Below are 144,179 nucleotides of genomic sequence, written 5' to 3' on the forward strand. Positions count from 1 at the left end.
TTTTGTCACACATAAATTCAGGCTGCATGATACTTCGTGCAAGAAACTTCCAAACATCTAACTTGCTACCACACCATTAATAAAAGTAGAAACTGCTTCCAAAGAATAGCAATTAGCTACAATGATTAGACAAAACACAGTTTCACATTAAATTAAATTGATATTTAAATGTAATTGTTTTTAGCTATCTGGTGTCAAGGTACTACAGAAATCCATTATCACTACTATTTAACAGCAATAGTAACAACACAATAACTCAAACCAATTTTCCAAGATTGTAATTTGTAGTGTCTCAAAGAAGTAAATTGCATGCTTGGGAAGTGCATTAACGCTTTCAAGCCACCTGGGATCGTTTAATGGCAGTCCTTGAAAGAGTTAATTGCCTTCCAAAATGGCTCCCAATAGAGAGTTCATATATGTGTGTGTGCATGCATGTGCATGTGTTCATTCATACATACACTTAGATTAATTCTGCCCAGACAGTTTTACTCCACTGAAAACATGGATGGACCTAGTGGTTATTAAGTTCAGTAAAATAAGTCAGTCAGAGAAAGATATACACCATATGGTTTCTCTTATACATGGAATCTAAGGAACAAAATAAATGAACAAAATTTAAACAGACTCATAGACAGAGAACAGACTGGTGGTTGCCAGAGTGGGAGGGTGTTTGGGGCACTGGGTGAAAAAGTAAAGGGATTAAGATGTACAGATTAGTAGTTACAGAATAGTCATGGGGAAGGAAAGTCCAGCGCAGGGAATATAGTCAGTAATATTGTAATCGCTATGTGTGGTGCCAGGCGGGTACTGAATTCATCAGGGGGAACACTTTGTAAAATATATGATTGTTTAACCACTATGCTGTAAACCTAAAACCAAAACAAAATAATATTTAAACTGTAACTGAAAAGTAAAAAAGAAAAAAAAAACCCTAACTAAAATGGCAACACATTATAAACATGGTTATTAGCAATTCAAATATGAAGTTAATCATGACTTTAGACAAAAAATAAAATAAAATAAAACCTTTAGAAGGCAGTGGTAAGCTTTGTGAATTGTGAAAAATAAGAAGAGTAGAATAATTTTTAAATGGATAGAGTGTATCTGTTCTGTGTTGCCTAAATCTGAACTAAAACCAGTAAGGCGGAGATGCCAAACCCCAGAGTCTCCATCATCCCCCGGGGAATACAAGAGAATCAAGCAGAGCCAGTGAAAGGCAACAGAGAATAGCAGATACTATGGCCAACTCTAGAGGACATGCCTTGTTCAAAGCAGATGGAGCTTCTTAGTTCCATGAAAATGTGGTCGTGTGGGGATGTGGACCCAGAATTTCTATGTCTTTCCATTTTTTTAAAAAGCAGCTCAAAATCTGAACTTCTATTTTTTGAAATTTCACTTTTTAAAATACTATGTACCCAACAAAATATGACTGAAGGCTGGATTTGACCCACAAGCTTCAAATTTGCCCCTCTGCCCTAAATGGCTTCTGACTTCAAATCTAAGCTGGCAGGTAGGCCCCTTGTAGATGTACACCTAGGAGCTATTTATGCCATTATGTCTTGGAAATGCAGCTAGGTACAGGGCTGTTTGCTTCCAAGAGGACAAAAAAAAAAAAAAAAAAAAAGACCACATCAATGCCATGATCATTCATCACCACTAATGTGGCTGATGATTTCTATTTTTCTCTTGGTTTTTGCTGTAGTGAGCTTGCTCCGGATGCATCACTTGGAGTCATCGGTGACATAATTCCAATAGCAATCTCATCAAAACCAGCCACCCAATCAGTCCACAAATTCAAATGTACTCATTATCAAGTGAAGCAAAATAGCAAGACCCACCTCTTGCCCTATCACCACTCCTTTCTTAACCAGAGACCACATCATGCCTAGATGTGTCTCTGGGGGACACAAGAAGCCAGGGGAAGGAAAAAAAAAGAAAGAAAGAAAGAAAAGCTGTCAAAAATAACTCATGAGAGAAACAAGGACATTTTTTCCAATGAGAAGCTTGCAAAAAGGACCATTGGATTTAATACAGGTATGGGGTATAAAATGCCAGCATCCCTCTTATTCCCAAAAGCTTCCCTAATTCTCCTACCTCTGCACTCCCAGGTCAATTCATACTTTCTATCCGGAATTACAATCACTTGGGCATAAGTCTGATCTCTAAAATATATGTGTTCCTCTGAGAGAAGAAATTATGTCTGGTTTATCTCTCTAGTCCACAAGCCATTAATATGTACCTGTTAAGTGGTAGCTATTCTTCATATGTTCAGTGGATAGGGAGGTGGGGTAGGTAGGTCGATGGGTGGATGGATGAATGGAAGGAAGGAAAGAGGAAGGGTAGATGAGAAAATCTTCTCAATGTTGGCCCAAAGAGTATGCTTACAAATGTGACTCGTGAAAATATTTGCTGTTCAAAAATCGTCTTATAAATTTCTCCGTGGCCCATCAAGGCAGACAACAAAATTGGATAATGAACATCCAAAATTGGACAGCCTATTTTCTCCATGTAAAGAGGACCCTTGATCTTAGGAATCATGGATCCCTCTCCACACCCTGGTCTAAAGCTAGTAGTTTTATTGCTAATTAGTAATTTGTTTGGGGGAGGAGAGGGTCAAGTGAACCAGTTCTGATCAATGATATGTAAGGAGAAGCCTGAAGAGTTTGAGAGAAGAGCTTCCTTTCTATGGGAAAAACACATATATTCAAAATTATAAAACTTTTGCCCCCTGCCCTTCCGTTTCTGCTTGTCACACTTAGTGTGAGGATGTGATACTCAGAGCTGTGGCAGCTACCTTGAGACTATGTGGCAACAGCATAAAGGAGAAAAACACTGAGAACAATAAGGAAGGATGGAAAAAACCTGAATTCTTAATGGCATGGCTGAGCTAATGAACAAAACGCTAACACCACCTACACCACCTATTAAGTATATAATAAATGTACTTATATCATATTAGTTGAGTTTTCTGAATCTTGCAGTGGAAATGATTCCTTATTGATATAGCCTTTCACCCAAAGACAGATGACGATAAACAACCACAGTCAGGATGAAAATGGAGCGGAAAAATCAGTGCCTGGGTCTGAATTACTTCCACTATCCCACCCTGCAGCAAGGCAAAGTCTTGGAAAAAAAGCAAAATTTTAACTGCAATAGTCCAACATTTCCGTGCTCCATCTCATCAGGCAACCACACACTCCAAATGAGTTTCATTTGAACAACTCAAGGACTCATTCTTTTGTTCCCATTTGCCTCAAATCACAGAACTCCGGCATACCTCCTGGACAACATTTACGCAGGACTGAATATGTGGCTCACATTAGAACAAATAGAACTTCCTAAATTGGGAAATTTGTGACTTTGCACCTCAGGTTTCACTCATCCCTGATTTGAAATGCACTAAAAGCACATTATTACTGTTTAAGATGCAAACTACTGCCCTGAAAAATATTGCTTTTTACCTGAGGTGAAACAAGTTATAAATTCATGGTTGGTCGAGGATAAGGTGCATGGGTAAATAGAAATTCCTTAGAACCATGTGTAGGCCATTCTGCTAATATGATGAGACTATACTTGCTACTGGATTAATTGCTCTTTTATTCCAACTTAATTTATTTTATACTTTAAGAAACCAAAAAATCCAGTAGCCACCATGCTTGTGACAAAGAAACACAATAAAAGCAATTTCTCCAGTACAAAAAAATAAAGCATCCCCGGTAATGCCTTTTTGAATCCAGCATACCTTCCCCTAATGAGGTTTCAGCATGCTATAAATAACACTAATGAGACTTTGTCTTGCCCATGTAATATATTTCCTTGATATAGCCTTAGATTCTCCGTGTTGCGTGGAAAACTAACAGCCTCAGAAAGAAATGCCGTCCAATAGCACATTAAAACCAAAAGCACAATTAAATATAAATGAATTCAGTAATTTAATTGCACAATTGTCGCTTTAAAAAATTCAGAAGAAAAGTAATGATGTCATTTTTTTAAATCGGTAAATAATAAAAGTGCTTGTGGGGATGGAGCAATATTTAAATAAACATTTTTTTTGGTAAAGGGGAAGTAACAAACAGAGTCATTCACACTCAGGAAAACCCCGTGGCTTGCAAAAAACTGAGTATCTTGATGTCCATCACTCTGCCCATGGGATATGTGGAGAAGAACATCTCCATTCCAGTCTTTTTTGAAAGCATGTCCCATATTTGGGGGGTTCTCTGAGTCTGAACATTATCAACCAGGGTTCAAATTATTCCAAATGAAATAGAATGCAAAGTGAGAATGTACCTAAAAGGCTCTCAAAAAGCTCCCAGTAAAATGTGGTCTCTGTATGGCTACCAGAAATGCAATCGTTTTCATATAGCAATGATGTAGTACTTTCATGCTGACCAAGTATCAGAAAATCATTAATGGCTATTCTTGAGTTCCCTTTGATCCAAAGACTGACCCAACACATCTTCCCTTTGACTGTCCTCCCTGATAAGATCAGAGACATGAAACTTTGTCTAAAGGAAGATCTAAAGGAAGGCTTGGGGTTTCACTTTACATTGATTTTTATTCAATTCCAATCAAGAACATAAATTTACTTACTTGATTCCAGCATTATGATGAGGACAGTGGGGGGAAGACCTTTTAATTTTAAGTTAGCTGTTATCTTCTGGTTATTGGAAAAGACACAAGCAGATGAAAGAAAAGTCCATATGCGGCCACCAAAGCAAGTTTCCTGGTAAAACACACAGCTGCATCCCAGTATCCTAAGCAGATCTGCCCCTTCTTTGCACTGTATTTGTGCTTGATACTTACAGTAGTTTGTATATAGGATTTTCATTTACTTTATCACGAATAACCCTCTGATGAGGTAACTTATTTAATCACTTGCTCATGCATTCCCTCAGCAGATATTTATTGAGTGTCTTCTCTACTCCAGGTGCAGGTCTAGGCCATGGGATTACATCGGGAACAAGATGGTCATAGTCCCTGCTTTCAGGGGCTGACATTCTAGTGCATTTGGGCTCATGGATCACCAACAAGTAGGCAAATAAAAAGACGGTTTCTAAAAGCAACAAGTACCCTAAGAATATAATAAACAAAACAAAGTGTGAAAGAAAATAATGCAGTAGAAGCTCAAGAGTAGAGGGCTGCTATTTCAGCAATGTGGTTAAGAAAGACTTCTCCGTCAACAGACTTACGAGTGTGTGGAGGGACGTTGCAAAGATCTGGGAAGAGTACTCCTGATAGAAGGAACAGCATATGCAAAGGCTTAGAGGAGAGGACAACCCAGGCAAGTCCAAGGAACATGCAGAAACAGGTTAAAAACAAAGGCTATGATGGTCCTTATCTTACAAAGGATGAAACCAAAGCCCAGAGAGGATTCTGTGAAAACTCCCTAATTTCAAATTCAGCTCTTCAGACCCCTCCTCCTCCTCCCCCCACTGCAGCCTTGCTCTTCTAAGGTTACAAGGCTCCGTCACATCCTTTGGCACAGCCCCCCGTGGCCTTCAGCGGGCCCCCTCGGAACTGTGCTGCACTCCCACTGAGCTCTCTTCTGGCCTTCACAAACTTCAAAAAAAAAAAAAAAGAAGATGATGATGATGACAGACATCCTGCCCAGTGAAGGTGGTAACTAATCATGACAAAGAAATTGCTTTAGATTCCTCTCTAAGGATCACATCTTTACCAAGCAGGGGGATTCCAAGAAGACACTTTGGAACCATAAAATAATATCCCCATAAATGGAGAGATTCGTGCTTTTCTAAGAAGACCCAATGGCTTGAATTCAAGTCCTGCCCATGCCTTTCCCAGCGGCTCCTCCTGTGCGCAGTTTCCTCTCCGGTAAAGCAGAGCTCACAGGAAGACCGGCGAGTCGGCTGCTGTGAGCATTGAATGAGGGAACTCATGAGAGGTGCCAGTGAGCACAGGGTCAAGTGCATACTAATGTCGTTGGATGTGTTGTTGTTTATCAACATTACTTCTCTAGCAGCAAGTCCACAAAGATGAGAAACAGACCCCCCCCCAAAAAATTACTTCATCCCTTTTTTTCTTTCTTTGTAAAGGGCCTTTTGGAGGAGAACTATTACAGGTTTAGCATTTGCAGTTTTCCTGTCTTTCTTGCCTCTAAGTGCCTAGTGAGCAGGGAATGTGTCTTTTTAATTAACTTTCAACTGTGCCTGTCACACAATGCACTTCAAAAGTTGCCCAGTGGCTCCCCCAAAAAGCCCACAGCCCCCGCTATAAATATCTGCCATTTGGTATGAGGATAAAATGAGATGATAGATATGAGGACACTGTGGAACTAAAGTCCCTTGCTGGAACAAGACATAATTGCTGTTAATGACAAACAGGAATAATAAAGATCAGCGTGTGCTGGATGAATTAACCTCATGTCCACTGCAGCTCTGGAACAATAACCTATAGGTTTGCAGCATTTCCTACAGTATCATCACAAAGAGTCCCCTCTTGCTGCACAAGCTGGGCCTCATTTCTAACTCCAACATCTCCGCAGCGCAATCTCTTTGAAGGCATCTTCTGGAATTCCACACTCCCCTGCCCCCGGGAGCAACAGCTGTGTTAGGCCGAGCCATCATTCACCTTGGCGCCCCTGACTGTAACTCAAAAAGCTCACGATCACTTGGAAACCACCTCTGATGGTATGAGGCAGCGCGGCAGACTGGATTTACAACAAAACCCTGCCTGCAGAAATCTTCCTGTCACCTGCAGGCCACATAAACCATTAGCATCCCAGCCATGGCGCACGGTCAATGAGCTACATGGGCATTTCAAAACCCAGTGCTTTGTCGCTATTTATGGGCCAAGTCAGGGACTCCAGCAGCCTTCCGATTTTCCTGGCAGCCTGCCAGAGGAGAAGCTGCAAAGAACAGCTGCGCGACCCACCCTCCTACATATTTTGAACGTTTGAAGAAAATTAAAAGAAAAATCCCCCAACGTTAAAAGGTGCTTCTCCCCAATGGGTGCTTCTCCTTGTGGTATTTCTCTGGCCCTGCAAACACAGTTCAGCTATCAGCTGCCGCCTTCTCCTAAAGAGGAAATCGGCAACAGAATATCATTTTTGTCTAATTGCCCTATGCAGAGCTCTCACCAAAGGCAAGCCACAGTGGAATATTATTATTTTTAGAACAGTACCCAGTTTTAACATTTTAGCAGCCACATGATCTCTAGAACCACAATGGTCCTAAATGAACCATTTTGCCCCATTCTCAGAAACAGATAAATATAGAGACATATATATATATTTTTTTTAAATAAGCCCTTTACCCTTACACAGGCTGATAAAAATACACTCAAAAGCTGCGCCCACATCTATTTATAAGCATAACATATACTCATGGGATATTTAAAGTGTTGATTGGTCCTCCCTGATAGTTTTTTTTTTTCACTTGCATAGAAAATTAAGTAAAGGTCAACACAATGAAATGCTTTCTAAGTCACTCCTGTTTATTAGGAAGTTCAGGATAATAGGCTCCAACCTGAAGAGAAGAAAAAAAAAAGTCGATGCAATCTAAAAATAACAAAAGGTGCATAACAAATTTGTCCTCATTTTGTTCTTAATAGAAGGTGTTTCTAGTGCATCGGCGAGAATGACCTATCAAACACATCACCTTGTACAGTCAATTTATTCCTTTATCAGGCAGTCACTGGGGAGGGATTTTGTTTTGCTTTGTCTCAACAGAAAATGCAATGCCAAGCCTGCTTTCCCTGATGGCCTGCTGGTGTGAGGGAGGCTCCCCTGTCAGGAAGCTTTTCTAAAAGACATTTGATCAAAACCAAGAAGATGAGACAGGGACGTTTTCTTCTCCCCCCGCCCGCGCCGCCCCACCATCACTCCCACCCGGGGTCGCCAGGGCTGGGTAACAGACTTTCTCAGTCTAAAGAGCGAAGGGTCTGGCCTAAAACAGGACCCCTGGTGGCTCCCCATGCCACCATGTCACAGAAAGCAGTCAGGCTGTTGCCCCCAAATTAACCATCTTACTAGACCTGAAAGCCCCGAGCTTTGAAGGCAGGGATGTGCCCCACCAAGTTTTCTGTTGTAAAAACTGAAGGGAGGAAAATGTTGTTCTGTGGCCACTCAGTCAACTGTCAGGAGATCAAAGCAGCATGTGGGGTGCTCCCTAGTCACCTCATCACTTGCACCTCAAGATTTTACCAAGCTCAACCAAAGCCGAAGGCCTGCCCAACTTGACAGGAATACAATATACATACTTGGCCAAAAAAAAGCAGCAACTGGTTGGAGAATTTTAATTTAGAGAATACAGTGCAGGCTTGAATGAGCTGGGGAAGAAAAGAAAAGAAGAAATGCAGGCTTTTATCCATTGCCACGTGCCTGCGACAAGTTGAGGAAATGGGAACGACTGCAGGAGCCATCCTGAGCCCCTCCACACCACAGAAAATCAGCCCACTCCCCTGAAACACATCCGAGGGCATCTTCTTATACTTGCAAAAGGGGCCTGAAATCCCTCCATCAGAAACATACTCCTTGAGTCTTACACACTTTGCTGGTCTTCACGAGTCCCCTTCTTAGGTTATAAGAATACCTGGGACTCAAGAAACCATACAAGGCCTGAGAGCAATATAAGTACTGGAGGAAGGCAGCTGAGGGCAGGAGAAGGAAAACATCATCTCTCAGGTATGGAACACCCGCTACATACCAGGAATATTACACACATTATCTCATTTCATCTTTGCAAGGAAAAAAACTCTTAAAGTAGACATTTAACCCCACCATCTGGTCTCACCCCACCACGCTGGGCAGCTCAGCGGTGAGCAGGGGCGGCTCAGACACAGCCGATAGTGACTCCACAAACTCTGGCAGAAGCAACAGAACAATATTCCTAGCTAAGATTTAATGAGCACTTTGATGCATTGATTCCTGTCCGTTAACTGCAATCTGTCATTTAATCCCCATACAAACTTTTGAGCTCGGTATTGTTCCCATTTTAAAGATGAGAAAACCAAGACTCCGTATAAGTTCTTTATATCTGTTTGAAGATAAAGCCAGGATTCACACTAGGTAACCAGACCATTCTGCTTAACTCTCTCCAGCAGTAATAGTCATGAAATAATTCAGGTTGCTGGCCATCATTCCATCATGGAACTTAAACTCTCTGGTCCTCAGTTTCCTTATTTGAAGAACAGGCTAAGTCAGGGTTACTGTGAGGATTCAGAGTTACATACCTGGGAGCTCCGATGCAGTGTCATTGGAAGCCCAAGCACCTGGGTTCATGGCCACGCAAGAACATTCATTCTCCTCAGAGGAGCCTAGCCAGAGCTGACGAAAAAGAACATGGGCTTCTGGCGACTGGAGTGAAGTTCTTCCCCCATCCTTGTGTTTCAAGTTAGAGCTGCATCTAACTCCGCCCTCAGGAACCTCTGAGCCTGATCATCAGTCTCATGGGTCACACTCACCAGAGTTTACGTCCTGTCTGTCCCCACTCATCCCCCGCAGTATATAGCTACCTAAGCACAACTGCCAGGGGCAAAGTAGCAACCAGGGGAACATCACAAAGGACTAAGACAAGGCACTGAAGGAGAGAAGCTGATCAAGCCAGAGTCCCCATCGGCATAGCCCAGGAGCCGTCCCTGCCGGGCCTGGGCACATGGAATCTGACCCCTCCCTTTCTGGACCACCCACAGGCAACCAGGGTCAAGCAATGCAGAAAAAACCTGAGCCCCAGACACCGCTATATGTTTTAAATATCATCTCTTCTCTGCAGCCCTCCGTGGGAGGGGAACATATGGTCCTACATTCATTATACTCCTGAGTTTAGGTTTGAAACATCATATTTTCATTACAAATAAGCTTTGATGACACTGCCTATTGCAATGATTTCAACACATGGTTAATTTTATCGGCAGCAGTGGCGAGAGTGGCATACCAATTTACTGCCAGAGGAGAACAATCTGATTTTAGCATCGCAACCCTGAACTTGAGTTCTCTTTGTTCCTGAGAACCTTGTTTTAGCAAGACTCAAGCCTCCAAGTGACTGGGAAGAGCACGTCACTCATGCTGACTCAAGGAGGTGGAAAAGTTGAGATGGGAAGGAAATGAGCTGGAGACTGTGAATACTCAGGACAGGGCAAAGGGCCAGAGGAAAGCAGAGAGTTGGGGTTCAGTGTGACTATGTGCTTAGAACTTCAACAAGCGTATCAAGTCTTCTCAATTTGGCTGGTGACCTGGCAAGAGCCGACCTATTTGTGAGGTTCCTTTCTCCTGCATCTGACTTCAGGCCAAGCCAGGAAGCAGCAAGAAAGGCTTCACTCATGGAAACCTTTGTTCTGGGCCAGGAATTTCAGAGCAAAACTAAAACATGGAATAATGTCTCCTGTGGAGAGGGCAGAAAGGAAGGCACAGTAACTTCTTAGCTCCTCTGAAGGAACCAAAACACATATTATATATAAAAATATCTAATATTTTGTATATTATTATATATTATGCATATCTATGTATATTATAAATATATCTATTTTTCAAACACATTGGTTTATTTTTACTTGACGAACTTTTCTGCAGCCACATGGCTACATTTTACTTCTATTCTTCCAGCCATTTGATATGTAATGAGCACTTGCTAAGTACCACAAGGTAGTGGGAGAAGAAAAGGGTGTTGAGAGTACAGTCCCTGTCCCTGAGCAGCTCAGGGATTGTCGGGGACCCAGAGTGGAATGAAACAATTACAGAGATGTGATAAGTTGTTCAGATGTCCCAGAAATTCTGAAGAGGAAGTGCCTGACTCCTCATAGAGGTGTGGAGATGTGTTCAAGGAGGTGGTTAAATAGAAAATGAATCCTAAAGATCAAGAGGAGTTAGTCAGAGTGATGCCACCAGAGAGAACAGTCCTTACAACAGCCCAGAGGCTAAACATAGCCTAGTGTTGACAGTTGAGGAATTACAGGTACAGGAAGACCCCAGGATGACGTGTTGTGCAACAATGTGAATTTGGATATAATTAAGAATTAGCTTCTGCTCTCTATCCAGCCCAAGTTATCAAATGGAAACAGCTAAAGTTCACTGGTCTGTGTGCGTGTGCACACCTGCACGTGGTATTCACACACACACAAGAGGCTGACACTAGGTTCCATATACCAAGTATTCTCTCTTCCCAAGTGTTCCAAGAATGGACTGACAAAGGAGACGACAACTGCCTAGGGATTTGTGGTATCACTGATGCTATCCTGAAAGTCCCAGCCAACAAGAATGGTTCCCATCTAAAACTAAGCCAGATAGGATCTCTGCCACCATGTGATACCAAACTACAGATGGGACTGTGATGGATTTGGATCTTGAACCAAGATTTCTGAAACCCAGGTGTCTAGTTGCACAGGCTCACCTCAGTCATCTCATCGATGGCCAATGCCCTGCCCCCTTCATTCCACACAGTTGACTTTCTGAAAACCATTTATTACCTTATGTAAGGTCTTACTATATTTGGTTCAGTATGAAGAACATAGAAACGAGTGGGAATGGCATGCAATGTAAAAAATAATAATAATAACAAGCATGGAAATGAAAGCTTATTGTTGAGGTGCATATTCCATGCTGAAGTGTTTGGATGTTTTCCTGAAGTCCAACGGAGGACCAGCAAATGATTATAAGACAGGGATGCAAAGTGAAAGTTGTACACAGCTGCAGTTTATTCGGTCTATGAAAGGTATCAAAACCCAGACATTCTGCATACGCCCCAATGTTTGTTTGACTTTCCTTGCAAAGCTAGGCCGCCTTTCTCAGTAGCTGGAGTAGCATTGCTTTTGGGGGACAGTATGTTCTCTCCTAGGCACCGCAGGCCCCATCGCATATAATCAGATTCATGCCCTTGGGAACCCTGACCCCTTAGGACTCTGGGTTTGCCTTTTAAAAAATGGAGCTGTGACAGAATCAAATTTGCAAGTTAAAAAAAAAAATCATTCAGGCAGCAGTGTGTCCAGAATGGGTGATAGGAATGGGGAGAGATTGGAGGCAGGGCACCTGCCGGAGGGACAAGAAGAACCCAAGGAAAGATGTCAGAAATGGCTATGAATACACCTTCAGCAACCACATTGTAGCTGGGTACACTATCTTACAATGCTACCCCGTAACCCCATAATCTAAATGCAAATGTTGAGGTGTCATAGCAGCACCGCTGTCTGACAATACCGATGGGAAACACAATAAATACTGAGGCAAATACACCGGTCAGAAGTAAAGTAAATTAATAGTACAGCTTAGCTGGGATCACAAATGAATCACTGCAAAAGCAATTTTGTCCTGTTGTAAAATGAGATAAACACTCACTTGCCAGTTATTTTAGGAATAACACTAATCAGCCCATCTGTCTAATTCAGTGGTACTCATCATACATTTTTAAAGTTATCACTTCCTGAAGAGTCATCCTATTGATGGCAACAGACACCTTACATTGACAGTCATGACCTGCAATCTGGGAGTCACTTCAGAGCCGCATCGAAACCCTGAAGCTACACATCTTTGCCGGAAGTGACTTGTTCTCTAGGAAGCCAGAGGTGGGGAGGGGAGGAGGGAGCCCTCACTTGCTGGCCAGATACAGCCCTCAAATGACACTGGAGAGGGAGCTGGAGGTAGAAACACATTTTTTAGGAAGGAGATGCAAATGTTAGTACAGAGAACTATTTACTGCAAACTAAATTACAAATCAATATCTGATGGTAAGACAGAATGTCCACCGTGGTTATAAGAGTCATATTCAACCTATGATGGGAGATGCTAGAAAGGGAGACTGCTCTGTTTAAACTGTATTCGTATTTTATACTCAGATATAAATAAGCTGGCTGAGTGTATCACTGTCTCAGATTTATGGTAAACACAAGGGAGCACGAGAATTTTAGCAAACCTCCCTGGGTCTTGCAATTTCTCAGAGTAAATACTTTACACTCCTTCTCTGAATGATAGAAAACATAGGATGACAGTTCGTCCAGGAAACTCCTGAAATTCACGACTAGGAACTTAAGGCTTCATAAAAAATATCGGGTTAGACAGCCTGAGGTTAGGACGGCGCTGTGAAAAGATCTCAAAATATATTTTATGACCAACACAACCAGGATGCAGAGTAATGATCCCCTGTTAGATAAAGTCTACCAATGGCATTTTACACATCTTAAATTAATCATGATGGGGAATCACATCATTAAATCCCACTTATCATTAACATTCTGGGCTTTGGAGAAATTTGCCAGGTCCTTCTCCCACTACAGAGCCAATACCTACAAATTCTGTGCGTGTGTGTGTGTGTGTGTGTGTGTGTCCCAGGTGACAGTGCATAGAAGTGCTTCCTCCTCACTCCCTCCCCTTAGGCAAAGGTTCACTGTCTTTCTGATTAACTGATATGGAGCTGCAGACTCCTGGCCCCGAGTCTTCCACATACCCTAAAGCATCGGCCACTATTGTCAAGGAAACTGGCTGGGGGCCATCTCTTCTCACAGAAACAGTTCTCCAAGCCCAGCAGCCTGTCTATTTCCATGAAGCTATCAGGCTTCCTTGGAAAACTGCACTCCCATGCTCCTCCTTTCTCCTTCCCTACTTCCCAGTCCCCTTTATGTGTAAGCATCTCTATAGGAGAGACCAGCAACTTACAAATAATGGCATCAAATCCACTGAGTTGCTGAAAACTTTTGCAGAACACTAGAAATTCACATGAGAAAAGTTGAGAGAGAGAGAGAACCCTTGTACCCCAAATTCACTAAATGTGACTTTTTTCTGAAACAGGACAACTAGCTCTTTGGTTCCTTGAAATGAGGTAAAGGGTCATGGTTCATATATCTGACCCGCCTACCTCCCCAGAAGGGTGGCACATGACTCCTTGAATAAATCAGTGAATAGCTTTCCTTGCCTCTAAAAGACTGAAACCAAACCAAGGAATGGATGAGCTCACAAGTGTAATTTTTAAGCCCTTGGCTAATGAAATAAAGGTTGTCCTTATTCTTCACCACAGCCCTGCCAAAGTAATCATCATCTTACAGATAAGGAAAGGCAGCTGAGGAACAGAGAGGGTAAGTGATGTGCCCAGGGTAGTGACTGCTCATTCTAAGTAACAGAACCAGATTCCAGTCCAGATCTTGCTGACCCTACAACCCAGTGGAGATGCCAACCCTGCGTCATTTCACCTTGAGAACCTCTCCCTATTCAGAGAGTGTCGACATAGTAATTTAAATCATTGACTAGGCCTGGCTTGTCAGTACCCACAGACATAATCAAAGCCTCACAGTGAGGGGGGTACCTTCCTTAATAATCCTAGGACCAGTGAGCCTCAGAGACAGTGAGGCAGAAACAAGGTGAGTTTTCCTGGCCTCTCCCCTGCCCTAAGACAACATCTCAGAGGCTGCCTCACCAGGACACCCGGAAACCCTCACGTTGCCCCGTGTATATCAAATAATCAGCAAAGGTGGGAAAAAGGGAGGGGACACACAGGAGTCTGACAACAGTGCTGATGTTTAGTATGACCTCCCAGAGCTGCATTCCAGGTACATTCCCTGTAACTTTCAACTCTGGAGTTCCCTCTGCTCAAGTGAACAAGCCATCACAAACGCCGGCTGCCCAGCCAGTTTCTCATAGAATTACTTGGCCATGATGAAGTTCAGGAAAGCTCAGGGCATGAGGGGGACTTCTCAGCCTCACACATTACACTCGGAGTCCTGCTTTCCAGGTTCCATTTGTAAAAGGACTAGTTGGCCTGACTGGCCATTTTCCGCCCCTGAACCAAACCGCGGGTCAATAGCTGCCCTGGCTTCTCTTTGTCCTGCAGGTGACCTCCCGAAGTCCTGGATCACAGCTGACTAAATGAACTGGATAATTAAAAGAGGGGATGAGCCATGCCCTGAGATTTTGCCTGCCTCATCAAGAACACCATGCCCTTTTTATTAATCTCCTTGGGGGTTTTTTTTGTTTTGTTTTTATTTCCCCCCTTTGAAAAATGATTAGCCTTGAGAAACTTCCTAACCATGGCACCATACACAGTTAGCTGTCGTGGCCAAAGCATTTAAAGAGTTTCAAATGTGTCTTGTGCTTAGAAAATTCACCAAATAAAAACTGGGGTGGGGGGATCAGCAGGAGACTTTTTATAACATAAACCAAAGCTGAAGATTTTCTATCACATCAAAGTCTTTGCTTAGAAATATTTCTTCAAGCTGGGACATGTATGGAGATGCAGTAGATCATACTTTGGCAATTAGAATGTTAATACAACAATTCTCAAAAATGAAAAAGGACCTACAAAACGGACTAAATGAGTCCCCTCAAAATGGAATAAGACAAGGACTAGTTTTCAAGTTCTTTTCCATGCCCATAATAGTTCTGTAATTAATGTTTAGACCAAACACAAATTCTAAACACTGTTCTGGAGCTTCCTCTCACCTAAGTCATTGTGCGTCTGCATCTCATCGCACACACATTGCAACATACATGTATGTGTGGGGGATGCTGAGGGGAGCTCCTTTAGCGTCCCCCACACAAGGCTGTAGAGAGGAGGGCCAGGTGATCAAGAGAGCACAGGCTGCAGCCCCGCAGCACAGCCTCTTCCATGAGGTGTGCCCAGGTCCGCCTGTGTGAACAGAGGCCTAGTGTGGTGCTTAAGAACCTACTCCAATTCCTGGCCAATTACGTAACTTCATCATGACCCAGTTTTTCCTTTTTTATAATGGGTAATAATAGGGCCTATATCAAATGGGTTACTGTTAAAATTAAATGGACTGATATATGTATAAAGTCATTGTAATAATATCTCCTAAGTACTAAGTACTAAATAAATTACATTTATTATTATTATTATTATTATTATTATTAATCAGGTTGCAAGAATGAATCATGGATCCAATCCTGAGATGTTGCATATCAGTAAAAGAAAGTTGACCTCAGCTCCCAGAATCAAAATCACTTTGCAAGACTGTTACATTGTATTCGTGTGTGTGTGTGTGTGTGTGTGGACAATAATAGGAAGGAAATAAGCTAAACCAAAACCAAATATGTATGTGATTTCTATCTTTATATTCAAAACTGTGTTTAGTATCATTATGTTTGATTTGTAGCAATTAGAAAAACAAAAACAATTCTTTACCCTATTCTCTCTTAAAACCCCTTCAGTGTGACCAAGGGGGAGCTTGGATGACTTCCCAGTGCCCAAAGGGGACTCACTCCTCACCTGCAACCTGAGAAAAGGGTGAGAAGTTTGGGGTAAAGTGAAGTAATGTCCCCTTTAACAACCCATGAAGCCTCACCCAGCAAATGACAACAGAAAATGACAAAACACACTTCCCCTCTAAGAGGGTGGGCAACCCCAAATACTTCACCAGGAAGAGTAGAATACTTCAGGAGGATGTCAAGTAACAGAAATGTACTCTGTAAGTATGGCAAAAATTTGAAAGGTGACTCCATATTTAAGGATTCCTGCATATTGTACTAAAGTTAAAATGAACTTGTTGGGTATTCTAGTCATTTGAAGTGTGTGTTGTGTGTGTGTAATACTGTCATACTAAAGTAATGCTAATGGGAGTACCAGGTAGAAGATTTATTACTCCAGATTTCAATTCTACAAACCCCCAAGACCCAGTAGTAAGGGGAACCACTTAGGTAGTAAGGGAAACCTTAGATAACCCTTCAGTAAGAGCCAAAGGTCTCTATGAACTGTTTGGTAGAGATTTAGAGATGGTGCACAATGTTCCATGAGATTATAACAAAACAGCCAAAATCTGCCTGCCATTACCTAGCAAGTGGCTCATCATTGTAAGATCTAAAAATACACATCGGATTAATTCTAAGATCTCTGTGGCTTTATGTCTTAGCTCAAAGAAAAATAGCAGGGTATATTGGGGAAAAATACTAGACTAACAATGAAAATAAGAAATTAACAAGAGCGTGCAATGTGCAGGGGACTGCATTTTGCATACATTATTATTTAACGCTAATAATTAAAATAATAACAATTTTAACAACCATCGAGGTAGGTACTATTATTATCTCCACATATAACCCAGAAAAAGAGGTTCTGCTGTTGGCACAGCATTGTCCTGTTAGAAAGAGGAGGAGCCAAAGTTCAAACCCGACCAATCTGAGGTTAAAGACTTCTGACTAATAATGTTCACATTTCTCCAGCACATCATTTTCTCAAAGGCCTTTACATGCATTGCCTCATGAACCTTAACACAATACCTGCCTACCCACCTGTAGAGCAGGTAAAATTATGATCTGCATTTTAAAGATGGAGAGACTGAGGTTCGGAGAGATTAAGTGACTTGTTCAATGAAATGCAATTTATAAGATACCCAGACCCTGTTATGACCACACACTGTCCCCAAGAAACACCTACAATCTTTCTTATGATCGTCACCTCCAGAATGCTTTACTTCTCCAGATCTGAATTTCCTCATCTGTAAAATAGGTGCACATACAATAAATTTATTTAGAATAAATTACAGCAGAATTTTTCTCAGTTCACCTCCAGCTTTAACATTTGATGCTCCTGTAAATGAAAGTCAACTCATGCCACATTCTGCCACCCATCAGCAGCCACTCAGGACCTGCAAGTTACAGCACAGCCTCCACAGCAGAGAGGAAGAGCCCGCTCCTCTCTCCAGGCTCACCTCGCAAGCACCCACCCTGCTCCTCGCCCAGACCCAGCCTGCTGAGCCACGTGCCCGTGCTTGGCTCACTCGGCCTGGAGTGTTCTCCCTCCACCATTCTTCGTCCAGCAAAACCTGCTGATACTTTCCACTCACTTCCTGCAGGCAGTGCTGCTTTTTCAGAAAGAACTGACCACTTCCTGGTCTCGGGCCCTTCGCCACCCGCCTCCACTTCACTGCGTTTCTTTACTGATTTGTCTGCTCCCCTCAGACGCAGCCAGGGATCATGTCTGTCTTCAGTCCCCAGCACAGCGCCAGGCACGGAGGGCGTGGGGGACATCTGTTTGCTGAACAAGCAGAGGAAAAATTTAGAGCCTGAGGAAGTGCCGAAAGTGGTTTTAACAGACTCATAGATGCAGAGTACAGACTGACAGCTGTCCGAGTGGATGGCGGTTGCAGGTCTGAGTGAGAAAATGAAGGTATTAGGCAAAAACAACAACAACGACGACACAGCTCATAGACACAAAGAACAGTATGGTGAGTACCTGAGGGAAAGAGGGGCTGGGGGAGGGAGGAGAGGGTTTGCGGGGATAAATGGTGATAGAAGAAGACCTGACTTGAGATGGCAAACATACAGTATAGATGGTGTGTTATAGAATCATACACCTGAAACTTACACAGTTTTATTCACCAATGTCATCACAATAAATTCAATAGAAATGAAAAACAAAAGTGACTTTAATCTGAGCACCAAGGTAAAATATCTCACAGTCGAAATATAATCCACTGGTTGCTCTAAAAGCATCAAGAACTGACTTCACTAATTCCATTACAGCCATAACCTTACAACTGTAATCAGCCAACAAAAGATAAAGGAGGGTCTATGAAGTGCCAGGCGTTGCTCTGAGGATATATATTGCATCAATCCATACGGCGTGGTTCCTGCCCTGCTAGAACCATGCTAGCAGGGAAGACGAGTATATAGCATACATCAGTAACAATATTGCGACAGGACACAGGGATGAGAGAGAAATTTTATACTAGGCACAAAAGAGAGAAGGTTAAGCATTCCTCTGAATATTTCCCCAACTAATTGGATTGGACAAATGAAAAGAAACCACTTACTTTGATTCTATATGTTTTCCCTCCTGCAATTTATATGAATAGTCAAAGAAAATAAAACCACATGAGTTAAAATACCACAACTTCAAATACAAACCAGAAGGTAAGGTATTCGAAAGGTGACCTTGGTTCAATTTTTTTAAAGGAGTTTAATAAGCCAATTAATGTTAAAAGCAAGATTAGAAAGAAAGTTGACTTAACATAGCTCTGTGATACAAGCAGAGACCAGTGTCCGTGATACGTGAATAACGACTCATCCCCCAAATCAGTAGCGCACAACTGTCCGGAGAGCATGACGTAACTCACACACACTTGAAAATATCAGACCCACATTTATGTTAAAACATGGCAGAGGTTCGTTTTTTTCACTAATTCACACTGGACTTCAGAAGGCATTTTGGGCGCACTATGTCAGTGAATGCTTCCAACAGCCCCATGAGGGGGAGCTATCATTCTCTCCCCCATTTTGAAAAAAGGAGAAACTGAGTCAGGGACATGAAATGTTAAACATGAACAACATCACTCTTGCATATAGTGGAACTGAAATTCATTCTCAGTCCCTACTGACTTGCGCATGCCCCATTTATCAATAGGCTTCAGGGGGCTTTACCACATCAGAAAAAATAAAGCTCCTTATCAAAATCGATGGCCAAGCCTCTTTTTGTTTTTAGAAGTAAGTGACAGCCGCTGTAAAGCTCCTTTTGAAGACAACTTGGAGTCCCGATGACTCTGCTGGGCCCCCTCTAAGTGGTTAAATCACACAGAATTCTCAAGTAAGACAGCAGCTGCTAACAACGCTGTCACCATTACATTGTTTAGTCAGCGTTTGTACCTCAATGACTTTCTTCTCTTGATATGTACTTAGGTTACCGAGAGAAATCTGAGAGCCTACTAATGGGAAATACATCTAATGCAAAATGTTTCCCCTGCACCCTCTGCTCTCCCAAAACTGACCTCAGCATTAGGGGCATGATCAATTTTCCTGTGATTTGAAGTTTGATGCAAAATCTGGTAGGGGGGTTCACAAGTATCCACATATTAATATTGGCAGTACAATTTTTTTTCTCCTGGACAAACAACGTTCAAAGGGCTCCTCCAGCACCTTCTTCACCTGACCTACCTTACTTAGAGCGGCCCTGGCGCCATCCTGGTGGTGGTGTGGCTCTGCGGTCACTGATATGCGTACATTACTGCTGATATTTAAAAACATTCCTAACAGTTTGTATGAGTACATGGTAAACAGATGCTATAGGATTTTTATCCCCATTATCAGTCATTTCTGAAGACTGCAGTCAAATGACAGGTTTTTGAGACTTTCTGGTCTAAAAGCAAGAGATATTGTTAATCGAGTATCGATATTATGGTACAAAATGGCATTTGGTGTTCACTGCCACCTCCTACCCCCACCACCTCGAGCCGTACAGTTCAGCATGCTGAGTTATTCTGAAGCCCTAACACTCTCTCTTCTATCTGTTACTCTAGTTTTTTTTACTCTTGGTGGGGGAGGTGCAGACTTTTATGAACTCCCTGATTAAAGTACCTCCATCTGAATGCAGATGCAAAGTTCCAACACCTGAGAGCTCCAAACCGATGAATATTTATACTGAAAACCAGCAGATGAATACACTCTAAATCTTCAAATGCAAGTCTAGTCATGGGTTTTATCTTATTTTAGGACTTACTTTTTTATTAAAATGAACTCTTGCATATTTACACTACAGAAATAAAAGTTATTTGCAAGCACAATACAGTGGAGACCTTACAAACGCATTGCCTTTGGGGAAGACAACTTTGCTCCTCAGATTATATTTCTTTTTTCAAACTTCATTGAAGGGGGGGTTCATTGTATATGATTGGCATAATTTGGGACTCTGAAAATATATTCATTTGGGAGAGATTTTTCCTTTAGTGGCCAAGATAAGCATGAGCCCATCCCTAGAAGGGGGATTGCATATATTTAACAATCTTCCCCACTTTCATTAGAAACGTCTTTCTGGGCTACTAACGTAGACGGCAGAGATTTGTATAAGCCAGCACAAAGGAACACGACCTCAGCAATGAGTTTATTGGCCTTCTTTGTGAGGGGGCATAACACATTTTGGTTTTATAATTAATGTCCCTGGTTCATAGTAGTTAGGTACTTACTTATTCTACCAGGAGGACAGACTGGAGGTGTTTCCTGAAATCATAGCCGCCCCTTCAGAATATGATTGGCATGAACGAGAAAGGGCCCTCACTACAACACTCTGTGGGTTGGACGCTCAGGACAAAGTTGGATGAGGCCAGAACCAGCAGCTCCTAACCTGGCTGACTCAGTCACATGAATGAAAGTTAATATTGTCACCAACCAACATCACAGGACAAGGAAATGACTCCCAAACGCAAAGATAGAGAAATGTTTCATCTTAGAATAACTAAGCTGGGGGTGCAAAATAAGCCTATTCCTTCCCTAATCCCCCTGCAACCTCCTGCTGTTCAATAAAGTGCGATAAACCTCACATAAAAAGCCAAGCAGGGTTATCGGGATTTAGGGAAGCACAAATTTTGATTGAACCCACCATGCATCCTGAGACTTCCGTGCCCCCACGATACCCAGGGCTGAGAATGTGCAAATTTGCCATCATGTTCCTAAACTTATTCCTTCTTTTTCATAAAGTCAGCTTAGAGATAAATGTTTACAAATCAACTCAGTCATCATTTCTTCATTTTAATGCTTAAACGCTTCATTTTGATTGCTGCCTTTTTGACATTTCACCAAGGAAATATGTTTGCGTGTTCACAATGCCATTGAATCAGCAATTAGATCTCCATATTCCAGATGTCAGGAGAGTTTTCGATGCATCTCCCAATAAAATTTATTTCCAAACTTTGGGAAAAAAAAAACAATTGCACTTTGTATAAATTAAGCACATTATCCTTATTTTTCTAATTGCTGCATTGAACACGGTGAAAGCTTCTGATTTTATCAATTCAAGGATTTCAAATCATTCTACATAATAATTTTTCTTGGAATGAATACAATTTCAGATTATTTATGGGACTAACTTAGTCACCTTGACTCACTAATTTTTTTTTTTCCTGGTGGAACACAGACATGGAGACACGTTTGTGCCTTTAGCGGTATGCCACGCTCTCCACCCTCGTGAGTCTTTCTTGCGCCCTGGCACTTAGGCTAGCACAGGAAACTTATTGTCAAAAGTGGACAAAGAAAAATGTAACTCTGGTCCCTCCCGTGGCTTCACGAAGACCATCTTGATTTCTTCCCCTGGCCCACTTCCTGCAGCCCTCATGTGGCTCTGCTGCTCCTTCAGCTCACGGGGCTGGCTGGGCTGCCCAGAACCCACGACCCCTCGGCTACCTCGCAGTCCACACCAAAACTTTCCTCCTTCACTCCCTGGCGAACTGAATACACAGCCCTCCAGCTCTTTGCAACAGAGTCTAGTGGAATCTTTTAAAAAATACAATAAACTAAAATGGCTAGACAATGTGCAAGTCTGGCACTACCATTGCATTTCCATGAAAAGTGCAGAAGTACCTCTTCTCCAGGACTCTCTTTTTCCTCCCAGAGAGTTTTCGCCAAGGCTCTGTTCACCTGATTTCGAGATGACCATCAAATGGTCATGTTCATTAATGTAGGAACGCGGCTAAGGGAGCAGTTGGCCTTCCCTAAGGCCCTCCTTGTGGGGCACCCCCATTAGCCCCAGCATCTCAGGGGGCCTAGCACACAGCTCAGCCTCTACTCCATTATTCCTGACACATCTCTTTGGCATTTGTCCTCTAATAAGATAAATGTGCTCCTTCTGATGGAAGGATTTTGTTAGGTATTTACCCAGTTCCAAAGGGTAACATCAGAAGAGCTTGACTCCTTGTTCCCCTCCCATCCGTCAAACATTCTGCAGAGGCTCCTTCTGTCCCATCCCACCTCCTGAAAAATGCGCCTGAGCGAAAACTCATCTGTTAGTAACAGAACTGAAAAATGCCTCATTCCAGCTAGAAGTGGTACGAGAGCTGCTCCCGCTCCAGCAAATTTATTTTGCCTTTCAAGGGTTTAATTGCACACAACATGGTGCAGTTTTGATTAATCCTTCAGAATTTAATATATACTCTGGCGGGGCGGGGGGCAATATGTTGATGCTTCATGCATCGCTCTCATGGGAGTAACCAGAATGCGTTTAAACACCACAGGAGGTAGGTACACTTCTCAAACTTACCTGGTCCTGCCAAGGGTAAAAAGTGCTCATTAAGGACTCGATCCAGGAGGGGAGCCAGCAGAGGGGCGGGGGGGTGTTTCCTCTCTGACACTATCTCTGGTTTGTTTAGCAAGCACATTTCCCTTGGGGAGGTCCCAGGTGAGGCATGCACTGGAATCTTCCAGTCTTATGCCCTGATCATTTTAATGAGAGAGCAGTGTCAAATTATTGGCAACTTGCGTCCAGCCAACATATGGAGCCACAGCACAGGAACTTAATTGAACTGTTTTAAGATTATGAAGGATATAGTCAACCGGGTCAATGAGCGTTTACTCTGTGAAGTGAGGCTTTGAAGAGGTGATGCAAAGGTAATGGCAGGTCCATTTGCCTTTTTCACAAAGAATGATCTTTTAAATTCTAGAATCCGTGTTCCTCTAGTGGATTTCTGATGGAGCACAGAAGGATGATGAGTTATGACATGGTACTAAACATGTGAACAGCATAATAAAATCTTGTGGATTGAGCACAAGACAAGCTGACTCTAGATTACCCAACCTCCCTCAGAAAGCCATATCAGAGGTGAAGAACCACAAGCACAGTACTACAGAAATGCTGCACTGGTGAAGTCATTGTACCAACTATTCCCAGGAGGGAGGTCTGCTTCAGCAAAAAGAGGGAAACAAAACAGAGCACAGAATGAGGACTCAGAGAGGGACTCATTCTTGGCTCGGCTTCTTTCCACATCAGGTTATGTAGTTTTTTCAAGCCTATTGTCTTACCTGCAAATTGTAATGTTAGATGCACTTCAGAGTGGTCATGTTATGAGCTGAATTGTGTCTCCACCCCAACTCAAAAAATTCATATGTTGAAGTCCTAATCCCCAGGACTTCAGAATGTGACTATATTTGGGGATTAAAGCCTTTAAAGAGGTGATTAAGGTAAAATAAGGATATATGGGGGACCTTGGTGCAACATGACTGATGTCCTTATAAGAAGAGGAGACTCTGATATAGAACCACACAGAGGAAAGAAGAGAGGAGACACAGGGAAAAAACGGCCATCTTCAAACTAGAGAAAGAGGCCTCAGGATGATATCAACCCTGCCAACACCACCATCTCAGACTTCTATCCTCCAGAACTGTCAGAAAATGAATTTCTGTTGTTTACACCAGCCACTCTTTGGTGCTTTGTTAGGGCAGCCCTAGAAAACTAATGTTTCTGAGTCTCCAATGTGATCGGGTACAATAGGTAGGTGCTCAGCATAGCACAGGCCTACGGGGAATGTTAGTTATATTCCAGTCTCCCCAACCCCATTACACAGATGCACCAACAGGCACACATCAGTTCAGATGAGCTGCCTAAAGGTGACATAGTAAGTGAGGAAGGAGGAAGTTACCTTCCAAATTTCAGAGCCCCAACCCCCAGTCCACACCTGGTCTATGGGACCGAGTTGCCTCCCACCAAGAAATGGAAGCACAGTGGGTGTGGGAAACTGGATCCAACAAAGGGCCTAGATGACATTCCTGGCTTCCAGCCAAGGGCAGATTCATATCTCAATGTAACATCAATGTGTCTACACCACAAGCAAGGGGTCAGGAGGAGATCACTGTGTACAAGCAAACAGCCTTTTCAAAAAATCCCGTCTTGAAGTGCTCTCAAAGAATCAAGCCATGTCCAACCCAGTCTTTTCCCTCATGGACAGACAAAACCACCTGACAACTCCATGATGAAAACTAACCAGTCCCTAACTACCACCCCCCCAAAGCCATCTAATGTGACTGTGAAAACCCTTCTCAGTCATAGCCATTGAACTTCGTGCCAAAGAGAAAAACCAGGGCACCAGAAGGCCAGGGCTGGCAGGGAACCCACGGTGCTGAGTACATAAATGCCCACACCCATAGTCCATGTGCTCACCAGATTAAACCAGCTACAAGACATTTAAAAGTTAGAACAACAAACCCACTGCCAGGTTTGCAGTTAAACTGTGGTAGGACAGGGACACCAAGTCATGTGTGCCCCCTCTTAATCCCCCCTGAAGGTCAAGTAACTCACCCAGGACCTGAGGAACGTGCATATCCACCCGTAGCTTGTTCTAGTTCAGTGTCTCTAGTTAAGTCAGGTCTCTCTCAACCTCCAATTCTTGGCAGTTTTAAGAACCAGAACCAAAGGGACAATTGGAGGCCATCCAAGTGCAGTGAAATTAGAGGCTGCCTTGGATACACCCAGGTATAGAGAATGGGGATTTGTTTACTCAACATATAAATTAAGGTCAACAAGGGAAGGAATGCTTCCTGTTTGCAAATCCTTCAGGGCTGTTTGTTTTGGGGAGTCTGGCTGTTCCTGGTGAAATCCCAAAGTATGTGCTTAGGAATAACAAGCCTGGTCACATGAAATGCATTCTCTTTTGCAAATCCTGAGTCTCACCAGGCCTAACAGGATTCAGTTCCTGCTCCTTCTTGTTAAGAGGCAAAAGAGTAGATAGAATTGTCTCTCTTCTCACAACGGCAAGGGCCTTCGGCCATTAAAATGGTCAGCACTCGCTTTAACCTGCAGACTCAATTCTACTGGAAACATCGGGGGCAATCGTGTCAATGCAAAGATCCTAGTGTGTGCATATGAATACATTTCTCCCAGCCTGAAACTGTCTATTACGGAGAGTATTGATTTTGAGGATGCTCCTTTAACCTACAAAACACTCTGTGGCCTCTATCCAGCACCTCTTCTAACTCTGGTGTTTGGGGCCGTATATCGTGATGTGCCGAGGGAAGCTTGTGTCCATTACCAGTGCCTCCTTGTAAACTCCGCGGAGCTCTCCGGTGCCGTTTTTCTTCCTTTGGATCGATGGTGAATGCAAAAACTGGGTTAAGCTATTTCAAAAGAAGCAAGTTACAAAGTCATTTTTCTCCACCATCAGAAACTTTTAATTTCATATGTTTACTAAGGACTTTTTGCTAAATGGTTATTTTAAAAAATCAACTGACATTAATGACTCTAAGTGTGAAATACAGATTGCTTGGGTAAACACCACTTTCTTTTTCACAGAGTATAAGTGGAGAAACAGACTTTTGCTATTTATTGATGCAATAGCATCTCAATGATCCTGTCTAGCAAAAATGAATGAACTGCCAACATGAAGATCATTATCTGCTGTCACCCTGACTTGTTTTCCACGTTTATGGCCCTGACGATACCTGAGGATTCTTGACAGGGTGTGGTAGGAGCCTGTGTCCCCTGCCCGTGTGAGGAGGGTATTCCTTCCTTCCCTCCCAGGTATTAACAAGCATTTGAACACAATCATCAGGCAAGCTGCAGACTCAATGATTCGCAGGGAAGTGCTCACTTGCTTAAGCTTAAATGCTGGAATTCAGTGCCCCAAAAAGAAAGGCTGTATAACGCTGGTCCATTACAGCTGAATCATCTACAGGATCAAACCTAAAAGACAGCATCTGCGGAACAAGGTCATCTAAAAATCCAACTGGAACCCTCCAACTAACAAACAAAAACAGATTTTCTCCTTTTCAGTGGAGGATGGGGAAGAGCGGGGGTATCTCCAGGAACCAAGCAGAGACAGACCTGTCTTCTGCCCCAACTCCAGAGGTCATGTGGAGAGCGTCACTCAGTCAGGAGCCAAAAACTGCCCGCGATGCCTGCCTGCCATCTGGCTGTGTGAGACACTAGACCGCAGAGGCATGGGTGAGGGAACGACTCGCCCTCAGCGTGGCACCGCAGCTGAATTCAGGGCGTGCTGGAGGACAGCGGTGGAAATAAGTCCAACAGGCATGTCCTCTTCCAATGAGAGCGCACTCTCAGCACTGAAGGTGGGAACAGGCACCGAAAAGCTTGCATCACCCTCAGGGAGGCACCCACCAGGGGTCACCTATCTGACCACGGGCCCTGGAATCACATTGCCTTGAGCCAGGAACAAGGAATTTCTTTTGTTCACAACAATGCCAAGGATCTGTGATTTCGTGACCTGATCATCAGACGATGCCACGTTGGAAACGTTCTGAAAATAGCATGCTCTTCAAACGTTCGTATTGCCAGAACAGGACCGAGGTAACACACTCTGCCCTCAATGCAGTCACTTACCATTAATGACTCTAGAAATTCCTAAAAGAAGTGTCAGGACTTGGTTGTAAGGGAAGCTGAATTATAGGCCAATGGCCTAAAAATAGGATTCTGTTGATGGAATGGGAGACAAAGGAAGATGAATCTTTTTTTCTGTGCTCACACACCTGAGAGAAGTATGACTTAAGAGGATTCTTTCAAACCCCCAATTCCTGATGATTGTACTTATCTTCAAAAACCACCAAGAGACACCAGCCCTTTTAGACTAGTAGGAGACATTGCCCCCATCCCACCTGAAACCATCCCAAAGAATGCAAAGAGAGGCAGTCCCATCCAAAAACGATGGAGAGCGTTCTTGGCAATGCAGCCGTATAGTTTTTCCTCCTCTGAGCCACATTGACTAATTCTTCAGATGACAAAGGGACTAACAGGAGTTGGGAGAACTCTAGGGAAAGCTAGTCACTAAACACAGGCCTCACACAGCCAGTAGAGACACTGAAAGATGCTGAGCCAGGATCGTTACAGTAGGGAGTAAGGGAGAGAAAATGGGGAAAGAGAAGCAAGAAAAAAATCCCTCTCTCCAGAAGAACTTCAACGTAACTGAGATGGATTGCCTCCTGTGGTTCACACAATGGTGGGGCACAGTGAAGAGGCACAGAGAGCAAGCTGATAGCCAACTGGCCTCAGATCCCATGCATTCTGTCCTGAGCTCAGTTACCCCTCAGGGAATGAATGCCTTGCCAGAAGCATCTACCTAACTGTCACAGGCAGAATTGCTGGGCTGATAGAGTTTGACCCCATGTCTGGAGTTTACTAACTGGCTGTGTTGAAGTCAGCATTTCTCAAAGGAACCAGCAGGGACTCCACGCAAAGTGGTAAGAGGTGGAGAATATGGAATCCAAAAAAATTACTTCCTCAAGCAAAAGCAGCAATCCCTGGGGAAAATGGTGCATGCATTCCCCTTCCAATGCAAAGACTGTCTTACTACTAGCTATCTTCTCAAAATGACCACCAATACATCAAAAATTCAAATAAGAGGCGGGCTGTGGAAGGAAAGTTGCTTGTTTTTATGACATATCTTACTTGCTTGGAGGCAAAATCTGTTGCTACATTTGGACTCCTGAGAGAATGGGCTGCATCTCTTGCTTCAGGATCTAAAGTTGTGACCATTTGAAACAAAGAAAGAAATGCTCAGTTTCCTTCTGTGAAAATAAGACACCATAGGCCAACAGGTTCTAAGAACATCTACCAGGGAAAAGGACTACATTTCTAATTGATGCACAAAATCTGCTACCAAACAGTGCCTCAAAAACCATGACATCATGCTAAATATGATCACCCAAATAACTCATCTGTAACCCTTTCTTGGTGTGTTCAAAGAACTCAGTGTTCATAATATTATTTTATTCTACGAGAGTCGGCACATAGTAGAACATTCACTCAACAAATTAAACCCCCATAGTCCAACCACCTAAAATGATGGTCTTAAGGAGTAATTCTTACAGCAAAGACTTATTAAGAACAACATCAAAAAAAAAAAAAAGTATTACAGACACTGCTCTAGGCACTGGGGATGCAGCAGAGAAGAAAGACAAAATTCCCTGCTCCCTTGGACCTTTCGTTTTGGGAGGCGTGGAAATGGAGACTAATAAACAAGTAGAATGTGTGTTCTATTGAACAGAGATAAGGAGTATGGACAAAAACAGAGCAGGAAAGAGAGAAAGGAGAATTGCTGGGACTGTAATGTGAAAGGAGGGCACGGGTGGGGCGGTCCGGAAAGATCCCACAGAGAACGTGATAGCTGAACAGCTGAACAAAACCTAAAGGAGATGAGGGCATTGGTCATGTGGATATGCAAAGGAACAGCATTCCAGACAGATGAAGTAGGATGTGCAAATGCCCTGAGGCCGCAGCACAGCTTGGACAGTCATGGACTAGGAAAGAGGCCACCGTGACTGTAATAAAGGGTTAGTAATAGCAACATAAAGGGGGGAAATGGTCAGCATAGGGTGAAACTATATTTACTAAAACACATATATATAATACGTATCTCTTAAAAATACAAGAACACACCTAAAATGTTAACAGTGGTCATGTTGAAGGGAAAGAATTATGTTAAAGATCAAAAGTGACTTTTGCTCCCTTCTTTTTGAGTCCTTCAAGTGTCCATTCAGCAAATGGTTATGTAGAATCTGCTATGGACCAGGCACCGGGGACACAATGGTGAGCAACATGCAGGGCCTTTTCTCTCCTGAGCAGACATTCTAATAGGGAGAAGGGCAGTATTCATAACAGAAAAGAGGCAAAACTATCACAGGTTGTGACGTGTGCTGCGAAGAATCAAACAACAGCTGAGATAGAAAAGCTTTCTAAATGAGGGACTAGCATATGCAAAGGCCCTGAGGCAGGAAAGAGGCCTGTTTGTGGGAGTAAGGTAAAGGTATGACAAATGAGAAAATGTCACTCAGAATGACATGAGATGGTGTGAAATATGAACAGGATATATATTTACAAAATATACGAGTATTAAAATGTGTATGTATATATGTGTGTGGGTGTGCGCTTGGTTTGTGTATGTGTAGTCTTATTTGGTTATATGGCTCTCCAGGCATTTCAATCACTTATTCATTCAACAAGCATGTATTGACTGCCTACTACATGTAAGCAACTGTGCTAGGAATACAGTGATAAATAACACAGACACGGTACCTGCTCTAGGAACATTTAAGTCAAGTCAGAGGCAAAACCAAGATCTCAGAACGCCCATCTGGCATTACAAATTGGCATAGCAAATTGGGGAAGAGCCAGTGATGAATTTTAGGAACCTGGCAGTCTTACTTCAAGTTTGTTGCAAGCTTCAAGCAAAAATAGGAGGTAAACTGGTTTTTTTAGCCTGCTCTTTGATTGAACAAAGAGCATATATGCTTTCACTTATTCATATTTGTATTCACATTCAACCAGTCCCTGTGGACTACATGCTGCTATGCTGACACTGTACTAAGAGGTAAAGGTCTGGAGATGGGAAAAACTTCCCCTGAAGTAGCTTACAGCCTATTTGATAGGATAGAGTCAAACAATTACAGTATACAGTGTCTCAAGAAAGTGTCTGTACAATCTCATCATGTAATTAGTAATGTGTGTTTTAACAAACAATGTATACTGAAATTAAATTTTTTGATTAACTTAATGTCACAAACGTTCATCGCCCTCATCCATGGTAGAGTATATGATCTACAATGTTAATGTCACTAAGGCGTCTATTATTATTTGGACACTTGGTGACCTAAGGAACATTCTGATGGAAGTAGACACAGATCTATGATTAAAAACCAAGGAAAGGACTGTTTGACAGCTTGAAGTACAGCTTCCCAGGAGAAGTGAGGATGCAGCTGAGTTTAAGAAGCCAATGGGAGATAAAGGAGCCTTGGAGTTTCCATATACAGATTTGTAGGCTCACACTTGCAGCCACTCAAGAGCCCCTCCCTTTGCTCTTGCTGGCCTTGGAAGGTGACCAAGGGAAGCCGGCCCCTTGCTTCAGAGAGCTGCGTGGAGGGGCTCCTGTGCTGAGGTCAGATAATGAACCCAACGCAAAATAAGAGGGACTGGGAAGGGCGCCCACCTTTCCTCTTTTTTGCCCCACACGTCTGTCCGCTCGACTTCCACTGCCTCCCTTTCTACCTGCCCTCCTTCAAACCTGCATTGTCCATCACCTCGTCCAGACATTGGAAGAACAGAGCTAACTGCCCTATGAAATACCTGCACTGCTCAAATCCACGTCAGCCCTCTTCTGCTGCCATTTGGCAAAATAACCCAAGTGTGATTTTGTATCTCAGCAAGGGGCACGCATGTTTTCGCTCTCAAGCTCCGTGAGGGGAGTAAATGTGTTTCAGATTTTCTTTTTACTTTTAGTTTCAGGATCCGGGAAAGCCAGAATACTTGATATCTTGCATCGCTGCACACTTTTCTACACTTTCAAATACATCTGTTTTACATAAAAGCTGGTGTTTACTAAATATATTTTACACACATATGTATACACGCACATGCGTGCATATGCACACATACACACACACCAGCTCCAGGTCTAAGCACCTTATAAGTCTTTACACACTTAATCCTCACAATTTCCCCATTATCATCTTCCTTTTATAAAGGAAGGAAGACATGAAGTACTTTGCCCAAAGTCCCTCAGCTAACACCAGCAACCACAACCAGCCAGTCTGGCTCCAAATGCACCCTTCACTTGTGACTGCATGGAGCCCTGTGTCATCCTCCATTGTAGAAAATGATGCCTTTACCATCTTTAGTGTCAGATAATGGCACAGATTTTCAGCATGTCAAAGGGCTTTGCTGTGGTCATACCCTCAAACCCTTAACCTCTTTTCCTAAATCTACTGCTGTTTTTATTTTTTCTGTAAAATCATGGTGTTCTGAAAGCCTTATGCCCAGGAAGTCAGAGAGCACTTTGGGAAAGCCAAAATCTATCCTTCTGTGCTTTGGTAATTTCATTGTAGGAGAGATGCTTAAAAAATCAACTCACAGAAAAATGACATAATACCACATTCTACTTAGGTTTGTAACACCAGCTAAAGACAGGAAGATAATTCCAGATACATAATGAACAAATAGCAAATGTAATATGTGGGCCTTGTTTATACTTCTGCCATCAATGTTAATGATGAGCCTACTTATGCTAAACTTCACTACATTATGGGAGTCATTAGTGCCTGTACATGAGTGATAATGTGCTTGAACTTCCACAAGTGCATGAGACTTTCTCGAAGCCTTACATTCCAATGTTGGGAAATACAAGTCCAATAAGTATTTTCTTGAGTTCATGCCTATAACAACTATTTGGTATTATGCCCCAGAACGTAGTCTTGTGGCCAATCAAGTTTGGGACTGTGAGTTAAAGAGTTAAACAGGTTTATTTTGCCTCAAAATCTCTAATGCTGTATAAGATGTTAATATGTTCTCCAAGAGGACTTCTCTGAATTTCTAAGATGGGAGATAGTATGTCAGATTTTCTGAATACGGACCAAAGAAATTTTCTTCAAAAGAGGACCTCTCTGATTATTAATTAGTCCATTAAAACACCAGTGTGATAACTGTTCAATCAAAGAACTGTGGCATATACCAGTATTAAATCATAACCAAAGTGTAAACAAAACATACATTGCTTCATTCCTTAGCACTAACCATGCATATGCACAGTTATTCCTATGGATCACCTGAGAACACACATTTCTGCATACATGAAGCCCTAATTGAAAAGGACTCAAAAAAATTAGAATTGAGACTTCAACAAAGAACCCCAAAACTGTATATGCACTTCTCTCTCTCAATGTCAGCTGGAAGTGTCACATAACCCCAAGTGTCCCTTCTCTAGGGACCACAGGCACCTTCGCCCACTGACCAGGGAAACACAGCAACATTGGATCCTAAAAGGCTTTCCAGATTAAAGATCCTACTCCAATCAACATGTTCCCAAAGATGGACCATTAGCAGACAAGCTGTGTGCAGCCTGAAGGAGGCCTGAAAGATGAAATCAACACAATGACCAACATTGGACTTTAACAGCATCTGGGAATGGGAAGATTTGAAATGGGCCACTAGGGGCACTCCCATGCAATAGTCCTTAGCACCTTCTAACAGTGACCACTTCCCCGACCACCTTATCAGAAGAGGCAGTCCCATTGACTTTCTGGCCCATTTTCCTGTTGTTTTCTATAGCACTTATGGTCTAATATTGTCTTATATTATTTTTCCTTTTGATTGCCTGTGTCCACCAAGTAGAACGTAAGTTCCAAAAGGTCAGATCCATATCTGCCACATTTGTCACCACAGTCCCCATACCTGGAATGATGCCTGCCACAGAGTAACCATTCAATAAATACTTGTTGAATATTAAATGAATGGTTTGCTTTTAGGACACCGTGATTCCAGTGACAAGATACCCTGCCTGGGGGGATGATAGCCCTAGGTTTTCATTTCCTGTCCTACTGAAGTAAAAAAAAGGGGGGGAGGGCCAGGGTGATGGAGGCAGAGCTCGGTGTCGAGGTAGACACTGAGGTGTCACATACATCCTTGGGCTTGCACAATAACCAGAAGGTCAGGGTCTTCACAAAAGGAGCTGTGTCCCAGCTTCCTGCATTAGAGCAGATACCATCAAGCATTTGTACAGCCCTTCAGCCACAGGGGTCATGTCAAAGCCTTTAAAGCCTTGAGAGGACTCCTCCTTGTGTCTTTCCTTCACCAGGAACATTTGATAACCTGTATGGTCCACAGCCCTGTCTAGAGAACCTGAGTCACTCAAACACCCCAGAAAGGTCTGTCTGCTTCCTTACCCAATCTTGACTAACTGAATGACACATGACCACAAGGTCACAGCCTGACAACCCACTGCCTGGTCAGTGGCCAATCAACTCAAATTCTCCTGGGAAAATTTCTAAGAGCCACAAAAGCCATTGCCTATTGGTCATGAACAATATTATTGTGATGTCTTCACAAATCAGGGCATGGGATCATATTGACCTATGAATGAGTACAGGGAAACCAATCAAAATAGAGAGGATCTGGGGAGAAACAGGAAGGAGAGACCGTATGGCTTCTGTAGTTAAGACACTTGAGAAGCCAGGCCCCACCCTCTTAGAGACAGCTAAAGATGCTCTCCACACCTAATAGATACCTAACTCAAACAGCTGAGACCTGACCAGTTGTCATTGCCTGTATCTGAGTTTCCCCCCAACCCTGCCACACACCCCTTTTACTTCTACTATCCTTTGTGGCTTTTCCTGCCTCACAATCAAATACACTCTTGGCTACAATATCTTCTTTGGACCTAAGATGCATAGGCATTCACAGTTGACACCTGTGTTTTCAGAGCTAACCTATAAATTCTGTTTTCCACTCTTCCTTTGTGGCCCTCCTCCAACCATACCTTCCTTTTCAACTCTTCTTTGAGCCACAGTAGAATGAGTGACCACTCCTCCTTATAAAGTCAGTCATGATCTCCAACTCCATGTGGCACCTACTGAAATTGTATAGCTACTGCATGCTCTGTCAGGTTCTGAGTATGACAATGAGGGACACGTGGTCTCTGACCTTGAGAAGCTATTAGCAGGATGAAAAGAAACTAGCCCATCAACCTAAATTGCAGCACAAAGTATTAAGAACTAAACAGAGCAATAAGGGGGGTGAGAGTTCTAAGATCTCCTGGGTGAGTTCAGGGTAAGAACTGGTGCCTGTTTGTAATGAATTGTAAATTGAAATAGGCTAGGTCAGGGGAAGAGATTAGTTGCTCACCATATCAAAGCTAACGGTATCTGCACAACACAAAAACAAAAAGTACTTAGAAATGCTTCTGTCATGTAGACATGGGCATGATATGTGTTTGTCAAGGCAGGTAAAAAATACTTCCTCTTCATAAGTAACATTCACAAACCTGAGATGACCCATTAATGACATAACGAAATGCCTCTCCAAATGCAATGTAAACACATGTGCTTGACTTATCATTCAAAACTGTACTGTGCTCAGTAGCATCAAAGACAGCATTCAAGTCATGCTGTGTCCACTTTCACCTTGCCCATTAAAATTATTTACCGCACTTATCTTTCAATGAGGAGGAAAAAGCACACTTAAGTGAATGACAAAAATAAAATTGGCAAAATACAAAATGAATGCTCACAACTGCATGAAATTAAAGGATAAAATAATTCTTCTGATCAAGAGTTTTCTATACGAGTACAGTTATTATTAGCTCTATCCATCTTGCATAGTAAATCAAGAATAATGAAGATATGCCACCTGTATGTATTTCCATAATTCATTATTTGCTCCTAAAGCCAATATTTCTAAAAGATAAGCTAAGGTAAGCAGTATTAATGAGTTGTTGGATTTAGAAGTTTTAAAGAGATTTTGATATTAGCATGTTTTGCGACAATCTACTAATAAAAAAATAAGTTGGCAGTGAAATGACAGAATCCGTGTCTACAGAATTAGGCTGAGGTTAAAGCAAAAAGGCCTATTGGGTTACCATTTTTATTACTAATTTGCTTTGCTCATTTAGGGAATCAATTTGCTGCCATTAAAGGCTTGGGTTTCCTATATTTTACAATTTACACACATTTCCTGATGTGAATGAGCTCTGCAGTTTGTAAGAGCTCAGACAAGCTGTCCTCTAATGGTGCGATGGATGCACGTGTTCTTAAAATGCACTTGCAAATAGAATGAAAATGCCGTGATGCCTGGTGCTTTCAACAAATGGAAAAAAAGTACTGAGCAGAATGAAAGCTTTGTTCAGCACTTATATATATTTATAGATCCTCCCACAATAAGCCAGTTATGAAATAATAGAAATTAAGAGAGGGCCCTCCTAGCCTTGACTGTTTTCATCTAAATCTAAATCTGATTTTTCCTTAAGTTACAGCAAACCTCAGGGGGAGCGTTGAACTTCATTGTTTGGAATAGGATGGATGACTATCCTTTCAAAACCCTTGAGGAAGGTGGAGTGCCCCCAACTTTTCGAACAAAAGAGTTTTTTTATAAATCATAGTAAATCAATAACTCATAGACAGTATGACAGATACAGAATATCCTTACTTAAGATGAAAAACAAATTGTGCATTGTGATCTTTAATCAATAAAAAGCTAACAAATCAGCAGTGCAAACAAGATGAGAGAATCCTATTTCATCCTCAGTCACGAACTGAAGATGTACACAGAGCTGAGTTTCGTGGTTAAAAATTGCTCCCAGGATGGTGTGCTTGGGAACTATTGAGTAAGAAGGTCAATGGAGACCAACTTGCTGTGGGATTTGCAATGCAGAGAGGACTAAGGGGTAGAACTTAAAAGGGCACTCTACACAAATGCAAATGTATAAATTATTCTCTACAAGTGTTCTTTCGCCAGTATTTTGGTGGCTTTGAAGCCTCTGTTTTACTCATGGGAGTATGAGTGAGAGACCTCTTGCTTTAGCTTTTGATTAAATGATGTTCAGACAAAAACCTATCAACATAGACTCAACCCTTCACATTAAAACTAGAGGGCTTGACCCACCCCAATTAGCCCAACTCCTTTGAAATTTAACAACCAAGAGGTCCTGTCTTTTCTCCTGCCAGTTAACATTAAAAGATTGTTGTTGGAGTGTAACTCCTGAATTGTGAAAACTCCAATGTACACTGCATACAGGAGGTACAGCCATTTCAGCCTTCTTTTGAGCACCTGGAGCATTAGAAATTATGAAAATGGAGCTTATTTTATAGAAGAGGACTCTGACACTCCGAACTGTGCATGGACATGCCCAAGGTCATACACACGAGACAGTTTCACTCTAAAGCCCATTCCTTATGTGTGACACTGTGGCTGGGGACTACTATCCACAATTTGCCCACCCTAATTTTCCACTGCCTCCCCCCACACCCTCCCCTCTCTCTATTCTCCCACAGCTCCTTGATGTCCCAAGCATGCCTTGTATGTTGCCACGTGCACAGCTTTTCACTTGTAATTCCTCAGTTCTGGGATCCCCTCCACTTCTTAAAGTCTATCATTCCTCAAGTTCTGCTGTAAGCACTGTCTGTCCTAAATGCCTTGTTGCTGCCAACAAGGCATTGCTACTGCTGTCTAATGTTGGTTACCCTTTCTGCATTCCTCTACCTTATCTCTCTTCTCCACCACAAACTCTATGTGGCCTAAGGGCAGAAACTGTGTCTAGTGTCTTAGTTTGCACAGGCTGCTATAACCCAATGCCAGAGATTGAGTGGCTTATACAAGAGAAATTTCTCTGTCACAGTTTTAGAGGCTGGAAAATCCAAGATCTAGGTACTGGCTTATTCAGGTCTTGATGAGGGCTCTTCTTAGTTTGCAGATGTCAGCCTTTGTACTGTGTCCTCACTTGGTATAGAGAAAGAGGGTTCTGGTCTCTTCCTCTTCTCATCGATCACTAATCTCATTCTGGGGACTCCACCCCCATGACCTCATCTCAACCAAATCACCTCCCAGAGGCCTTACCATCAAATACCCTCACATTAGAGTTAGATCTTCAATATATGAACTTTAGAGAAACACAAACATTCAGTCATATCACCTAATGAATACCCATCAAGTGTACATTTTTTTTTGTGCCATGAGCTATTCCAAGCTCTTTATATTGATTAGATGTATGCATTCGTTTACTCACCACAATAATCACGTGTATAGGTACTATTATTGTCTCCATTCTACAGAGGAGGATACAAAGGCACAGAGTGGTCAGTAAGGAAGCCCATACACTGTAGAGCTGTGAATGAACACAAGCCTTATGGTTCCAGAGGGAACACATTCAACTTGGACCCCACAGCATCCCCATACACAAGAGCACTTAACAACACGTCTCAGCCATAGGCACAAACATATAAATGACTGCAGAGTGGTTGGAATAATCAAACTCAACCAAACTCAGAGTTTGTGGTCTCCAGAAGCATCTGGTTCATTTGTTTAAACAACAAGGCACAGGGAGGGGGAATGCATGGCTTGGTGCCAATGCTGGTCTTTTGTTGAGGAAACCAAAAAAGAAAAGCACTGCTCCTCCACTGAGGGACTGTTGGATGCTTCAAGGTTTTTCTTTCTTCTTTTGAAAATACTTCCACTCAAAACATAAAGGTAATTGTAAAAAGAAGCTTTTTATTATAACTACAAAAGGCTGGTAAGTGTGTTGTACTTACATATTGAAAAAGAAGCAGCTCTCAAGGAAAACTATTTCCTTGGCTGGTATTAAAATCAATGAAACTCTGGAAATTAGCCTTCCATTCATGCAATCATTTATGGAACACCTGAAACGTGTGAACACTGTGACTGAGCCTGGGACATCAAGAGGTAAATCAACACTGTGGAGAGAGCGAGTAGCTTTTTACACAATGCAAGGGGTACCACTATATGAAAAATATAAATAAGGAGATTGCGGAGCACACAGAAGAGGCAGAGACTGAGTTGGGGCTTTGAGGTTATGAACAGTCAATAGATGCTTTTGTCCAATACTACATGAAATCTGACAGAGCTTTTGTTGAAATATTTGAATAATTTGCCATTTAATGTTACTATTATTACTATTGATTAGTCATAGCTATGATGTACTTTCCAATGACTGCAAAAGACATTAGCCAAGTTCATTAACTCTTTATCAAGTATTCCCAAAGTTAACTGTTGAGATTAAAACACTCCTACCTTAACTCCAGACCTTCAAAGAATACATGTTTATTTACATATACAAATAAGTTGGAATTTCTCAAATCTCACCTTGTTTGCTACTCAGCAACCCTTCCATGTGCTAACACTTCTGTTCAAGACAGAAGACATTAATTAAATAATTAGCCTTGAGCTCAGACATGTAAACAAACACAATTCATGAATTTGTTAATTGTTCTTCCCTGCTGTGGACATGAGCTATTGTTAGCAACAGTAATAATAGCACTGACTCTGATTTCAGAGAGATGCTTTGGATACAGGAAGTAAAGTGAGCTCAGATGTGGGGAAGGCACTAAAGAGGAACATGGAGTGTTTGAAAACACTGACTATAGCATCATTCTGTTTATTTGGTCACATAGAAGAGAACCTGGCATCCTGGTAAATCAAAAATAACCTAGTTGATGGATATTAGATTTCATACCAAACACTGACAATTCAATTACTTTTGCCAGGCTCTCAACACTCAGAAATAAAATAATTTCCCTAACATTTGAAAAAATTGGCATGCTTTGAAAAATATCAAGCTTTAGCACCACCTCCTTTCAGCAACAGGAAGATTTAATCTGAATAAAAATGACAGTAGATGGTGCAGACTGGTGTTCCCATGTTCCTCCAGGATTTGTTATAAATGAAGTATAAATACCAATTATCAGCAGGCATGTGTACACTGGGTATGGAAGACATATGCCTGTTGACAACAGGTTTCCAATAGGAAATACCAGGATAACTAGAAAGCAACCCAAATTATTTTTTTTGCTGTTTATTAACATGTCAATCACTGCTTAGTCCATAAAAATTTTCATAAAATGCTGTAAACATTTCCCCATGTTCTTAATTTACATGAATGCCTAATGATATCATTTCCTGAGCATGTTAAGGGGGGCTGATGGTGACTCTGTTGGTGAATGGAAGTGGTGTGATCAGAATTTTATGGGCTGGACAGTAGGGTTTCTATCACTGCAAGCCTGGAAACAAGATCCAACTGAGACCAAACTGGCCCATTGGCCCCAGAGAGGAATGCTGGGCTTGTTAAACAAAAACAGATTCCTCCAAGTGGGGAGGGGGGACAATTGAGAACATGTGAAAAAGAGGGAAGGGAGAAGTGAGTATAGGACAAATTATCTCAGAAAATCCAGATTTTTCCCATAAAGAAAGATAGAGGATGATGGGACAAAGAAAAGGAACCCATAAGCCCAAACTCAGAAGCCACCCTTCACATTAAGGTACTTGAAATTGATAATCACTGTTATTTTTAATTTTATTCCAACTTCAAAACCCAATTTGAATCCCATCTCTTCCAGGAAGTTGTCCAACGCGATACAATGCCTGTATGATGTTTTTCCCCTCAGCATGTGAACTCAGAGCTGCATTCTACCACAGTGATTGAGGGGTCTGCCCAGCTCTCCACTCAGACCATGAGCTTCTGGAAGACAGGAGCTGGGACTCACAAATTCCCCAGAGGAGCTGAACCTGACATCCCGCCCACAGCACATGCTCAAAAAGCGCCCATCAAATAAATTAACCAAGAAAATGACTTTCTTCTAATATTCATAGGATCTGAACATTTTTATTGTCTGTCAGTCCTTTAAGAAATTGCAAGGAAACTTGGGCAAAGTGCTATGGAAAGAGTCTTTTGCAAGTCATGGTGGTGTGGCACTTGAATAAAACTCAAGATACATGAGCAGCCAACCTGATTAAAGACTCCCTCTCTGATTTCTAGTATCCAATTTTTCCACTGACTTCAAGCCAGGTGAAGGGCATGTCCCTGTCCCTTTACAATCAAGATGTTGCTAAACAGTCATCAAACTTTGCCTGAATGAATGAATGAACAGGCAGGCACTTGCGACCTGCGAATTCAAAAAATGAGTGAAGCTCTAATCTCTGCCCCCAAGAAGCATACAGTCACCCAGGAAACATAAAGCAAGAAACAAATATGAAAACCAACATTATGAAAGGCAGAGTAAGCTTAAATCCCCAGAAAGAATGAATGATGTCAACTAAAACAAAAGAGGGATATTAACAAGCAAGGGCATTGGGGAAGATTCTTGGAACAGTTGTTTGAACTAAGCCTTGAGAAACGTACCAGTTACCCACTCATCAAGTGGGACAAGGATATTCCAGGTCCAGAAAGCCACCCCTGGAATAATGTAGTCAAAGAGTCTGCGCTTTGTTCAGTGAAGCTCTAGGTTCTAGTCTGAAGTTAGCCAGTTATAAGATGGATGGTTTTGCATGAATTGCCCCTTATTTTTTGGACCTCAGTTTATTTAGCTATAGGTAAGAAGGTCACTGTTACCCTCAATGGACTCTTGTATTAGAAGTGATAATGTATTTGAAATTCCCTGGCCAAATAATTTGCAAAAGGCAAAGGCTAAAGAACATAGGGTGCATTGGGGAAAACTCAATGAATGAAGTTTCTGCAAGAGGGATATTCTATGGGTCCAACACTCACTGCCAAAAATACAAGGGGAATATGAATAATCAGTACACTTCATTTTCCATACCCTCATGAAGCCTGCCATAAGGTTGCAAACACATACACAAACAAGGCAAGTGTGACTTCAGTGGAAACAAGGTGGCCAATTGTCCATGTTTGACCCAAATCGAATGAGTTCCCAGGACATGGGATTTTCAGTGCTTAAAGGTCCTAGACAAACATCATGAGTTGATTGGTCACCCTAGTGGAGAGCTGCAAGTTACAATTTCCACAACAGCTCCAAGAAAGGAACTAGCATGAGGATCTATATATTCGGAAGAGGATTTTTACAAAATAAGGACAGGACATTCTAGACAAGTACATCTAGCTATTCTCTTACTTCCTATTCTTGGAATTCTAAACTTTTTTTTTAAGGCAATTAGCTCACCTTAAAATTCAAATTTAAATAGAGCCCTGAACTTTGAATATGAAACCTGGTTTTGGGTTCTGTTGGGTATAGGCAAACACTGTTTTTCTCATTTTGAAGATGGATAAACTGAGCTCCACAGACAGGTTAAACAACTTGTTCAAATCAACGACACAGCTGGAAATAAAACCCAGTTTCTTTACCTCCTGGTTCAGTATGTATTTTGGGATATATAACATAGGCTTCAAACAGTGTTTAAGTTCTGTTTAACCTTAGTGGGGAATATTCCAATTAACATATCCACCCCCAGGGTGTTTCTCCCAGTTGAAATTTTCCTCCTTTTTTATAAAATGAAGGAGATACTCTCCCCACCCCCTACCTTTTTTTTTTTTTTTCTTACTAAAGCTGGAAAGCATTAGAGGCTTCTTTGGTTTTCTGCTCAATTCAACTCAAGAGAAGCTTGAAATGTATTCCATTTTTTGTAACAGTTAGGAAAGGACTGTTAAGGGGTGGGGAAAATCAATCACTTGTGAAAAATGCTAGGTGTCCCATTATGGTATGATAAGTTCAGCTGCATAGCATATGCATTTTTTTGCTCTCTGAATAAATGGCAGAAGTCAGTTCCCCATAAATTCAAAATGTATATTAGAACATGAAATCATATTTTAAGTGGATTTCACATATTGCTTCTCTTCATCATTCTAAATACCAAAGATTAAGCTTGCCACTTGCTCTTGCAGTCTTTTCTCTGTCTTTTTTATTTTTTTTTTCATTTTCCCCCTTTTATTTAATCATATTTGAATAGTGGTTGGTGGCCTTTGTTACTCAGAACTACCTGAAAGGGAAAGGGAGAAAATGAACTCTGCCTGCTCCCTTCATTCCAAACAACATTTATTTTCTTTATGACTGTTTCTGGCCTCTTACAAAAATGGTACTGTCTCCCAAGTGGTGAAGCTGACCCAAAATACCTTCTCACTAAGACAATCCACACTTTCTATCCTGCAACTCCTTTGATAAAAAACATTCTTTTCTCCCTCCCTTCATTTAATTGGAACTTCTTCAAGAATCCCACATAGAGGCAAGTATGTGTGATGGTTAAGAACCCAGATTATGGAGGCACATTTGAATCCCTTTTCTATCACTCTGCCACCCTGACTAAGTCATTTAACCACGTCACTTAGGCTTTTTGTGTTTCTGTCTAAGGTGAAAGGTAGCTGTTCCTGTGGTCATCATTAATACTGTGCCCAGGAAGAGTCTCTCTCTACCAGACTCCTAGCCCAAATGGGTCCATCACTTTGCAGGCATGATCCAGCCTCAATGTCTTTAATCCTCTGCTAAGTTTCCTCCTTGCAGTTGACCAGCAAACCTGTCCTCTTCTCACAGCATCAACCCCATGGGGGCTCCCTCTGTTTGTAGGTTCCCGCTCCTCTTCCTCCAAACATTTTCTCAACTGTCTCCACCCTCACCTAGAAAATCTCACTTGAGATTTAAATATTATCCCAACTGTATACCTTTAACAGTGACTTTTCCTCCTGAATCCGACTCACGTAACTGTTTTCTGCTGTCTACATTACGTTACCATAGATGTCACCTGAATGAGCTCCTCCTCACTCTTTTTTACCCCATGAAATGGCAGGACCATCCATTCTATGGTTCAGTCCCAAAATCAGAGAGTTAGTTTTGATTCTTCTCTTTTCTTCACTCTCCCAAATCCATACTTTTAGGGCTCCAGCCCCCAAATCCACCCTGATCTGACCGCATCTCTCCATTTTTATCCCTGCGCTTCTAGATATGTTCTAGATCTCAAAGGCATCCTTCTAATTAATCTTGTTGTTTCAATTCTTGCCCCTGTTCCCTACCTGACAATCCTCTCTCTACTCTGCAGCCACAAAAATCAGAAAGAAAAAAATACAAAGCAAATTAGGTATTTTCACTCCTCAGTTTAATGACCCACCCTGCTCCACTCGTTTCCTCTTACAATTAGAATAAACTGCTCTCTCTCTATCCTGGCCTTGCCAGTGCCCAGTGTGGTCCAGCCCCTGCCTACCTCTCCACCTCCCTTCCCCCACTCTCCCCGACATTGACTATACTCTCCACTTTGTAAATGGCCCAAGCCCATTTCTACTTTAGGTGGTCTTTGCAATTGCTGTTGCCTCTGACCAGAATATCTCCCTCCCCGTACCCCAATCATTCAGGTCTCCACTCAATAGTAACCTCCCCAGAGAAATTTCCCTACTGTTCGACCTACAATAGCCTCGACATCAGTCACTTTCTAGCTCATTAGCCTGCTTTATTTTTGTCATAGGTTTCATTACTATGTGAAATATTATTTCTTTGTTTCTCGTTTATTACCTGTCTTTCTCCAAATTCCATGAGAGCAGGCACCTTGTTAGGTTCACAGTCCTATTCCCAATATTCTGATACTCTCCACAAATATTTTTAAATGAATGAATAGCAAACTTTTAAAAACACTTAATTCCCTGAACTCATCCATGTTACATTGGTGAGATGTTTTGAAGGCCTGGATAATTATAATGTAATTAGTCTGAAAGAAAGGCATTGTAGGTTGTAAGCTAACAAGGAGACAAAGATGTGTCCTGAGGACACTGTGGAACAGTTTGACTTGATGTAAGGAAAATCTTTTTTGATTTTGAGGGTCACAAATAATTAAGAGAAGCTGTAAAGAAAGGTGTCACTACTTGACTCCTAAGGCATTTGACAAACAATAGCCAATGATTTGCCTCAGATGCTTCAGTAATTTGTTAATTTATTGTCATTATTTGTGGGTTATACAACCTAACACATACATAGTATCTCAACCATTCTAGGACGCACAATTTCCCACATTTTACCTCTGATATAAGAGTGTATCTTACAACTGATACTTCATGATAGTTAAATTGAGAACACCTTTACTTAGTGGCATACAAAATAATGGTACTTAAAATATGACATCTTAGACTCAGTAACGTGTAGTAATTTATTAGAAGTTATATTCACTGAATGTTGGCTTTAGGCAAGCACATACAAGTTTTACCTCATTAACCCTCATAATAAACCAATAGATAACATTAGACCCATTTTATAATTAAGAAACTAAGAAACAGGGAGCTTAAGTAACTTTTCTAAAGTCATACAGTTTCTAAGGGCTAGAGCCCAGAATTTAATCCAGATCTACCTGAACCCCAAACCAATTCTCTTCACCATTCTGTTATAATAATTATTAATTATTAGATTAATCATTTAATTAGTACCCATCACAAGGGAGCCACATAGCAGGTATTCAGTCCATGTGAGCTCCCTTCTTCTCTGCTCCTTTGCATCTGCCTCAGTGTAAGAGCATAAACCATGTTCTGATTCCATGATTTATGTAAAACCTCTCAGAGGGCAAGCTTTGGCAGTCAGAGTCTGAGGTCTGGCTTTTTGAAAAGATCTGAGCCCATATCAAAGACAGCAAGTTAGCTCAGAAATCAGTGGGGCCATGCAATGATTAGGCTGCCAAAGGACCACTCTGAGAGGAACAGGGGAGAGCAGCGTAGGCAAATTCACTCCCTGCTTCAGTCCTGACTCAGAGGAACACTGACCAGATTCGACATTGGAGGCAGGGAGGTTGAATGCACTAGAGTAAGTTTGGGGGTGGTGGGAGGGGATAGAGCATAGTGGGAAGGCATGGTATTTCAGTTCTGACAGTCTCAGGTTCAAACCTCAACTCTCCTTAACATTTCTGGACCTTGGTCCTCTAGTCTGTAAATTAGAAGAAGAACTGCTTCTTATGTAGAGATACAGTAAAGGGTTGATTTAGTTAACAAATATTCACTGAGCATTTTCTATGTGCATGTGGCATACATCACTGAACGAAATAGATAACCATCCGCGCCCCCACTTGGCTTACACTCTAACAACTAATGCAAGAGTATGTAGAGCATCTAGCATATTACTTGGTTATTCATAACTAGTAGTCTTTTTTAAAGCTATTAAATGGAAGTAGTAACATCAGATATTATGATTGAAACTGGTATCCAACTGAAATTCACCCAGGAATTATTAATAAAGCACAAAGCTGATCCCACCTCAGGGTCTCCTCTGCCAAGAGCTTTCTTCATCAAGATCATTGTCACTTGCCTGCCTCCTATCATGCCATATTCAGGCCCATGTCATAGTCTACCATGGGTGTCCAACCTATTGCCCATGGCCGCATGCAGCCCAGGATGGCTATGAATGGGGCTCAACACAAAATCGGAAATTTACGTAAAACATTATGAGATTTTTTGTGTGTGTGATTATGTGTCACAATGTATTTAATGTGTGGCCCAAGACAACTCTTCTTCCAGTGTGGCCCAGAGACACCAAAAGGTTTGACACCTCTGGAGATAAGATGCTCTCTAAGCCAGCCTCTTCCTCCCTGCCTCGCCCTGTGTCTCTACCACCTCACCTTGGATGTTTGCTTCAGAGCCCTCATGACAGCTGGAAATCCCCAGTTTTTAGTGTTTGTTTACTTATTGTCCTATTTTCCACTAGAATGTAAGCACCCTGAGCACAGGGGCACTTGCTCTTTGCACCTAGAACAGGGTCTGGCACTGAGTGTTTGCATAAATGAGCATCAGTGATATCAGCTGAAATTTATTAACACGCTGAACTTGAGGCTCCAACTGGGGACCTCCTGAACAAAACACTCAAACTTTTGTTACCAGCAGCCAATAGGATACAGAGCCGACAGAAGGCTATGTAGAAGCTGGTTCCTAGGCCCTGGAAAGACAAATCATTTTGTTTCATTTGGAGACCCAAAGACTCTTAGAATCCAAGTTTTCACATCACTATGCATTGAAGACAGCAAAGTCAACAGGGGAATAGGAACAGGGTAGAGGTCTGCTTGATCATGTAACTCCTCTGAGAAGGCACTCCTGAAGGAACTAGGAGAAAGGAATTCATATGGTTTCTCTAGCTTCACAAAAAAAACCTTCTGACAATCTTTCAGATCCAGAGCCACCAAAACACTGAGTCATCCTGGGGTTGGGAGAGCTGGCCTGACAAGGAAAAGGGATCAATGAATCAACAAGGAATGTATTGAACATGTCTTATGCACCTAACCTGTGTCAGGTGACTCAGCTTAAAGATAAGACAGGGTGCAGCCAGAGAGAGCCCCACAGGCTACGCCAATATTGACCTTCTTTAATATTTTTATAAATGATCTAAATAGAAGTACACACCCAATTCTCCAGCTCTGCTGAGCAAAACAAACTCTTCAGGTTAATAAAATGTTGAGTTGATTGAATGAAAGGGCAGAAGGAGTCCACATGCTACCTGCTGCTCAGAAAAATAACAAAGGAGTAGCTTTTCAAGTGTAGAAAAGTGTCTTGACCTGGCAGAGGCCTTACTATGGAGAGTTTAAAAAAAAAGGTTATGAAGGGCAAGGGCCTTATCTAGCATGTTTGTCACTGCATTCCCAGATCTAGATCAGAAACTAACATGTAATAGATGCTAATTTTGTGTAATAGAGGTGGAAAGGCACTGGGAAGATAAGGTATATTTCAAGACACTGATGAGGGTAGAAGCATTGGATAAGAAAGGTAAGGAGCTAACTAAAGCTGTGCTCATCACCAGCCTTGTTCTTCATTCCTGAGACCTGAGCAGGCGATGGTTATTTGCCAAGAACAATAGTCAAAGCCTCTCATTCTCATGACAATGAAAAAGAATTGGGACAGAGAAACAAAGGGGGGTAATTTTTAGCACAGACAAAATGGCCAACACTAGGAGCCTTTGTCAGGTGAGGACATCTGACGAATCAGGACTCTCCTGCTTCCCTCAGCCTTGTAAGGCAGGACCTGAATAGCTAAGGAGTTTCCTTTGTTGCCTGATCTCCAGTAAACATGTGACAAGCTTGGTATCACTGGGTTTTCACATTATACTGCCTTGTCATGGGAGCTCAGCAGTGACAGTGTTTGTGGTCTAATATTCTTAACTTCAAGAGACTCCCTACATTGCAACCTGAAACTTAACAGCACTAGAGGAGAAAAGGCAAAACCGTTTCATCAGGAATGGGGTTTTGAGAATCTCTAGCTTCCTCAAATATTCTCCCTCCTAATGCCCAAAACCAGATGTTCACTGGGAGGCACAACCATGGAAGACATGGTAGGAGACAAAGATAAATTAACTGATGTACTTTCCGACGCCTTTAGAGTGAAAATTCAAAATAGGGACTGCGCTGAATCTTCTATATGCCTAGAAGGCAATAACCAGAAAGGTGGAGGTATAGATCCCTCAAAACAGGAGGAAGGCAGCTGCCAGGTGTAGGATGGAGATCAGAAAAGGAGTTAATCAAAGAGTTAAAGGTACCTTCCAAAGATGTGGTTCCCAAGTCCTACTGGCTGGTCCTAAGTAAGGAAGAGCATGATGCAGGATTGTCGAGGCCAGAAACAAAAAAGGAGAGCCTTGTTACAAAATCTGGTTCCTCCCCTAGCAAACAAAGCTAAAACAGCAAGGTTCCAATGACTTTATTCAAGGGTCCCTCTTCCCCAGACTGGCCACATGCTCTCTCCCCTCTGAGCTTTTGCTTATAACTCTCAATTCCAGTCTGCCTCTGCCCTAACCCTGGAATGTCCAACTCAACATAATTCAATACCTACATTCAAGACACAGCCCAGATTCCATGCCAAAGGAGCCCAGGCTTCAAAGCAGGGCACAACTGAAGTCTGATGCCAAGACCATCCCATACAAGATGTGAACCTATGAGAAGCCACCTAATTCCCCTGATCCTCAGTTTTCTCACCTAAAAAATTGAGCTTGCAGGACCTATCCCATTTGTGGGACTGTAGTGAAATATCAGGAGGGGATTATTAGAAAGGGGAATAGCACAGAACAGGCAGCAAATTATAAGTCAAGAGACTTTAGTTTAATTGGGAAATAAAATATGATGGAGTATCTAAGGGGAAAAGATAGTGTGCAGAGATTCAAATGGTAAACTCAAAGATCCTAAAAGGGATGGACAGGGAGCTATCATGTCACTGAGGGTCATTCACTGCATCTGCACAGGGAGGCACAGAGGTAAACAAAAACGATATGACCCATTTGCACATGAAGCTTCCATTTTAATGAAAAGAAATAGACTTTGGAGCCAGGACCATTTTGGGGGTGAGTTCCAGCTCAGCCATATTCCAGCAATTGGTCTTGGGCAAGTAATTTGACTTCACCAAAGCTATTTCCTTAGCTGTAAAATGAGGCTAATATTAGCTACCTCACAGAGCACTGGCAAAGATTAAGTGGGATACACATGCAAAGAGCCTTTCCTGTTAGAGAAGGCACTTAGGAAAAAAGTCTTTCCTTATTTCCTTCTTTTTTAATTTAATCTTTATTGTATTTTTTTTCCCATTATTATGTAGTCCACTTATATCCCCCTGCCCCCAGCAACCGCCACACTGTTGTCCATGACCATAAGTCCTTTTCCCTTTTTGGTCAATCCCTCCACCCCCTAACCGCCACCCCCAACTAGCTGTCATCTGCTCTCCATCTATGAATCTGTCTGTTTTCCTTGTTAGTTCAGTTTGTTCATTAGATTCCACATATGAGTGAAATCACACGGTACTTTGTCTTTCTCTGACTGGCTTATTTTTTCACTTAGCATAGTGTTCTCCAAGTCCATCCATACTGTTGCAATGAGTAAAATTTTCTTCTTTTTCATGGCTGAGTGGTATTCCATTGTGTAAATGCCCCATAGTCCTTTTATCCATTCATCTACTGATGGACACTTGGGCTACTTCCATATCTTGGTGATTATAAATAATGCTACAATGAACAGAGGGGTGCTTATGTTCTTTCAACTTAGTGTTTTGCATTCCTTTGGATATATTCCCAGAAGTGGGAATGCTGGGTCAAAAGGTAGCTCCATTTTTAATATTTTGAGGTATCCCCACCCTGTTTTCCACAGGACCTGCACCAATCTGCATTCCCACCAACAGTGGAAAGGCGTTCCCCTTTCTCCACATCCTCACCAGCACTTGTTGTTTCTTAATTTATGGATGATAGCCATTCTGACAGGTGTGAGATGGTATCCAATTGAGGTTTTATTTTACATCTCTCTGATGACTAGTGATGTTGAACATGTATTCATATGTCTATTGGCCATCTGTATGGCCTCTTTGGAGAAGTGTCTATTCAGGTTCTTTGCCCATTTTTTAATTGGGTTGTTTGGTTTTTTGGTGTTGAGTTTTGGAAGTACTTTATAAATTTTGGATATTAACCCCTTATCAGATATACTGGCAAATATGTTCTCCCATTCTGTGGGTTGTCTTTTTATTTTGTTGATGTTTTCCTTTGCTGTGCAAAAACTTTTTAGCTTGATGTAGTCCTCTTTGTTTATTTTTTCTTTTGTTTCCCTTGCCTGGGGAAATATATCTGATAAAAAAAATTCTACAAGCAATATCCAAGATTTTGCTGCCTATGTTTTTTTCAAGAATTTTTATGGTTTCAGGTCTAAATTTAAGTCTTTGATCGATTTTGAATTTATTGTTGTGTGTGGTGTAAGAAGCTGGTCTAGTTCTATTTTTATAATTATAATTTATAATATAATTCAAATATTAATTGACTATAAAGGTAGGGTTTTATTTCTGGGCTCTCTATTCTGTTCCATTGATCTATGTGCCTGTTTTTATCCCAATATCAGGCTGTTTTGATTACTATGGCCTTGTACAGTTGGATATTAAGTAGCATGATTCCTCCAACTTTACTCTTCTTTCTCAAGATCACTGTTGTGGGGCGTTTTGTGGTTCCATATAAATTTTTAAAATGTTTGTTCTAGTTTTGTAAAATACATCATTGGAATCTTGATAGGAAGTGCGTTGAATCTATAGATTGCTTTGGGTAGAATGGACATTTTTAATGATGTTAACTCCTCCTATCATGAACACGGTATGTGCTTCCATTTATTTGCATCTTTTTCAATTTCTTTTTTCAGTGTCTTGCAATTTTCTGCATAAAGGTCTTTTACCTCCTTGGTTAAGTTCATTTGTGGGTATTTTATTCTTTTTGAAGCAATTGTGAATGGGATTGCTTTCTTAATTTCTCTTTCTGTTAGTTTTTTATTGTCATATAAAAATGCAACTGATTTCTGGATATTAATTTTGTATCCTGATACTTTCCAGAATTCATTTATCAGTTGTAGTAGTTTCTTGGGGGATCTTTGGTGTTCTCTATGTGTACTATCATCTAGTACACATAGTATCAAGTAAAGACAGTTTTACTTCTTCCTTTCCAATTTGGATTCCATTTATTTCTTGTTATTCTCTGATTACTATGTCTAGGACTTCCAATACTATGTTGAATAAGAGAGGTGAAAGCACACATCCCTCTGTTGTTCCTGATCTTAGGGGAATGCTTGTAGTTTTTGCCCAATGAGTATTATGCTGGCAGTGGGTTTGTCATATATGGCCTTTATTATGTTTAGGTATGTTCCTTCTATTCTCATTTTGCTGAGAGGTTTAATCATAAATAGGTGCTGGATTTTATCAAAAGCTTTTTCTTTATCTATTAATATGATCATGTGATTTTTATCATTCATTTTGTTTATGTGGTAAATCATAATTATTGATTTGCAAATATTGTACCAACCTTGCGTTCCTGGAAAAAATCCCACTTGATCATGCTCTATCATCTTTTTGATGCATTGCTGTCTTCAGTTTGCTAATACATTTTTGAGGATTTTAGAATCTATGTTCATCAGGTATATTGTCCTATAATTTTCTTTCTTTGCAGTGTTTTTATCTGGTGTTGGAATTATGATAATGCTGGCCTCGTAAAATGAGTTTGGGAGCCTTCCCTCCTCTTGGGTTTTATGAAATAGTATGAAGAGAGGTGTCAGTTCTCCTCAGAATGTTTGGTGAAGTTCACCTGTGAAGCCATATGGTCCAGGGCTTTTGTTTTGGGGGGAGTTTTTTTATTACATCTTCCATTTCATTAGGTGTAATCTGTCTATTCAGATTCTCTAATTCTTCCTGATTTATTTTTGGAAGATTGTATGTTTTTAGGAATTTATGTATTTCATCCAGGTTGTCCAGTTTGTTGGCATATAATTGTTCATAGTACTTTCTTACAACCCTTTGCATTTCTTTGGGGTCAGTTGTTATTTCTCCTCTTTCATTTTTGATTTTATTTATTTGGGTCCTTTCTCTTTTTTTTCTTGATCAGTCTGGTTAAAGGTTTGTCAATCTTGTTTATTTTTTCAAAGAACCAGCTATTGGATTCATGCTCTTTTGGATCATTTTTTTAGACTCTATTTCCTTTATTTCTGCTCTGATCTTTATTATTCCCTTCCTTCTTCTCACTTTGGGCTTTGTTGTTCTTTTTCAAGTTCCTTTAAGTGTGAAGTTAGATTGTTTAGTTGAGCTTTGTCTTTTTGTTTGGGTTTTTTTGTTGTTTTGTTTTGTTTTGTTTGAGATAGGCCTATCATGCTATGAATTTCCCTCTTAGGATTGTTTTCCCCGTGTCCCCCAGATTTTGGATTGTTGTGTCCTCATTTTCATTTGTTTCAAGGTATCTTTTAATTCCTTCCTTGATCTCATTGTTGACCCATTCATAGTTTAATAACATGTTATTTAGCTTCCATGTCTTTGCATGTTTTTCAGTGATTGATTTCTTCTTCTTGTGACTGATTTCTAGTTTCGTAGCATTGTGGTCAAAGAAGATGCTTGATATGATTTCAGTATTCTTAAATTTATTGATATTTGTTTTGTGTCCCAGTATATGGTCTATCCCAGAAAACATTCGATGTGTACTTGAAAAGTATGTATAGTCTGCTGCTTTGGGGTAAATGACATGAAGACATCAATTAAATCCATTTGATCTAGTGTGTCATTTAAGGCTGCTGTCTCTTTGTTGATCTTCTGCCTGGAAGATCTATCCATTGAAGTCAGTGGGGTGTGAAGATCTACAACTATGACTGCATTTCTGTCACACTCTCTTTGTATGTCCATCAAGATTTGCTTTACATATTTACAGGTGCTCCTACATTGGGTGCATAAATATTTATTAGGGTTATATCCTCTTGTTGAATTGTTCTCTTAATCATTATGTAGTGTTCTTCTTTTTCTCTTACTATAGCCTTGGTTTCAATGCCTGTTTTGTCGGGTATAAGTACTGCTAACCCAGCTTTTTTTTTTTTTCCATTTGTATGTAATATCTTTTTCCATCCTTTTACTTTTAGTCTGTGTGTATCTTTTGATCTGAGGTGGGTCTCTTATAAAATATGTGTCTTTAGCATATATGCGTGTCTTATTTTCTTATCCATCCAACTACCCTGTGTCTTTTGGTCACAGCATTTAAACCATTTACATTTAAGGTGATTATTGATAGATACCTATGTAGTGCCATTTTACTGTTAGATTGTTTTTTTTTTTCTTTATCTTTTTCTTCTTCTTAAAGCAAGTCCTTTAACATTTGTTGCAGTACTGGTTTGATATTAACAAACTCCTTTAGCTTTTTCTTGTCTGGGAAGCTCCTTATTTCACCTTTGATTTTAAATAATAGCCTCACTGGGTAAAGTAGCCTTGGTTGTACATCCTTGCTTTTCATCACCTTGAATATTTCACGCCACTCCCTTCTGGCCTGAAATGTTTCTGTTGAGTAATCCAATGCTCCCTTGTAGGTAATTACCTGCTTTTCTCTTGTGGCTTTGAGGATTCTCTCCTTGTTTATAAGCCTTGTCATTATAATTATGATGTGTCTCAGTGTAGGCCTCTTTGGGTTCAACTTGTTTGGGACTCTCTGAGCTTCCTGGTTTTGTGTGACTTTTTCCTTCACCAGACTGGAGAAGTTTTTGGTCATTATTTCTATACCTTGCTCACTCTCTTTTCCTTCTGGTATTCTCATGATGTGAATGTTGTTGCATTTCTTCTTGCCTCCATTTCATCTAGTTATTCTGGAGAATTCTCTTGTTCTTCCATTTGGAGTCTGATTCTTTGTCTTCCCATTTTGGCCATTTCTTTGTATTTTCTGTACTACATGTTAAACTAATCAGTCACTAAACTGATCAGTTGTTAATCTAACCAAGCTGTAATAAACAGTCCTGCTAAAGCAACATAAAGTGGGACAGAATAATTCCTGTAGGTGACACTATTGCTCCCCCTCAGGCTGATGCCACTCAGAAAGGAATGTTTTGCCCAAGAAAGATGGCTGCTGCAGTATGGGGGATTACTCAGCATGGGGATCCTGATAACTGTCCCTTCCGTTCTCTCCTCAGAGTCATCAGCCCCAGACTCTCCTCAAGTGCCTCTAGTTCACTCTGCGCTTCCTCTGCCGGAGCCCAGGGTATGTGGCTGCAAATGAAATTTTGTGCATTTGCCTTTTAAAAGGCTCTCTGGCTCTCTAGTCATCTCTCCCTGGCAGAGAGAAACACTGCTGCTTTTCACAGCTGAATATTATCTGTGTTTCTGTCTGGCCTGGTGTTGTAGGCTGGGAAGCCCAGCTTGGGGTTTAGACCCCACACTTCTCAGGGTAAACTCCCCGCCCTCGAAACTTCAGCTGCCACCTGTAGATGCCCAGGCAGCCCTTTCACATCTCCTCCTCACTCTCTAATAGTCACGTTGTGCTGAAGTGTTTTCTCCTGTCTGTGATTGAAAGACTTTTCTCCAGCTAGTGTTCAGTTGGTTATTCTGGATGATTTCTCTACCACTTACTTGTAATTCCAAATTGGTCCTGGGAGAAGCTTAGTATAGCTTCCACTTACTCCTCTGCCATCTTGGATCTCTCCTTATTTCCTTCTTATTGGATTTTTATGCCATGCATAAGTGTCCAAGGGTTTTGCTTTCTTCTAATGAAATAATGTCAGATTTATGGAAAACAGACACCAAGTATATTTTTTTCCATCTCCCTTTCTAAAGAAAATAATATTTTACAAACTATTGTCATATGTGTATTTTCAGTGAGCATCATGGCCTTCACACAATATTCTTTATTTTCTCCTGAAAAATAAAGGATCTAATGATTTGAATGCTTCCCCACCCCCATGATCAACAGCAATGCCAATTTGTGTATGCTTCCACTAAATTATGTGCCATACTAGATAAAAGATTTGTTTTGAAAAACAGCTACTTCCAAAAATAAGAGAGTTTATCAATTCCAATCATTCTTATCCAAAATTAGTTGTCAAGTTTCAATGGCTGAAATGAATTTAATGACATAAATTCGGTACCGCTACTGAATGACTAATGCTACCTTGCAGAGTAGTCCTGAATACACAGCCCTGTTGGGGTTCACCAACTCCATTTAAAATAACAGCACTTTTGTGTTATAACAGAGCCTGTTAACAACAGTTGACTGATATTAGATGTAGTCAAACCAAGCATCAATTAAAAAAATATGCTGACCTTTCCAAAAATTAAGAGGCAGTTGTCCCACACTTACCGAAGGGAAATTGGAATAATTACTGTGGCATTATGAAACCAAGTTACTAGACGAAGAGACAGCAATGTTTTTTCACTGCCACAAAAAGCCAGCAAACACATTATGATGCTGTAATAATATTGATATTCATAAAATCTCATTAGGCCAACTGGAAGTCAAACATTAGCCAATCATGCTCCTGATTCCTACTTACAGATCAAAGTTAAATACGTCTTTTAGCCAGTTAGAAACAAAATTGAATTTGGGATCTGAGTTGCTGTCATTAAGCAGCACTCTGTTAGGCTGTGTTTAAAAAGAACAGCCCATAGGGACCTCTTCCCAAAGTAGTGAGAAGGCCTCCTTCCCACATCAGACTTGGAATGCCATGGCTATTCATTTACATAAACACATTTTCAAGCAGTCTGGATTTCCACTGCCCCGCCCTGTCTTTCCTTGGTCATTTCACCTTAAGCTAGTTTATTTACAGCCAAATGAAAATCCCATTTCAACAAAATAATTCTCATTTTCAGTGAGGACCTCTCTATTGTCTCCATAATACAATAGGCGACTATCTTCCTTGCATTTTCTTTCTTTCCTCTCCCTGACATTAGCTCTTAATTAAAAGGAAAGACAAAGAAACTGATTTAAACAGGTATTACAAACGAGCTGAGCTCGATGTGGAGGAAACGACATTGAGTCAGACAGCAGCAAAGTCGCCCTGGCAATTCCGTTGCAGAAGCCAGGCGTCAGTATCGCTGGTTGCAGGAAAAGAGCAGGCATACTTTTTCTGTATGAGGCCATGCTTTAAAATACCAATAAGCAGCACAAACACAGCAGCACCAGCAAAATGTGTGCCCCTTCATGTTGAGATGGTTCACAGCCTCTTCTCCATCACTTACATATTTATAGCCCACAGCTGGGGTTATTCCACAGGATCACCAGGCCAGGGAGCAATACCCAGAGACTGACAGCAACTAGATGGCATATATATCTAGTTGGTATATATATACATTTCGTTGGTTTACACAAGGGACGTCAGACAGAAAGGGGTCGATTTGATTTTGCTGTACCCTTTCCAATTAGCCACCTTGGAGAATATGCTTTAAAATTACTGAGAGCTCCGCCACATTGCATACAATGCACATCCTTCATAGCTTGCAGTGCATGGGCAAAGCATGACTTTGTCTTTGCTTTGTGCCTAGGGCACCTATTGGAGGGTAAATAAACCTTCTGGCAAACACAGTGAGAACCCGGAATTTCTATCAAGGGAGGCAGGTGGGCAAGCAGGTTGGAATGGGGGCTGAAGGGACTTGTCTCAATGTGACATTTCACACTATAAGTGCATTGTTTCAACTTAGCACATTCATTTGGTGTGGGAGGGAAGCCTGCAGAGGGGGAAGGCCTGAAGTACCTCCAGGCTGCTCTGACACAACTACTAAGAGTAACTGCAATCGCCTCTTGATTAGTATCTGATCTTACCGGCACCTTTGTAAACCTCTAAAAACATGGAATCATTTGAGGAAATAGAAACAATGTAAGCAAAATATTAAAAATTGTTTTAACAACAAAAATGTCTAACAGCTCTATTACCAGATATATTCTAAGATTAAAATAACTTAGTTTTCATTTTAAAAATAACAATGTTGGTATTTAAGATCCTGTACTTAAATGCCAGAAATTTGGTCAACTACATATGCACAAACGACATATGCAACAAAGCACTATATATGCACTAGGATTAAGATCATGAAAATAAAACAAATCTTTGTATAGAAAATTTCAATTCACAAAATATTTTGAAATGATATGAACTCTCTGGGTCTCTGTTGCAACCCCATAAATGAGGTAGGCAAGATACCAATGTCTCCATGTTACATGTCACAGAGAAAACTGAGGTTTGCAGATGAAGGAGTTCGCTAACGTTGGCACACACAGTTACATGGATGAGGGCAGGTGAGTGCCCCAAATAGCAGCTTCTAGTTCAGAGCCCCTTCCATCACATCACAACTTTTGTCTCTTCAAAATGTGTTGTGCTAAAGATAACCTCTCTGGGTATAGCAGCAATAACATCCCAGTAACATTGAGCACTCCTATTGCCTAATTTTTAGTTTCTAATATCATTCTCCAATAAAAGAAGCCAAAGATCCTTGCAGAAATGGCTAATTCTTGGACTGGGGCAAGAAATATACAAAATGACCCTGGAGCATCTTACAGTGACAGAAAGTAAGGGAGTTTCTCTCTCTCTCTCTCTCTCTCTCTCTCTCTCTTTCACACACACACACACACACACACACACATATACACAATGAAAGGAACATGTTGAAGATGTTGAAGGGAGCCAGGAGCCAACTGAAATTGCTCCCAACTGCCAAAGCTGGAACAACATAAATAACACAGGACCGGATTATAATTTGAAGCATAAAATAAATATCCATGAGTCCATATTGACATAAGTAAATGATTTGAATAAATAAATAAATGAGAGAGGGGAGACACAATCTCTCATGCAGCAAAATTCCAAATAATTTCTGTACATATGCTGCCCTCAAGCAGATACAGTATAACTCCAGCTTTTTAAGTGTGGGCTGTGCATAATTTCCTTCCCAAGAGTACAGTATGGAAAAGGAGAAAATAAAAGAATAACTTTACAGTGGAGAACCCTGACAAATACTATATCAACCAGATGATCAACGTCAACATCATCAGTGATAAGTCATGTTGATAATATGTCCCCTTAATATGACATGATGAAAATAGTATTTTACTTCTGTGGTCTTCCCCTCAAAACCCATAAGCCTGCTCTAATTACAAGAAAAACATCAGACAAATCCCAATCGAAGGACATCCTACAAAATGTGTGGCCAGTCCTCCCCCAAACTGTCACGGTCATCACCAACAGAGAAAGTCTGAGAAACTCTCATAGCCGAGAGGAACCGAAGGAGACTTGGTAACCAAATGCAATTATAGTGCTGCGGATAGGATCCTACAACAACAACAACAATAGGACATTAGGTATGAAATTAAAGAAAGCTCAATAAAGTATGAATTTTAGTTAATGGTGAAGTATCAATATTGGTTCATTAACTATAACAAATACACTGCACTAATGTACTGTAAGATGTTAATAATAGGGGAAAGTAAGTGAACGGTATATAGAAGCTCTGAATCCTCTTTGCAAAGGTTTTGTAAATCTAAAACTGTCTTAACACTAAATGTTTATTTTTGTTTCAAATGACCTCTCTGCAGCAAAGCTATATACATGACACACAGACCATTTTACATAATCAAAAGATAGGCCTGCACTCAGGGGAAACAAAGAAACTTAACTCTGACTTCTGCACACTGACCACCATAGCAGCCCCAAAGCTCCAGCCGTGTGGATGTTTCACAGCAAAGATTTAAAAACCATAAGATCCCCCATAATCTGTGGCCATCCTTCCTCAACATTGAGCAACTAGTAAAAGACTTGAGGCAACAGCTGTTAAATTTGAAACAAGGAAAGCTTTAAAAAGAAAGAAGTGTGGCAGGTGGTACCGCCTGTGCTGATTCCAGCTCCAACAGACCTCTCCTCAGTGGCGGTGAAGAGGAAAAAGCAGTCACTCACAGTTAGGGGAGGAAGAGGCAGTAGCTTCAGCAGGAGTATGTCTGGACCCATTGCACAAGAGATCCTAAAATTGCAACTTTAAATGCATCGGGTATTGATGGAGCAATCCATGTGGCAGCTAAGTGGACACTAATGTGCTATAAAATACCTGTTGGAGCCTCACAAACTAAATTATTTTCCCTCCTACCTATACACCAAGAGGGTATAATCTACTGAGGGGGAAAAAAAGAACTGTGATTTTTAAATTGAACCACATTGCAATCCCAGGGCAGGGAGGGGACCCACATGAGATGCTAGTCGATGAAATAAGATGTTGGGCCGCACTCCTCGGAGCCTGCTCACTTCACATCTCCCCCTACAGCAAATGTTGGCAATATCCCTTCAGCTCGTTGACAGAGTAGGGGCTCAGATTGCACCCACTCTGACATCCCACTTGTTGAGTACAGAATAGCCATTTTCAGTCTCAAAGAATCATGGCGCTGTGTCAGTTTTGCAAGGGATCTGAAAAGCTGGTGCATTCCTCTAATCATTTGACACCGGATCCATCATGGTAGCATCCTTGTCAAGGGCTCCTTCAGCCTCTCCATGGGACCAGGACCACACTACCTTTCAAAGCGTGTTCCAAAGTCATCACTGCCCTTGCTTGATCCAACCATCTGACCTCCTCACTGTTGCTTGTGCCCTCTGTGCACCCTCCTGCCTCAGGGCCTTTGCACTTGCTTGTTTCTCTGCCTGAAACATTTACTGAGCATCTACTTTGTACAATCTCTAGGAAGGTGTTGGGGACGCACAGATGCACTAGACACAATGATGCCCAGAATAGTTCTGATACTGTCACTCGAAGCTCAGTAAGCTCCAAATGAGAGCCTTTAGTCCTCTTTCTCTGCAGATGAGATTTCCTGGGAGGATGGTGGATGAGGCTCTGAAAAGAGCACACATCCCTCCCTCCAGAACACCAAGGGAGGGATTACAGCCCTGGATGTGCTCCTAGGTGGCCTGGGAAAGAAGTGAGCACAAGGGGTGTTTGATTTGTGATTCCCTCCCTCCCTTGAAGTCCTGGCTGGCTGAGTTTCTGCTTCACTGTTAGTTTCTTCTCTCTGGCAGACAGTTCATCTGTTGAAATCAATGGGTTAGGAAATCAATAAAATGCAAAAACGGCACTTCACCTCTGGTTTAGGCTCTCTCCCTTCCTCCTGAAAACACCACAGTGTTTCCTTTCCATCAGCCCCCTTGGTGACTTAAAAGACTCCTCAGTTTTTGCCATTTTACCATTCTCCTCAGCTCTGCTGTGAAGTCGCTTTGTCACTTATCCAAGGAAAGTGAATGTTCCAAAACCAAGGAACCTGGTGTCTTGGATTCAGTCAACCATGACTTATGGCACATGGTATTTTAGGATCCTCAAACTTCCCCATCAGCCCAAAAGAAGACTGTGTGTGGAAGTAACTGTCATCGGCAGAAGGGTGCTCTAGGGGAAGTAACCTCATAGGGTGATCTGATCATAAACTCGTAACTGGGCAGGTCATGATTACCAAAAAGCTGATCTTTGCCTTAAGGATGCCCTGCCCATTGCTTCTGTGCCTTTGAAATGCCTCCTTTCAGACCCCTTTCTGAAGCACGCAAGAAGTAATGTGAGTCCCACCTTGCTTTCTCCCACCTCCACATAATCTTCCTTACGTCCCTCCTTAATTTCAAATGCATACAAGAAACTGCAAAACCGTTCTTCTCTGGAGTATTTGAGATCATACTCCCTGACATATGTCATCAGTTTGGCTCAAATGAACTCATAAAAATTCTCTACAGGTTTAGACATTTCTTCCATTGACAATGTGAACAGGTTGTATTGTCTGCCCAGAGTTGTCACAGATGGTCTATGATGGTAACAAGTTGTCCATCCCTGGAGGCATTCAGACAGAGGGCTCGGTGATAGATCAGAGATAGTGAGTCATCATTCTGACATTGTTCAAGGGTTGATCTAAATGACCAGTCAAGCTCTTCTGATTCTGAGATTCTGTTATTCAGAACAGGGGTGATAGATCCGTAAGATATTACAAAAGCAAAATAGCATTGGTCAAGATTGGACAGGACGAATAAGCCTCCTCCTCACAGAAAAAAATTTCAGAAACATCTGAAGAGAGGCAGGTTGTCAAAGGCCAGACAAACCTAAGTCAAGGAAGTGGAGCCTGGGTGTCTTAAAAGCAATGAGACTACATCTGTGCACAGCAGCTGGAAAAGTCTGCCATACTGGGCTACATTTTGGGGAGAATGTCACCGAGTAATGATCAAAAGTTTGAGGTTGGAAATGGGTTCCATTTCCCCTTCTGCCATTCAGTACGGCAGCTCCGCAAGCTGTGTAACCTCTTTCCAAATCTTCATCTGTAAAGTGGGAAGAGTAACTCAGAGTTTTTCCAAAGATTAAATTTAACATTCAAAAAGTGGTACATAGGATGCTTCCTGGATATTGAGATCATGGCTACCAATTGTTATTCCACTGAAATGTCCTATTTTCTAGATGGTCAGCATGGAAAGGAACTATCAGATGCCCCACAAACTGTTCTAGAGAGGTACAGCCGCAGGTAAAATGCCAGGCTGGCTGGACCATAGATCTGACTCATAAGGGACCTCTGAGGCATCTGGTGAAGACGTCTGGCTGAGCAGACTCCTCGGTTGGTCCCTCGTCACTCCAGAGAGAGCATTTTAAAGAAAGCTCTAAACCATCGGCCAACCAGCATGGAAACAGCAGGGAGTGAACTGGGTCAGGTCTCAGAGGGCCATGCAGACTTGTCACTTTGATTTCTATTTCTTTGGAGAATCATGCTTCTTGGACTGATACTCATTTAAAGTTTAGAATACACGTGTGTGCCTTGCAATTTGGAATTATGCAAAAAGAAAAAAAAGTCCTTCTGTCAAAGAAATGTAGCCAAGCCGCCCTGACTGAGACAGTTGTGACAGGGGCCACGTCTACATACGCATATAACTGGCCGTAACTGCAGAAATCAAGGGCTACTTGAATGGGACAAATAGCCAAACCATGTGCCTGACTCAGCCCTAGAAATGACAATAAAAACATCAAATGAACCCTTTGCAGCTTCTTTGCCTTCAGTACTGTTTTCCAGCCTATGATCACATCCACCTCCCTCCCGGAGACCATGACAATCAGCGGGGATGTTTGTTAAATGCAGGTTCCCAGGCCTCTCTTCTGTAAAGTCTCAGTTAATGGGCCAGGTAGGAGACTCCTGTATTTTAACATTCCAGGTGATTCATGGGAGCAAGAAAGTTTGGCGAATACTTGGCTAGTGCCAAACCATTTATGGGGGCTTCGTTTCTTTAGAAGCACCCACTGAGGGCCAGGTCTAAGCCAGGAACCTTCCTGGAGTAATGCATAGGAGACATGCCTCTCAGCCCTCCCAATTTCTATGTGATACAAGGAGGGTTAGCCCCATTTTAAAGACAGACATCAAAGCTCAGTGAGGTAAGTGACTTACCCAGTAAGTGCCAGAGCTGGGGTTCCAACCCATGACTCATGGCTGCCCCTCGGGGCCTTTTTCCATGATCTCACGGTTGCCTCAGTAATCTAAATCACTTGTCTATCAACACTCCAAGACTGATGATCCAGGCAGCCATATGGGACTAGTCATGGGATTTTCCAAGACTAATTCTGACATGTCTTTCATAGCAGCAAAGAGCAGCTGCCTTGCAAACGGGATGTCACTGGCTGGAAATGGCACCCTGCCCGATGCATGGCCTCTTTCAACATCCTGTGAAAATGCCCTAAGAATGCTCTTGCCAAGTGTTTATTTTTCTCTGGTAATTCTAAATACAAACAGTGTCTCCCTGGAATCTGGTCGCTCGGGGCCTAGAATATAACTTTACAAAGGTAACCACCGCCTCTACACTGCTCCCTACAGAGCCCTCACTACGTATATCATTAGTTCACATGCTTCACTGTTGGGTAAAAACGCCATTAGAAAACATACCATTTACCCAATGGACCGAAATGGGTCCCAAGGAGCTATTCCAATCTATCAGGTAATTATGGGGAAAACTCTATATTATTTCCTGGAGAAAATGGAACGTCACCCAGGGAGGCAGGAAGGTCCATCCCTGCTCTCCATGATAAAGAGATGATCCAATTTAGTGATAACAACCATTGAGCTCACTCTGATTTCTGGGACTTTTTTTCAAAAGTGCCTGTGTTGCTTGTCTTTTATTTTACATGTAGCTGATGCTAACCATAAATAAGATCTAAAAAATTCATCGTAGTCCCATTTGTAGGTTTATTTAGCAGAAGAGAACACAAAATTCTCTGAAATCTCATTTATTTCATGACTGCAGTAATGACGACTTACACAGGCAGCATATGGCATCCCCTTATCTCCAGGGCCTTTAGGAGCTGAGGAGCCATGGGCACAGAGTCAACTGACCCGTCCTCACATGCAACCACTCGGGAGATTCCAACCAGAAATACAATGAATAACAAGGACTTAACCTTCACTCAAGTCATCTCAAGCCTTGAAGGTTGCTGAGCTGGGACTTTGCCTCCTCTCCCAAAAGCCACTCTTCAGAGCCTTAGACTAGAATATGGCTGTGTTCCCCGGACTCACCACAGTTCCTGGCATTCTGAGGACATGAGATTTATGCATGTTTCATGAGAAGGTTCCTTCTTCCAGCTCTACCATCTGATAACTCAGTCACTATCATTCGCTGCTTTGTCCCCATACCTAGACCAGAGTAGGACTACCTTTTCAGTTGGTGACTTTGTTTTTTCCTTTTCGTGGCATGTCTCACCTGCCTTGTTATGTGGTCTATGCTTGTGTTCCCATCATCCGTCATTGTCCTGCCACACAACAGAAAAGTGCCATGGGAGGAGGGAAGTGGGGCCACACACAAAAAGCATCCTTGCATGTAGAGTGGGGGGAAGGAAAGCAAGGAGATGCTGTTCACAGCTAGAAGGGAACCATGATGATTGCAACAGAGAGAAATCGTGAGGATCTAGAAAACAGCTACAAACCAAAGATGGAATCTACGTAATCATTTAAGACTGCATTTCCTGAACATGCGGCATGTGCAAAGCCCTGTGCCAGACACAGCCCCATAAGGCATGAGAAGGAGCTGTCACTTGTTAGCCAAGGACCCACTGCACTCACCTTCAAAGAAGCATAACCTCAGATTGCGAATAATAGTAATAGTAATGCCAACTAAGAGAACCCCATGGAAAAGACCGAACCGGGGACAAAGAGCCAGAGCCAAGGAAGAAAGATCAGAGGTGAAGAGTACAAGCAACATACCTCAAACCCCTGATGGTCTCCAATTTGCTCTATTTTACCCATTCTGCCCAGGAGTCAGTCAAAGGTCCTCATGACTTTTGGAAGTGGGTCTTAAAATGCAACCTGTATGCCTCTCTGTTGCCTCAACACCAGACGGGAAGCTCCTTGAGGAGCTTGGGTGGCACCTTCCAGCCATCAAAGTATTCATGGACTTCCTAGAGCCTAATACATGCCAGGCATACTGAGAGGTGACAGGGATACAAGTGACAAAACACAATTTCTCTGTCTTCAAGGAGTTTACCCTCTGAAAAAGGGGACCAACAGGAAAACAGGTCACTATAATTACATCTGAGATGTCTTAGGATAGAAGTATGTGATGAGTGAATTGCCATTTAATGTTGTAACACAGGTTCAATTTCCAGGAAATCACCTGCAATGTAAAGATCACCTTGTAAGGGAATTGGTTGTCTCTGTATGTCACATACAGATTACCTTTTAGCAGCATATTCCTGCAAACAGCATGGGGAAAAGCAGCAAGCTGGAAACACCCTTAGTGGGACGTACTCTCGTGTCTTTAATTAACTATATAATATTTTGGTTTAAAGATGGCCTTCAAGAATATTGCCTAAATGAGACACAACTGTTCTTCATGAAACCACCATCATACATTCATTCATTATTCATTTTAATTTACATTTACTTGGCACCTACTATTTGCGACTCATGGAGATTTAAGAAAATCTAACCCATGCCTTCCAGAGCCATACAATCTAGTGGCAGAAACAGTAAGCAAAGAAGCACTTCGGATAGAGGGGGAGGCATGCTATTATAAATTCTGGGTGTCTGTACTTTAAAACAATGCTTGTAATGAGGAAAAGCCACAGGTTCTACACGGCACATTGCTGCTGGTGTTTTTTTAGCACCAGCGTTGCTCAAATAACATCATAAACATAAGTGAGGCTCTACAGCAGGAAAAAAGGAAACAGCAAACGTACCAAGTCCTGTCTCGGAAGAGCTAACAGTTTTCCAATCTTTATTATTATTCTTTATAATCAGACTTTGTGCAACATCACAGCGTGCTCTACAATCTTACTTGAAGCAGTTAACTGTGGGGAAAAGAAGCTGAATATTTCTTGGAAAAGACCTTCCATTTCTACCTGCTAATGCACAATCTAAAATGACCATTTATATGCACAATCATTTACCTGATACATAATACTTAACTTGAAAATTATCACTAAGAGGTATTGCTCGTGCCAGCATTTGAGCACAGGGTTTCGGTGCAAATGCTAAAGCATTTCTACAGATAATGAAGCACTCAACAAAGCGCCCTTTGTTAGACAATAAAAATAAATGATTTCAAAAGCCATCAACTGGTGATGAACAAAATACATTTTATAGTAAAGCAGTTGGAGATTTGGGGGTAAGCTCATACTTTACTACAATGGGTTTGTTTTGTCTTTGTTTGTTTGTTTGTTCTTAATCACAACTTACTGAGTATTCCCCACCTACAGTTTATCTTCATTTTTTTATTAATAATAAAGATAGCCACTGACATTTATGGAATCCTTCTTTGGGCCAGGACTGGGCTAAGAAGTTTGCAATCAACCTTCTATTGTCTCTTTGCGCCTCTTTAGAGGCAAGTTCTATCAGGATGCCCTGTTCTATAAAGGAATCTGGGCAAAGCATGCACAAAATTGCACCTTTTTAGAGATTTTGTAGCTTTCAACGTGTTTTGACATAGCTGGTCTGATTTGTGTGGCCTGGTTGCAACTATGAGAGCTGAGGAGCTAGTATATTATCTCCTTTTCCACACACAGGGATACCACAACATATAGAAATAAAGTGACTTGTCCAAGGTGATATATTTGCCAAGTGGTTATAATGGACTGCAAAAAGAAAAATAATGGCCACAAAGTTTCCCTTCCCGGCAACGCCTCCTCTTTACAATGTAACTTCACAGTTCTTTCCATCAAGAGAGAGAATCTCTTCCCCCTTGAATCTGTACTGGCCTTGGGATTTGCTTGAATGGATCCAATGTGTCAGAAGCAGCAATGTGCCAGTTCTGAGGCTCAAGAGGTCTTGTACTCTTCCATCTTCTCTCTCTTAGAACCCTGCTTCTGCCAAGAGGACAAACCCAGGTAGCCTGAAGGATGACAATGAGATGTGGCCCGGTCCCCCGCATCATCCCAGGTGACAGCCTGCCAAGCCGTGGATGCAAAGTTGCCTGGCTAACCATCAGCTCACTGCAAATGTGTGCCTGTGCCCAGAAAAGAAACACCCAAATTGCAGAACCACCGAATCATGAGGGGAAAAAAACATGGTTATCATTATAACTACTAAATCTTGGCCCAGTTTGTTATACAGCAAGAGCTGACCAATACAATGGCGTTGCTGAAAACAGAGTTCAAATACAAAGTCTCAACTGGTATGATTTTTATTTGTTTTACAGGAAAACAAGATTACTTTATAATTAAAAAGTAACCGTTGGGGTGGGAAGGGTAAAATAATACTAACAGACAAAAACATGGAACTATTTAATTTAAACACTGAGTAGGGGTGAATTATTCCTCTGTGTGTGTTTCATTACCAGATCCTACCCACCATTCTACCAAGGAGGATATCTGTCTGGGATTTACCATCACTATTGCCTCACTTCTCCCTGCAGTGGAGAACCCTTCTTCCTGCAGTGAATGACTTCACCCACTGTGACCCCTGCCCCACTGGAGCTCTGAAAATATAATGAGCATGAAAAAGTTTTAATGTCATTTACATACATAACATTATGTTGTTAATTAATACTGCATTAGCCCAATATTCTCCAAACCTTATTCTTTTATGTTTTACATTCACACTCTTTGCTACTCTGCAAACTACCTAGATTGTTATTTACTGAATATTTTTCTTTAAGTGAAATTCAAATTCACTCATATTTTCCACTTTGCCTAATCCTAAGCAATAATAACCATGAGATCACTTGTTTTATAAACTAATTATATGTTTTTGTACATAACTGTTAAAATAAAAATGCATGCATTCATCTGCATACCACCTAATCATCCTGCCTGCTACACACTGAGAAACATTGCATTACTCATATTTGATTAACTTCAGCTCTTCACCTCTATGTACCAGCTATAAGGTAAGGGCAACTTACAAGGCTGACATAGACCAAAGGGAATCCTGATAGGGATGACAATTCTATTGGTCACTTACTTGAACAACACCCTGTCATCTAAAGAACCAGCCATGAACAGGTGTTCTAGCCTTAGGCACAAAAAGCAGACACTATTTCATCAGTCCCAGCTGAGTCTTTTACTTTTTTCGGCACTCAAGATCTGAATAGGCCACTTGAGGTAGGGCATGGTAAATAGCACCAGGCCCTCAGATGGCGCTGAGGCCATGAAATTGTTCCTTCTCAGCCATGTAGACTAGAAGATGGATATGCAAAGCTGTTAGACTGCTCCTAAGGCCCTACACTATTTGTGAATATTTTTGATCCTCAACATAAGCCTTTAAGTAGAAGTATTTAAAGCCCTCCTTCCTGTGTCATTTACAAAATCAAGACCAAAAAAAAAAAAAATGATCCCTCTGGGACAAAGACATTTACCCACGACCATACCAGTTTCAAACTAGTGAGGATTCAGATTCTGAACCGAGTAGCCTGGCTCCAAAGCCTAAGCTCTCAGCTCACATGCCTTCTAAATACTGAGGGATCAGCTCATGGAAAGGGCATCTCTATGATCTGAGCTAGACCAGGGGGCAAAAGTAGAACCCAAGTTAGTTTCTTGACAGTCTTAAAAAAAGAGCTTTGTGAATGTCGATCAACTAATGGTCACTGGAGACCTGGCATGCTTCTGACACCTTGCTCGGTACTCGATGGTGCTGAAAGCTAAATGTGTATATTCAGGACTGACTTGCACCAAGTCTGGGGTGGGTGTTCCTATGATATAAGATAATCCTATCATGTGCACTGGTCTTCATTCCTCAGTCTGTTCTTCCCTTCTCCCCCTTCAATGATTGTGCTATGTATAGCAGGGACATCTGAACTTGAAAAGGATCTGCTTGCAATAGAAAGGAAAAATGCAAGATGGGACTTAGTGTCTTGCCTGGCAGAGATCTTTTTTTTTTTCAATGAAGTGTTACAAGAGTCTAGTTTCCAGGAAATGACCAGTTTGTAAGTTGAAGAAAAGATATAAAACTCCATGAACACAAAGCCTGGTGGGAAAACTACTTGCTTACCAAAATATAAAAACAAACAAGAAATTCCTACTTTGCTACATTCCTGAAAAAGAAAAAAAATAAAGCACTTTCTTTGACATGTTATATCCAGCTTTTTTTTTCTTTTTCTTTTTTTTTCAAGTTAAACCTTATGAACTGCTTACTTCTGGAATTTTTCATTTAATACTTTTGGACCATGGTTGACCACAGGTAACTAATGCTATAGAAAGCAAACCTGAAGACACAGGGGAGTGACTACTGTAGTTATCATTTTCTTTTCTCTTTGTTTTCATTTTTTGTGGTGCGAACACAAGGTCTATCTTCTTAGCAAATTTCAAGTGCACAATGCAGTATTGTTAACTACGGTCAGTGCGCTGCGCAGTAGCGTGTCGGACCTTATTCATCTCGCATGGCTGATATTTTGTCCCTTTTGATCCACACCTGCCCGCTTCTCCCTTCAGCCCCCAGCAACCATCACTCTACTCTCTGCTTCTATGAATTTGACTATTTTACATTCCACATGTAAGTAAGATCATGCGATATTTATCTGTGTCTGGCTTATTTCATAATGTTCTCCAGGTTCAACCATGTTGTTGCAAATGAAAGGATCTCCTCCTTTTTTAAGGCTGAATCACATTCCACTGTATATGTATACCACATTTTCTTCATCCGTCCACCTAGCAACACCCATTTAAGTTGTTTACATATCTTGGCTATTGTGAATAATGCATCCATAAACACAGAGCTCAATAACAAAACACCAAAAAAACAAACAAAAAAAAGATTAAAAAATGGGCAAAGGTCCTAAATAGGCATCTCTCAAATGAAGACAAATGGCTAAGAAGTATATGAAAAGGAGCTCCACGTCACTAATCATCAAAGCAATGCAATTCAAAACCCACTGTCAGACACCACCGCACGCATGTTAGAATGGCTGTCACAGGAAAGATAAATGATAACAAATGTCCAGGAGGGTGTGGAGAAGAGGCAACGCTTGCGCACTTTTGATGGCAAGGTAAATTGGAGCAGCCACCATGGAAAATGGTATGGAAGGTTCCACAAAAATTAAAAATAGAACGACCTTTTGATCCAGCAATCCCACTTCAGGGTAGGCATCCAAAGGAAATGAAATCAGGATCTTGAAGCAGCAGCCTCACCCCCATGCCTACCTTTCTGAATGAAGGAGCAGTGAGAGCAAACCCCCCTCATATGACCGACGGTGGGCCAGGCACTGTTCCAGGCACCTTGCCCACTGGGTCCGGCAGAAGTAACACTTCTTGAGTGTGGCTGGTGGGGTAATAGTATGGGTGTAATAATTCATAGCTTTAATTTGAACGCTCCACCTAAAATGTCATATGGTGTGCGTGAGTGTGATATTGTTATGTTACAGAATTACATGCCTATGATTTCGTAATAAAAGATTTTGTAATGAAAAAGGGGTGTTATTTGTGCTGGACCCGGTATATTAATTATTAATCCTCGTTGCAAATCTAGGAGATAGGCGATCTTAGCACCTTCACTCTGGAAATGAGGAAACTAAGCCCAGTGCGGACAGTACGGCTGCATGTGCAGGAAGCGACTGAACCGGGATGTGAACGTAACTCCCTGGCCCAAGTCTGTGCCTTTCACCACCAGGCCACGGTGACTTGTCTCCCCAGCTTATCAGCTGTCTAGCTCTGTTGACCAAACTGACTAGTTCTTTAGCATATCGTGTCACTAGCTCAAGAAAACCCTCTAGAAGTTCTCCCTGGCTAGAAGTGCTGTTGTGACCAGCTTCTTAGCTGCACTTCTGTCCTCTGCCATCATTAGATGAAGGGCAGTGAGTGCAAGTCTAGCTGAGCCACTTGGAAGTGGTGATACAAACTCAAGGGAGACAAGGACTATAATAACAATAATCACAGTGGCTAACAATTATTCAATATAACAATGTGTTTGGCATTGTTTTAAGTATTGTTCTCAGGGTTTGGTAATTCTATTATCCCCAGCTTAGAAATTAAGAAACTGACTTCTTAGATGAATACATAAATTTACTGAAGTAAAAGAATATTCTACTTTCTGATGAAACAACAGATGGTCCAGGGGTAAACAGTGAACTATATTTTCTTTTCCCACCCTCCTGGGGTCTTTTAAGAACTCTGCAACTGACATGGAAGAGGAGTTTGAGAAATTAATCAACTGGCCCATACCAGGTGCTTAATGCAAACCTGGGATTGTGGGAGGTACCATTGCTTTATGACTATCAATACCTACCCAGTTGCCAATGGAAGCAATGGTGCCTCCACAGGACCTCACTTCACGCCTTGCACACAGTAGGTGCTCAGTAAATGCCTGCTGGTTGATTAGTGCCTGGGGCAGATGAAAGTGACAAGCTGTTCTTGCTGCTGGTGATGATTTTCTCTCACTCACCACCTGTTCTTCTTTCCTTCGGAGTCCACTTGAAGTTCCACTCGGCTTGAGAAACATAGAAGAATATGCAGAAACCCAGTCTGGCTCAGAGATATCCAAGCAAAAATTATTTTCTAGGGTCAGGAAATCGTTTTCCTTAGAAGGGAAATGATGAGGAAGTAGGAGAGGGTGCTAAGAAGAGGCAGAAAGAGAAGGGAAAAGAATGAAGAAAAAGAAACAGGAGTGGGAGAAGGGGAATTAGAGGCAGGAGGGCTGTGGACCACCCCATCCTTGTGTCGGTGATACTGGGAGCTTCTTGAAAGGCACTGTTTGCTGAGAAGAGGATTTTGTTCACAGTCTAACAGGTGTGAGGGCTTAATTATTATTTTAACAGTGCGTTTGAGAAAAGTACAGACACTGATCTGTACAATTACTCTGCTCAAATACAGACATTCGCCTCTGTTTTCACACATATAAAATGAAATCATCAGATGTACCAAATGTTGACATTTTCCCTCATGAAATACCAGATATTTCCTGAAACTTGGGTAATTATGTCCTTCACCACGCTCAAAAAAAAAAACAACCTCTCAGTCTGTTGCCATGTAATACCAAAATCATTGAAATTCTTCAGTTATATACTGTAAAAGGTAGATGATTTTCTCATCTTAAAACTAAAGACTGTCTTTACAAAGTAAAACTTGAAACTCTCCCTAAAATCCCCAGAACCCCCTGAAATGCTCATCTGCGAGAATACACTTTTCTGAATGTACACAATCATCACAGAGCCCCGTTCCTGCTCCCAGGCACTGACCTGGGCCTTGCATTTCTCCCCTCCCCAGTCTAAGAAGCAAGTTAGAGCAGCCACAAACTTTCAGTTTACAGATTAGGCCCTTTGTATTGGTGATTTATTGTGGGGGTTTTGGGGTTTTGTTTTTTTTTTAGTTAAGAATATTGTTTTCTTTCAGGGCTCCAGATTTTTTGCCTTTTTCCTCTCCTTTGCAGCAAAAGCATTATATTGATGAGGAATCGTCCCTAGGCCAGATTCTATTTCCAGATACTTTGAGGAGAAGGAAAACAATTTCTTAAACTAATCTTTGGTTACTCATGTACAGCAAGTTCAATTTGAATGTCCATGAAGTCGTAGCATGTAGATGCCTCTGCCAAACATGTCAATTATCAGACTGTGTGCAGATTGGAGCCTTTAGCCCTGGATGGGGCAGAGAGACAATGGGGAAAGAGGAGGGGAAGAGAGAGAGTGAAGGAGAGCAAGAGAGTGGTAAGGGAGACACCCAGAGACACACAGATAGGGGGAGACAGAGGCATGCACCCTGCCAAATGCCTGAGAGACGCAAACAGCACACCAGGTGGGAAGCATTTTGAAAGCAGAGGCTGACTTACTCAGAGGCCTCCTGGCTGGCACAGAGGAGGCCCTCACTTTGCATGTGTTTACTTTAATGGGTTTAATCAGGGGTAGCTCTGACTCTCCTTCACGGCCTACTGTGCCCCATCCCTGACAACCGCCTTGGAGCTTCCCACCGAAGGGTTTCCCCTGATAGCCCTGCTCCCTTCCACCATTTCCCAGCATCCTCTCCCCAAGCACACCCGCTCCGTATCCATTTCTGCAAGACTCTGCCGCTTCCTGCTAGGTTACAAAGATGGAAATTTGTTGATCCAATAAACAAGTCTTTGCTGACATGGTTCCTAGTGAAGGAGGTGGCAGCATCATGCTATAACCCAATCAAAATGCCCGGAGTTGTAGAAGACTTGTAAGAGCTGTGAACCCCCAGCCAGGAGCGGGGTCCTCTGCCGCAGGCCAGCCTTTGGAAAAATCACAGCGCATGGGAGGCTCCGCTCTGCTCATGATACAACTGGCCTGTAAGTGCTCTCTTGAAAATAATAAAAATAAGAATCTGTCATTTCCTGAACTCCTAGTAGTCCCAGATTCCAATGCTCTCCAAGCCCCATAAACTAGGTTTTCTTAGCTCCACCTTACAAAGGGGAAACCTATCCTGCAGGTAGTGCCAAAGGCAGGACCCGCTGCAGGTCCCCTCAGCCTGGGCTCTTTCTGCTCTACCACCGCAGTCCTCTGGAAATAAAGCCGGCCTGGCACCAGCAGTCGGCCCCACTCATCTCTCACGCCCAGCCCATTGCCCACCGCCAGTGCAAGTGGCCACACTGCCATACTCCCAACAGGAAGACCAGCCTGCCCTCCGTCAGAAAGGCAGCTGCCGAGTGAAGAGGGATGCTGGGTCTTACACGGGCCCAAACACTGCCCCTGCCTGGACAACAGGGCGGCTGGGGTATCACCCAGCTTCCATGTGGCGAACAACTCCCAGAACTGCGGGGGAAGGAAGGCAGCAGCCCCTCTACTTGTGCTCACAGCAGACAACAGGCCTTGCTCCCCAGTTCTCAACACAAACCGTGACATCAACCAGGCATGATGAAGTCACATGATCCCACATCCGTGAATGAAGAACTGAGCCACGTGTGTTCCTGGAACAGAAGTTACAACCCATCTAAATGGGATCTGTGTTCACCTGAACATGAACAAGGGAAGCGAAGTAGCATCTGCAAGGCAACAGGTGCTGGGCTAAACGGTTTACCTTACCTCTGAACTGCCTACAGAGAAAAGCACTAACTAGAATCCTGTTGTGCAGAAAAGTAAACTGAGGCTCAGGAAGGCGACCTGCAGGAGGCACACAGCCAGCGCACAGCAGGTTTTGGATCCGTGCCCAGTCTGTCTCGCTCCCGGGCCGGTGCTTTTTCCATTAGCCGATAATGTCTCGCTTTTGCATGCTTTCTGAACTCCATTTGTTGTGATTTTCAGCTGCTCGCATGGATTGCACACTTCGAAATCCACCCAAAGCAGATCCTACATCTTTAGCAATCCATGTAAACGCTAGGCCAAATTCCAGCCATCGTTTTAACAAGAGAACTCTCCAGCCTGAGTAATGGGGCTTAAAAAAAGGAAAGGAAAAGGAGAAAGCAAAGAGGAATTCTACCGCGCAAAGGAGGCCTATGAGATGCGGGTCGGAGTGGGTGGCCGAAGCTGGCACAGATATAATCACAGCGCATCAAGAGAACAATGAAGCCATAACTCCAGCTTCTGAAGAACGCCATTCATTCCCTCAGCCATTATTTTTGAGTGCCTCTTTCGAGCACAGCACCATGGGAGAGACAAAGGAGCAAAAGGCTTGGGCCCAGCCCTTGGGGAATACACAACACTCCCATTCAGAATTCTCAGATTGAGAGGGAAATGTACAACTGTACTGAGAAACATTCAATTTTCCAGACATACCTAGAGAGATACCACTGACATGAACTTAAATCCCCTGTCACTCAGCTTTTATACATTTGGTCCACAGCTCCACTAGTATGTCTTCCTGGTCTTTCTCTCATACTCCTCTAGTCCTGTTCCCTTACCTTTCTGGTAGAATATGCTGCGCAGTGGGAAAAACATGGTCCTGGAGACAATGCCTCCAAGCCCAGCTCTGCAGCCTCCCAGCTATATGACCTTGGACCAGTCTTCATACTTCCCTTACTAGTAAAAGAAATGTAACCATCCCTAGCTCAGGGGTTACAGGATTGGCTGTCACTGCATACCTAGTTGGTTAGAACATCATGCTGATACGCCAAAGTTGCAGGTTTGACCCGCAGTCAGGGCACATACAAGAATCAACCAATGAGAGCATAAATGGGTGGAACAGCGAATCAATGTTTATGTTTCTCTCTCTCTCTCTCTCTCTCTCTCTCTCTCTCTGTCAAGTCAATAAATTAAAAAAAAAATGTTTAAGGGTTACAGGATTAATTGCCATAATTATATGTGAAAGTCCTTTGAAAATAGCACTACTACTAGAAAAATGTACATTTACCACCAATACTGAGATATAGTAGATTATTATGTTAGGGGTTAATATTTAGCAGAACAGAAAACCCTGTCAATTGGCCATTATTCCTTTTGTTTTTCCTTGGGCAAAGGCTGGCTAAGCAAAAGAGAAAAGCAAGACAAAGAACACTAGGTTGTGAATTCTTCCCCAAAAGGACAGCATTGTAAGTCTGCCGTGAATAAAGAGTGTAAATTATATTCAGCATGATATAAGTAATGACATATCAATTAACTGTGTCAACAAGGTCTAAAAATATGCAAATTACTGTACTTCAATTAGAAAAATCTACATCCTTAGAGAATATTGTAAATCAGGAAATTTGGGAGACATTAAGAGTAATCAGTGAGGGAAAGCATGTACTTTTTGCTGTATCCTATTTTTATACATACATAATGAAATAATTATAGCTACAGTGTATTTATGCCTCTGCAAAAATATTAAAATCTTAAGATCTTTACAATGATAAGTTAAATCTGTATTATGTTTTCAGACAACATTAATTATAAGAAAAAGAAATCTATTATCATTCAATATAAGTAAGTTGAAACTAATTTGGACATGTAAATTAGAAATGCTGTTTTTTCTCAGCACCAGAACATACGAAAAGAGAGACCAAGAAGAGATATCTAGATCAATTGCTGAGCTTATAAATGCAAAGCTTTAGCATATTTAAGCTGTAAAGCAAATTTAAGAGTGTTCAATAAATAACTTCTTTCAAAAATATCAAACTGTTTGTTTGTTTTCTATTTTGAGAGGCTTTCCTGGTTGTCATTGTTGCAAATGCATTAATCTCTCTGTATGGGATGAACCTGCCCTTGCCTGGCCCTTACCTGAGGCGAGGCAAGGCTGGGAATGAATAGGCAAGCCCAATGACTGAGACACTCACCGCAGCAGTGGAGGAGTAATACTTTTGTCTTAAATTTACCCTGCATCAATTTCAGAGATGCCAGAAGAATGCAAGGGAGAGGGATGCAGGGCTCAGCTCAGGTGCAGGTCAGCTACCCCAGCCGCGCGGGGAAGTGCATTCTGGCGGTGAGCATCCTGCAGTGAGAGGGGGCTGTTGTAGCCTTAATCATCGCGAGCTCTATGTGGCTTCCTCATTACCTGAAAATTCTAATTCCAGAATAATGCTTTCCTGAGAATTCTCCATATCTTGTCTCCTTTCCACACATGGAGGTGACATTCATGGTTCAATGTCATCTTTTATGAAATCTATCTCAACAACTCCAGGCGGAGTCAATCCCCGCCTGAGTTTCATGAAGCCCAAGGCATTTTGATTCTTGGTGTATCCACCAAGGCTGGGTGCTCTGTGAGGCCACACACCATGCCCCTTCTCTGTCTGGTCTCCAGGAAGGCACAGTGCCCCTTGGAAAGCAGAGACGCAACCAAGAGCACTCCAAAAGACAAAAGGAAGGAAGAAGAAAGACCAGAGACTAGGCGGCTCTCTACTATGGAGAATATATTTCCTGGTGCTAAGTATGAAAACTTATAAAGCAGCCAGCACTGATTCAACTCCTTCCTTGGTTGATGCAATTAAATAACAAGAATTAAAGCTGGCTTAATGACAAATGTGGAAGGCGGAGTCTACCTTCAGGTCCCTTAGCACTGCCTTTCTATACTCCGACTCTGCTGCTCCCCTCCAACTCCCATGAGATTTCCACTCTCCTCAAGCTTTCTTTACTTGCCTTCATCCAAGTCTGTGTCTCTAGAAAACATTGGCTAAAACTCCTTACAATAAGTGGCAAGGTTTACTATAGCATTCCCTCCAGAACTTTTGTCCTTGAACACGAAAGAAAATGTTACACAAGAAGAACGCAAATCTAATAGGAATTCCAGACACTGGTGGGCCAGAAATGTGTTTTAGAGGGTAAGGCACATTTTTGGTCTGCCTTAACATACATATACATACACACACACTAGGAAGCTATATAGTTTGCCTGTTTGAATGTCAGCTCTGATGGGTGCCAATATTTCTTAAAATGGGGCTCTATGAAATGCTTCTCAAATGATTGCTTAATTGGTAGTGGTATTGGAATAAGAGAAGGGATGCCCTTTCAGGTGGGGAGGGGCTAATCTGCAATCAGCCTTGCAAATAAATACCAACCCACCAAAACCTTTTCCAGCAAACTTTCCCCACGAGGGTGGAGAATGTGGGTTGAGATTTAAAAACTAGCATCCTTCCGAGTTTGCCCAATATAAATCCTGGCTTACGATAGATAAATAGGCAAGATATCAGATGGTCATAATAAACGATCTCTCTCTCTCTCTCTCTCATACACACATACACACACACACACACACACATACACACACACAAATAGCTATGGATATAAACGCAGATGTCTCATCTAATCTGCTAGATGAGTAGGCTATGACATGAGACATATGTCATGGGTAAGCATTTAACAGCACAGACTCCTAGGCCTAGTTTAGACAGACCTGGGTTCAAATCCAAGCTCTGCTAGCTAATATGATTTCAGTCAAGTTATTTAAACTTTCTAAGGCTTAGTTTCTTCATGTAAAAAATTGAAAGAGTTGTAATTTTACTCATAGAGGTGTTGTGTAGATTATTAAATGAGGCAATGCTAATAAAGAGCCTAATATGGATCTTGACAAAGAGTCACTAACTCTAAAATGGTTGCAATTTTTAAGTATCTTCATAATGATAATTATTATGTCTGCCATAAGTTTTCATTGCAAAAACAAAAAAATGAGTTTGGGAATGATGGTATTTCACAAGCTAGCACTTACCCAATTGTTGTGTGTATATGTGTGTGTTACCTACTACTTGAGTCTACATGGCTCAAAGTAATTCATCTGCCTTCCTTAAGAATTTAGGAAGGTACATATTTGGGCCAGATTTACTTAATCAAATGAACTTCCAGATAAACAAGAATGGCAAATAGCAAGCAGGAGTTAAAATAACAATTTTAAAGCCATAAATTGAATAGTTTCTGATGCAAGCCATCATGATACTGCCATGCTTTTTTCTCTGCATGATCAATTACTCCATATTTTTCTCCCCACTTTCTCCATTTTTCCATTCTCTTCATTGTGTATGTATCACTGTCCACAGTTTTCTGTCTTAGTTACCCTCAGACTTAGAGCAAAAGCACCAGGTTCCCATGTGGCTACAGTTCTGCTGACTGATCATATTCACTCAGCACCAAAGTATAGCCCAAACCCCAGTGTATCAAGGGCTGCAAAGAAAGAAGTTCCAACCAACAGTTTATTCCAAAGTCGGGCAGTCAGGATGGGATGACAAAAAATCTTGCTGTCCAATCCAGATGAGACCATAGAACTTCTCTCTCATCCACCTCACCTGCCTCTCACTCTCAGTCTTTGGGAAAAGAGAGAGAAGTGGCACCCATGACTTCTGATCAAGGAAAGCTGACTTTCCTGAATGCCACAATCCATCCCCCCGGTTTTATAGGATGGATATCAGATTGGGGTGAGGATAAATTCTACAATATTGACTTAGTCATTAGTCTGTGTAAAAATAAAGGGAGAGCTAGGGAGGAAAACCGGTCACCCCAGAATAAAAAAAGAAAAAGAAAAAACAGGGAAATGCATGGTGTAAACACAGCCCACCTTATTGCAGAACCCCTGCTCTGTATCCAAAGGCTTTGCAATTATTTGCCTATTACTTATCTTTAACCATCAGCTAAAGAGATCCAGCATTTTGTAAAGGTAATTATACCGTAATGCAGATGGTAGTAATAACAATTACCCATGATAAGCCCTTGCAATGATCTTTGCAAAGCAAAGCGAAGCAAAAGTAGTTCTGACTCATGAAGGACCTCCAGTGGAGAAGGCTGCGAGGCAGTAGCCAGATTATCCCCTGGGAAAGTGATGGGCAGGTGCTATCGCTCTCACTCCTGAGGGCAGGCTTGGTGGAGGGTAAGCACTTCTTAAGTTTAAAATAAAATCTGTTGGCACACAGGCAACTCCTGAGAGTCCTTATTTGATGTGAACTCGACCCACCACCTCATGTGCTACAAAAAGGTTTTTTTTTTCCTCCTTGCTCATGCATCCCAACGTTGGCCTCGGTTACCCTGTCAGAAACTGCCTGCCACATGCATTTTTGTGCGGAAGGATTTATCCTACAACATGATAGTTGTTGAAACAGGGAGATCTAATTGCTTAGAAATCATTAATGGCTATAAATAGATGACTTCTGGGAGTCAATGAACTATAAGCAGAAGAGACAGTATGTTTGAATGTCACGCTTGTGCTCTGGATATTTTTATGACTTGTCAGTGATTCCGAAAAGAACTCACCCAGCGAGAGGTGCCTAGTCAACCTGTACTGATTGAAATGGCTACTTGGAAATAGATCATTCTTGTTTTAAACCTTGACCACCCGTCTAACAAATCAGGATGTACATTTACAATACTAAGGGAAGTAGTATCAGCCATCCAAGAGGAGGAAAAAAAAGAGGAGGACACAGGGGAGGCACTATCTGATTTTTGCTCTTTTTCGGGGCATAAAATAACAACCTGTCATCTACTTTTGCAGGTCATTTTTATCACATTGCAGGCCAAAATGAAATTTGACCTCCATTTTCCAGCTACGCCAGTGATGATAAATTTAAAGCACACAGAGCAAATGAACAGGAGACCCGGGGAAAGGCAGATTAGCGTGGGATTGTTCATTCCAGAGCTTCCACAAGGGAAAGGAGCTTTTCTCTCCTTAGAGCTCTCATGGTCTTCCTTCCACCGACTTGCAGTTTGGTGCCCACACCTGGACCACTTGACCTGGCTAATTCCATCCCGTCTTTCCACAATCCTACACCACTCAGCCCTTTTGCTCCTAAGACTTTAAGAAGAAGGGAAATCATTTTCCTGAGTCATCTCATTCTGTGACCAATCAGGGTGCTCATTTTTCAACAGAGCAGTAAATAAATACCATAAACGCCTCTTTCCAAAATCCCAGCCATGAAGCAGAAAAGTTACACCTTGCAAAGGAGAAACTGCCCACGACCCCAGTAATCCTGCCTGGCTCTGCCCCAGGGAACTCAAAAGTAGTTGAGCTGCCAGTTACCAGTTTCTTACAAACCCAGTGAATTAGCTACATCCCCTTCTGCTATGGAGTTGGGTTTTGTGAAAGAAGCTTGCCTTTATTTGCATCCCACCTGCAAGAAAACATTGCTAAGCAACGAACATTCTGACTTAAACCCACACATCGCAAAGCCACAAGCAGTCTCTGACCTTTTTGCAACCTCAAATGTCACCTTCAAAATCCTCAGTATCCAGCGAAATTCCTACTGGCCTCATGTTCCTATTGCTCTCCCCGTTCCCATTTCTCCCTCCTCTACGGGTTTACCCAAGCAAAGCAACTTTTGACAGCAGCTAACTCCGGGGATATCGAAGTATGGAATCGAATCAGTCTTGATCAGAGTAGTTGGTTGTGATTCAACACTGTCTCCTGAAATATAATTGCTTCTCAGATCTGCATGAATTGAAATCTCTAAATATCCAAATTATTTGTTAGATCTGTTTCACTCATAAGTACACATACCTGCATTAATTCATTCATTCAAGATCTCTGTTGCATCCTGACTCTTCTCTGTTCAAAGCTACCCAATTCATTCATTTGGAATGAATTGGAAACCCCTTACCTTGGCTTACAGGGTCTCCAAGATCATCTCCTGCTCCCTCCCTTGCTCACCTGGGCTCCAGGGCTTGCTCCTCGCTCACTGTTCCTCAAACATGCCAAGCACACGGCCACCTTCAGGCTCCTTCTGTCTGAGACAGCTTACAGGTGTCCACAGCTTACTCGTTTCACTCATTTCCCCTGTTCCAAGGGTCCTCTGCTAACTACCTTTGGTTAATTAGAAGCCCCTCTAGCATCCTCCTCTTCGTTTGAGCTCCTCCAGCCTGCAGCATGGCAGGGCATGGACTTGGGAGCTGAAAGGTTATTTGCAAGGTGATTCTGGGCAGCTGGGGTGAACGAGTAGGGGAAGGAGGCAGGCATGAGAGAAAGGCAACGAGGACCAGTGATGGAGCTGGTGACCGCCGTGGGCGGTCGGAGCTCAGCCCTACCAGAGGAAAGGCTGCTGCGCCAGGAGGAGCCAGCCAGCTCCTCAGCTTTGGAGAAACTGCCAGAGGTGGGAAGTTGTCATAAGCAAAGGACTTCTTCTCTGCTGCAGCTGAAGTCAGAGGTGGGCTGAAGGGGCATGAGACAGGGCAACGGCAGCATCTGCTACTTCTCTTTCATCTGACTTGGATTTCTTTTGGTTTTGTTTGGCGTTGATGGATAAGTTAATGGCATTGACTAGGATGATGGTTTCAGGGGTGTACACTAATGTGCAAACACCTCAAGCTGTTTGCATTAATTATCTACAGTTTTGCTGTGTGTGTGTGTGTGTGTGTGTGTGTAAGGCCTTTTTCTTGTTGTTGTCCAGTTACAGTTGTCCCGTCTTTTCCCTGTTGCTCACCCCTATCCTGTCCCCCCACCATTACCCATGCCCACTTGGATTTCTTTTCCTGCAGTTTCCATCCCCTGACCTAGTGGATATTGATTTGTTGATTTACTTGCTGTCTATCCCTCTTCCCTCCTCATAAACACACACAACAAATGCACACAAGTCAGCTCAATGAGAGCAGAGAGCTAACAGGTCGGTTCTCTGCTACATCCCCAACAGCTAGAAAAGTGCTTAGAAGATTTTATTGGATAAGTTAATTTGTTAATTCTTATGCACATGTATTTATGTAGTAAACATTGACTGAGCTATACCACAGCTGAGTGCTAGGGTATCAGAAGTGACAGAAGCTCAAGTCTACACATCCAGGCACTGTTTTCCAGCTGCTTCATTAATGTCTGCCTGGGGCCCCAATGTGAGTCAAGCCGCACTTGGCAGGGAGAGACTATGTCATGTTGTTTTGCTGTCATTGTGGTTTCATGGAACCAAACACAATGCCAAACACAAGCAATGAATGTCAAATCAAGAGATGCTCAAGAATTGAGCCCAGTGCCTATCATCCTTGCTCTGGAAAATTTCACAGCCCAGTGACAAAAACAGTCACAGGAATTAATAATAATATAACATCACGTTCCACCGCGAGATCTATATGGAAAGCTATGAGAGCTAGGAGAAGGAAGAGCAAATGGTCTAGAGGAATCAGAGAAAGTGCCAAAGAGACAGGGACGTTTTAATTGGGATTTGATGAATGAGTAAGAGTTGGCCACTCAAAGGCAGTAAATGCATTCCTGGCAAAGGGCATGGCTCCTGTGATGTTCAGATAGCTGTGACATGACATAGTTCTGGAGCACGAAGCACCCCGGCAGGGGTTGAACTCTGTCACACAGCCTTCATCAGCCAGAAATAAATCCCCTTAAAATATCAAAAGGGAAACACTCTGATACCAAGTGTTAGTGAAAATGTACAGCGCAGGCATTCTCTTACCCTGCTGGTGGAATGTCAATTAGTACAACCTTTTTGGAGGACAATTAATTGATATCCATTAAAGTTGAAAACATAATTCCCCCACAACTGAGCCATTTCACTGCTAGGTACGTGCCCAAGAGGAACGATCTCACAAGCAAAAGGAAGCATCCACAAGGGTGTCATTAACAGTCCTATTAATAATTATGAAAAATGGGGGGGAAATCTATGTCTCTATCAATAGGGGAATAGGTATCTATCAATAGGTAACAAAAAAATCATGGAATTCATTTATAGGGGAGTTAGAATGAAAGAACTAGATCTACATTATCAACATGGAGAAATCTGTTATAATACTGGGAAAAGAAAGCAAGTCCCAGAGGATGCATGTATCATGATACTGTTCCATAAATTTTAAAACTCCCAGAACTCTAGACTGTGGGATACACTGTTACATAAAAAGTAAAAGTATACAAACAGGTATAGCTTCCTACAGAGTAGTGGTCACCTCTGAGGGGTGCGAATGGCTAATGGAAGTGAAAAGGGAACAAATGGAACTTTAATGTATCTGAAAATGTGTTATTTCTTAAGCAAAAAAAAACCAAAAAACCTGATACAAACATGACAACTGTGAGCGTTTGCTAAATGTGGATGTTGGACACATGGGTGTTTCTTAGGCATTTATTTTATTGGTCCCTGTGGTTTTTTACTGTTCAAAAAGACTGCATGTTTTTTAAGAAATTTCACTTGCAAGTCTTATTTTAAACAGTTTTCAGTCCATGGCTTCGTTTTTACTAAGGTGATTCTGTTTTCTATATTAAAGCAAAAAGCTATAGACTATTTACTCCATTCGTTAATTCAACCATTTATTCAATCAACAAGCATTTTTTAAGTGTCTATTTTATAATAAACTATCACTCTACATTAGTATTAAGGCTACTTTTGAGCTCAAAGGGCAAAATCCCCAACTTCATTGAGAATATAATCTGTCAAGAGACAAAGGACATATATATTCCAATAGCTCCCATACACTTAAGTATATAGAAATTATGTGTCACAAAACTGCACTATCATAATGCACATTATTTTTTATTAGTATATCATTAGTACCAGTGTAAAACAAAATTGGAGCCATAAATACATGTTGGCTCTTTCATATGTCAGCAATTGTCAAGATCTGAAAATGTGACAGCAGAAAAGGCCCTTGCACACTCAGGTTATGACTTTCTTGAGAACAAGGAGCCAAAAGTTACACTGCCAACCCTCATCCCCATTAACACAAATGCCTTGGATAAAAGGAGAAAATGAAGACAAATGGTAGATCCTCCACCTGAGAGTTGTTCACAAGCAAAGTCAGCCATCTTTAGAGTCACAGTGATCATCGCAGCGAATCCCCAGGCTGGGACTGAGAAGCCACTCCAGTCAGGTCCCTGGTCTTTTGCTCAAATATCCAGAGTCAAGAAGGAGAAAGCACTCACTCCATCCCTTCTCTCTTCTGATCTTGTATAACCTAGCACTTACTCCCTGATTAACTTTTTAAATTATTAATGTAATCCTTACGAAACAGAAACAAAAGTCCATATATGCAAGTCTCTCTTCAATGCAGTTATCTGCCTTCATGAACACACACACATATTTTTAATATAAATGGCTTATAGTGAAAGTAAAGTTCTGGTGTTTTTCCCTTTAAAATCCTGGCAATCTTTCAATGTCATTGCCTATAGTTCTATTTATAGCATTCTTATTAACAGGTGCAGAATACTCTACAGTATACTTATAGCATCATTTTTAAGCATTCCCATACTGATGGACAGAAAGGATAGCTCTAATTTCCTTGTAATTTTAAATAATGTTGCAATGAATTTCTTTGTGAAGCTCAGTTCTACACAGCCAGGCATTGTTTTCTAGCTGCTTCAAATATTTCTGCCTCAGTCCCCAAACAACAGTCAGGAGGGAATGACTATGTCATGTATTTTTGTTAGTGTTGCTGTGGTTCCACTGAACCCAACGCAGAGCCAGCCCCATGCAAAGTACTCAAGAGATGCTCAGGAACTGAATACATTGGTGACCTCGGTCCTCCCACTGTCACTAGTCCTTTGATGTTGACAAAGTTGGGGATTCTGAAAGCTGACAACTGGCATCTGATGTACAGCAGACACTTCAATAAACATGAAATGACCCCAACAACTTGAATAAAGCAAAACATTGCACCACAAAAGTTGGAAAACTGTCCATGTGAGTCAACTCTCTTCATCCCAGCCCTTTATGGGGACAGTAAGGACACAGCCCTCAGACCCCCAAACAAGATGTGCCAGGCTCCTCTCTCAGGTGGGTCCAGGCAAGGTTACCTGGCCACATGGACTCTTCTCATCTCCCCGGCCCTATTTCAGGAAAGGGTCATTGACAGCAGGGATTCAGTCTCCCTTCTTTGCCCTTTCCCAGATAAACAAGCTTTAAGGAACCCACCAGGCACAAAACTTTCTGAGAGGCCAAGTCATTGACTCAGCAGGAGGTGGCCAAGGAGGTGCCTGGCTCCTCTCCAGGAAGAGGTTCTCCCTCCAAAAAGGTTTGTGGACCCCAGAAGGGACATACAAGACAGACTTGGGATCCATAACCATAGATGCAGGTCTGAAAAATGAATCATTATCAATTTAACAGGGTGTGGCTTTTAAATCACAACTTGTGTCCATGCACAGGGAGACTTCATGACGGGAGGTAAGGGATCGCCGACCGGCAGGGGGGACAGAAAGCCCTTCTGTGGCTGATTTTTACTAAGAATGGACAATCCTTGAGATCCAGGCTTTCAGTATAGAAATAATCAACCATTCCAAGAAAGTGAAGGAAGAAAAAAAACTAAAGAGAAAGATGGATGGGGGGAAAAAGAAAGAGAAGATGGAACAAGAATAAAGAAGTATTTATGAGTTTGGCTTTAAAATACAAAAGCATAAAACATCTTCGAATATAAAAATCCATTCTTTTGCCTGCAGACTCAGAGAGGGCGAGGCAACGATGAAAGCCCATCCTGAATGTCTGATGGATAACGTGAGGATCAGGGAGATAAAGCTGGCAAGTTGCTCAGAGCTCTTTGAAAGAAAAGGAATGTGCCAAAGACCTGATTTAGAGTGGTTTAAATTCTGGATTACTTGAATGCAGTGAACTTGATTCTATGCCTATGGGTGCTCTGAAGTGTTCATTGGAAAATGTATTGTTCCTTGTTACTGTGAAATTAAGTTGTGAGTGTAGAGCATAACCTCTAAAAATAGGTGTTTAAGGGATTTGCTGATTACAGATTTAGAACTGAAACCATCACTGAGTCAACTCCTGCAGAGACTCTGCCTGAAAATGAGATAAGTCAAAGTTGTAGAAAACTAAATTTCAAAGGAAACTAAACTGTCTATTAGGGAACTTGCGGAATTAACCAAGTACTAATCAAACAAGTACTTAATGAGGTCCTACCAGAAACACAGCATGATGTTAATAAAACTCACATTGGGTCAGCAAATAGTTAAAGGATTTGAAAGGCCAAAAGGAGCTTTTCTGCTCTGACAGCATGGTTTGATTGCAGCAGAAACATTTCCATATGGAGTGCTATAATTTGCTCCTTTAATTAGTGTCCACATGCTGATCCACTGGAATACAAGCCCTCTGAGGGTGAGAACCTTGTCTGTACTCATCCTCACTGTATCTCCAACTTGGTAAATAGTAGCTGCTTAATAAACATTAGTCGAATAAATTAAATATAAATGAGAGGAAGGAAGTAAAGAAGGGAAGAAGACATGGAAGGAAGGAGGGAAAGAGGGAAGGAAGGAGGGAAGGAAAGAAGGAAGGAAGGAAGGAAAAGGAAGGAGAAGCTCATGGTAAAGAATATAAAGAAGCCTAACTTCTTCAGTGAATGGTCTTCCTAGAATAACTTCCCAGAAACCTGTTCCTTCCGATATCCACATACCGCACCCCGCCCCCGACCCCCCTGCATCCTGAAAGATGGAAGCTGAGAGCTGTGACTGTCAGGGTGTGGGCATCAGACTCATTGGCCTTCTTTTACAATGCCGTAACGCTGTGTTTGCAACCCCTCTCAAGCACTTACCACCAGCCTGCACCTTCTGAGTTGTTTATGAGTCTGTTTACGTGATCCTGCCCATGGAGAAACGGCACCTGACAGTGACACTACCAGGGGTATCGCAAGTTCAGAACTGAGTAGTCACAGCAGAAAACTCAGTGCAACAGACATCCCCTTCTCCTCTCCTTTTTTGATGGGGCAGGGTATGTGGACACCTAGGGATACTGATCCAGAGCATCATAGAAGTATCACCCAGCCCCTCACATCCCATACTATTACATCATTTTCCTCCTATACGCAGGCTCTTAGAACATAGCGAGAGCTTAGTATGTCCCTTTTGAATGACTAAAAACTTCCTTTCAGATCAGACGAGCTGTGGCTGTCACCAGTGTGATCAAGAGAGTCAGCAAGACCAGGAGGAAGACCTGACTGGTGAGGCCCTTGGCTGAAAAACTAGAACTATCAACCAAAGGCAGAGGTTTCAGATACAGGTGTGACATAACAGACAGGCATCTAGCAAATAATATCTGTCATGAAAACTATAGTGTGAAATTAGAAAAAATATAATTTAACAAAGCAGATGTGCAAAATGTTTACCCTTGACCTGTCTCCACACAATAGATCAGCACATTCCCATGATTCTAGGCTTCCAACCTGGTTACGTGATCAGTGTATGGTGCAGGTTTTGCTCTAAACACAGTACCTACATAGGAAACGGTAAAGTCAGAGACAGGATATTTGGGAGTCGTTCCACTGCAGGTCCATATTGGAAAGCCCATTACTATGGTTAATAAACCATCCATTTTCTGTATAAAGTAACCCACGCTCAGTAAAAGCAATGTATCTCTAAACATAAGAAACTTCTGACAATTTAAGATTTAAAGTAGGTTTGGGGGTAAGCAAACCTTTCAATTATTAAAACTCGGCTTTAAAAGGCAATGCCAAGCAGAGCCACACTCTTCTCTTGGCTAAAGGCAGCCACATAGCTCCATTCTTTGGGCTCGGGGCAATAATGTTCCATACTAGGGTCAAGACTTGGAGGTCAATTGCAGTAAATCACTGGGGCCCTTTATGCCTGAGAGCAGCCCCTGGCAAAGATGGGAAATTTTTATTAAAAAGATCGAGGGTCAAATAGGCCAGGTCATTCAGCTGAGTAAAAAAGCAAAGTTAAGAAGGGGGTATGAGCAAATCACAAAACTATGAGAGAGGGAATAAATATCTGGGCCAGAGCACTCTCACCTAATTAAGAAATCCTCAACTTTGTGTTACACAGATAATGGAAACAACCTAAATATCTAATAATAGAGGAGCAGCTAAGTCAATTATGGTTTACTCACCAATGAAGTCATTAAACTGCTATAAATTTGACATAACAGAAAATGTGACTACAGTTACATGAAAGAGGAATCAGGATACTAAAAAGCATGTGCAATATAATCTCAGCTCCTTTATCTGAGCCTGTTGAGGATAAAAAAAAAAAAAAAGCTGAGACTTTATAAAAAATACCAACAGCAATTGCTATTAGGCAACAGAACTTTATGTAACTTTTAAATATTTTCTTTTGGCTTTTAAAAGATTCTTTGGCACTTTTCACCCATTATCATTATTGGGGGTGGGAGGGAAGAAACTTCAAACCCCCAGTCTCTCAATTGTTTACTTCCTTTGAATCTCCACGTCCTTTCCTAGACACCATTGGAATAATAGGACTGCCTACACTTGCTCTCAATTTTTTTTTAATATTTGGACGTAGCTAGGCAATTACATATAATTTAACATAAAATCATTCTTTGAGTGGTACTAGACAAGGCAAAATGGAAGCCTCTATTCACTCATTCCATTACTACCTAAAGAGGGGTTACTCAATGAAGATGAGCAGCAATATGTTTTTTGAACACATGCTTTTTGAACAAAAGAAACATTCCAGTTGCATATCTCTTTGGTTAAATGACAAAAACCACATGCATGCTTTTGTTCACATGTCTCTAACAGACTCCCAATACCTATACAAACACACAAACAAGCCCATACTGCTAATTTCACTTTTATAAAACAGATTCTGAAAATTACAGGTTTGAGGTGCTGAAAATTTGAAGAACACACAACATCAGCAAGTCAGATAATGGTGGAAAATTTTCCCCCGTTTTTAATGTTAAGAAGCAGATCATCAACAGTCATTTGCTGAAAAGAAACTTGCTCATTTTTAAACAAGACAGAAATTAAAACTGATGTAGCTCCTGTGTTTGTTTGAGTAATGATGCAACCAGGCACAAGTTTAAATCAGCTATTGCTGCTGCAATCAATTTTCTCCTAAATTTATCAAGTGTTGTTATGTCTGAATTATTGATGATTTTTGATGTATTCCCAATAAAAAAAAATTTCCTCAACCTCATAAGTTATCTTTTTTTTGCAAAGCCACAAAAGAGTTCTAATTTTTCTAAAACTAGCCAGAGGAAACAATAAATCAAAAACCTGAAACCAGATAAGCAAACCTGCATTATGAAATGGAATTCAGGAAGATACCATGACAGCAAGCATTTTGGTCAAATCCAAGGGAACAATTAGACAATCCTGTTGATTATGTTTTTGCATTTCCATTGACTAGATAGAATTATAAAGAATTCCCTCTCCTTGAGCTTCAGTTCATCAGAAAGAAAGAAAAATTTGTGCTGCCTTCCCTTCTTTCCTTCTGAAGGTAGAACCAAACATATTCATTCCCATTAAGTTGCACAGAATGAAGTGGGCAAGGGACCTTCTGGGAGCGTTCCCTCGACAAGGCCATTATGTGTGTTATTAACACAGACCAAAAGAGATAGTGATCACAATTTTTGATGGCTTACAATGAAGAACACTTGCATTCAAGGAGACACTGCAAACAGTTTTTGACCACCTATGACAGGACAGACTGAACTAGGCAATGGGGATCAAGTGATGAATAAGATAGGTCTGACCCTGCCCTGGCTAGTGTGGCTCAGTGGATTGAGCACCCGACTGCAAAGCAATAGTTCAATTCCCAGTCAGGGTACGTGCCTGGGTCGTGGGCCAGGTCCCCTGTAGGAGGTGCATGAGAGGCAACCACACATGGATGTTTTTGTCCTCTTTCTCCCTCTCTTTCTCCTTCTCTTCCCGTCTCTCTAAAAATAAACAAATAAAATCTTAAAAAAAAAAAAGATAGGTCTAACCCCTATGTCATAGAACCCTTAATCAAACTCATTAAACTCAAAAATATATATATTTACATTATACATTATAGTAATATGGGCCATTCATTGAGTACTCACTATATGCCAGGCATATAGTATTTTATACAATCATCATCATCAAATTCATAGCTACTGTGGTTTACTAAGAGGTTTATTAACAGTCATTGGGCTGAAGGAATTAATACATGGTACAAGTGTCCTCCTCCCTTTTATGTCTTATTATGATGAGGAAGGAGCTGCTTAGGGGGGCCGAGGGAATTGTTCAAGGTCACAGATGCACAGATCTGAACATAGGTCTACCTTATTCCAGAGCCCATTCTCTTAACCATCATGCCTTACGGTGCCCCACACTAGGTCACCACGGTCTTCCACACTGGGCTTTGTCAAAGTCCATTGGCAGTGAAGCACAAGATGTTGAAATTAGACATGATACGCATGGAGACAGGAGTCATCCAGAGGCTGATATCATCACTGAACAGCTGGACATCTGTTCTGGTTGGCCACCCTCAGGAGTTCCCAGATACAGGTTGGAACTGAGCCCAAGGGTCCTCTGGATGAGTTTCCATAGGAAAAAAAATGTCTCTCATACTACTGGTGTCTGATCCGTTCTTCCTGGGCACCAGCAAGGAGAACATTTCTACTGATTACCCTAAAGTGGTGGTTCTCAACTGGGGGCGATTTTGCTCTCCCATCCCCAACAGGGGATATTTGGCAAAGTTTAGAGACATTTTTCATTGTCACACTGGGGAGCAATACTACTGGCATCTAGTGAATAGAGGCTAGGGATGCTGCTAAGCACCCTGTGATGCACAGGCCTTCACAACAAAGCTGGTCCAAAATGCCAATAGCGCCACTGCCAGAAACCCTGCCCTCAAGCATCCCTATTCTGCCTAGTGGATTTTTCTAAGAAAATGAGCTGTGGGAATAAACTTTGTGCTCCTAACTTGCCGAGAAAGGAACATAGCTTAGATGGCAATCTTCAGAATGGGGTACAGAAAGAAAACAATGTCTTCTATTCATACGTAGGCATTTTTACATTTTAATTTCCTGTGTACATTTGATGAGGTTTATAAACTAGCAGTACAATAGTCCCTGCAAATACTTTGTATGTAAATAAATACATATATTGGAGGTAAATGTTCAAAACAGTTTACTGATAAGAGTATATAATGAGAAAATGTTGAAAATGAGGAAGAGCTATAGATTTGGAATCAAGGAGATCTGGGATCCAATTCCCAACGCAGCCTCTAATTATTAAATGTGTGACTCTGGTTTAATCATCTATAAAATGGAAATAAGTATACTCTTTCCCCCCAGGACTGTATGACAAATTAAATTCAATTGCACATTAAGCACCTAGAACATAGTAGCTGCTCAATAAACATTCATTTTCTTTACCCTTTTCCTTCTCCCCTTTGTTCTAGGTAGAAGAGCCTTGGACAGGCCGCGTATTCTCTGTCCTGAGTGTCTTCACCTATGACCTAATTATGAGTGATCCATCTCCTTTACAGAGTTGGCATGAAGGATAAAATTAACTAACTGATAATAAAGTGCTACCAAAAATACAAAGGATTTATAAATATAAAATTGTTTTCCTAAATTGTGATTATACAACCTTTTATCAAGGTATTCCTGATAATTACCTCTTTGCCCAATTTGGAAACTCAAAGGCCACCATTCAAACAGGAAAGGGCTTGATTCTAATAAGTACTTATGACTTTTTATTTTCTTCTTATCTTACTTAACCGTTTTAGCTGAAAAAGTGCTTAAATATTGCAAAATCAGGAATTTCAACAGCAGCACATCGAGTTAATCAGCATGGTGTTTTGTTTTGTTTCTTTTTTTCCTAGAGGGAATTGATTCACAGGCTGTGAAAACACATTGCATCACAGGCTGACCACGCAGAGGGGCCCAGGCCCTGCGCGCCTCCTGGGCTGTGCTGACGTCAGATTGCGGGGCACATGGCCTCGCACACTCCCAGATCAGCACAATTCCCCCACACACTTACGGCCTGGAATTCGTGCTTGATCATCTACAATTCCAAGTGCGTATTTTTAAACTTTTGAAAATGAAGTGTGTTCATGTAAGCACTCTCCACAAAGGTCAAAAGCAGGCGGGAGCCATGGCACCCTCCTTGGAGGGGCCTGCACTCTTGGATCCTCTCCCAGTGGGAGCCTTGGAGATGAGGGAGCTCAACCCCAACCTAGATTTCTCTGGCATTTTCTGACTTTCACCTCCCACTCCCCCTAGTATAATTAATAACAATATAATAGCACACCGTTTTAAAGCACTTTAGATTTTTAAAAGCTGTAATGAATATTATCTCCTTGATTCTTTGAATTGCAATTAGTTATTTACTTACTTACTTGTATCAAGCACTAAACTCAAACTTCTTAAGAGCATGCACCATGACTTTTTCATGTCTTGGTACCTGCCCATGCCTCCCTAGTATGTGCATGACTGCTAGTAGGTGCTCAATATCCATCCCTTGAAAACATGACTAGAGGAATGAATATTATCATCCTCACCCTAATCATGAGAAGCTGAAACTCAGAGACCTTAAGGCATGTGCCCAAAAACATGCTTTTATAAATTATAGAGACAGTCCTGAACCCAGGTCATCTGATCTCTATTTCCCCAGAGACACCAATATAGAAGGGTAATTCCTACCTAAATGACGTAAATAAAAAGCTAAGTGTCCCTCCTCTGAGAACAGCCTTGGAAGAGCTGCCAGGATACTAAAAGGAGGACAAACAGAATGGTCACACTTGCTAATGCCAATTCCCTTCCCATGTGCCCTACATGTGCTTTGTCCTAGGCAGACAGGTGTACATGTCCCTATGTGCACATGTGGCTGGCATGTCTAGGAAAAGATTAATTGGACTCTGACACCCAACCTGGTCCAAGGTCTGACATCATGCTAGGCAGATATCAAGACCTAGGGTAAGAGGGGCTGAGACTGAATTCAACTCAGTCACATATAGCCAATGGCACCTTAGGTACTCTTTCTCTTTCCATCTCCTCTGTTCAACAGGGAAAATAATACTGCTTACTTCACAGGGCTGTTGTAAGGATTAAATGAGTTAATATACTGTTCAAAAATACTTAAAATAATGATAGGCACATGGTCATAGGATAAAAAAATATTGGCTATTACTATTCTTACAGTGATACATTCTGCCTCCCAGATGTTATGCGCCACTGCTTCGTCACCAATGCCAGCCAGAGCCTGAGCATTGCTCACCTGGATTGTTCCAAAGGCCCCCTAAGTAGACTGCCTGTGTACTGCTCCGCATTTCTCCAAAGCAGCCTCTTTCTAAACCCTTTCTAACAGCCTCATCTGCTCATGTGACTCACTTACCTGAATGCCCATGGCTTCCCCATGACCTATACAAAATCCTTTATACGACTAAGACCTTTTCCAGTCCAACTCCAGCCTCCCATCCAAGCCATATCCTTTCCCATGTTCTGCAGGCTTCTTGGATCCTGAGCACACCTATGTAAAATCAAGGATGTGCATCATCTGCCTACCTGCACTTACACAGAACTATAAAAGCATTCTAGGGGATGTTCATCGAATTAACTTCATAAAATAACCAAATACCAAGTAATGTCGTGGGTAAGAGCCTGGGTTTTGATGGCAGGTAGATTAGAGTTCCGATCTCAACTCTGACATGTATTTGGCTCTGTGGCCTTGAACAAGTTACCTAACCTCCATGAGCCTCTATTTCCTCTTTAGTGAAATGCAGCAATTGTCTCTTTTCTAGAATATTATGAGAATTAAGGGGAAAGATGTTCAAACTATTTCTCACAGTGCCTGGTGCATGGTACACTCTCAAAAGAAAATGGCAGTTAAAACTAGAAGCTTCTAGTGTACATCAACAGTAAAAAGGCTTATGGTGTTAATTGGGCAACTTGGTGGGAACCCTAGAGCCTACTTTCATATCCAGCTAAGCCCCCTAATGTGTAAGCCCCCAGCAACAACCACAAGGCCTGTGTCTAGAAAGCCAGTGAGCATATGCTCTGAGACAGCTTTAAATAAGCACAAAGCACTCAGCAGCCCACACGTATTCTCCTAGCCCAGGCTCACCCAGGGAAAGCAGAGAAAACAATGGTCTTTTCCTGCTCTCTTAGCAGAAATGACTGTGAAATGGGGCAAGGAAAAGAGTCATCATTCCAGGTCTACAGTAATGGCCTGTCACAGCCTCTCCAGGCCGGCAGTAACTCAGAGATAACAACAACTGAAGGAAGACCCCGGATATGACAAAGCTGGTGGCCCTCTGCTAGCCTATCCGAGAGCAAAGACCCCACAGTGGTCAGCAAGGAGGATTCATGCCACATGCACACCCTGCTCTGGGTGATCCACACGCTTCCTAGCCCAGCAGCCTTCACCTGACCGGAGAACAAATGAGTATTCATCCTGTTGGGTCCTGTCATGCGTTAGCACATATAACTCCAGCCTACTTAAGAGGGACAACACCTAATTCACAAAAGGACAGGCAGGAACACGTGACATTATGGCCTTTCTCCTAAGAGCTCAAAGCTGAAGAACAATCCCTTCGTATCAGGCAGCTTAATAAAATATGGTGCTAACTAGATAAGAGTAGGTGTATGTGTTTGTGCGCGGACACACATACTCACAGGTATGTGTGTTATGTGTATGTGTACATGTGTGCATGTGTGTGCATATGACCCAGAAAAAGGAAGAAATTCCTCTGCATCCAAAAATTCTTAATTGATTATCTAACATGACATGTTGGCCCAGGTAACGTAGGAAATTGAAATTATATGTTTGTACAGAGATAATCTATGCTTAAAAATATCTGGCATGGTAGGAGAAACACTGATGAATAGCTTAAACTTGCTTCATGCAGGCTTAATATGGGACTAATTCAGAATTACAGAGTTGGAGAGTTATGGGACTTAACATAAAATGTACCAGTTCACTGAGCACCGTAGCGATCAAGAAAACACACATAAAAATTCCGATAAGAATGGAATGTGAGGCAAAAGCACCATTTCCTCCCAATCTGGAATATCAGCAGGCTTTGTGCCTGTTGTTTGTGGTTTTCTGGGGTAGATGGTACATTACAGTGGAGCGTCAGCACTAATGCTACATGGCAGCTCCTCAGAATACCATCTGCTTCCCCGGGAACTGTTAATATAGTTGTAATTATCTACTTCTAAGCACTTTATTGGGAATATCATTTGCAAATTAATCAACTACAGACCGGTAAAACAAATGACATGCTTCCTCGAAAACAACAGCATTATTTCACATTATTTTCCTAAGGATTTAGGAAAAGCTGGAGAGGGTGGTGGGGTTTCACGCATGCCTTGAAAACCATGCCCTGTGTGTAAAAGTTGGGCCGAAAGACTAACAGACTAGGAGGAGTTAAAGGATTTGGGCAACAGAGAGAAGGAAGAGAACATAAAAACCTAAGAGATGGGTAATATTATCATGCGAGAGATGAGAGGCGGAAGATCGGCCGAACGGCCAGCTACACAATGGTGAAGACAAAGACCCAGATTCTCCTGCAATGACTCCCTTGACTAGTGTGTGCCACCTCTTCGGTTGTGCCCTCCAAATCTTCCAGGTGTCCGTAAGGCATGCTTGTCCCCTCCAGCAGAGGCCACCAATCCTGCCTGCTGTGGGACAGGAGGCAGAGTGCTGAGGGGAGAGACATAAGCCCTAGGACACTGATCCTTAATTCCCCTGCCAAAATTAAAACTCTCACTCCAAAGAAGATAACGCTCTGAAAGCAAAAAGGCAACGCATTTTCTGAGTGCAAAGAGGGGAAAAGACAAAGTATGCAAATGGCAGAAATTACATGGGAGAGTCAGGGTGCTTGGTATTTGTATGTACATGTACGCTGGCATGTACACTGACGCTGGCACTTGCTTTGTGTAACCAACAGAATGGCTCTGAAGCATGGATCTTCGAAGCTGTGGCTTCAATCCACAGGTCCAGTGGAAAGAAAGAATCCCAACCACAAAGAGCTCGACATATACCTTCTGTCAGCAGCAAATCTCAGAGCCAGAAGACAAGGATTACTCACCTTCCTGGCTCTCTTCCCCAGACAAACTGGCCCTCATCTGAAGAGAGAGGGGGTTGCGCTCCCCAGGATGTGCCCAAGCTATCAATAAACAAATGGCTTCAGACCCTCCTGTGAGTTCACCAGCATCTTGTCAGCTCCCCCATCACACAGCCACAGTGAGCCAAATGAGGAGAGAACGGGACAGGGGTGGGGGGGTTCTGCTCGCTGATGGGTTTAGGAAGACCCTACCTCAATTTCACTGATTTAAGTAGTGGTTTGTTGGCTTCCCTGAATGATTTTTAGGAGAATTTACTAGGGTCCTTCTCAAGAGGGAAAAAAATAGTGTTAGAAACCAAGCAATCCTGGTAATGAACCTTGCCTTTGCTAGTGACCAGTGACTTAATCTCATGGGACTTGAGTTTACCTTTTTTATCAATGTAGGGTACGATATCTCCTTTAAGGGGTTTACATGCAGCTTTAAAATAATGTTACACTTAGCAAGGATGATAAAGGAGACATAAATGACCGTTTCCCAACAAACGTAGGAAAGTTAGACAGGGAGAGCAAATGAAATAACACCACGGGAATGCCCATGGCTCCCTCCCTGCTGTAGGTACCAGGGGAGTGACCAAGATGGCCCGAGTAGGCACGTATCCACACTGCATTATCATAACAAACACTTATTGAGCATTCACTGTACTAGGCAGGTTAGATTGTCATGCAATGGGATAGGTCTGTGAGAATGTTCTTTCTATGAAACAGGCAAAGCCTATGGCCATATTTGTTCTTGTACCCACAACCCAGACTAGAAAGAGAGAGACTAGAAAGGCATGGGGTGAGGTGCTGTGGCCAGTGCAATTCAATCAACTTTTCCTAGCTCCTGTTTCAATTTGTGTGTGAAGCTCAGAGGCAGGTGTTTCCACCAGGTATATTTGAGGCTGGTACTATTTATCCAGTCTGACCAGTCCACCCTACTGTATGGAACTGCCTCATAAGTACAGGCCCATCCATTCTGCAGCTGACTTCTTGCAGGATGATGCATCATGGAGCTGACTTGCTCAAAATCAGCTTTTCTTCAGGAGGGGATAATAAGGTTCTTCAAAAGTTGAAAAGATCCACTGAGAATTGTTTTTTTTTTTTGCCCTTCAGTTTTTTCTTAGACCAAATTTTTTCATCCTAGAAACAGAGCTTGCAAAAAAAAAAAAATCAGGAGACTCAGCCTCTTCTTTATTCAAATATTTGAGTTTATCTAAAGGGACACGTTCCAGAACCTACAAACAAATCTTCCTACCATAAAAGGGGTAGAGAAAAAATATCATCCAGGAAGAGATTAAGTTAGCATGCAGCCCTTGAATTTTCTGATCATCCAAAGCTCCCCGTGAGAAAAGAAAGTTCACAGCATCAAGACCTGGTTTTGAAACAGTAGTCTTGGGCACATTGTTTAAGCTCTTTGTGCCCATGCCTCCTTAAAGCAGAACTAAATCATATAACTACTAGTGTTGTAAAGACCAAATAAAAGATAGTACATGCAAAGTGCCTGACACATAGAAGGTCCTCTGTATTAGCTCTCCATCTCACAGAGTCTGCAGTAGAGGTAAGGTGTATGAATATATGCATGTGATAGGTTGAAGCAGAAAAAAAGCATATATAACATTTATATAAAAGCAACAAAAAAAATTTAAGGATCTAAGAGAAGGAAGAGTTTATTAGTCTCTTAGGTATTTTCTCCCAGAGATCAAAAGCAATACTTCAACTGCTTATAGCATGTTCATGTTCATAAGAGCCCATAAATTGATTAAACTGATTAAAGAACTATAACTCTGTTTTACTACCAGAGATCCTAAGGTACTATTAACAGCTTATTGAGAAAATGTAAGAATCCAACCTTCATTCTTGATCATCTGGTCTTCTGTAGACCGTTACACACCTTCACAGAAGTGGGTCCCCCAGACATGAGAATGGGGACCGCCGGAGGCACCTAGTTGTTCAGGCCTGAGAACGTGAGCTCATGGAGGCTGTCGGGTGGTGGCATGGGAACAAGAAAAGGGGCCGAGACTAAAGAACATGGAAATACCCAAATCTGTCTGGGAGAGAATGCCGGTGGCATTCATACAAACTTAGAAAATCAACATAAACAAGTTTTCTTGAAGATGAATTGGAGAACGGTGATGAATTCACCTAGAAACCTGTCAAACCTGAAATACTGGTAGGGCATACAGCAGCAGCTGACATGTAGCAAGTGATCAATAAATGCTTGTCCAAAATAAATAAATAAATGGCCAAGACTATCTGCTCTGAGAATTAAAGGGCACCAGACAAAAGAGCTAGACCACTCTCTTACCAAGCCTGGTACACAAAAGACTAACTGGTAGTGGTGGTCATAGGAAAGTAGAGATTCCATGACAAGTTTGGAAAACCCTGGATGAAACCATGCACGCAAGTTTCCTCGCACATTGTAGGGTGCAGGAACTGGCTGGTGAATGAGGGGTGTCTCCAGGAGGCAGCCAGAAAGGAAAGAGGAAGTGGGTCCTATCCCCTGGGCTAGGATGCAGAGCCCGACCAAGTCACGTGGGTCCCACAAGCAGACTTACAGTTTGTCATTTTTCTAAAAAACGCATTGAAATGTTGGCAAAACATTTATTTCGAAGAGGGGCTGGGAGCTTCAGACAGGAAGGGCACAGGGGGCGGCAGGACTCAGTTTTGTCTGCAACGTCCCTGGCAATTCAGCTCTGGCCCACACTGCCGCATCCTACTCAGCCAATCAGTTACCTGCTTCCATCCTCAAGAGGCAATTTAGGAAACACCCACGGTTACTCCCTGTGCCTCAAAAGGTGATCAGCCTCCCACCCCAAGCAGTACAACCATGACATTCCTTCCAACCGTATCCTAATCTTCACCTTGAGCAGAGTTGTGATAAATTTGACATTGTCTTCCTTTGGACCTCAGTGGTGTTTTTAATGTCCTTTTGAAATTAGTGTACCAATGACCTGCCCTGCTGCCCATGCTTGATGCTGCTTTGGCTGAGATACAAATGGATAAGGTAAGTCTTTTTCCAATGCAACCACCAAGTCGAAGGTGGCGAACACAAAATCCTCTTCCAGTGAAAACAACCGTAATGTGACTTGGTGGAGTTAGAGAGGTGTAATTATTTCCACTTAGACTGCACATTTTCAGCTGACTCAGAAATAGTGATGGCAGAAAGATGAGAACACAGGGTGAGTGGTACCAGGCCAAACATCCTGGAGCTGTTTCACGGCCCCACGACCACTGGCTATAGAGCCAGAGAGACCGCTATGCTCTTCAGCAAGTGCCAGGACATGGCTGGGGGTAGTCACACCTGAGCCAGCATGCTCTGAACTCTTGCTACCTGGCAGCAACTGTCCGAAGTCTCTCTCCATCACTGAGAGCAGCTGCCAGACCAGTGCCTGCAGCTCAGGATTGCTCCATCCTACATCTCGCGTAGAATCTTGCAAACAGCAACCAGGTTATCTGCTCTGTTACACTGGGCTCTTGCTTCCCTGAACTGTATAGTGACAGAGTCATTTTTGTATCACCACCTGCACCTACCCCATGAGCGCCACCATCAAGATAAAGCCTCAGAGAAAGGGCCCTGCTCACTTAACGATCAATCAATGAGTTATCTCTATTATCCCCTTAACTCTCGCTTTTTCACTAAACACCTGCAGCCACCCACTGGCTGGACTCCAGATGCCCATTCCCCACTCCCACCCCAAATATGGGTGCTCTTGAGTCTAGTTAAAACTGTGGAGGTAGGGATGATGTTCAGATATTTGATGTTCTGTGAGTGGTACCTTGGATCTGGTATTAGACGCCATGCAGACATCCGACACCAAGTCCATTGCCACACTCTGGCGCTCACACCTGCACTGTCCATCTCTCCTAGTAAGTAGCCCTTCCTGACAACCCCAGGAAGAGATCCCACTCCTACAGAGAAGTAACTTCTCTAATTAGACCGATTTGCGGCATGAAGTTTGAAAATTTTACTCCTTGGAAATACACCCATTTGTTTTACAATTTCTTTGTACAACCCCAGAAACTACTAAACGAAATAGAAAATCCTACTCCCAGACAGGGGAAAAAAATGGGAATGTTTCTTATGTTCACCAAAAAATTTTGACATTTTTAAAAATTCCACAGACAAAATAAACCTTAACTTATTTAAAGGAAGTTTTTAGAGATGAGATCCCAAAATTCAACAGTGAGAGAGACTTGGAGTTATTGACTTAGAGAAAGAGAAAAGGAAAATAAGGAAACACTTCCCCAAAAGAGTTCTGAGTTTGGATATTACCTGTATGTTTATTATATTGTATTAAAATTTTATTACATATATATTGTTAGCTAATTTATTGAATGCTTAGCATGTGCCATGTACTGCCGGTGTGTTTTATAATAATTAGCTCATTAATTTTAGTTAAACTTTACAGCAAACCTATGAGGTAGGATGCTATTATCCTCATTTCATTCCTGTAGAAATTGGACACCTTGTCTAACATCACAGAATGAGAGATATATTATAAAAACTAGGATTTTCTCCAGGTCTTTCTGACTCCAAAACCTGTGCTCTTTATTCCCCAGGCTATATTATCTTACAAGCAAGAATGCAATTTTATATAAATAAAACATATGACTAACTCCTGGCAACCAAACACAGAGGAGATATTTGTGTGTAATACAAAAGCAAAAGGAAAAGTCATAAAATGATAAGTTTTAAAGAACAACAGAATAGTTGTAGTTAAATTAGCTCGTTTAAATGATTTGTTTATCCCAATAACAATAAGACCTTTCTTTGCTCAAAGTTCACCATTCTGTCCAGTAGATAAATAAAATGTTCTAGAAACATCCCAGATGTTGCAGCATATGGAATGTTTACATTAATTTTAGCAATCCAGGAAATGTTGAATATCTGTCTTGTGCGAGACACCCATTGATAACACAGGAGGGAAGTCGGAGGGTACAAGAAGAGGGTATAATTCAGGGGCCATCTCCAAGGCAAAAAATATCATCAGGGGTTTAGTTCTGGGCTTGAGTCAAAAGGCAGAGGTAGCTGAAAAATATGCTTTCAGATAGCAGGAGAATAAATCTCATCCTCCCATGCTAGACATGGAAAGTAAGTTCCTCAGCACAGAGTAGAAGGTCCTCCGAGATGTAGCATCTCCATCAACCTTCCCAACCTCCAATCTATAGCATAGTGTGTTATGCTCATTTAAAAAAAAAATATATATGAGATAGCTTTGGGTGGTTAACAAAATAGGCTCAAAGCCAGACTTCTTGGTTCGGTACCCCAGTGTTTTACATTACTAGACACATTAGCTTCTCTTTGTTTTAATTTCCTTATCCTTCAGTGGGAATAATAATAATACCTATCTCACGGGATCACTGTAAGAATGCAATGAGCATACAATGTGATTGCAACGTTGACCAAGAAATGGTAAATGCCATATATAATTGTATATCACTAGTAGCACATGTTTGAAGTGATTAAACCAAATCCCTTCTTACATATTCTGTAACAGAAACAAGCAGTCCCAAAGCTCCCAAAAGAAAGTCTTGAAAATTCCAAGGGTACACTGTAGCACCTTCTTTTAAAGGTCCTTGGGAAATGGCAAAAGTCTAATTAAATTTGTTCTCAGAAACAAAAATTGATTTTCTTTTTCCATAATTCTATTCATTGAATCTTCTCCTCCACCGCAGCCAAAGGCAAGAAATCTGAAGAACATATTCCAGTCTTCGTCATCTAAATAAGATCATCTTATACCATCTTGTCAATACCAACATCTTTTACTAGCAGTTTAGAGCTATCATTAAATTTGCTACTAATGTATCTTACACCACCTTCCAAATAATCAAATAATGCAAATAAACCATCTATGTATTTAAATTAGTAAAAAAAAGAAAAAACAAAAACCGATAAAACATAATGCTGGCAGAGTTGCAAGTGAGCACAAATACTCAAGTATACATTTTGGGTAACAGGCTAAAATTTTTCAGCCTTTTTGAAAAACATCACGGCAATATGCTTCAAAATCTTAAAAATGTTTCTTTGTACCCCCCCATGAATTCGTACCAAAAAAACAATTCAAAAGATTCATGCTATAGGTGCAGAGACTCATAGCAGTGTGATTTGTAGTAAATTATGTAAACATAAATGTAAAATAAATTTACATACTGTGGACTATTTTACTTTTCTCAATTTTAAGACACATTTTTGGTAAATTTTCAACATTTCTGAAATTAGACTGCATCGTGCATTCAAAGTGCACATTTAAAGTGGTAATATTTCTTTTCCTCTTTGAAAAGCTGTTATGAAGGAAATGTTAGCACTTAAAATCAGTAGAACCTTATGATTAAGAAAATGCAGTAGTATGTAGTCATTAAATATAGTAACTATAGAGGCTGTATAACAACATGAAAATATAGACTGCAACCACAATAAATTTTATATGATTAGGAGCAGGAGTAGAAAGGAAATGTAGACAAATGCAATTTGATTTACAAGTAATACTTTTTCTTCCTTTCACTCAGAGTTCCATTAATGTTGCTATGATATCATGCATGTGTTAATATTTCTTCCTCTTTTTTTTTTTTTAAGAAAGAAATATGCCTTATTTGACATTCACGTCCCATGAAATCCTGGACAGGAATATAAACAAGATGGGAGTGAAAAGCCATCAAAATGCCCTGCTCACTGCAGAACCAGACACTCAAGAGTTTTGATCTTTATCTCCTCCTTACCTCCCAGTCGGATGTGTAGGGGCAGAGCTGGAGAGGAGGGCAGCAGCGTCATCATTGAGTCCATCCATTCCTGAAAGCAGCAGGGGCCTCGAACAAAACCAAAGCCCTAACGGAGAGTTTGGGACCTAAGGTAGACGGCAGACCTACTGCCGCACTGGACCAGAGAACTGGGCGGAAGCAGAATGGAGATAAGGCAGTGGGACCTGGACAAGTACTCAAAAATGAGAGCACTGTCAGGAGGCTGATGTGGAGGCAGGAAAAACAGCATACTCAAAGTCCCTGAGGTGGGAGTGTGTGAAGGATGGTTAAAGATCTGCAAGAAAGCCCTGCAGATGGAGCAGAGTGATGAGCTGAGAGAGAGCATGGAGAGGGTGGGGCCTTAGGAACAATTCTAAGACCAGAGCTTTCACTCTGAGTAAAACGGGGAGCCACGGAAGAGTCTGGAGCACAGGGTGATCTGACCAATTTGAACAGGATCTGCTGCTGTGTTAAGAATAGTCCATAGAAGAAAGCAGAAAAACAGGGAGCCCAGTTTGAAGTCTATTTTAATAATCCATCTAAGAGACTTGAACCACAGTGATGACTTAAAAGTACAAAAAAGTGATTGGATCTGGGGATATTTTTAAAGCATCTCAGCAAGATTTGCAAATGGATTTGGTGTGTGATAGAAAGACAAGAGTCAAGGGTGATCCCAAGTTTCTGGCCTAAACAAAAGGAAAATGAGGCTTCTGTGTGCTCAGATGGATAAAGCTATAGAAAAAGTAGTTTGGATGGAGAAGACCAAGTGTCCACTTTGGGACATAGTACATTTGCACAAGTATTAGGTGTTCAAGCCGAGTCATCCAACAGACAAGTTTAGGGTGAATGAATATGTGGACAAATGGTCAAAGAACAGAAAAATTAAAAACAGAATGGGACATAAACAAAGGAGAGAGAAAGCTGCAATGATAATACTAAAGCTGCAATAAAAGAAAGGAGGGGAGAGCTTATAAAACAGGGAAGGGAAAGAGGGGGAGGGCCTAAGGTGAGAGCCAGCTCTGAGAGGCATGTCGCTCAGGGTCTGTCACCCAGGTTCTGTCACACTCCCACGTCCCTCTGTGGAGGTCTGAGTTTCTTCCCAACCTCACTTTCCTCACTGTGCTACACTAGGAGCATGTGTCCAAACCTGCCATTGTCTGACACTGTAAGTACCAGTGACAAGATGATTTCCCGCACATTTGTCTACAATGTGCTCACTCCGGGCCAGGCTATAGGATCGTAGGAAACTGGAAGTCTGGTTGCAGGGCAGAGGCGCCGGGCCTTCCGCATTACACGCTGTCAATTCAGCCTGGGTCTTTTCAACACCTGTTTGATGTGGAATAGGAATTGTTCCAAGGTCCTTCCTCTGCGCACCCTACTTAGGCAGGTTGGGAAAGGGCTGCTCACCATCAATAAGGAGGATGAGGAAGACGCGCCCAGAGAGAGGACAGATGAGGTAAGGAACACCCCACAGAGCAGCTTTCCCTGCCCCTGACAACAAAGTGAGCTGGGAAGGCTGTTTTAACATAAAGAATGAGCTCCTCTGGAATGGCCCCAGGAAAACAATCTCACAGCCTGTCCCTCAGGGTTGATTTCTTTGGCTCTGCGTTGGGAGGGAGCTGAAATCACCCCCAGGCCTTCTGCACTATCACTTCATCGCTGTGTCATCTTGGGCAAGTCACACAACTGGTCCCGTGCTCGGCAATCTCTTTTGGAAAAATAAGGATAAGGAGCGGCTGGCTGCCAGGAGGCAGGCTGCCGTCCCCGCTCCAAGGCCTACGACTGTGTGACGTTTACAGGCGGTGAAATGCACAGGGACAGGAGTTTAAAGATGTGTGTAGGGAACAGATGTGAGAAGTCACCCTCCCACACCTTCTCCGAATGGAGCTTCTTATGGGATCTTTAGCAAAAAGAAAAAACCTCTCTTGGCTTTTCATTCTGTGCAGGGTAGTGGAACATGAAACAGTAGGGAAGCCATGTACTTTGCATTCAGCCAGAACGGGGTTTGAATTCTTGGTTCCAGTACTTCTAAAAATATAACCTTGAGCAAATTCCCTTTTATATCTCTGTGGACTCATCTGTAAAATGGAAATAGAATAACATGAAGAAATCCGGGTTGCTGGGAAGATTAAATAAAATGACAAATGTAAAATACCAACTCTATCAGTCATGGTCCAGTCACCAAAACAGAGACCACTGCAGGTATTTAGACAGGGGGGATTTACTACAAAGGGCTGGCTACTCCACTGAGAGAGGACCACCCATTATCACCCTAGCCCCAAACTCAGCTCAGGCTCCAGACCTCCAAACCCCAGCTTGGTTCAAGCACTCCAAATTCCTGGTACCTGGGAGAGAAAATTGGAAAGGAATGAAGAATTAGAGGACAGATTCCGGAGAGGAGGACAGAGAGTGCCTAAACTGTGACATGCGAAATGTTGGTGAGGGGCAAAAAAAAAATAACAGGGTCATCTAATCATTGACAGAATCACCTTCTCCCTGCTCCCGGTTTCCATGGGGAAAAAGCTTCCCTAGGAAACTGCCTTTCCTGTCCCATTCCAGTGGGGCAGTTGAATGACTCATTTTGCTTGAACTTGGGAAGGACAACTGAGCCTGCTAAGCCCAGCTCAGCTCCACCCTTCCCATCCTGAGCACGAGCTGCCTTCAGGAAGCCGGCATTCCTGACCCTTCCAGCCAGCACCACTGATGGGGAGGGGGAGCAACCTGCCACGACCAGGCAGATAGATGGGCCTCATCCAGGGCTATCGTCATGGGCCGTTTGCCTGTCATGCCCAAGCCTAATACCAGCTCCTGTGGAAAAAAAGACGAGATGTGGCCTCCACTTTGATTCATCTATTTCTCAGCTGGTTCACAACCCAGGTAGGGAAAAAAGGTGGGACCCCTCCAAAGACCCCAATGATTCAGATCAGCTCTGGTCTTTGATGTAATGCTGCCTAGCTACACCCATCACAATTACCAAAATTATTGCTGGCCAATGAAGGCTGCATTGTTTGTATCCTCAAGAGTAGGTACTTTTCACCGAAGTTCATCCCTTTGTGTGCTAGCAGTTGTGGTCAGAGTCCCTTCGGCTACAACAGCTAGGATTCTGAGTCAGTTACTGCATCTTTCACACACTCCCCAAGGGAGTCCCTTACTTTGGAAAGCAATGTGTTTAAGTAGTGGTTCTCACCCTTGGCTGCATATTGTAATAACCTGCAAAGCTCTAAAAAAAAATAAAATAAAATACTGATTACCTGGGCCCCACTCCCAGAAATTCAGATTTAATTGTTTAGGGGTGAGTCCTCCATATCTGGACTTTTTAAAACTTGGTATAGTCCCTCGAAAGAAACTTTTCTCTAAGCATTTGTTGTTAATGATGGAGGGAAAGGCCTTCTGTTCATTGGATGCCTCCTGCTCTCTCAGTTCCTGTTCCTCTGCAGAGACAACATGGCAGCTGAAGGCACTTTTGGAAATGCAGGCCAAAATCCCAAAGTCCCAGCGCCATATTGAAATGCATTACCACTCTTACGCAGCCTGGGTCCTCATCCCACCTTGTTCCATTGCAGTTCTAACTCACGTTCAAATGAAGGGCAATTCCCATCTCCTTAACTAGATTGGGTGCTACTACCATTGCAATCCTATGGACTCAAGCGCTGCTCTTAGCAGTAAGTTCCAATTTTGTTATCCATTTTCATTCTTGCGTGACCACATATGTATAAGCAAGCCTTCACATTTGAACTAGCATATATTTGGGGATGAGAAGGATCATCTTCAAATCCCTAGCCTGCCTGTGAAATGAACCCCAAACAGTACAAGCCCCTCAGATTGGGGATTCTTCTCTTGGTCCTCTAGATTTTCCTAGAGGTAGGGGTAGGACGAGGGTCTGAGATCAAGTTCAGTAGCAGTCAGCTCCTCTGTTATATGGACTGTTTCATTTCAAAGATGAGGGGCATGGGGCCAAAAGATAGGAATTAACTTACCTAAGGCTGCCAGCTGGTTACTAGTGGGGCAGTGAGCAGAACACACATTTTCTAAACCCCTCCCTGGTACCTTTGGACCCACCCCATAGAGCACCTGCCTTTATCCTAAGACTTGGTCCCTAACTTGAACCATGAGTACACACCAAGGGGAGGGAAGAATTATGGGAACATTAGACCTGGTTTCACCGTAGAATGACACTGGGTAGTATGAGAAGAGACAGGGAACTCACGGTAGAAGTTAGGAAAGATCTGAAAGTAGAAGAGAGTAAAGAGGGTACTTGCATCTTGCTGTCTTGAGACAAGTGTGGTTACCCTTGATGGAGATAATAGCCAACTGTGCATGTCAAGTAAATTGGTTCAGTATGGGTTTCCAAACACAATATAGAAACGTGGGCAAGGGGTGTTGATCTAGGAGCTGTACCCCTTGGGAAGAGGGACAGGGATGGGTGAGAAACCCAACAGATCACCCAATGCACGGAAAAAGGAAAAGGTTTTATTGCTTGACAAGTTATGGTGTCACTGCAAGTTTATAATCTGAACGCTCTCATCAGATGTGGAAGAGGAACAGAGAACAAATCGCAAATACTCCAAAGCAGTTTGGGGGACGGGAGTGGGGGGGAGGCTCTGCGGTGCTCTCAAGACAATGCCCAAAGTCCAAAGTCTAAATCCCAAGGCCCTTGACCACCCAACCCCTTCCTACCGCCTTAGTCTCGTGTTCTCACACTTCACAGCCCAAATCCTCTCTGCAGCTATGACTGCTATTAAAATGTAGAGAAGAGGCAAGGGCTCTGGAGGTAAAACACTGATTCCCTATTCACTAGTTCTGTGACACCAGGGTGGCAACCTTACTTCCCTGAATATCATTATCTCTTGGGATGTTGACCTATAAATCCAACTAAAAATTCTGGACCGTTCACAGCCATGATATTCAACATTTCAAACAGACACAAGGCATTCTCCAGACTGGTCTGCTCTCTCTCCTAAGGGATCCCAGGGCAGAGGATTCTCCACGATGCCCAGAGTGGCCCATCCCAAAGGGCTCAATACCAGAAATATTAGGTTCGCATCTGGGAACTTCACCCAAAATAAAAAGACCTCTGGAGAGGGAACTGTAATCTTCCCCAAGTTATCTGTTAAGCGGCAGTTTGTAGGGGAAGTCGAATACCTGTTTCCAGAAACTTCCACTCAGGAAGAAATTATAATCCTTAAGGGAAAACTAAGATTGAGGTTGCCACTAAACATCATTTGGGTATTTGGGGTACATAATTTTTTATTTTTTATTTTTTCCAACTCAAAATCCAGTCCTTGTATTTTCGAATATAATCCTGCCAGAGTGAAACTGACAAGACACAATAAAGTTGAGGAAAAGAAACACAAAGACCTAGATAGTAACCTATTCATTTTCCAGAGGAAAGTAACCACTATTCTAGCAAAGAAAATAGCCCTACATTTGGTCTCTTTTTTTCCTGTTTTCCCCTCAATTTAAGAGAAAAACTTTTCAAATTCACACAAAATGGTATATTCACTGTCTGCTTTTCTCTGGCCGCCTGCAAATACATAACCTTTCAGGTCACCACGAAACACTTTTTTGAAATATGTCTCAATCTGTCTTTCAGTCTGACAATGAAATTACCAGACAGTTCAGCATGTGACATGACTGAATTAGGCTGTAGCTGACCAACTGCTATCATTATCAGACTCCATTCTTTACTTCCTGAGAGGTTGGCAAAAAAGAGTCACTGAAAAAATCCTGGAACAGAACCGCACCTGACTATTTGCACAGGTGAAGCAACCCAGTGGGATTACCGCCCTCCCACCTCCAGCAGATCTCAGGCGGGAGGACTACCGAGGTGGAACCACGTTTGCGTACAGTCCTCTGTCGCTATTTCACCAGCCTCCAATTTGTGACTCCATTAGTTACATATACCTGTCCAACTCCCTTTGGACTGGCAGGGAACATCTCACAATGTCTTCAGACTAAAGTTATATAGAAGTACTTGACCTTTTTAAGAAACACTGATCAAATTTGCCTTGAATATTTCACTATATCATGGGAACAATCATAAATGGCATATAAAAATTCAACAGCTGCTGGGATCAATAAGCTGTCTACCCAGAATACACACACACACACACACACACACACACACGCACACACATACATATATGTACACATTTATATATAAATATATGTGTTACATAAATACACTTTTTAAAAAAAAATTGACGAAGACTTGCTGCTATTCCAAGCAAGACTGATTCAGTTCTCATGCTCACACGGAGAAGCTGGCTTCCAGCCGGGTCTGGTGGGGGATACCCACAGACACACATGAAATTCTCACCATGAGCACTATCTTTCTGACTTAGGGCACTGTCTCTAGAAGGATTCTGTTAAAATGCAAATATTTTATCCAGAAGGGGTAACATGTTGGGTAATTAGTAGCTTCTGACACATTTGCGTGGATATGTTTATGGATTGAGCTGGCAGAAAACACATCCTCCAGGAAGGGTCTGAGCAGGTGAGTGTGATAAGGACCTGGATGGAGGGCAGTCGGGAGGGCGGCAGTTGACTGAGAATATCCAGGGGTGCCTCGAATGCCAGCAAAAGACGCCCCGAGGCTGTGTCAGGGTCCCAGGGCTGGAGAGGCCCAGCATCTTCCGGCTTTTCTGCACTGCCTCAGCCCCCACGTTCTTCTTGAATAAAGCCCAGAAACAACAGGACTCCAAACGTGTCTTTGGAATTTGTAAGCATAGCCCAGAGAGTCTCCCTTGGAAGCATATGCAAAAAAAATGAGATTGGAGACTTTCTTTTCCAACTCAAAACAAAGATACAAATATACTCTGACAAGTCACCCAATAACCAAGCAAACATGATGCGATACGTTGTTCTGTTCCTGTATCATAAGCCCTTTATAGTACACATTGTACCAAAAACTATTCTTTCTCTTCCCCCCTCCCTCCCTCCCTCCTTTCCTTCTTCTCTCCCTCTCCCCTTCTTTCCTTTCTCTCAATTTGATTCAGAGGACACTAAGACATTGTCCCAATAAAACTGAAACCAAACAGCCAAAGAACTTGCTGGAGGAGATTCACAGATGGAGAATATCCTACATGTCAAACCTAAGAGGCCCCAGTTGCTGGAGCTTCGCGGATGCGCGCGCGCGCGCGCACACACACACACACACACTCTCACATCAGGTTTGGCAAACGCTCCCATCTGAAGACCTTCCAAACATTTCTTTTCTCTCTCCAGCTACATCATTGTCAATGAGATTTTCTTTAAATTTGCTTCGATGGTCACACAGGTTAAAAAAAAAAATTAATAGCTCAAGAAGCTGGGGCTAAAGACCAAAAAGTTAAAACATTTGCAGGGCAAATAATCAGAAGAGGCAGGATAAAATCAAAAACAGAATTGAAATAGCCCCAGCCTAAGAATTTCTAAAAGACTAAGTTCTGACCTACCACAGAAAAGAGAACTTTATTGGGCACGTAACTCAGAGAGGCAGGAAAGGCTGAGGCACAGAACACAGAATGTGAGGCTGAGAATTTAAATGTCAGGCTGACAGGGTCGGGGAAACCAATCCAATAATGCCAGGGAGGAGGAGAGGAGGCAAGGCGAGCTGCACCAATCCGGTGTGGTTTAGAACTTTGACTGCATAATTAGCCCATGTTGTAATTAAGAATCTAGAGGGCCTATTGAAATGAAAGCACCACGGGCAGATTTGGGTTTTGCTGCATCGAGCCAGAATACTTAACGCAGTAAGAGTTTTCCCCAATTTTGGCTGGATACATTGGTAGCTGAGAGTCAGCGAGGCTCAGAGACAGCTTTGCACTACCTGTTTTATAACAGTCGTGACTGACGGGAGGGAAATATATTAAAAGGCCTTAGGTGGTGGTTTCATCTTTGGATCCAGCTTCAAGAAAACACTTTTTTTGGTTATGATTTCACAATCTGATCAGAGGAAACTAAGTTCATTACAGGCATGAGGTCAAGGCTGAGTTGATCTCTAAGCCAATGAGAAATTGGCATTACAGGCTCGTTTTATTTATAGAGACCTGTGATATCAAATTAGATGGGAAGGAGGAGAGGGAAGAATTTAGCTTTATTTAGAATCAGTATCTCTGGAAGACATCTACTACCACTTTTCTAAAGATATAAGACAATATCATGGGTTCTGTCTCTGCCATTAGAAAAATCAGAAAGTGTGATGCTTACATAAACTATACCATGGTTATGAGCTAATTCAAAGGATCCATCTTCACACAGAAGTAAAGCAACCTGAGGAAAATAATGTATTCTGTTCATTTCCACTTCTCTTTCATCCAATCCAATAAACAGACCCCAGGGGCCCCTGACTCAGCTTGCCATACTAATTGGGGAAAATGAAACGAAGAAAGATAGGGTTTTCCCCCCTTTTTTTCCCTAAGGATAAGCCTTCTTACAACTGTTTCCAACACTTGAAAAATCACATGCTAGAGGAATCATGGAAAAATGCAAGTCTCCACCACCTCCCCAGAACACACATTTTTGGTTTCTGGGGCTTCTGCAATGCTCATTCAGGGGAGATTTTTTTTTTAAGGCAGTATAAGGCAATAATCTCATTATGAGGCATCCAGAAAAAGTCCACCAGACACTGACACCCACCAAGGTACCCAGGACAAAAAGTAAAGATGTCAGAGAAGCATCTACTCTCAGGCTCAGAATCCTTAATGCCAGGGAGGTGGTGACTTTAAGAAACTCTTCGGTGAAACTGACATTTATAAGAATCAAGAAAGGAAACCTTCAGTACAAATGTGGTGAGCAGAAGCTCTTGGGCCCTTAATATAGTTTATCTTTCACATAAAGGTATCTTGAAAACCTTTACACAAGTCCTTTATGAGGGAATAATTTCTGAGCGAGGGCAGACAATGGTCTTTCAAATCCATTCTCCGTTTAGAAAGCATTTGTAAGGAGGATTTTTTCCCAGCCACCGCATGAGAAGTGTGTGATACCCTTGGAAATCTCTGTAATTAACAATAAGCCTCTTTCACGATTGAAAGTGGACCCTCATACCCTAAAGTAGCACTGACGCTTCTATTTCTGACCTACACCCTTCATTTTATGCAATGTCTTTGTAAAAACCAAGGGCAAGAACAACGTGGAGAGAAATTTTCCAATTTTGGACCAGAGCCACCAAATCAATAATGGCGGAACAAAATGAATTATCAACCTCCACTGCTTCAATCACAGGGAAAGGCAAGGAGTTAGCCAAAAGAGAAACTGCAGTCAATGTTAAGAAACAGAATGAATTGACTTTGAGGTAGGCTTATATCTAATTAAATGAGACTGGGGGCAAAGTCAAGGTAGGCTCATCCACAGCTGATAAGGAAGTGATCAGAGGCAGGTGACTCAGCTCAACTGAACTGCGTTCTCCAGGCTGGAAAGGAAAGCAGAAAGTATTATGGGAGTATTTCAGAGCTGCGTTTTGTCTCATCCTGGTCCTGTATCTCCGACTATCTCAAAATATCTCAAACTCTCACCCCTAGCAATTAAATTACTATCGATATCCAAAGGTTCAGAGCAAACCTCAAAACCCCTGCTGTGGGATGGCCTATCCTCAACGAAGGAAGGAAAAGAACTGGTGAGGCGTACCTACCACTGGTTCCTAGTGGTGAGCCAACAGTTCCGAAACCTCTGTCATGCACATGGAAGCTTTATAATGAGACTATAGTTCCCATACTCTTGGGTCATGCCATCGGGAGCCACCGGTGTGGTGCCATTGAGTCCGAGAGGGGTAAACAAGATATATCTGAAGGCAGAGGACACTCCAAGTAGCTTCTACATGTATTCCCTGGGGACTTGGCATGAGGCTGGTCATAAAATGGGATCCAACCTGATGCTGCCCCCCCCAATAATGACACCCCCTATATTGGAAGAAAGGGGACTCTCCAAGAACCCTGGGTTGTACATGGAAATACTGTGTGCAAGAGCCCAATCAGTACCTGCTTTAGGCCTAAGGCCTTGGCAGGGACCAAGAGCCTGAGCAAAGAAATGAAACCCCATCTCTCTTACCCCACTGACCACACCCACTGCTGTGACCTGCACTCAGGAAAACTGCACCGGCCTTCCACAGCAGACGGCAGGTGCTCTGATCAAAGCAGCAACAGCTTTCCTCCACTGTGCCCCGAGCCTTACCCACACCTTCGCATTTCCTGCTCCATTTGCAAACACAGTGTTCTTTAAATGTGTAGAAGTGACGCCCAGTGCTTTTGGAACACTCAAATAAGCCCAGGATGACTCACCATTTTCTGGTCCTGTACAGCTAATTATATGTTCAAAAATCCCTTTGAAAGTCACAAAATCTATCTCAGTACTTACTCTCGGTGTTTTTAAATGGCACAAGGGTGAGCCATGAAGGAGCGGGCCTGCCAAGGTCACTGAGAAATGGACACACACACTGAAAACAGCCTTTGGCCCCTCAAAGGAGCTGAATTCCTAAGAGTTGTACACACCCTTACCAGGAAATTATAGATCTTATTATTGGGGAACTGGGTGGCAGGTGCCAAAATCATTTAAATTCATTCCATTTCCAATTCATGAAGCCCATTGTAGCTTGGTATTATGGTTTTATTAGATTTGTGCATTTAGCCGGGAACCTATTATTATAATAAAATACAAAATGCAATTATTGTTTTCTTGCAGTGAGAACCTTAGAATTATCTAACACTTTATTGTTTCCCCATCAATAGAAATCCCAAGTTTGAATTTTTTTTTAAAGATGTTTAAAGAAATGCCGCTCCCTCTATCTACTTTCCATAACAGTTCTTGCTTCGCGCTGCTTAACAGAGAACGACAGGAAAGGAATGGAGATGGAGGCCGTAAGTCACATCGGTTTCCCTTTAATTACTGTATTATACTTATATTCCTCATATTTTCCATCGTTATCTCTGCCCAGCCAAATCTCTATTCCTCATTCAGTGCTCATTAATTGAGGCGGTGTTTGGGGAAGGGTGATCTATAGAGATGAGTTTCAGATGGCCAAGTGCTCACCTACGCTATTACACACCAAATGGAGTTCAATACCCGTAATGGTCAATTTAGCTACTTGTCATATGATACCCCCTCCTGCTTGCATCCCTTCCCGATGCTCTTACAATTCCTCTTTCCTCCTTTCTTTCCACTTCATGTTATTCATCAGAAAATAAAAACATTTTAGAAATACTGAGGGGAATCACATTAGATGTGAGACACCACAAAATGATGCTCGGATCACTGGTGTTAGAGTTGGAAGAGGTCTTAGAGATCATGCCATCTAGTCTGTCAGCTTCCAGATGAGGAGAGTAGGACCCAGGAAGTTCCGACTGCAGTTAGGGACAGAGTCAGGACCTGTCACCAGGGAGCCCTGACTGCGCCCAACACTCAGCCAGTAGCATCATCTCCCATAATCCTCAAGACAACTCATGAGGTAGACGCTGATATTTCTTCCATTTTAGAGATGAGGAAACTGATGCACAGAGAGGTTAGGTAATTTTCCCAGAGACACACAGATAATAAGTGTGAATCAGGATAATAATAGGGCAAAATCAAGATCTGAATCCAAGTTTGTCTAATTACAGAGCCTTACCTCTAATGACTACACAGAACTATGCTCTCAATATTATCACCAGCTGACCTTATACTTAGTTCCTATATATTCGCATATTCCCTATGATGCTATTTTTCACTATATAATAAAAAGCATAGACTGTGGAATGACAAAGCATGGGTTTGACTCCTAGCTCTGTCACCGATTAGCTAGGGAACTTTCACCAGAAACATTAACTTTGCCCTTGGTGGTGTGGCTCAGTGGACTGAGCATCAGCCTGTGAACCAGAGTCACTGGTTCCATTCCCAGTCAGGGCACACACCTGGGTTGCAGGCCAGTTGCCCGGTAGCAGGCGCGCAAGATGCCACCACACATTGATATTTCTCTCCCTGTCTTTCTCCCTCCCTGCCTCTCTCTAAAAATAAATAAAATCTTTAAAAAATAAAAACATACACTGAGTGCCTACCATGTGCTAGGTGCTGGGTACGCAGCCTCACTGCTCCTGTGCCCCATCCTCGAACCCAAACCCAAAACAAAAATAGGAGCTTGGTCACAGCGAAGGCATGGAGAGGAGCAGGCGGTGGGCTTGTGCTAGCTGAAGAGAGAGAGGCCGTCTCTGTCTCTCTGTTTCTCTCTGACTCTCCATGTGTCTGCTTCTCTGCGTGGATGTGAGATATAAAGAGATTTACAAATGTAAGTCATCATACTCATCATGGGAGTGATTTTATAACACAAGAAGATTTCTATTTCTTAGGAAACTTGTACCTATCGCCCCTGCTGGGCATTTCCCCTCTCCAGATCTCTTAAGCCGATCTGATCAAACCAGGGGGGTATGGGTGTGTGTGCATGTGTGTTTTGGAGGTGGTGGGGTGGGGGGGAGGTTACTGATTCCCTACGTTCTATTGATTTAAACACTCTGGAAATTTTTGCACTGTACTTTCTATGGATATTTTCCCTCTAATTTACTAAAGCTAAGGAAATAACTATAATTAACATTTGGGCCCTTAACTGTGTTGCAGGCACTGTACTACCAGGCCATACGTAGTATTTTTAAACATAGCTGTTAGGATAAGGAGTTAAATAAAAAAACGCTTGATCAGGAACTTAGACTCCTTATCCTAAAGAAGTTTACATTGGAAAGTCAGATTCGACTTACTAGGATTTTCTTCATTCACGCACTAGTTATCTACTGAGCATCTCCTATGGACCAGGCACCAAGCTAAGTACAAAGAGATTTTGCTCTCATGGAGCTCAGAGTCCAGTGAGGGAGTAACATCGAAATGAGCCATGACAGGAAATGGGGGCCGGTTGTCCTGTAATCAAGGTGAAGAGGTGCTGTGGATGCACAAAAAAATGGCCAGTGTGCTCTCTTAGAAAGCGAGGTGAGGCTTCCCAAGCATTCTCTAAGGCAACACAACACAGACACCTAAGGGCTGAGGCAGGTTCTAGCAGCCTCTCTTCCCCAACTTCTGTGTGATTTGGGCAAGTCACTTGGACAAGTCATAAGGGACACTTGGCTTTTCTAGCCCTTAGCGTCCCTATTTCTAAAATCAGATTAGGGATATAAAATAAGGCCGAGGAGGTGCACCCTCCCACAGTTATGAAGACCGCACACTCCTGCAGGAGTTCGAGTCAGAAATCAACACACAGAAGGGGCAAAGTTCATGCGGAGCTCCAGAGCGAGCCATCGGCTTGCCTTCGGGGATAAAAATGCTCTTGGTGAGAATGACAACCAACCACTTTCCTTTGAACTCTGGAATCTCACTCAGGATGGCCAATGAGCATGAAGCCTGAAACGAGTTCCCCCAACGCAGCTCCATTTCCTCAGTCCTCTGCACGTGTGGCCTCACCACCCCTGAGCTCCACCCTCAGACCCAAAGCCAGAACAGCACAGTGGGCACTTGGAGACAACGAAGACCTGGAAGGGAGCTGAGTGTGCACTTGCGTTAGCCGTAGCGGGAGGTGTCACCTCTGACGGTCTTGCTGTTTCTCTCTGACTCTCCACATCTCTGTGTCTCTACATCATCTCTTCCCACTGTCTCCCCAACCCCTGCACCTCACCCTTCCCACCCTGTTTTATACTTGAATCCCAGTAAGTCAAGCGAATATAAGGCTCACTTCACTCTATGTCAAAATGCTGTGCATCTATGGAAAATGTAGTACAAATACCAGCAACTATTATTAGTTCCAGTTGATGCCATTAAAAGACTCCCCATAATTTTCCAGAAAGGTCTGGCTATGCGGAGGCCCACGAGGAATATATAATAGACTTTGGAAGAACTAAGCCAAGGAGACAGTCTTAAATCAGAGGCTTGGACACACAGAAGTCTTTAGGAAGTTCTGCATGTCAGGTGAGAGGAGGACTTGAAATCTTATTTCTCTTTTAATTATCTGATGCTCACACCACTCTCCTTTGTTGCCTTCGGCTAGAGCTGATAAGGAAAGACACCAATAAATACTTGGCAGTCTGAAGGGAGAAGCCATGTTTCATGGGACTCCCTGCTTCTACAGCTGTTGTTAAAATATTACTGCTAATTAGCTGGCTAGTTATATATAAACCCTTACAAAGGAGTATTTTTACACAATCATAAAATAAATTAAACTACCAAAAATTCATGCTGTTAATTAAAATAACCCCTGTAGGAGGGGGGGAAATCGCTACAAGGCTGGAGTAAACAGGAGGCAATTTCACAAGCACGAACTGATGAATTTTATTCCCTATTACATGTATTTGCTAATATTATCAAAATTAGAAAATAAAGCAATTTTGCCCTGACAGTACTTCAAACGGAGGCGGTTCTGGCAGAGGAATGGAGTGGTCTGATATACATACCCTGCGCCCTGAGGAAGTTCCCTATCTGGAAAGGGTGAGTGTCTTTTTCAGCAAAGACACTTCTCAGGGGGGACACACACGAGGCGGGGTGAGAGAGAAAGAGGGAATTTCCCTGGTCCGTGGGGACAGCCTTTGGAACTCTGGGACATCTGCAGCCTGAGCTATCACGGTCACACCCTCCCCCGGCCCCACCCCAGTCCAGCCAAAAACACAAACATTTGAAGATACCAGGGAAACGTGATGCTGAGCGGTGGCAGAAGGGTGCAGAAAAATGAACTAACGCAGCCCCAACTCCAGGAACGGCTAAGGATGTTTACTCACAATTTACCAACACAGTTTGTATTTTCTCTCTCCCGTGTTTCTCCCGCCCCACATATAATGAAGCTGTGCTTTTCTCAAGTTTGCAGATAATTCCCATATTTTAATAATTGCCCAAACCCTTTGTGGGTCATTGTTTTCCAGGAGATCACAAGGAGTTAATGAAAAAGCCTAGAAAGTACTTTTGTAATGAAAAGCGCTGTTTAGGAAAGAATGAACTCAAGCTTTGTGTCCTTTGGCTTTTTGTCAGCCAGCTAAGTTAAATGATAGACTTGAATTCAACTGGAGAACCCCTCCAGATGCATAACATTTAAATCTCCCCGGACCTCCCAGCCCTGGTTGTTCAAAGCAAATATTCACCTGAAAATAGATTCTTAAGAAACCTAAATCCAGTATTTTATATCCCTTTTGGTCAACCAGAAAAATTCTCAGTCCCTTGGATCCATAATTAGTTTGGTTATTTTGCAGCACCTTTGTGTGGAGTTTATTCATTCTTACCCCCCTTAAAATCAACCCACAGGCTCAAGCCTTGTTCAGCACCTAGTTTTATGAGATGGCTCTTCACAAAGACTCGCGGGTTTTGTCAATGGGACACCAAACATCTGGAAGAAGAGACAAAACTTCAGGCCTAAATCCAGATGTTTTATCTGTGCAACTCCAAACATCCAGATGTTTGGGGACGGGGGCAGCATTTTATAAATAATATTCTGCCTTTCCTGCACAATCCAAAAGAGCAGATAAAATGGGAAGTAACACATTGTTGCTTCTGGACGTGCTGGAATATTTTATTCTTGTCATTTTGCTCCACTATACAGCTTTCTTCCAAGCCCCGTTTTGTACAGAATAACATTAACATTCGCTAGCATTTCCCCAGCTGTTTGGGAAGCAATAGTCAGGGTGTCTGTGACCTGCTACAGCCCCAACACTAAGTCCTGTTCATTATCCCTCTTCAATGCCCCAGCCCACCACTGCCGCCCTGGGGAGAGACATCCTCACTCCTCATCCTGACCCCCGCACCTCGCGAGAGCAGGTGTCTGGCTTGCAGTCTCCATCCCCACACGACAGGCCAAGTGACTGTTCTAAAGTCCTCGCTGAGGATCTGGCTCTCCCTTTCCAACACCTCCTCAGAGTCTGCAAGGCTCAGGGACAGCTGGCCACACCCGCCTTCCTGCCGCGTGCCCGATGCTCACCACCCACACTGGCCCTGTGCTACAGCCTAGGAAGGATATCTTCTGGAATATTCCTATACATCTTCAGACCTGCCTATCTCTGTAATTGCTGTTTCCCTACCCAGAACAACAGCTTGGAAGGTGTCCATTCTTACTTCACGAGGGTTCGACGTGATTCTCTCCATAAAGCCTGCCGGGGCGTCCCCAGCAGAGTCAGTGGCCTCTCCCTCAGCGACCTCACAGCACGCATCTCTGTGCCCCCTCTCCATCCACGGGTCCGATCCATTCCGTATCTAACCATGACCTGATCTGCCCGTTTATCCCCTCTGTAGCTCTTAAATTGCCTTCACCAGCCTTGGTCTTAAGACAAAGACCAAACTCTAGAGTTTCAGAAGCCTACCGACCTCATCCACTTCTGCTGCCTGGACTGCGTCCTGTGGCCTCCATCTCCCCCTGGGTCCCTGTGTTTGCTCCTGTTGCCCCACTTGCCATCCCCCTGATCATCTTGCCAACCCCTCCCCTCCCCTGTCAACCTCCTTTAATTCCCACTCATTCCTCGCAGCTCTGAGAAAATGGTTTGGCAAGGACACATCGCCGAGTCCCCCGATCTACATCCAATCTGAGTCAGCTTTCATGGTTATAGACATGCAGAACCACACCCCTTTCCCTCGCTGTACTTAAGTTAGCACAATCTCATTACATATTTATTAAGGTGGACTTTTGATTAATGCCTTTCTCTTCTATCAGACTTCAAGCTCCACTGAGAGTAGAAATGGTATTCTTGCTCCATTGTATCCCCAGGCCCTAGGAAGATACCTAATTCATCATAATTGCTCATAAATGTTTGTTGAATGAATAAATGAATGATTTACATCCATGCAAAACATCATCACAACCACAATTCACTCCTTGTGGACAGAAGCTATATTTTATTCATATTTGGGTCTTGGCATACCGTGGGTCCTCAGGACACACTTGTCAAATTAATACTGAGAGCAGAGAGAGAGAGAGTGGTCCAGCATTTGAGCATCCCCCTTCACATAACAGTGAGCTTTCACTGGAACCGTTCAAGAAGAAAATAGATGGAATATGTTGGGAATCGTCTAGAATTCCCAGTAGAAGAAATTCAACCAATGGACGCGATCATCTCTCCTATCTTTCCCATCCCTCAAGTTTCATGGTATAACTAGAAAGGATTAGAAAGAGGATGGACGTAAGGAAGAGAGATCTACAGAACATGAGTGAAACTGTAGCACCCCCAGCCAGGAGGTTCAGGACAAATGGGAGGAGTAAATTTTTTTACCAAGGTTTTCTTAATTGCTGGCAAGTTGCAAACTTGAGAGGCTCTGTAAAATGGGTGCGCAATGGATGAAGGGGAGACATCATTTATTACAGTCTTAACTCCGCTGGCCGATGTCTACTCACTCATTGTTAGCCAGGCCCTTATTTCTAGATTTAGATGCAACTCAAAAGGGCTTTCGGCTTTGAAGACCCAGGCAGAAAACCGTGCTAGTCACATGGAAGCATTTTGACTGTTTTCTCAGCTGTTTCCTAAGAAAACAGACTGAACATTTGTCACCTTGTTCTCGAATAAGGAAGGCGATTTCACTTTCTCCTGGAGCAAAACCACAAGGTGGATGTGGCATTTGTTGAGTGCAGAGCAGGGTTCAGATTAATGTCGTGCTGAGGGTTTCTTTGTTTTTACAATCTTTCAGTATAGTTCAATGTGCTAAAACCTAACAGAATTGCCCACGCCTCCTCATGTGGCTTCCTCATAGCATGATCCCACCAGGAAACTGTCCTCTTCCATCCCCTCTCCAATTCTCTTTCCTTTCTCCCAGTTTCACAGCTTTGGCCATTATTAGTCAGTGTCTGGAAAATGGAACAGCTGAGAGATAAAAGTAGAGGGGAAGACAAGAAGGTCAAGACAAGAACTGAGCAACACATGAGAAAAGGGGCTCACAGGGCTGCCCTTTATTTCATTGAATGTCTAAGTTGGCAATCATAGTATTTTATATATCAGGTTATATAATCAGGTCACCAATTTTTGAACACGTATCATATGCCATATACTTTATACATATTCACTGATTTTCAATTACCTTATGAGTTCAATATTATTATCTCTATCTAACAGATAAAGAATTAAGGCTTAGATAAGCTAAATAGCTTGCCCAAAGTCACACCAGTTTGTCAAGCTCATTAGCATTGGCGCAGAGTTCAAACCCGGGTTTTCTACCTTTAAATCCCGATCTGATAATCGCATGTCAGAGATAGTCAGTGAGATTTTTCAATAACAAAAGCTCAGTAAGCTGTCACACTAGACCAATCAGCAGCAATTTTGTTCCCAAGGGGACATTTGAGAATGTCTGGAGACATTTTTGGTTGTCACAAGTGGGTAGGTGCAACTGTCATCTAGTGAACACAGGCTGAGGATGTTCCAAACATCCTATAATTCGCAGAAAGTCCCCACAACAACAACAACAACAAAATCAGATCTAAAATTTGAATAGTGCCAAAGTCAAGAAAGTGCAGGAGACGCTCCCATGACACCAACATGACCTTCTGTGTTAAAAAAGAAAACAGCTCGTAGCTTCTTGACACACAGTTATATACTTAACAATGTCTGAAACGGGACACTTCTTTTTAAGAATGAAAAATAAAGGCATAGGAGGGAAAAGAAAGGAAGGAGAAAAAGAGAAAGGGAAGGAGAAAACTGACATTAGGAATTTACACTGCTGCACTCAACAGCTGGATCACATTACATGGAAATCAGCCCCAGCGACAGCACAACAGGCTGCTTTTGTGTCTTCATGAATAACGCAATGCGCTGGGTAAATGCTTTTCCCCATTTAGAAACAGGTAGTTAATGGGAGTTGAAGTGATCAAATGCTGTGTACCCCAAGGTTACGTACATCACGGGCCTGGGTGGCCCGGAGCTCATAAATAAAGCATCTGAGCGTCTTATTTTAGGCCTGGTCAGATAAGCAAAGGCTTGTATCATGTGAACAGAGCCCACAGCGCGATATGACACTGAGCCTGCTAATTCCAGGACCTCTTGGAATGTGACATTTCGAGCGCAGTACACTGAGTTCATGCCCTGTGGAAGCTCCATGGCCCACCATGCCTTCATTTTCCATCCTATCCTTGATTTGGCTGCCACAGGAGAAGGCTGTTGCTGAGATGGACTGTAAATTATGCCAAGCTCATTCCCTACAATGCAGAAGTTAATTTGAGGCACATTTGCAACTTATAACTCTGATTTACTCATTTGCTGGTGCGAGGACCACACAGCTTGACAGCCCGCCAGCTCGCCCAAGCCATTCCTGCGGAAATTGTTTGGCCCAAGTTGTGACCCAGCTTGGCAGCTGAAAAAACAGCTGCCGGACAATGGCGGAAAGTGGAGTTGAATATAAGAATAAAAAAGTCTATTCTTCCCCTCAAATTTTTACATATAATTATGTAATCATCTCCCTATTCAGATACTTTGACATAAATTGTGCTTAATTAAATTGTTGCTAATTTGTTGTTTTATTATTAGTTCATGGCTTGTTTGCTGATATACACCCACAAGCCATGTGCGCGCACACACACACGAACTATCTTATGCTCAGTTATACTAGTGTTGTTGCTTTGAAAGTAATGAAAACGTTTTCTACAAATAATTTCTCTATTTGACAGAATAACAAAAGATTTCTAAGAGCGCTTATTCATATGGTATACAAATGGCTGGATGAACAACCCTAATGCGATAATTTGCTGGTGTTACTGTTTCTTTACTCATAGACTTCCTATGATCTGATAACATCAATCAAATAATATATTCTTTGCATGAAATAAATTCTCCCTACTATAAAAAAAACAGCTCCCACAATAAATATATTTCCCAGTGATCGGTATTATACTGTTTCTCATTCAGATCCTGAGATCCCAAGAGAATGTGTTCAGTAAATGTTTATGTTCAGTTTGGGGTAAGATGTATGGTCTACATTTCCTACAAGACTCTCTAACTGGTGGGTCATTGACGAAAAGCTGTCACCAACTCATTCATGAGACCATCTTCAGGAGAAGGGGATATCTTCCTCTAACACATGTCCCCTCTCCCACTCCTCTCAGCCTCTCCTCAGGAGCCAACTTCTCTGCTTCTAACACCATTTCTCAAAGTGTGGCCCTCAGAACACCTGCTTGTTAGAAATAAAGATTCTAATAAGCTTGTTAGGATGCTTGTTAGAAGAGAAGGGGTGCTTATTAGAAATGGAGATGCCTAGATGCCATTCCAAACCAATTAGATCTGAATCCCTGGGGGATCTGTACCTCTAACAATATATTCAGGTGAAATTGGCTTGCTTCTTTGAACCTTGGAGAGTATGGATTGAGGGGGCAAAGGTGAGAAAGCAAAAACACACTAAGAGAGAATCTTCGAGGATACACAGGATGTAAACAAGATTGAGATCATGGAAAACGTGCTCGTTAATGCACTGTATTTGAAATAAACTGATGTCACAAATTTTGTACTAAGAGCCATCAGTTGGTTAATGCCATAGGTCCCTTCAACCTACAAAAAAAGATATCCTGGTCTCCAGAATGATAACCCTGGGGCTCAGCAAAAAGAAAAAGGGGTGAAAACAGAGAGATAAACCTATTTCCATGATATACTGTTTTTCACTGTACGAATGAATTTTCAACCAAAAAGAGTGAGGGAACAAAGTGTTCCTAGGTAAAACTCCATTTATGTCCCAAGCATTCTAATTCTCAGAGGTTTTGCTTTATTTTGTCAGAAAATTATCTCCTTGGTTTTCTCTTCCAGCTTACCATCATAGTGATGACAGAGTAAAGTGACTTGATCCAGAGTTCCAGAAGGGGTTCAAAAATTAAAAACTAACATAATTTATGCCAAAGAGATCAGCTCTACCTTCAGAATTACACCTGAACCCCACGTGGCACCCCCAAGGACGGCCAACTCCAAACACCTTCATTAACCTTATTCCAGGGCATTGCTGGGCCTGGCAGGGTGAGTGTATGCAATGTGTTTCCTTAGCACAGCGCAGTCATTCATTGTTTTTGTGCTGTGGGTGTGGTCACGTAAATGAAGTCACAGGGTTGATTTCACTTACCAAAAATCTCTTTCATTCAACCAATCCCACCAACTGAAAGGTAAGCACTGTAGTCAGGAGAACTGTGTCTTCTGTTTCTCTGTTCCCTCATATCATCTAACATCTGAACGGACATATAGCTGTCCCCCAAAGAGTCCTGAGTCACGGTAAGAACCATCCTATGAGGGTCAGCCGCCAGTGGGATATAGAAAGTCCACAACCTTGGTCTATGGCAACAAAGACCAAATAAACCACATCCTGAGCCCTCTGCTTCCCATACAGGGCCATGGATTTCTTCTCCAAGACACTCAGATAAGATGGCAGCCTTTCCACATCTGGGGAGAAAATATATTATCGGCAAGGTTTTGCAAATTCAAATCCTTTTACTTTGTAACCACAGAGAAGGAAAGTATCCTGCCCTCACTCGGGGACCCCGACACCTCTGCCTGGATCCCAGCTGTATGAGAGATTTACCGTATGGCCTTGGGCAGCTCATCTAACCTCACAGTGTCTTCATTCCTTCATCTGGAAAATGAAGATGCTCCCTACAGCATGGGCTCAGCATTTCAAGGTTAATGCACGAGGCTGATATTGAAAGGAGACGTGGTGGGGGGGTGTCTAATTCGGGGGAGGACGCCAGACACAGCAGTGCACTTCGGGGCGGTTCTAACACATGCGGTACTGCGAAGCCAGGCCCCAGGTTCAGCAGCGCACGTGACGGGAGCTGTAAGCCATTCACAATGCACCACCTGGAGTCTTTTATTGTGACTGCCAAGTGGAGTTGATAAAGCAAATAAAACAGAGGGTCGGGGACCCTAATTTATCAACCATATTGATACAGATCTGATATTGACAGTCCACAGGCCACTTTTAGATTCAGGTCAATAAATCCATTTCATAATACAGTACAACCCCAACACTTGGCCCTCGAATCCATACACCTAGATATTAGAAATCCATCCTGCCTTGCCTGCAGTCTGTCAAATGTCACCACGGAGTGCAGAAGCCACCCTGCCGAGTCTATACCCTGAACCAAATCCCAATAGAAACTTCCCAGATATAAATAACCGCTATGAACATACAGGGAAGAAAAATAGCTATGAAGTTTCACTCTTACTTTTTTTTTCCCCCCTTTTAGCCTGTGACAAGTAAAAATCATAGAGTTACTCACTCTCCGAAAAACAATCTAAAACCAGAAGGCTTAACCAATTCAATTTTCTAGTCACTGCGACAACTATTTTATTCTGTAAGACACCATTTGGGGCACGTACACAGGCCTAATGTCGTGGTCTCTTCACAGGCAGCCCCCGCTGGAAACTCGGAGAGTGGCTTCTGCCCCCGGCCTCACGATGCGCAGCGGCATTGGAGGGCACTCAAGATCTCCGGCCAGGAAGCAGATTCCTTATTGACAGGTAAGAGAGGGCAGATCTTTCCTTCTACGTGTAGGCTGACTGAGGTCCTGGGCACCAGTTGTGAGGAAATCCCAGTTTAATTGGGGGGCGGAGGGGGAGGGAAGAAATCTACTCACTGCTTGCAAGGCCCAGGAGAGGAGAGTGAAAAAAATAGAAAAATGAACCTTGAAATGGGGGTATCTGGACTAGAATTGTGCAGAGCTAGGTGGGTGGTCTTGGTTGAATTATTTAGTCTTCCTGAGCCTCAGTTTCCCCATCGTGGACAGACGAAAAGGGCTGTTGTGAGAATCAAACAGTGTGGAGGTTCCTAGCATAAAGTCCATCACAAAGCAAGTGCTCAGTAAATACTTGTTAAAAGACTATCTAAAACAAGAAATACTGAATTATTGACATTACTCCTTAACCAATGGTTCAAAGTTTCTGTATTGAAAGCATACCATGTGCCAAGGTATTGAATGCATACCATATGCCAGGGCATACAATGCACACCACATACCCGGCACAAAATGGTAGGAACAGAGAGGTCATGAGAACAAATGATGATGCTTGTCCTCGGGGTAAAACAGAGGAAGTGCACAGAACTGGATGAAGACAGTGGCTGTCTCTAGATATGAGACCCGGGTCTGGAGGCCCAGGGACAGGCATCCGAGCCCCTGGCTTGGGGGACTGTGGAATTATCTCAAAATCCCTTGCCCAAGGGTGGCTGGCGGCACTCTGGTTTCTTGCAACTTACAGACTCACTCCCATGCTCATCTGCCCAGGGAATGCAAACTCATTTTCCTATTAGCCTCACACAGTTGTTAGGAAGGTAAGTCTGCTGCAAATACAAAAGCCTCAGCAAGGATTAGTTTAGGATTACCTAAACATCCAGAGGAGAGACACGGGCAGGCCCGAGTGCCGTCCCCGAAAGCCGAAGGTAAATTAAAACGCCATGTCGAATACCTAAACTCTTGTTCCTGTTGAGTCGCACTAGGCATTTGCATCCTTGGGCCCTGGCCTCTTGGCAATCTGTCCCCAGCACAATAAAAAGGAGAAGGTGAAGGGGTGGAAGAAGAGAGGAGGCAGAGGAAGGGGAGGAGACGGAGGACGGGGAGGAAGAGAAGCTCAAGAACTGTGAAGTAGCCCAGATCTCAGTCGGCCTCTGCCCAGTCTTGCAGGGCCAGTGGGGGGTGTTTTACCCCTTTCCAGCAGGACTGCAGGAAACGGGAGTGAACTCTGCGAGCTCCAAATGCCAGTCATCTTTAGCAACACCGAATACTGTAATGTTCTATGACATAAACATAACCTTAGGCAACTCTGCTCTGTGAGGTATGGGGTGACTGTTAAAAAATCAGACGCCTGAACCTGGATCTACTGAATAAGAATCTCTGGGTTAAGGCCCAGGAGTCACGCCATCGCAGAATCACCGCCCTAGGCTCCTTATGGGCGTTTGACCCTGCTGAACACCCCCAGACACGGCCTGCTTCCTTTCTCGCGACTGCTCTTCCTGCCTGTTCTGACCCCTCCCACCCTGCAAGTTGACAGCTACCATTTCTCACTGCCTGCGCACAGGGCTGCATGGACTTTTCCTATTTCTTCTTCTAAACACCCATGCTGGTTTGGAGGTTTCCAAACTCTTTTTAGCTTTAAAACACATTCCTGAAAGCTGATTTTTAGGCAAATGACAGCACGAAGCACTTCCTATCGGAGACAGTGTAATGCAACCAGAGCAGCCTGGTTTTCCAGGGCTGGTCTCCACGCCTTCCCTCTGGCCAGCCCCATGCTCGGAGGCCCCTCCTCTCATTCCCAGGGGTCCCTGAGAACCTTTCCAAAATGGCTGGCATCTTGCCACACTTTTCTAGTGACAGAAACCTTGTTTTCCATAAACATTCAAAATGATCCGAGGAGCTTTGTTCATGAACATTTGTCAATGTAGTCCAAATTCAAGTGTGTATTTCTTTTTATTTGAAAGCATATCACCAAATGTATAAATAGTTACCCCTTACAATGAATAGCCTTAATGCAGAAAATGATGTCACTCTATGAGTAATTGGTCAACTGTCTACTTTTGAAAGGCTCTCAGAAAATAATGGTCAAGAGTACTTTCCTCTTCAAAAAAAAAAAATCTCTCCTTTGTAAAAGAGAATGTCAGAGCATCCAGAAAAACTTTCTGACCTTTCAAATTTTAGGCATCTTATATTGCCCATGTTCTAAATATTTTAGTATATTAATACTCTACCAATAAATTTTAAGCAGCAGTTTTTAAAATAAAAAAGAAATTTAAGCAAAGTTCTCTTAATGTTCTTTTTGGCTTTCTCTTCTAAAATTTGTAATTTGGTGACGCAGAATTTAGGAAGTAAATTTAATACTATGTGCACTAGAGCGGGGAGGAGGATGCGAATGGAGGGCACGTGGGTCTCTGGTGCACTAGGACAAAGTTCAAAGTCATGTCTACAGAGGGGGATACAGTCAATGGGGCCAAATATTGGCAATTCAGAAAGACAGGTAAAAGGGTACAGAGTGCTTCTTATACTATGCTTTCAACTTTTCTGTGGCTTTGAAATTTTCAAAATCAAATTGGGGGAAAACGTTCAGATAAAGCACAGTCACACATGTAAGACCAGCCTAGTCAACAGGCCCTGGCCCAGGGTGGAAAGTGAGACCTCTAAAGCAGGGACCCCCACCCCTGGGCCGGGGACCAGTGCCAGTCAGCTAGGGAAGCTCGCCTAGGCTCTGCCCCCTGTCGCCCCGCCCTCCCCCACCTCAGAGTGGGCAAGGGAGGCGCACCTAGGCCCCGCCTCCCGTCTCACCAGCCCCTCACACACCCCCCATCTTCCACAAAAGCGGTCCCTGGTGCCAAAAACATTGGGGACTGCTCCTCTAAGGTACAAAATCTAAGGAGGCCCCTGGGGGACCCTGGGAGTGAGCACCTCTGTAAATTTTGCACCTCGAGCATCTCCCTTGCCTCACCCTAGTGCCAGACCTGATATTCAACATTAGGAAATACACCTGCTTTCTCAAGCTGATGGTAATAATTTAAAAGAAAAGAAGCTCCAACTGAATTGTATCCATGCGTTCACTGATTGATTTAATCTCCAAATATATACTGAGTCTCAGCCATATGCTAAGCGGTTACTCAGCTAGGATCCTAACACTGTGCAGATAAACCATTGGGACTTGGACAAAATAACCTTAGACCAAATTTCTGTCATTCAGTCATTTATCTATGTGTTAAATGCTGGAGGCATTATGATGGCAGACCAGTCCCTGCTAAAATATCTTACTATCTGCCAGACGCTCTTTTAACGCTACTATTTATAACATCACCATCATCATCATCTGTTGCCACGTCTATTTTCCCAATTCAATTCCCAAGGCAACGAAGAGGTATTATTCATCTTTGTTTTTTGACGCCCACAATGGTCAAAATTCATTGCCAAGATAAAGTGGTCAATAAATATTTCTTGAGACGATGAAACCATAAATCTACTTATTTGTTCTTCCTCAAAGATTTGCCACATGCAGATGAATACAAAACTTCCTCGCAGGTTGCCTAATAATACTAGCCAACATTTAGTGGGAGCACAACCTGCCTACTACCTTCTGACCCTTTTCCATCCATTAACTCCGTTAAACCTGGCACCAATACTAAGGTGCACCTTATACACATAAGCAAACAAGGCAGACAGAGCTCCTTTCCCAGGGCCGCGCAGCATGGAAGAAGCCATGCCGGGCTGTGCCCCCAGGAGCCCAGCTCTGGAGCCTGCCCTCTCAGCCCCTCCACTGAGCAGTCCCAGAATTACGACCCAAAGAGGTACTGCCCAGCTCCAAACTGCACTCCTTTCCTGCCTGCATGTCACCCATTATCACGTAGAAAGATCTAGAGGGCACCACTTTCAGCAAAATGATCCTCAACTCTCACAGCCTGGGCAGGCAAGTCAGACTTCGGGGGACTTCCTGCTTAACTTCACCTTATCTAAATATAACCAACTAAAAATAACCTTAAAGGGAAGTGTGTCCGAACGGCCAGAGGAGCCGCAGAAGGCTGCAAAGGACGTGCTGGGGGAGAAGGAGCCGGGCTGGCCTCCTCCGTCAGAGGCCCTGATGCTTTTCAACATCAGTAAGTTGCATGTTGTGATGGGAAAACTAAGTTCCCAATTATTGGAATTCCATCGTGTATTTAATTACACAATTACCTTATTGTATGAACAAGGGCTAGGGCGCAGCGGCAATTGCTGAGATTTTGGCTGTTGGAAATTGCAGGATTTATTCTTCCCCTTCAGCTGATTACTTCTCATGAGTCTTCCCATTTTTCTGGGGTTATGGAAATGATCTTATTTTTGAACTGCTCCATTAAGAAATCCAAAGCAAATCAGACCCCAGTCTTACCACTCCAACTTTTAAGTATGACCTCACTAGAGAGTGAGCATATTTCAGGGGGGAATATCTGCAAACTTCCATCATTTTTGTTTTCATTAATCACTTTAGGCTCTTACCTCTTTTGAAATTCAAATAAATATAATGTAAATATAAATAAAAAAGCAGTTATACAAATTACAGATTTTCAATGATGCGAACACAAATACATTCTTGTTCATTTGCATAATAAAGACTTATCCCAAAGGGTTCATGTATCAGGCTGTAAAACCCAGAGTATTTCATCAAAACATCTAAAATAGATATGCTGCGATGTTATTATGCATTTCTATTTGCCACAGTTACCTCGGCAAATATGAAATGTAATCATGCAAAATTAAACATTCCATACATTTTCTATTCATTCTCTAACACTCTCCCCATACTCCAAAATAGGCTATCACACTTTCAAGTTTACAGGGACAAAAAGTGAATCAAATCCCTTGTTTCTGAAAGCATTACAAGTAATCGATCTTCTCACTCGGGGCTTTTCAGCTAGGAATCGCCTGGCTCTTTACACATAAAACATAATTACTCCATACAGTCAGCTGCATCCCTATCCAACAAGATTCCTCCTTGCTGGTAACCACTCACCAGAAAGCCGTACCTGCATCTTCTCAGCTAACATGGGTCCAGGCTATTATGTTTCATTTCCTTCAGCACGACCCAGAGGCACCACTCCCAAATAAGCAATAGTTAAGACCACAAACTCTGGACCCCCACTGCCTGGCGCTTAGATCCCATTTGCATCATTATCTGTGAAGTGACAGAGCAAGTCTCCACATTTCTCTGTGCTTCAGTTTTTGCAGAGACAAAATTGGGACAATAATAGTCCCTATCCTATCAGGTTGTCAGGCAGATGAAATGAGTCAGTATATGTAAGTCACTCAGAACACAGCCTTGTCCTGTCCAGAATGGCACCTGATACCTTTCAAAGCCATTCCACAATGATGACCTCACTGGGGTCTCGCCATCTTCCAGCAAAGCAGTGGAAGCAGATGTCATTACCCTCATTCAACAGGTGAGCAGAGAGTCAGAGGGGGCTCCTGACAGACAGGACTAGTATTCTTCCACTATTTTTCTTTCTATCCAGGGCAAACTGACTCAGTGACCCAGATAAATCCTTGGGGGGTTGGCGGGAAGCGGGAGAGGTCTTGTTTCAACGGAGACAGGAGAAGCATTCTGTTACTACAGCTTGTCTTGCATAGCAAAAAGAGACCCAGATCACCAGAAGACACATCAGCAAGACTGCCTTAATCATGATTTCTGCTAACTACAAAATGAAAGTTAATTTCATGCCTTGCATTCACAGACAAAAAGATTCAGTGCTGTTTAAATTCTCTTCAGCCCAGTGACAGTTAGTAAACAGGAGGCTTCGTGTTCGAATGCTTCAAATCACCTTTCGTATCTCGATATATTATTTATGCACTCAGTTTAAAATAAACAGCAACTCCGAAGTAGGCGAGTGGTCTCCTCTAGTACAAACTTTCTTTTTTTTTTTTTTTTCACTCTGGCAGTTACTCTAAAACACCGGTAAACAACCTTAATTCACTTCTAACAAATTAGTAGGCTGCTGCTGTGTCTGCAGGAGGCAAGCAGATTGTATTATTAACCAAAACAACTTTCTCCCTGTCAATCATCTGCACCTCACAGAAGGACGTGGGCTTTGCTGTCTTATTATTCAAACCAATCCACGGGCGCACGTGACTCCAGGTGGTTCCTTCGAGGTCATTCTCTTCCACACCTTTGATCAGATCTCTCGATTCTGAGATGCAGAGTGGGGCCTGGAGAAGGCAGAGTCTCGGGGCTGCTTGCTGAGAGAGATATAGACAAATGAGAACCTTTCCAGAGGGGTGGAGGGGTTGGAAGTCATGGCATACAAGCTCCAGTGGTTGAGGGAACTGAAACTAACAAGGAGACCACTCGAGCGGGGACCTGGTAAGTGCAACTGAACATTTGAAAGGGTGTTGCTTTGGAAGAGGAGAACTTGTTCTTTGTAGGTATGAATAATGAAATTAGGACTCGAGGTGGAGGATACAAAGAGGGTGGACTTGGGCTCAACTCAAGAAAGAATGTTGTATCTACAAAGAGACTCCTCTTGTGGTGGTAGATCTGCCTCTAGAGGCTCTTGGGCACCCAAGATGAATCCTTAAATCAGCCAAGAACTAGCACTAGGTGAGACATGTAGACCCTTCCAGACATAAGATCCTACAGTCCCGAGTCTCAGGGTGACTCACTAAAATGGGCTTCAATAAGCGGTCATGACACTTTTTATATTTCTCTATATTAGGAGTTTTTAAAAGGTGACAACCACCTTTAAAAAAAAAAACAGTACTATGTGTTAAGCACTGGGCATGTCGCCAGCCCATCTGCAGTTGTCCACACAATGCCAGGACATTGGTTGACCTAGCAAAATAAAAAGATGTACCATTCAGCAGGGAAAATCAGTCGAAGTAGTTGCTTTGGGATTGTACAGTTCCTGCCGGTTCTCTGGCTTTGTGGCTTGCAGCCCTTGGCCATTCCATGAAGCCACTCCCAAGCCATCTGGGCAGTGGCATGGTCAGAGAGGGGTGATCCACATTTAGCTCACCATTCCAGTTGGCCTCCTCCGTCACCCAAAGTCTGGAAACACAATGCTTAGCAAGTTGTCTTAGGGGATGTCTCATTTAGTTTCATCATTAACAAAACATTGCTGACCTAGTGAAACATTCAGTCTCCCCCTGAAACCAACCATTCCTTTAAGATACAAACTAACTGCTCAAAACACAGAGTTAAATGCAAAAAAAACAAACAAACAAAAAAAACAAAAACAAAGGACAAAAAGGTGGGGCAAGAGAAATAAATATAGCTTGCATTTATATCCAGGGTTCATACCAGCATTTTTACACACTGCGTAGACATGTATTCTTCTAAATTATCTAGCAAACATTGCCTGCATATTTGGGGGTTGGGGGGCAGGGTGTCAGGCTTTTCTACATCCAACATATTGACAAACCATGAGAGTTCAGAAATATTAAATTCCTCAAAGGAAGTCAGGTTATTGATATTTGGGTATGAAACCTGATGTTACTTACTTCCTAATATGGCAAGAACAGACATCTGATATTTATTTGCACTTTGGAGTAACAGAACATAACATGACAATAATGTGTTATACTTACAAAGTACCCTTCATCCATGGGGCTCCAATTCTACCAATATTAGTTCACTGATTTTCGCAAAAAACCTGAAAGGCAGAGGGTAAGTTTGTGTTACCCCCACTTCACAAATGGGGATATTGAAATGCAATAGGCAAATAAATTATTGATCCGTTATCGTGAGAGAATTCAGTAACAGGAGGACAAGAATGACAACTTTCATCTTCCCCATCACAGTGCAACTTGATCCCCCACCTTTTCCTTGGGGACTGATACTCCCCACATAACTTCCATCACCATCTCAACCTGTTAAACACCTTTTACCCAGAGTCAAGACAGTGCTGAATGTAACCCCTTGGCCGAATGAGCCCGGACACCAACAATCCTTTAATGCCACAGAAAAGGTTGTAAAACATGGAAGTAAAATTAGATTGACAAAAATACAACCATGCAACTAAAATTTGGCCTGAAAATAATGTTACTACTCTTCAGTTCGTTAGGTGCTTATGTTCACATGCCAGTATATGGACGTGTCTTTAAAAAGTATTCCAAGGAAGTCAGAAAGCTTCAGAAATAATCTTGCTAACAACATTTTTAGAAGGGTATATTTTTAACAGTCCTTTCTAAGACACCCCATCCTTTCAACTACTCTCAGGCCACTGATTCATGCATTGACCAAATAATCAATATTTACTGGGTTCTTACTACATATAAGTTTTGCACTCCAAGTGGCTTCTTGAAAGATACAAAAATGTGCATGACACAAATCCTATCATCAAGAAATCTATCATCTTATGGTTCAATGATCTGAGCACAGTGAAAACCGCTCTGATCTAAAATTCTACAGAAAGAAGGTGAAGGGAATAGTCAAAATAACACATATACACACGATCCGTGGACATGAACAATGGTGTGGGGACTGACTGTGGGAATGGAGGGGACCGGGGTGGGTGGAGGGGGGCAAAGGGGGAAAGAATGGGGACAACTGTAATAACATAAGCAATAAAATATTTCAAAGGAAAATATAAAAATAAAAATAAAATAAAACTCTCCAGAAAGAACTGACAGTTTCTGGACATTCCTGGTGAGTCAGAGATGGCACCTTCAGAAAATATTCTCAGAAAAGAGGAATTTGGGCTCTGCTGATGAGCCATCCTATTTGCAATGGCAGAAATGCAGAAAGACAGATCTTCTTAAAAATGTCTGACCCAGCGCCTTCCCAACGCCTATGATTTGAGGGTCATGACCTCCCACTATCTGCTCAGCTGCAGCCACACTGACCTCTTAGCTCGTCCTCAAATCCCCAAGCACATTCCCACCTCAGGACCTCTGTCCTTTCAATTGTTCCCTTTCCTTGGGACAATCTTGCCGCAGATTTCCATGATCCGCGTACTTCCATAATCTCTGATCACATGCCTCTTCGGTGACATCTCCCCTGAGCACCTACCTAAAAGAGCTCGTCACACTCTGTCCCCTGACTGCTCTTTCTCTTTCTTCGTCTCTTTATTTTTTTTCCTATGCTCCCCCACTAGGACAAACACTCCATAAAAGCAGGGACTTTTTTGTTCACCGCTAAATTCCAGGGTCAAGGCGCTCCATAAATATTGGTCGAATGGGTGAATCACAGTGCTGAACTGGGTGCCCTGCCCTTTTCCTGTATCTCCTTTAGTCTCACTGGGATACCGTTATAATTACAAATAAATGAAATTCAATACTAGATCATAATAGATTTTCCCACCCACGGAGGTGGGGAGGACTCCACAGACACTCATTGTAATGCTTCTGAAAATAGAATAAACACGAGTTTTCATCATTCGCCCTTCCCTCGGTTGCCGGAGCCCTGGGCCAAGAGTCCAGTAACCTCTGTCTCTGCCCAGTTCTCCTGTGAGTTGCTCTGTGGCCTGACCTCTTCCCTCCTCTTCCTGGGCTTTGCTCCCTGGTGGCAAAATAAGGAAGCTTAAGAAGCTTATTTCCAAGGTTCCTTCTGGTTCAGAAACTATGAAGAGCAATATACAGGTGATGAACCAAATTACACAACATGTCTCCATCTTCTGATTTAATAGCACTAAGTATGAGCTTATTGCAAAGGTAGCCAGATCACCTCATGCTAAGCAAGCAGGAATCCCAGAGGGAAAGGTTTGGTTATCTAATCATATGGGCAAGCACGCCAGTTTTGGACAAACCCCACAGATATCACTGAAAACCTGCCCCTCCCCCGCTATCACACCACCAACACACGACAGACATGCCGAGAAAGATGCTGCAGCAACTGTCTACAAACATCCTGAATCACAGACACTTTGCTGGAGTCTCTAAACAGGATTTCTTGTTTACTTGCACATTAATAAAACTCGCACCTTCGCCAGTCAGGATATTTTTCCCCGAGCATCACCAGTCAGAATTCTTTTTCCCCGAGCATCTGAACATCCAAAGAGATTTAGAAGCAATTAACGTTCATGAATAACAGGGCAATCAACATGGGAATCACTAATGGCACTGGACAGAATCCAAACGCTGATATTAGGATAACAGTGAGCCCCTGACATAGCTTATGGTCTTAGTTAATTCTGGAGGACCGACCCACGGTATGTTTGCAACAGCTTTGCGGGGCTGCTGTCACAGTCCCTTCTATATATGGATCCTCGCCCCCTACAACGTACTTTTCTTTTTTTTTAACAGCTATTGAAAAGAAGGCATTTTTGCATCGTTATAACACAACCTCTAGCATTAATGGTATATATTGAATTCAAGTATATTTTTAAATTGCCTACCTGACAAAAATGTTAAAATGTCATTTTTTCCCACTTTGGGTATCTAGACTATCTTCACCTGTTAGCTCTTGTAGCTAGAGGCCACAAAAATAATAGCTATGAATTTCCACCTTGACGCTACCCCAAGTCAGTTTTGCCACTTACTTACATGCACACAAGCTCACACATCCCCCGTGTACAGGAAGACAGGGACATTCAGAGTGCAGTGGGCCCTGTGCTTGTCTTCTTGTCAGTTGTCCTGACCTGTTTTTGTAAATATCATTCCAGAAATCCACACCCCCTTCCTTTTTTTCACCCGACTGGGCAGGTCTGAGTAATAGAGGGTGTTTCCCTTGCTCCTCTCCCTGCCTCCTTTCTCCTGGCCTGCTTCCCTCCCCACTACGTCCATCTGGAATGCCAGTACCAGGCGACTCTCTCTACCTCCCTGGGACCGCATTCCTGAATCCCAGCGCCTGGCTCTCCTTCTCCCTCAGCCCAAATGGAAATGCCTCAGCCTTCAGAGCCTGGGGTCTCCAGACCCTCATGGCTCTCAGTCCTCCGCTCCCCTCCCAGCCCTTCTGGGTCATCTGGCGCCGCTCATGACCAAGACATTTGCCTCTAATTACAGGACACCTTTCCTTGTACATACACTGCGAGCCCCAAGCAGGCAGAAAGGCTGGTGTATTCTCATTTTGTTACTTTGGATGTAATTAATCACAGCCTATGATGATTTTCTTTCTTTTGTGTGGCCTAAGAAAATAAATTTGTTCCAAGGTGGGGCTTTTACATTTTTTCAACTAGTTGATGGTTATATATGAGTATGTGATTGCATAAACACCACTCATTTTGATAATATTTTTCTAGTTGTTCTATCTCATTCATATTCGACTGCATTCCTTTCTCTTCATTTGTTATTTCTTGCTAGTAAAAGGTCCCTTTCTTTACTTAAGAATCCAGCTTTTTTTTTTTCCTTCACTTTCCCACTCTCAACAGATTATGAAAGTGTATCCCTGACCCTGGCTGGCTAGCTCAGTTGGTTAGAGCATCCTCCCAATATGGATACGTCACGGTTGTGGGTTTGAGCCCTGGTCAGGGCACATAAAAGAATCAACCAATGAATGCATAAATAAGTGGAACAACAAATTGATGTTTCTCTCTTTCTCTCTCTCTCTAAAAATCAATAAATACATTGTTTTAACTGACTCCTTATTCAAAGCTTTCACTTTCCCCTGAATGCCATCAGCCCCTGATACACAACTTGCTGCCACCAGGCTCCATGTGTTACAAAGCTGCTCTGACCAAAATTCTGTACGCCAGACTCCAAACTAAAGAAAAGCTCTCCCCAGACCCATACACAGGAATCCCTCGCTTTATCTGCGTGGCAGGCAGTTTCGCAGTCCCAGCAGCAGCCCCAGGGCGGGAGACTGCAGCTCCCAAGGCCCTCCACGGCGCACACCTCTCAGTCATCGCCTCGCGCCCCCAGCTGGCGCCCTCCCCACCCCAAGGAGCAGAAGTTGAAATTAAAGTGCTTCCGGGGCCGTGGTAATCCAATCAGGGCTGGGTGGGCTTCAGTCTCTACCACTGGGTCGGAACACATTTTGGCAGAATGCCTTCCCACCGCACTGCACATTCAGCACCAGTCCCGAGCTCACATCCGATGGCTTCGCACAGCTGGGGTGGCCACGAGCCCCCTGCCTTGGCAGCTGCACCGCACCCACCTTCCTAGCCCCAGGATTTCAGGCGCATGTCTGCCATAAAAGACTGAAATGGGGGTGTGTGTTTTAGTGTGTGTGCGATTCTGGCTATACTCACCCACAGGTTGGCGGGGTTGGTGGGGAGGGCACGGGAGGAATGGGCAAATCCTGGACAAACACACAGAATTTTTTTTTTAACTTCAAAGATGAAAGGAAAGCCCTTTTTCAACTCTTTGCCTTCCCTAAGCACCAAGTAAAATATTCCACCCAGCCTGTATTAGTCTGTGCTGCTCAGGGGTCCTTCTCTTTTCCAGATCCCTTTGGCTGTCTGATGAATCTATGCACCCCCTTCTTAAAGAAGAATTCTTCTTCTTACGAAGAATGGTTTTTAAAGGATTGCAAAGGAGATTAATTATAGTGAAATACCTTTCCACCCCAGGTTCAGAAGCCCGGCAGGGTGTGGTTTTAGTGGATGGGAAGTAGAGCTGCTATCTGGGCTTTCTAAAAGAAAACGCGGTTTCTGCTGAAGAGATTTGTGCTGTGACAGTAACAGCTGTAACCGAAAGCACGAGGCCGTGACTCTGCTGACTGTCCCTGTGACCACACACCTTCCTGTGCACCAGGTCTCCAGACAGCCCCGTCTTTAGCCCAGAGCCCTCCGATGCTTGCTACGCTGGAATTGCTACGAATGGAGACTTCCTTTATTTATAGCCCTAAGTAGATTTTAACTACTCCTGAGACAGAAGTGACAAATAAAGAAAGCAATTTGAGGAGTATGGGGAAAGTAAAAGTAAGATAAAAACTTGTTTCGAACACTTATTCTTTCACCAGAAATTTACTGAGCACCTACTCTAGGTTCACAGCAGCAAGTAAGTGACCTGAAAAGACTTTCCCCAGAAAAGTTTACATCCAAGTGTAGGCAAATAAACAAATAAATGTAAAACAAATGAAGAAGTAAATATATGTCCAGTGGAGATAAATGCGATGGAGAAAAACAAAGCAGAGGAGACGAGGGACTACAATAAGGGCACGAACTTATACTTTATATCACGTATTTCCCCATTTGATGTCAAAAAATATTTGTCACCAAGCTCCTACCATGTTTCTGGCCCTGGAATAGATTCTGGGGAAGCCAGAATAGAGAGACATAGATAGATTAGATAGACATAAATATAGATATAGATGATACAGATAAAGATATATAGATATAGATATAGATGCAGATATAGATATAGATGCAGATATAGATACAGATGCAGATATAGATTAGGTATAGGTAACATGGATGGTTGGATGCATAGGTATGGATATGGGTAAACACTCATCACATGCTTGATTTCTGGTTCTTTACACGTGAAGGGTATGCAGTCTTCCCCAGAAGGCGCTGTGTGTGACAGTGCATTCCCGGCAGCAGTTTCTTTTAAAGGGCAACTGACGAATGCGTCAAAGGGGCCCCAAAAGTGGGACAGGTGAAGTGGGGTCTGGGTCTGCTGCATGAAGAGTGTGAGTGTTGGAAGCACTGAGCATCGGGCGCATGGAGCGGGGTGCGGGGGGCGCGGTCAGTAGCCAAGGTCCTTGCACAGCTGGGCCTCTCACCCCACTGAGTGGCCTTAAGCAAGTTCCATCACCGCTTTGTGCTTTAGGATCCCCATCTACAAATCCAGGATCACGTGCTGCTGTACGGTTCACAGGCAGCAACGCCAGGAAAGCGCCCAGCGCAGTGCCTGCCACTGAGAAACTGCGGGCTGAGCCCCTGCCCCTCTCGTCTTCTCATCCAGGGGAAAAGGAAAGACACCAGAAATTCAAAAGCCCCAACCAAAAGGCTAGGCACCCAGCGTAAGTACACTCGACCCTGGGACAATGCAGGGGTTAGGATCGCTGACCCCCTCAAGTCAAAAATCTGGGTATAACTTTTGCTTCTAGAGTTGCCCTTTCACATCTGCAAATCCAACCAATCCTGGATCAAAAACAGTATTTTTCCATCGAGGTTGGGACACTGCAGTTGGGAATGCAAAAATACTGTTTCTAATTATCCGTGGGTTGAACCTGGCACACAGAACCCGAGGAGGCAAAGGCCCTTCTGCATTTCCTGAAAAAGCAAGCCTGCGTGTGACTGGCCCTGCACAGTTCAAACCCATGTTGTTCAAGGGTCAACTGTACACAACAACTGCTTTTGCTTATTTGTTTTCTTTGTTTCTGTGGCTAAATTGTTCTAGGGAATATTAGCAGGCTACTTTTAAAAAGTCCACAGTCAAGTGCGTTTTAGAAATAACCGATGCAATGAAGTCACGCAGGCTTCTTTACCTTAAGCCCTCCTATTTCTTAATATGCTGATGTGCATCACAGACCTTCAAGAAATGTGAACAATGGTGTGAGCGCTCCCCCTCCTATGTGACCGGGGAGCCCTTTGGCATTGAAAATCCTACGAGATGGTTGTTCAGTGGAACAGACTTTAGGAAACGTGGGTTTGCTCTGAGAATAAATGAATCAAAAGGTAAGGAATATATACCCTATTTGGCTCTGATGTGGTCTGGTGGGTCTCTGTGAAAAGGCTGACTGGGGTATATTTGCTGCAAACCAAGAAAGCCTACTAGTAGTGTCTCTTACCCACTGAACCACGGCACCATCTCTCCCTCTTCCTATAAAAGAAGCCATTATTCCAGGACCACAGTGCATTCGGGGGAAGTATCGGCAGCATCTGAACACTTCTCATTCCCTTGGACAGGTAATTCCCCTATTTTCTGCAATAAATGGGCTCTTAAAACGAGTTCTGTTAATTATTCTTTTAAAGCCAAATCCTCTTCTGGCTACACTGGGGAAACCTGCTGCTTAAAGTCACTCTGGGTTTTCTTTATTATCAGAATGCTTTGCAGTGCACATGCCTTACTTTGATAAACAGAAAGTCAATGCTGAAAAAAAGAAAAGAAAAGAAATTCTATAGGGAGGTATTGATACACCAATGATTAGTCCCAAAATTACCTACTCATACATGAAGATTTTTGTATAAGATTTTCATGAAGATCTTACTTAACATTGGAACACTAAATATGTCTGAAGAGGAAGGCGTAGGTGAGGAGGAAACCTGGCCAAGATTGTTCCTCACATGTTCAGAATTCAATAGTGAGAAGGAGAGGAGAGAAGGGAGGGGAAAGAAGAGGAAAGGAGGGGATGAGGGGAGGGGCGAAGGAAAATAGAGAGGGGTAAGCAAGAGAGTTGTTGAGAATTCTAAAGTAGGAGGAAGGGAGCACAAGCCCATAGATTAAGTTGTCCCACGTCAACACCAAAGGCCTTGTGCGAGGTGTCTGCCATTAATGGGATTTGGACTGCTGAAGCCTTGAGAATCAGGTACAGAACATAACCACAGATGCTGGAGTTAAGTTCTGAAATAGACAACTTAAGTAATATGAGGCTTAACAAGCAGGTACTCCAAGCATTTTCCACGCCTGCTGCTGGCTTGTGGCCTGGCTGGGAACCTGAGCTGCCCAATCGTCTCCCACCTGGGACAGCCCCACTGGGCGAGCCTTCGCCCTTAGGTGTGCCACTGCAGAGTGGGTTGGTGGTGGCGGAGTGAGGAGAACGGTGGGCTGGCCCCCTGCCTCCTTTAGTAATGCAAATGATATGAACAGAGGGGAGCCCTCTGCGCTTAGACTCAGGCATTCAATTCTCTCAATCAGTCATTCTTGAGTGCCTCCAAAACATCAGGAACTGTTTGCGGTCTTGGTGGACAGCATAAAGTCCCTGCTCACAAGGAGCTCTACATTCTCCACGAACAGAGGACGCCAGCAAGTGGCAAGAATTTCAGCTGGTTGTAAGCGTCCCAAAGAAAATCAAAAAAGAAAGCGGATCAGAGCGACTGTGGCTCTGAGGCAGGCAAAACATGACCAGGGCAGGCATCCCTGAAGCAAGAGCATTTAAGCTAACACTGGAATAATGAGAAGGACCCTGCCCTGCAAAGATCGAGGAGAAGAACCGACGTGGGATAGGCCGCCATCTTCCTGGACCTCGCTTCCAATCCACTAAGCTTTGGCAATACTAGATTCAAAAGCACACAGACATGTTTAATTTTAAAATCTTAAATGGCGTGCTTTGCCTGCTCAGAAAATATATCCTGAGACAGATATTTTTAGAACGATCCTCTTCAGTTTCCTCAAGTACTTTTTTCCAGTTCTACCAGGAGACTCGAATAGCCCAGGTACATCAGCCTCCTCTGAATACCTGAAACCGTGTTCATCAGACACTTTTGAAAAAATTGGGTCTTACTTCGAAGCTGAATGACTTGATTACTCCCATAACAGAATACATTACACTGATTACAGGATTATTCACGTGCCATTTGGAAAAGGTTGGGCAACATTTCTCAACGTTCCACCCACCAACAAACAGAGTAGTGAAACCGGAAAACGTAATGCTAATGTTCAAACGCCCTCCATGTCCTGATGCCATGAAGAAATTCCTCTCCACTCTTCTTTAACCAATGTGAAGTCCATATGGGGTGGGGGAGGGGGCTCTTTTGATACAATACAGCTCAGAGAAAATAAAGGAAAAAAGCATGAGCGCGGGCCCAAGTATAAAGCTGTTCTTACAATCTGACACACACACCAGGCACTCGGCAAATATTGGTTCCTTACCCCATCCCCTTCCGCCCTTGCATGCCAAAACCCTGAGCATTGATTTTTATATCAATAATTTGCCGATAACATATTCATTGGCTCATTTTTTAACTGTCACTCGAGTGCTGTGCTTTCAGCTGCTGCCAATTGATTCAGCTTCATCAATTCATAAGAATGTCTTGGCGTGAGAAGAGGGGTGAGGAGGTGGAAGCTTTATAACTTTGATTCACTACTAATCGATAATTAGCATTTTATGCTCAAGACAATCAAATTCACATTATTTTACATTTTAAAGTTTTTAAAGGAACACTTCCTCACGGCTGAAATGAAAACAGGGCATTACAAGTTCAAATAAGCCATAAATTAGACAAAGAAGCATAATTCCACTGAACACCATTTTATTAGCTGATCAATGTGGCTTTTTTTTTTCTATTGGCATCTACTTACTGTCATGTAATTTCCATAAGGAAACCATCTGTATTTATAAAAGAATTATCTTTGTGGTGATCTAGCAATCTACAAACAGCAGTGATATTTAACTTTTCTTAGGGGATCAATTTTAGAACTGGGTTAAAGGATTTATAAGTCTCTTTTTCATGATAAACCTTACAAGGACTTGTTCATACATCTCTGTGACATTGGAAGCACTTGAAACAGAAAAACAAAAACAACAACAACAAAATGTAATTTTGATTTATTAAAATGGTAAGGTTCTGGATCCTGACTTGCACATTTTTTAATCAAGCTGAATGAGGCTTCACTATAAAGTCCAGAAAAATAATCATAAATAAAAGATATTCTTTTACTTTATTTTGGCTGGAAAGGCCAGTTAATTTTCAGTATGATCTGATTTGATGCCCAATGGCTCGGACAGAACCCAGTATCAGCCAAGGTCACTGCAATGGGTTTAATCAGGATCCAGCACGATCATTCAGTTATGACACATGGTCATACCCTGCCTTGTGCAGTTCTTAGTGCTATGCTGGCCTTGCCAGGGCAAGTCATTGGCCTATAAGAGCCAGTCAACCCCCTTACCACTGATGGAATAGAAACTCATAAAAGACTTCCTTCTGTTGGGCACATGCTTCATAGATGAGTGACAAAACATGGGTACAGGGAGATGTTTGTTTAAAGGGTTTCAATGAACCCTGGCCAGGTGGCTCAGTTGGTTGGAGCATTGTCTTCTACAACAAAAGGTTGCAGGTTCAATTCCCAGTCAGGGCACATGCCTAGGTTGAGGGTTTGATCCCAGGTTGTACAGGAGGCAAACGCTCTCTCTCTCTTTCTCTCTGTCTCTCCTGTCCCTCCCCCTCTCACTCTAAAATCAACAAACATATCCTTGGGTGCGGATTAAAAAAATAAGAATAATAATTTTTAGAAAAAAGGGTTTCAGTGACTACCAAATAGAACCTCAGAGAGAGCAGTCTTTGATTTTACAAAAGTATATTACTTCAGCTTTGAATCCTTACAAAAGAGGAAGATGCAGTTTGAGAACATCAATCAAAGACAAAAATCTCACTCTTGATTAGGATATAAATTTCTCCAGTAATAATCAATTACTTTGTAAATTTAATTTTAAGTAAGATTTATGAAGAATTATGATTAAAATGTATAAGGCATACCAACCAACAAAATACAAAAGCAAAATAAAAACTAATTATTTATATTTCATTGATTATTTAATTTGTACATGTTCATTCACATACTTTTTAAAAAAGAATATAAGCACAACATAGGCAGGGACTATATCTGTTTTTTTCATTGTGCCTGACACTTAAAACAATACTTGACATATGGTAGAAATTCGCGAACATGGACAAAGGAAGAAAGGAATGGGGACACAGGGGCAGGGAGAGAAAGAGAGACATCAGTTGGTTGCCTCCCGTACAACCTGGGATCACAAACAAGAATAAATTCAAAATGGATTAATGACTTAAATGTTAGGCCTGAAACCATAAAAATCCTAGAAGAAAACATATGGAGTAAAACCTTGGACATTGCTCATAGCAATATTTTATCTGATACATTTCAGGCAAGGGAAACCAAAGAAAAAATAAATAAATGGAACTACATCAAACAAAAAAGGTTTTGCACAACAAAGTAAACAATCAGCAAAATATAAAGACAACCCACAGAATGGGAGACCATATTTGCCGATATATCTGATAAAAGGTTGCTATCCAAAATTTATAAAGAACTTATAAAACTCAATACCAAAAAAAAAATCCAATTAAAAAATGGACAAAGGACCTGAATAAACACTTCTCCAAAGAGGACATACAGAGGGCCAATACACATATGAAAAGTTGTTTAACTTTACTAATCATCACAGTAATACAAAAACCACAATGAGATATCACCTCACACCAGTCAAAATGGCTATATCATCAATAAATCAACAAACAACAAGTGCTGGTGAGGATGTGGAGAAAGAATCCTTCTGCACTGTTGTCGGGCATGCAGATTGGTGCAGCTGCTGTGGAAAGCAGTATAAAGATAACTCAAAAAATTAAAAATGGAACTGCCTTTTGACCCAGCGATCCACCTTCTGGGACTATATCTGAAGACACCCGAAATACTAGTTTGAAAGAACATATGCACCTCTGTGTGCATTGAGGTGATTGAGGTGGGGAGGGAGGACAAGGGGGATAAATGGTAATGGAAAAAATACAGTAAATATGTCTTTTAAAAAACTATCTGTAAATCAGCAATTGAGTGGAATGTCACCAAATCATATTAGTGATTGAACTAAGATATATAACCACTCTATTTTCCTCTCTCTGTAATATAGTTTTATTGCTTTTAAAATGTAAAACATTTATTTTCTTGAAATAATTTGTTTATGCACCAGGATCAGGAAGTAATCTTTCTAGACCTTGGTTTTTGTATTTGTTTTTTGTTTGTTTCTTTTTTGAAATATTATTCATTGAAATGTTAATATTTGAAAGAACTTCAATCATTGAATTTTTGAAATATTTTAAGAAAACAGTAATCAGGAAAACATAACAGAGAACCTGTTCAGGAGTAGAAAATGGGTTTTCTTGGAGAAGGATAAGGAATCGGGGACATTTAACCCAAGGAGCAACTTGATTATTATCTCTGTGGGAAACGAACATATGAATTCTGGAAGCAGAGAGGTTCTATTTTGAAGTCTTGGCTCTACCACTGTGTAGTGAGAATCTCTCCACATCTTATTTTTCTTATTTGTTAGAGGGACATATCACAATGATTAAATGAGTGTAATAAATATGCAAATAGCTTAACATGCAGTCCTTGATCACTATTAGCTGTCTCCATCACCACACTACATCATCATCATCATCTTCATCCTCATCACCACCACCACAAAAGAACCCAAGATCTACTGTAATAAAGGACAGCTCCGGAGTATCCTGGCTATAACCATAAAGGAAGCTGGTAACAATCTTTCCTGAGAAAACATTAGAATTCATTCAGAGTTCTAGCACTTGTCATGTTAATATGTGCAACCTTGGCGAAAGCTCTTCAACTTCTGTCTCTGTTTTCCCAGCTCTACAATGGATCGAATAGAACTTATTTAATGAGATAGAGTAAATAGAGAATGCTGCCAATTTTATAGAAATGCACATTCTGACAATAATCTACCATAAAAATGGTCTCTTTTTTAACAACCCAGGATAAAAATTTCCAGAAAGATTATGAACTTGAATTTCAGCTCCACTATTCACTACATGGGTAACATCTCTTAAACTCTTCTGCCCCAGTTACCTGGTCTGGAAAATGGGGAAAATAGTTTGTTCATGGTAAGGATGAGGAATTAGATGTGCAAAGTACCCAAGAGAAAATCTGGCACATCAGACACATTCACTGATAGGGACCTTCCATTCCTCTGTTAAACCATGATTCAGAATATTCCATTTTTAGTATGTATATCCCCATACCCTAAAACCCTTTAAATGAAAAGCATTATAAATAACTTTTAGGTGATCCTTAAATAATTCTTTATGGTTTGAAGGGGAAAAAAGTCTATAGAAGCATAAAATATCCA

The sequence above is a fragment of the Pteronotus mesoamericanus genome, unplaced genomic scaffold (genome assembly GCF_021234165.1).
Source record: "Pteronotus mesoamericanus isolate MK-2021 breed Mesoamerican mustached bat unplaced genomic scaffold, CSHL_Meso_final contig_68, whole genome shotgun sequence".
Taxonomy (NCBI): Eukaryota; Metazoa; Chordata; class Mammalia; order Chiroptera; family Mormoopidae; genus Pteronotus; species Pteronotus mesoamericanus.